We start from the raw sequence: 144,179 nt of genomic DNA on the forward strand, positions 1-144,179 counted from the left end.
ACAGGGCAGACATCCCAATTATTCTCCAAACACCCCGCAGGGCAGACATCCCAATTATTCTCCAAACACCCCACAGGGCAGACATCCCAATTATTCTCCAAACACCCCGCAGGGCAGACATCTCAATTATTCTCCAAACACCCCGCAGGGCAGACATCCCAATTATTCTCCAAACACCACACAGGGCAGACTGTGGGGAGACTAATCCCAATTATTCGCAAAAGGAAGCGACGCAGAGGACGAAGATCCGGATGCCTCGTCCGGACCCGCAGAAGGCAACTAGGAAAGCTGCCGTTACCGTCAATATTACTCGCCAACGTGCAATCATTGGACGGCCCTAAAAATGGTCAAAAACCCCAGCCACCCCAGTCATACACTGTTCTCTCTACTACCGCATGGCAAGCGGTACCGGAGTGCCAAGTCTAGGACAAAAAGGCGTCTCAACAGTTTTTACCCCCAAGCCATAAGACTCCTGAACAGGTAACCAAATGGTTACCCGGACTATTTGCATTGTGTGCCCCCCCAACCCCTATTTTATGCTGCTGCTACTCTCTGTTTATCTTATATGCATAGTCACTTTAACTATACATTCATGTACATACTACCTCAATTGGCCCGACCAACCAGTGCTCCCGCACATTGGCTAACCGGGCTATCTGCATTGTGTCCCACCACCCGCCAACTCCTCTTTTTACACTTCTGCTACTCTCTGTTCATCATATATGCATAGTCACTTTAACGATACCTACATGTACATACTACCTCAATAAGCCTGACTAACACGTGTCTGTATATAGTCTTGCTACTCTTTTTTCAAATGTCTTTTTACTGTTGTTTTATTTCTTTACACACACACACACACACACACACACACACACACACACACACACACACACACACCTTTTTCCCCCCGCACCATTGGTTAGAGCCTGTAAGTAAGCATTTCACTGTTGTATTCGGCGCACGTGACAAATCAACTTTGATTTGATTTGACATAGGCTTTTAGGGGAATTCATACACTACTGTAAGGCTCATTGAAGCTACAAAAATGCTAATGTTTGATAACTATAGAACAGAATAGATTAACAGCAATGAATGACATTTACTCTCATGAGTGAAAAAAAACCACACCCCTACTAAACTATGCCTCCAGTCTTCTGATCTGACACACTGGGTCATATCTTAATAACCCAGCCCTAATAACTCAGCCCCCAGCATCAATAACCCAGCAGTTTGTAATGCAAACTACCTAATTAAATGACCCAATGCCTGCAACATAGCAGTTGGGTCAACCAAACAACACACTGAAATGAAATGTTTTACCCTAAACTGGCACTAAAGCGTTTGAACTTAAATCATTTATAAAGTGCTCAAGGGGTAGAGAGCATCCAGATCATACTGAAGATTGGGGTCTGAAGGAAATTAGGACTCAGATTGAGCTTCTGTCTGTTCCTAAAAATGACTCGGAGCTGAAAATAGCCTCAGAAAATAAAAATAAACTGCTCTTACCTGAGATGACACTGACAGTTGGGTGTGATTCCCTCTCCCCCAGCACATTCAGAGTAACAATGTATGTCTGGATGGTTCTGCCTGTGGAGACCACACTGCAGGTGTAATCCCCTGAATCTCCCTGACGTAGACTCTGGATACTCAGAGATCCATTATTCTGGATCTGCGTCCGGTTGTTAAAGATGGTTGTCTTGTGGTCACCATCTTTGTTAAACTGTACTATAGACAGCAGCTTATTTTTTCCAGGTTGGCTATATCTCCATTCAACCTGACTTTGAGGTTCAATCTGCTCACTAGGTAAGGTCAAAATGATGAACTGACCCTCAAAAGCTGTCCTTGTCTTAGCCACAGCCAACACCTCTGGGACCTCTGTAGGGAGGAAGGAGGAGATGTTTATGTTAGTGGAAATTTAAAGTAAATAGGTCATCGTAAGACAATCAATACATGTTTCTTACCTATGGAGAGGAGCTGGAGAGTGAGGAAGACTATGATATGATGGGACTTCATTTGTCCCAGAAGCTGATCCTATGAAATCTGTGTCAGGTAGGACCAATGGTGCCCGTTTCCTCTTTCACTCACAACTGTTTGACGATGCACTATAGCCTAGTTGTACAACTGACTAGGTATCCCCCTTTCCCTTGTATCTCTCTCTCGCTCTTCTCTCTCACCTCAGTGCTACCATGGGTTTTTCTATTTTACATAAAACGACATTGCCGGTCTTTACGCTGAACCACAAAATTGTTTCTCTAATGCCATGGCTACAGAGAGCAACACAGTCTCCCATTGCAGAGCCTCTAGAGCATAAATTGCATACTCATTCCTCTACTTCCTGTGTACAAGGATGTGGTTACTGAAGTTAGAACCCTACACAGTATAGGGCTGAAGGCCATTGCCAGCGTGGGTCAGAGGAGATGGTTAGGTTGTGGTTGGAGGTGTGTTGATCTATTGAGTAGGCTCTACGATCTGAACACAACCGTGAGCTCTGCAGATAAGCATCATTTATTACATTCAAGTCCATTCTGACTGACATACAACCCCCAGTGGTTTAATGTTTTGCAAGTTTCTGCCATATGTGTCTTCTAGATTGCATTGCTCTCTCTATGACATATTAAAGTGGAAAACGTATGAAGCCTATCACACATCACCGAAGCGCCGACATACACAAATAATATTCATTCATGTCAGAACATGTTTGTAATAATTACCTGTATATTGTTAGCACTGCTCACATAATCCATACATTTATGGGCTTTATTCCATGATCATAGAGCCCCACAGTGGAGGTGTCATAATACCCATAAAACCTAGCAGTCAAACAGGACATCGGTTCCAATCATTTTTCCCCATAGGGGATTTTTCAAAACACTTAAAATAAGGGCTGTGTTTTGTGTAGGCTTATCCTGGCATGACGTTTTGATAACCATGTAAATCTCTCAGACAATGACTTTTATCAATATATTGCGCTCTGTTTACTCTCACATACGAAAATGTTAATTAGGTATTAAAGTAGAGATCATGCAAAACTACAAATCCCTGCAAGCTCCTGCACATCATCTCTAGCTGTCACCTTTGCTAACAGGACAGGTATTGTGACAAATAAAAACTCACACAACACAGTTCACAGAATTATCCATTTAAAGAAATTTCGCAAATGTATTCATTACTACATTTAGTTAACAGTTGATAGTAAATCCAGAGATTCTTACCTTTGCCTCGATTCGGCAGTCTCGTCCAGATCCTCATGGCATTTGTAGTTCTTTATGATAGCCACATTAGCAGCTAATTAGCATTTCATTTTTGTGGGGTAAATACAGGCAAATATGTTGATAGTCACCTTGTCCTAGAGAGATTGACACGGTTATCAAAACCATACCGCAGGGTAAGCCTACACAAAACATAGCCCTTATTTTAAGTCTTTCTAAAATCCCCTTTGGGAAAAACGATTGGAACCACTTCCCTATTTGACAGCTAGGTTTTATGGGTATTATGACTCATACTCTGTTACTCTATTTTGGAAGCATTTGTTTGAAGCCCAGTCAGAAGAGGCCCAACCGAGCAACTACCGCCCTCCTTGTGCATATAGGCCATCAATCTTATTGTTAGTCATTATCATTAGGCCTAAACATATCTTTTATAAACTATTGCAAATTATGTAGGCTAATCTTTACTGTAAATTACAGGTGTAATTATTAGTCCAAAGAGTTGCAAGAGTTTCTAAATTCGGGAAGATAAGTTTTGCAACAGAATCGGCATAATGAATACACCCCTGGTGTCAAAGTCATTCCACGGAGGGCTGAGTGCCTGCAGGTTTTTGCTCCTCCCCTGTACTTGATTGATGAATTAAGGTCACTGATTAGTAAGGAACTCCCCTCACCTGGTTGTCTAGGTCCTCCATGGAATGTTTGACCCCCCTGCTCTAAATCATTGAAATAAGAATTGTTTGTAGCCATTGAACACTTGTCCATTGTTTGTCTCCCATCATAACAGTATAGTGGCAAACCTGGGCTGTGTTCAGTACGAAAAAACATAATAGAACATTAAATTACACGGAAACGGTACTGTCCTAAACAACCAGTTGAAAAATGAGCAGGGGTTGGATTAAATACATCACTCATTGCTTCAAGCGACACCCCACAACACCCGTCAAATGGAGAAAACGTACCTCAAAGTCTGTTCAAGAACGTTTTGGGAAACAAAACATTCCACAACATAGCAAACGTTCAATTGAACTGAACTCAATCCTGGTTTGGAAGATTCTAAGGACTTTAGTGGAGGGTAGAGCTCTAGGTAGAGGGCTCTGCCCTCCTGCCAAACTTCCCGGGGTTCAAACTAAGTATGGTATAGGGGGGGATTTATAAAAAGTTCAGAATGTAGGTCTATGCTATTGTACGGTTACCCATGTCATGGTCATGTCCAAATCATCCGAAAGTATCTAAAATTGATTGTGAAGCTGAACAAAGTCACTTATAGATGCTATGAACATGATGCGTGAAAAATGCTCATATCGGTCCCATGATTTGAATGGGATTTGTGCCACAAATGCTAAAATGTTAGCATGTGGAAACAGTGCCAGGGAAACTAAACCAAAGCATGAATTGCTGTCAAACCTTGACCCTCAACCTGGACTCAGGGGTAGACGTAACATAGTAAGGATAAATCCGGGACACTCATTTGTCTGATATGTTATGTTTCGTATGGTATGTATTAATTTGTGGATGTCCATCATCCATTTCATATGATATGTTACGAATTACAATTTGTATGGTATGTTACGAATTGCAATATGTACAATATGGTATGATTTGCAATTTGTACAATATGTTACGAATTCCAATTTGTTGTGGCTAATGTTAGCTAGGTGGCTAACATTAGCTAGGCTAGGGTTAAGGTGAGGAGTTAAGTTAAAGTTTTGGGGATAGCTATCATGCAAAGCAGTGCACAGTAGCTAAAATGTAGTAAGTAGTTGCTTATGCTAAAGTTGTCTGTGATGAGATGTTTGAGCTACACAACCAACCTCCCTACCTTTTTTTTCCCTTAAGTAACCTCCTGTCTTCTTGTTAGTGGAATTAAATAATTCCTCTAATGTACTCATTAATTAAATTCAATCTGTCTATTTATAAGAATTTGTAAGATACTTATTAACATAAAATAGACAGGATACAGTCTTATCAAAATTAGATAATAGTAGTGTTTATTCTCGGAGCAAGCTGCCATTTGATCATAAACACAGGTTTATATACAAGATATGACGTCATAGGTTACAGAATTAAGTCTCATTGTCCTGACAAATAGAAAACAGGTTCAAAAGTTCATTCCAACTTCACAGGGCACTCACATGACACATATATAATCATTTATCCTGAAGGCTCACTATAATTTATTACCACTTTAGCAGACAACTCAAGATAATGGAAGACCTAAAAAGTTTATCTAAACACCTCAGGGCTAAGTTGGGTCAGTTCAACCATAGTTTAACGACCCTTTCTGCTTATTTTATGACCCACAACACAAATCTCTTTTCACCAGGCATGCAGAGTTCAATTAGTTATAGTTTTATCTAAAGCTAGAATTTGTTTTAACTATTTATTAACAAAATTCCTAACACTTCTGTAACCATACCAAATGTAGCATGTCATACTAATTTGAGTGTCCTGGATTTACATTTAGTATGTTATGTCTAGTCTGACTATGAGACCAGACTGTGTCCATAGACTGCTTCCATGGTAAGGCAATCAATGGGTGGGTTTGAGCAGTAAGCCTAACGAAGCCTACTGTAGACAAAAGTTGACGAGTAAAGTTGGGGGAGGTGCATCTGCGACCGCTGAAAGTCAGACACTAGTGGTTTTCCAACAGCAAGGCTCAGATCAACATGTCAGTATCAACAGAGCTGATATTGTTGATTAAAAGTTTTTCTGGATAAATGTCAAAATAAACTTTTTATTTAACTAGGCAAGTCAGTTAAGAACCAATTCTTATTTAAAATGACGGCCTAGGAACAGTGGGTTATATGCCTTGTTCAGGGGAAGAACGACCGATTTTTACCTCGATGTAGCAACCATTCGGTTACTGTCCCAACGCTCTAACCACTAGGCTACCTGCCGCCCCTACAGTATAACACAATGAAAACATAAGGTGTATAATGAATTGATGAGAGAGATGTCTCAAATATTACTTTCATTTGTAACCCCTGTTGATTTAGAATAAAAGAAAAGTTGGTTCCTGATTCAGTCACGTCTTTAGCCACGTTTGTGTAGGTCAAACAAAAACACCCTCATGTGTGGTTGACCAATAGTGCCACCCACAATGCAGGTGATGGCTGCATGGTGCAGTTGGCAACTTAATCAAAAACTGCATGACCTTTGATCACATAATTTTTGTCAAGTTCATGCAGTCAATATTTAGTTGCAAGTCTGATCATTTTTATAACCTTAATACAACACACTTTGAAAGCCTTGACCAACGATGGTCACCGACTTGATGTAATTTGGGTGAACTATCCCTTTAAACTTAATAAACCATTCAAGCAGAGATCTGTATATAATTATGAAATGCTCATGTCTCCGCTCTAGCAATGGGAGTTGTTGTCCCAACATAAACCCATAGAAACAAATTGGCCTTATTTTGGACAGATCTTAGCGAGAGTGAAACATCTCGCCTGGCCTCTTCCTCTCTGTCCAAACGCATTTTGGTACGTCACGTTATTGCGACGGAATGGACTTTTCCCTCTTATTCTGATGACGTAGACCTCAGTTCAGCAAGTTGACAGGTCAACAACACGTTTCCACAATGCAAATAATAACAAAATAACCACGTTGTTACGTGTTAGTTGACATTTGTATTGTGGTCAGACATGACCTGAATGTAGAACCTTTGAACTGGAAGTATTCTATAGATTTTAGGCCATGGTTTCCTGATCAAAATGTTGCTTCTTATGGATTCAGTGATCATGTTCACCTCACAGGTAAGAACTAACGTTTGATAGCGAACATAAATTCACCCCATTCCGTACAAATGTGCGCAACCGCAACATTCAAACGAGGCTACAAAGAAAACTAATGGGACTGTAGCGACTGTGTTGACTTCAAAATCTGGGCTGTGAATTAGGTTTCTATTCAAGCGTTGATCGACATAGTAATGTCTCTATAGTATTGGAGAAAAGTTGAAAAAACGGACCCTCCGTTACATCGTGTCATGTCGTAACGTACAGCACGCATAAAGCAACTATTTCTGTCTTACAATCTCTCTCCACCAGGTGTAGCACTTCTCTCATCGTTTAAAAACAAGAAATGGACAGTGACGGGGGTAAGGGGGGGATACCTAGTCATTTTTTGCATCATCATTCTCAAAGCCGCTGTTTACTTCTAAAATCACTTTAGCACCGCCCTAAAAACCCGATTCAAATTCGACACAAACCTTCAAATAGGTATGTAATGACACATTATATAAACTCTTTATAGTGTTTTATTTACATTTTAGAGGCGATAAGGTGATAAGTTGGACAGATCAAGTGAAAAAAAGCTATTTTCCCACACAACATCTCTCCTTCTCACTATCACGCATTAGTTTCGCTTCCCCACCCGCCATTTTTAAAAAGAACCGACGGGGCTCATTGCCTGCTTGAATTATGCAGAAATGGGCAGCGTTTAGGTCATGTAATTGATAATGTTGGAAAGGGGAGAAATTGTGCTTTACAATGGTATTGACATTACAGTTGATCTGGAAGTATTACGTTTTTGGGTCGCTAAAATAAGGGCAATTGTACGGATCAAGGCGATGTACGAGTTTACGGGAGTTTACGTTAGCTAGATAACGCATCACAGCATTTTGGGATCTTGTTGCTTAGCCAGCTAACGTTAGGATGTTTGCACATACACTCACTGTCTGGTGCAAGTTAACTAACGTGGAAATCATCCAACTCTCTTCTCAGGTGCTGTTCTTTGGCTTTGGGTGGCTGTTCTTCATGCGGCAGCTGTTCAAAGACTATGAGGTATGTTATATTAGTTACTAGCTACAGAAGTAACGTTATTGCTACAGTGCCTTCAGAAAGTATTCATACCCCTTGACTTATTCCCCATTTTTTTTGCATTACAGCCTGAATTTAAAATGTATTAAATATATATTTCTCTCACCCTTCTACACACAATACCCCATAATGACAAAGTTGTGAAAATATGTTTTTAGACATTTTTGCAAATGTATCGAAAATGAAATTATACAAATTTACATAAGTATTCACACCCCTGTGAGTCAACGCACAACCCCCACCTGTGGACTTCGGGCCCTCATACCACCCTCATGGAGTCTGTTTCTGACCGTTTGAGCAGACACATGCACATTTGTGGCCTGCTGGAGGTCATTTTGCAGGGCTCTGGCAGTGCTCCTCCTGCTCAAAGGCGGAGGTAGCGGTCCTGCTGCTGGGTTGTTGCCCTCCTACGGCCTCCTCCACGTCTCCTGATGTACTGGCCTGTCTCCTGGTAGCGCCTCCATGCTCTGGACACTACGCTGACAGACACAGCAAACCTTCTTGCCACAGCTCGCATTGATGTGCCATCCTGGATGAGCTGCACTACCTGAGCCACTTGTGTGGGTTGTAGACTCCGTCTCGTGCTACCACTAGAGTGAGAGCACCGCCAGCATTCAAAAGTGACCAAAACATCAGCCAGGAAGCATAGGAACTGAGAAGTGGTCTGTGGTCACCACCTGCAGAATCACTCCTTTATTGGGGGTGTCTTGCTAATTGCCTATAATTTCCACCTTTTGTCTATTTCATTTGCACAACAGCATGTGAAATTTATTGTCAATCAGTGTTGCTTCCTAAGTGGACAGTTTGATTTCACAGAAGTGTGATTGACTTGGAGTTACATTGTGTTGTTTAAGTGTTCCCTTTATTTTTTTGAGCAGTGTATGTCCTTGTATCTGTGTCCCTCAGTTCCAGGTATTTCCACTGGAAGTTCAACCTGTATGTGATTCTACTGGTTCTAATCTTCGTAGTGCCTTTTTATATTGGCTACTTTGTCGTCAGCAACATCCGCCTGTGTGAGTGACATTTTGTCCATATTAGTCCAGCTGTAGCATAAATGAATTGATCCTTCCATGTTTGATGCTACAGTGTATGATGGGTGCTCTCTTGCTGGGGATTCTTACACGCAGTCTCTGAAGTGTATATTGTGTGTTTGTGTCTAGTGCAGAGACAGAAGCTGCTCTTTGCCTGTGTCATCTGGTTTACCTTCATGTATTTCTTCTGGAAGTTGGGGGACCCTTTCCCCATCCTTAGTCCCAAACACGGTGAGTGCCTACCCTTCCCCCTCTCCCTATTCTCACTCTCCCACGGCTGTGCAGGGCTCGACATTAAAACTTGCCCGGGACAAGTACAAAAAATAGTCGGTCAAGAAGAATATAGATTTAAATTGTCAGAAGGACAAGTAAAAAAATTATGCTAAAATCTAAATATCAAACAATTAGGCTACTCTGATCAGAATTGAATCAGTGTCCTCCGGATGCAATGTGTTTGTCACGTTCCTGACCTTATTTGCATTTGTTTTACTTTGTTTAGTTGGTCAGGACGTGAGCTGGGTGGGTAGTCTATGTTATGTGTTTCTATGTTGGGTTGAATGTGTTGCCTGATATGGTTCTCAATTAGAGGCAGGTGTTTGACGTTTCCTCTGATTGAGAACGATATTAAAACTTCTTCTCAATAGGGGGTGCTGTTTGCACTTTGTAATAATTTCGTACCCAAATTAAACTGCCTCGTACTCAATTCTTGCTCGTACAATATGCATATTATTATTACTATTGGATAGAAAACACTCTCTAGTTTCTAAAACCGTTTGAATTATATCTGTGAGTAAAACAGAACTCGAGTTGGAGCCTTTTTCCTATGTGGATGTGAGAATGCTGAATTCTGCAAGCTGTTCCCAGGTCAGTTTATTAATTTGCCTGTCTTCTATTGGTTGAGATGCACTGCATACGCCTTCCCCTGGATGTCAGCGAACAGTGAGATTTGAAATGGAGTCTCTAGGCAGATCTGAGAGGTTATAAATGGCCTGGGAACGAAGGGTCCGGTCTTTGTTCACTTCGCTCTGACGCAGGAAGGACCTTGGCATGTCGTACTAGAAAGCTCCGGTTATAGCTCTTAGATATATCCGGCTCTGTTTTTATTCGATATAGCTGTTAAAGACATCATAATGTTGTTATTTTAAACCGAGTTATATCAGTTTATGTCAGTATATTGCGATTTTCGGGTATTTATTTGTGTTGCGTTCTAGGGAGTTGGGCACGTCTGGCCCACATGGCTAATGTTTACTGCTAATTCCAACGTTGAACACTACATTCTACAACCGAGCAACGATTCTTTTGGACAAAGGACAACTTGCCCAAGATTCTGATGGAAGCACATCAAAAAGTAAGAACTATTTATGCTGTTAATTCGTTGTTCTGTTGAAAAATGTAAAATGCATAATCCGCCATTAATTTCCGTGCGGTCTCGCTTTAACGCACGCTGTATGTCGTAGTAACGTTAATTTTAAAAATGTAACACAGCGCTTGCATTAAGAACTAATGTATCTTTCATTTGCTGTCCAACCTGTATTTTTTAGTCAAGTTTATGATTAGTTATCGATTAGTATAGGTGCCTCTCCCAAGATTTCTCCCGACATTTTGTTGGCAGCTTGGCTACTTTTCTCATTGTATAACCACGATTTGTGCCGCTAAATATGCACATTTTCGAACAAACTCTATATGTATTGTGTAATATGATGTTATAGGACTGTCATCTGAAGAATTCTGAGCAGGTCAGTGAAAAAATTAATATCTTTTGCTGGTTTATACGTTATCGCTATTTTTGGCTTGAATCAATGCTGTTGTGTGGTTTGCTATTGTAGTAAGCTAATATAATGCTATATTGTGTTTTCGCTGTAAAACACTTAAAAAATCTGAAATATTGGCTGGATTCACAAGATCTTTGTCTTTCATTTGCTGTACGCTGTGTATTTTTCAGAAATGTTTTATGATGAGTATTTAGGTAATTCACGTTGCTCTCTGTAGTTATTCTAGTCGCTTTGGTGAGAGTTGTGATGGTGGCTGCAATGGTAAACTATGATTTATACCTGAAATATGCACATTTTTCTAACAAAACATATGCTATACAATAAATATGTTATCAGACTGTCATCTGATGAAGTTGTTTCTTGGTTAGTGGCTATTTATATCTTTATTTGGTCGAATTTGTGATAGCTACCTATGCAGGAAAAAAATGGTGGAGTAAAAAAAGTTGTGTCTTTTGCTAACGTGGTTAGCTAATAGATTTACATATTGTGTCTTCCCTGTAAAACATTTTAAAAATCAGAAATGATGGCTGGATTCACAAGATGTGTATCTTTCATCTGGTGTCTTGGACTTGTGATTTAATGATATTTAGATGCTAGTATTTACTTGTGACGCTATGCTAGGCTATGCTAGTCAGCTTTTTTACTGATGGGGGTGCTCCCGGATCCGGGATTGTGTGGAAGTAGAGGTTAAGGTAGGCTGTTCTCACTGTTTGTTTGTGGGTGATTGTTCCTGTGTCTGTGTCTGTATGCACCACACGGGACTGTTTCGTGGTTTCGTTCGTTTGTGTAGTCTGTACCTGTTTGTGCGTTCTTCGTGTATATGTAAGTTTTCAAGTTCAGGTCTGTCTACGTCGTTTGTTGTTTTGTAGTTTGTTTAAGAGTTTTACCGTCTTCGTCTGTCTGTAAATAAATTCATTATGTCTTCATTCAACGCTGCGTTTTGGTCCGACCCTTACTCCTCCTCCTCATCTGAGGAGGAGGCCTTAGACAGCCGTTACAGAATCACCCACCAACAAAGGACCAAGCGGCGTGGGAGAAAGCAACAGCGATCGCAGGATTCATGGACATGGGAGGAAATATTGGACGGAAAAGGTCCATGGGCACAGCCAGGAGAATATCGCCGCCTTCGTGAAGAGCTGGAGGCAGCTAAAGCCGAGAGGCGGTGGTATGAGGAGGCAGCACGGAAGCGAGGCTGGAAACCTGTGAGTCAAGCCCAAAAATTTCTTGGGGGGGCTACAAGGGAGTGTGGCGAAGTCAGGTAGGAGACCTGCGCCAACTCCCCGAGCTTACCGTGGAGAGCGAGAGTACGGCAGACACTGTGTTATGCGGTAGAGCGCACGGTGTCTCCTGTACGTGTGCATAGCCCGGTGCGGGTTATTCCACCTCCCCGCACTGGCAGGGCTAGATTGAGTATTGAGCCGGATGTCATGAAGCCGGCCCAACGCATCTGGCCACCAGTGCGTCTCCTCGGGCCGGCATACATGGCACCAGCCTTACGCATGGTGTCCCCGGTTCGCATACACAGCCCAGTGCGGGTTATTCCACCTCCCCGCACTGGTCGGGCGACGGGGAGCATACAACCAGGTAAGGTTGGGCAGGCTCAGTGCTCAAGGGAGCCAGTACGCCTGCATGGTCCGGTATATCCGGCGCCACGTCCCCGCCCCAGCCCAGTACCACCAGTGCCGGCACCACGCACCAAGCCTCCTGTGCGTCTCCAGAGCCCTGTTCCTCCTCCACGCACTAGCCCTATGGTGCGTGTCTCCTGCCCATTACCACCAGTGCCTACACCACGCACTAAGCCTCCTGTGTCTCTCCAGAGTCCTATGCGTCCTGTTGCTGCTCCCCGCACTAGCCTGAAGGTGCGTGTCCTTAGCCCGGTACCTCCAGTTCCGGCACCACGCACCAGGCCTACAGTGCGCCTCAGCCGGCCAGAGTCTGCCGTCTGCCCAGCGCCGTCTGAGCTGCCTGCCTGCCCAGCACTATCTGAGCCATCCGTCTGCCCAGCGCCGTCTGAGCCATCCGTCTGCCCAGCGCCGTCTGAGCCATCCGTCTGCCCAGCGCCGTCTGAGCCATCCGTCTGCCGAGCGTCGTCTGAGCCATCCGTCTGCCCAGCATCGTCTGAGCCATCCGTCTGCCCAGCGTCATCTGAGCCATCCGTCTGCCCAGCGCCATCTGAGCCAACCGTCTGTACTGAGCCTTCAAAGCCGCCCGTCTGTCATGAGCCTTCAGAGCCACTCAAAGGACGCTAAGGAGGGGGACAAAGACAATGGTGGAGTGGTGTCCTGCGCCGGAGCCGCCACCGTGGACAGATGCCCACCCAGACCCTCCCCTTGAGGTTCAGTTTTGCGTCCGGAGTCCGCATCTTGGGGGGGGGGGGTACTGTCACGTTCCTGACCTTATTTGCATTTGTTTTTGTTTAGTTGGTCAGGACGTGAGCTGGGTGGGTAGTCTATGTTATGTGTTTCTATGTTGGGTTGAATGTGTTGCCTGATATGGTTCTCAATTAGAGGCAGGTGTTTGACGTTTCCTCTGATTGAGAACCATATTAAGGTAGGCTGTTCTCACTGTTTGTTTGTGGGTGATTGTTCCTGTGTCTGTGTCTGTATGCACCACACGGGACTGTTTCGTGGTTTCGTTCGTTTGTGTAGTCTGTACCTGTTCGTGCGTTCTTCGTGTATATGTAAGTTCTCAAGTTCAGGTCTGTCTACGTCGTTTGTTGTTTTGTAGTTTGTTTAAGAGTTTTACCGTCTTCGTCTGTCTGTAAATAAATTCATTATGTCTTCATTCAACGCTGCGTTTTGGTCCGACATCTGAGGAGGAGGCATTAGACAGCCGTTACAGTGTTGCACACTGCCCTCCTAATCTCTACAGAGCTCATCATAGTATAATTATTGTAGGCCTGCATTGACAGCCAAGAGTGCTCTTTCAATCATGCAGTTGCGAGATGCGTTTTTGAGCTCAAAGCAAGCCTAGCCATGTGTGCACATTTTGTGGATATTCATTGCTAGTTAGTGAGTTATTTACCCAGTTATAGCTCATTTATGGTCAGCAATGAAAATCCTGGAAAGGTAATTGTGTGTGCATCACCTGCGTGTGCCAGAGAGAGACAGACATTTGAGCAGCAGGTAAAATAATGACATACAACTGACTAACTAGTAGGGCTTGGCAATATAACATAATTTACGATATACCAGTATTGATGCACGGACCGGTTTGGGTTTTTACTTTACCTTCTATAAGGGAATTTGAATGTTTGGTTTGTTAAATGTGATACACCGTGTGTAACGTCCAATTCTATAGTTTACTCCGCTACTTGAGTCATCTCTTCGCTCTCTCTCTCTCTCCATGCTGCTTTCCACACAGTTCTAGCCCCGCCCCCTGTCACTTCTAGAGCGTGTTTGTTGTTCCTCGACCATGAGACATTTGGGTTCAGTCTGCATGGTCAATGCAGCACATGCAACAATGTTGATGACGACAATGCTGTTTTCACTTTGCTTCTTAATATAAATCCATTTGCGTTCTATAAGCACACTATTAGTTTGTGTTTCTTACATCTGCAAACTGCTAGTTTGTTTTAGCAAGTTGGGTCTAAATCATGTTAGCCGCTAATGCTAGCAGCTAAATGTACTGAGTCAGAGCAAACGTAACTAGCTATACAGCAGGGATCATCAACAAGATTCTTGACTGGATGGTCAGGGGGCCAGAACATAATAAAAATTTAAAAAACATGTAGACTGTAAATTGACCACTGGAAGCCTTAACAGATATATAATATTTTAATAAAATATAATAATTTTAAACCTTGATTACTTTTGGGAACACTGTCCTGCGTATCGGGCGCAGTGCATGCTGACATGGTCGCCAGGTGTACGGTGTTTCCTCCGACACATTGGTGCGGCTGGCTTCCAGGTTAAATGGGCATTGTGTCAAGAAGCAGTGCAGCTTGGTTGGGTTGTGTTTGAGGAAGCACGGCTCTCGACCTTCGCCTCTCCCGAGTCCGTACGGGAGTTGCAGCGATGAGACAAGACTGTAACTACCAATTGGATACCACAAAATTGAGGAGAAAAAGGGGGAATAAAAAAATAGATCACCATGGTGCTGATTCCCTGGTGTTGTTTACGATCTTTTATTTCCTACAATGAAACGTTTTTTTTTTTTTTTTTTGCTGAGAACTTGGGGGGACAAATTCGGCCCTTGGGCCTCCAGTTGGGGAACCCTGTAATACAGCCTGATAATACCAGTGATGGTGTAGGCCTAAATCAGTGTTATTTGTGCAACAGTATCTTCTAAATCAAAGAGGAATGTACAAAGCATGAATCTGTTAGCTACATGAAGTAGCTAAGACAAAACATTCAATGTAGCCAAAGATTATAGGGTCCCCTAGGAGACACTTAACACTGTGTTCCTACCCTGTCACAATAAATCCTGGCATTTTCATTCGTGGTCATGTCAAACAACACTGTGTTCAAATTCCACATTATTATATTCTAACTATAGAATTAGAATAACCATTCAATTTCCATTATTCCAACAGTTCACCCAAGTGTTTTGCTCCAAATCGCTAGTCAAATCGCAATTGCAACATTTGGTTAAAAATAAAGCCTAGATTGTTTGCCCATATAGTGCAGCCCTACATTGCAGTGTGAAAATGACCTCAAATGAGTACAGGAAATGCAGAAATGAAACATTTTCTATTGGAGAAATGGAGAAAGGCCCATTGAAATCACTTAGAATATATGTGTTGCCACCCTAGGGTCACACACCACTCATAAAGCAAATGTATAACCTGTATTATTAAAAAACATTAAAAAATAAAATGTAATACTGTGATATTATATTTTGGCCATATCGCCCAGTCCAACTAACTAGATAACCAGACAAACTACAAAATATGTTTTGAATTGGCTATCTCGCTAGTTAATTATTTAGCTGTTAGCATGTATTAATGTCTAGCTATTAGCATGCATTGTCATGTCCGATGTCCTAAAATAACTTTTTATTTTTTATTTTTACAGTTGTTAATAAACTATCTCTCAAGCGCTCATTATTGACTAGGATTCTCTTCTATTCAATACTGGCCATGTAATTCTGACAAAGTTACAAAAATATCCCTAGAATAGCCTGATTGACAAGTAACTCCTATGCTGTCAGGATCTCCCCTGAACACTGACTATTTTAACCTACGTCTTACCTTGCCCACCTCAGTCTTTTGATCCCTGGTTCATTGAATGAGGGAATTATTTTATGTTGCAGGGTGGCCAACCGTCCTCCAGGAGATTCCAGGAAAGCTACTGGGTATGCAGGCTTTTGTTCCAGCCCTGTTCGAACACACCGCAATGTAAAATATCAGCTGCTCAACAGGACCTTGATAAGCTGACTGGTGTGTTTGAGCAGGGTTGGATCAAAAGCCTGCACACCCAGTAGCTATCCAGATGGAAGGTTGATGGACCACATGTGTTTTATACAGTAAACTATCAGTGCAGTATTTTACATTGTGGGGGGTTAAGTGCCTTGCCCAAGGCCACAATGGCAGAAGACACTTTATACTAGATGGGATCAGAGACCAGCAGCCTTCCATTGTCAGTACCAGGGATAATAATGAATGTTATTTTGTGAAGTGGTTCCTTGCATCATGCAACACCTTTTTGGCACTTGGTGTTACAGTCCTTTTTTGGGGAGTACAAGTGACTTGAACTTTCGTGGCTAAAAAAGTTAATGTCAAGCCCTGCTGTGTGTAAGGCCCTATTCCAAATCAACGCGTAGCCCCTACTCATGCACACCTCTAGTAGATCTGAAGGTACTGGATTGTAACAGTGATAGGCATAGAATTTAACATTATGTTCAATCTCTGTACCTCAGGTATCCTGTCCATTGAGCAGCTGATCAGTCGTGTTGGTGTCATGGGGTCACTCTGATGGCTCTCCTGTCCGGCTTTGGTGCCGTCAACTGCCCTTACACCTACATGTCCTACTTTCTACGGTTAGTGTACTAAGTCTGTATAGTCAAAAACAGCATTAAACAACTACATTACCTACAATTCCATTCTCTAACTCCACATAGACACCTACTACTCTACACCTCACATACTGTACTCGTCACTCCTAAATGACCTACCCTTTTATTCACCAGTAAACATAGTACCCTTACTACATTTATACCTGTGTGATGCATTACATCTTTATCTACAGGAATGTGACAGAGAGTGATATTCTTGCCTTGGAGAGGAGACTTCTTCAGACCATGGACATGGTCATCAGCAAGAAGAAACGGTGAGCGTGAGAGAGAATCACGTGCTGTTGTCTTGTGCCAGTGTTTGATGTCATATGTTTTGTGTTTTGTCCGTGCAGCATTGCCATGGCGCGGAGGCAGATGTACAAGCAAGGGGAGGACCAGAACAAACAGACAGGATTCTGGGGCATGATCAAAAGTGTCACAACCTCACCAACGCACAGCGAGAATATCCTTCACATCGTGTGTGTGTGTGTTTGTGTGTGTGTGTGTGTGTGTGTGTGTGTGTGTGTGTGTGTGTGTGAGAGAGAGAGAGAGGTTTCCTTGACCCCACCTCTTCAGATTTGTTTCTGATTCAGCAGGAAGTGGATGCTCTGGAGGAACTGAGTCGCCAGCTCTTCCTGGAGACAGTGGACCTGCAGGCCACCAAGGTAACACACACACACGTAACAGGGGCTTGACCATCGGTCCAGTAGAACCCTGATAAAAGCCCTAACTACTGTTGAGGAGCAGTCTGTATAGTCTACTGTGTAGACCATTCAAACAAACACCAGGCAGAAGGGCATTCCACACAATAAAAGTCCAAAAAGATGAAAACGGTGAAAGTTCTGTTTAAAAGTCCTTTTGGAATGTTCCGTGGTCCCCCCCATACACATCAGGCACGCTCTTATTTGAGCTGCAGCAGGCTTCCTGGGTGGTGTACTGAGTGAAATACAAAGATTCTGTCAGCAAATGGTGATGTTGCACTATGGTGCCATAGGTCAAATACACAACACATCTCCAAATATGATTCAACAAATTCACAATAAACCAAAATAGTAATACCAAAGCAAAAACAAACAATAATGGATAATACATTCACACAACTCAATGGTAAAATCAACACAGTTTGATAAGGTGATGTAAGAGTAATGTTATTGGGGATTTTTTAGAGGACAATGCCTCTTCACGATAGTGAAGGTATTCAAAGTATTTGGAGCAAAAGCCAGTGGGGGAGACACTGGGAGTGTTCAGCCAGAATAATAGCTGTAATTCACAATGACTTGTCTTTCAATCCAATGGCTAAATGGAATTTGAGGATTGTCAATGGCTGCGGATGAAATGAAAGAGGTGCAGGCTACTTAACTTGGGGAAGGGTGAACACGTTTCACCCTGCCAGTACCCCAAAAGGCCTCCTCTCTGCTTCGATCCGGTTCACACTAGTTTGTTGCGTTGAGGTCTGTGTAGTGTGCGGGGCTCATTGTCCTCCGGTCAGGTCCACGCAGCTAGAAATTCAATCCACAGGTGTGCAGTACAATATTTCTTACCATTGTTGATGGAATCTGATGGTCTTGCAGGAAGATACTGATGTCCCTGTGCCATCTGTGCTACGGACTGGATCGTCTTGGAAAAGCAGAAACCAGTTGCACATCTAGTCTTGGGGTTGTTGCCACCAAAACTGAGTCCCAAATCATTGAGTTCCAAATCAAAACATTGGTGCTTAACAACCAAACATTCTACTTAAGTAAACAGTATTTATGTTCAAAGCATACTCTGTTTTCTGTGTTACCATATTCTAAAAAGAATTGAGTGCCCCAAAAATGTGTGTAAATATTATTCATTCAGAGGAGATATCAAGATGCAGTACCTGAATAATTTCCCCCCATATTATGTTCTTTAAAGACATGCAGGCTTTACACACACACACACACACACACACACACACACACACACACACACACACACACACACACACACACACACACACACACACACACACCTGGAATATATATATACATTCCAGGTGACTACCTCATGAAGCTGGTTGAGAGAATGCCAAGTGTGTGCAAAGCTGTCATCAAGGCAAAGGATGGCTATTTTGAAGAATCTAAAATATATTTTGATTTGTCTAACACTTTTTTTGATTTCATAGTTTTGATGTCTTCACTATTATTCTACAATATAGAAAATAGTAACTATGAAATAACAGATATGGAATCATGTATTAACCCAAAAGGTGTTCATGATGTAGTCACCTGGAATGCATTTCAATTAACAGGTGTGCTTTGTTAATTTGTGTAATTTCTTTCCTTAAATGCATTTCAGCTAATCAGTTGTGTTGTGACAAGGGGTGGCATACAAAAGATAGCCCCATTTGGTAAAAGACCAAGCCCATATTATGGCAAGAACAGCTCAAATAAGAAAAGAGAAACGACAGTCCATCATTACTTTAAGACATGAAGGTCAGTCAATCCGGAGAATTTCAAGAACTTTTAAAGTTTCTTGAAGTGCAGTCGCAAAAACCATCAAAGCGCTATGATGAAACTGGCTCTCATGAGAACCGCCACAGGAAAGGAAGACCCTCTGCTGCAGAGGATAAGTTCATTAGAGTTACCAGCCTCAGAAATTGCAGCCCAAATAAATCCTTCACTGAGTTCAAGTAACAGACACAGCTCAACATCAACGGTTCAGAGGAGACTGTGTGAATCAGGCCTTCATGGTCGAATTGCTGCAAAGAAACCACTACTAAAGGAGACCAATAAGAGACTTGCTTGGGCCAAGAAACACAGGCAATGGACATAAGACCAGTGGAAGTCTGTCCTTTGGTCTGAGTCTAAATTTGAGATTTTTGGTTCCAACCACTTGTCTTTGTGAGATGCAGAGTGGTGAACGGATGATCTCCACAAGTGTGGTTCCCACCGTGAAGCATGGAGGAGGTGTGATGGTGTGGGGGTGCTTTGCTGGTGAAACTTTTATTTAGAATTCAAGGCACACTTAACCAGGATGACAACTACAGCATTCTGCAGAGATACGCCTTCCCATCTGGTTTGGGCTTAGTGGGACTATCATAGTCCCACTAAGGGACGTTTTTCAAAAGGACAATGACCCAAAACATCTCCAGGCTGTCGAAGGGCTATTTGACCAAGAAGGAGAGTGAAGGAGTGCTGCATCACATGACCTGGCCTCCACAATCACCCAAGCACAACCCAATTGAGATGGTTTGGGATGAGTTGGACTGCAGAGTGAAGGAAAAACAGCCAAGAAGTGCTCAGCATATGTGGGGACTCCTTCAAAACTTTTGGAAAAGCATTCCAGGTGAAGCTGGTTGAGAGAATGTCAAGAGTATGCAAAGCTATCATCAAGGAAAAGGGTGGCTACTTTGAAGAACCTAAAATATAGATTATATTTTGATTTGTTTAATCAAATCAAGTTTATTTTATATAGCCCTTCGTACATCAGCTAATATCTCGAAGTGCTGTACAGAAACCCAGCCTAAAACCCCAAACAGCAAGCAATGCAGGTGTAGAAGCACGGCGGCTAGGAAAAACTCCCTAGAAAGGCCAAAACCTAGGAAGAAACCTAGAGAAGAACCAGGCTATGAGGGGTGGCCAGTCCTCTTCTGTCTGTGCCGGGTGGAGATTGTAACAGAACATGGCCAAGATGTTCAAATGTTCATAAATGACCAGCATGGTCAAATAATAATCAGGAGTAAATGTCAGTTGGCTTTTCATAGCCGATCATTAAGAGTATCTCTACCGCTCCTGCGGTCTCTAGAGAGTTGAAAACAGCAGGTCTGGGACAGGTAGCACGTCCGGTGGACAGGTCAGGATTCCATAGCCGTAGGCAGAATAGTTGAAACTGGAACAGCAGCAAGGCCAGGTGGACTGGGGACAGCAAGGAGTCATCATGCCCGGTAGTCCTGACGCATGGTCCTAGGGCTCAGGTCCTCCGAGAGAGAGAAAGAAAGAGAGAAGGAGAGAATTAGAGAGAGCATACTTAAATTCACACAGGACACCGGATAAGACAGGAGAAGTACTCCCGATATAACCAACTGACCCTAGCCCCCCGACACATAAACTACTGCAGCATAAATACTGGAGGCTGAGACAGGAGGGGTCAGGAGACACTGTGGCCCCATCCGATGATACCCCCGGACAGGGCCAAACAGGAAGGATATAACCCCACCCACTTTGCTAAAGCACAGCCCTCACACCATTAGAGGGATATCTTCAACCACCAACTTACCATCCTGAGACAAGGCCGAGTATAGCCCACAAAGATCTCCACCACAGCACAAACCAAGGGGGGGCGCCAACCCAGACAGGAAGATCACGTCAGTAACTCAACCCACTCAAGTGACGCACCCCTCCTAGGGACGGCATGAAAGAGCACCAGTAAGCCAGTGACTCAGCCCCTGTAATAGGGTTAGAGGCAGAGAATCCCAGTGGAGAGAGGGGAACCGGCCAGGCAGAGACAGCAAGGGCGGTTCGTTGCTCCAGAGCCTTTCCGTTCACCTTCACACTCCTGGGCCAGACTACACTCAATCATATGACCTACTGAAGAGATAAGTCTTCAGTAAAGACTTAACTTCTTTGGGCTGCAAGCCCGAAGCCGGGCACAATATGACAACAGCCACTTCAAGTGCAGGGCGCGAAATTCAAAATATATATTTTTGAAATATTTAACTTTCACACATTAACAAGTCCAATACAGCATTTGAAAGATAAACATCTTGTGAATCCAGCCAACATGTCCAATTTTTTAAATGTTTTACAGCGAAAACACCACGTATATTTATGTTAGCTCACCACCAAATACAAAAAAGGATAGACATTTTTCACAGCACAGGTAGCATGCACAAAACCAACCTAACTAACCAAGAACCAACCAAACTAACCAAGAAACAACTTCATCAGATGACAGTCTTATAACATGTTATTCAATAAATCTATGTTTTGTTCGAAAAATTTACATATTTGAGCTATAAATCAGTTTTACATTGCAGCTACCATCACAGCTACCGTCAGAAATGGCACCGAAGCAGCCAGAGTAATTACAGACACCAACGTCAAATACCTAAATACTCATCATAAAACATTTCTGAAAAATACATGGTGTACAGCAAATGAAAGACAGGCATCTTGTGATTCCAGCCAATATTTCCGATTTATTAAGTGTTTTACAGCGAAAACACAATATAGCATTATATTAGCTTACCACAATAGCCAGAAACACAAGCCATTCCCCAGCAGCAAAAGTTAGCGATCGTAACAAACCAGCAAAAGATATATAATTTTTGACTAACCTTGATAAGCTTCATCAGATGACAGTCCTATAACATCAGGTTATACATACACTTATGTTTTGTTCGAAAATGTGCATATTTAGAGCTGAAATCAGTGGTTATACATTGTGCTAACGTAGCTACTTTTTCCCACAACGTCCGGATATTTTTCTGACACTCACATATTCTGACCAAATAACTATTCATAAACATAACTAAAAAATACATGTTGTATAGGAAATGATAGATACACTAGTTCTTAATGCAATCGCCGTGTTAGAATTCTAAAAATAACTTCATTACGATATGCAGTTTACGTTATGGCGAGAGCATGCCCAAAACCTGGCCGCAAACTACTAGTACAACATGTTCGACAGATATATGAAATAACATCATAAAATGGGTCCTACTTTTGATGATCTTTCATCAGAATGTTGTACAAGGGGTCCTTTGTCGGGAACAATTGTTGTTTGGATTTAGAATGTCCTCTTCTCCAGTCAATTAGCACGGAAAGCTAGCAAAGTGGCGCTAAGCTCTCCTTCCTGAACAAACGCAGACAACGCAACACGCCTAACGTCCCGAAAAAATTTCAATAATCTAATAAAACTATATTGAAAAAACATACTTTACGATGATATTGTCACATGTATCAAATAAATTCAAAGCCGGAGATATTAGTCGTCTATAACGACAGCTGTACAGAAGGCAAAACCAGGTCCCTTCACGCGCTCTCCAGAAAACAGGAAACTGGTGACACGTCATACAAAGAGCATTTATTCGACCCCAGATCAAGTTATACACTCAATTTCTTCTCTCACTGCCTGTCGACATCTTGTGGAAGACGTATGAAGTGCATGTATACTGATATATATCAAGGACATTTATAGGCAGGCCCTAGAACAGAGCATCGATTTCAGATTTTCCACTTCCTGTCAGGAAGTTTGCTGCAAAATGAGTTCTGTTTTACTCACAGATATAATTCAAACGGTTTTAGAAACTAGAGAGTGTTTTCTATCCAATAGTAATAATAATATGCATATTGTACGAGCAAGAATTGAGTACGAGGACGTTTGAAATGGGCACCTTTTATCCGGCTACTCAATACTGCCCCTGCAGCCCAAACAGGTTAAAGGTTGAGACCGAGTCTGCGTCTCTCACATGGGTAGGCAGACTATTCCATAAAAATGGAGATCTATAGGAGAAAGCCCTGCCTCCAGCTGTTTGCTTAGAAATTCTAGGGACAATTAGGAGGCCTGCGTCTTGTGACCGTAGCGTACGTGTAGGTATGTACGGCAGGACCAACTCGGAAAGATAGGTAGGAGCAAGCCCATGTAACGCTTTATAGGTTAACAGTAAAACTTTGAAATCAGCCCTTGCCTTAACAGGAAGCCAGTGTAGGGAAGTTAGCACTGGAGTAATATGATCAAATTTCTTGGTTCTAGTCAGGATTCTAGCAGCCGTATTTAGCACTAACTGAAGTTTATTTAGTGCTTTATCCGGGTAGCCGGAAAGTAGAGCATTGCAGTAGTCTAACCTAGAAGTAACAAAAGCATGGATTCATTTTTCTGCATCATTTTTGGACAGAAAATTTCTGATTTTTGCAATGTTACGTAGATGGAAAAAAGCTGTCCTTGAAACAGTCTTGATATGTTCGTCAAAAGAGAGATCAGGGTCCAGAGTAACGCCGAGGTCCTTCACAGTTTCATTTGAGACGACTTTACAACCATCAAGATTAATTGTCAGATTTAACAGAATATCTCTTTGTTTCTTGGGACCTAGAACAAGCATCTCTGTTTTGTCCGAGTTTAAAAGTAGAAAGTTTTCAGCCATCCACTTCCTTATGTCTGAAACACAGGCTTCTAGCGAGGGCAATTTTGAGGCTTCACCATGTTTCATTGAAATGTACAGCTGTGTGTCATTAACACTTTTTTTGGTTACTACATGATTCCATTTATGCTATTTCATAGTTTTGATGTCTTCACTATTATTCTATAATGTAGAACATCGTAAAAATAAAGAAAAACCCTTGAATGAGTAGGTGTCCAAACTTTTGACTGGTAGTGTGTGTGTAGTGTTGTGTTTTGTGCTAAGCCTATTGTTATGTACGTTTGGTTGATTGTAATAATGTGTCTTTGTCCCTCTCTTCACTCTTTCCTGGACTGTAGGAGCGGATTGAATACTCCAAGACATTCCAGGGGAAATACTTCAACTTCCTGGGTTATTTCTTCTCCATCTACTGTGTGTGGAAAATCTTTATGGTAAGAGTTAGACATAGTCTGACTGAGACCTAGATTCATCTTGGCCCAACTAGCACTGGTTAGCTTGCTTGACAGCCTTAGAAACAGAGGAATCTGAGAAAATCAAGTTTGAGTTTGGTATCTGTCAGTTTAGAGAATATTCATTGTCTTTTGATCTCTATTTAGTAACATGTATTGTGTCTGTAAGTTAAAACATTTGTTCTTCTACCCATATTGTTTTTGCTTTCAAATAGAATGACCTTATACTTCACATACAGTCAGTTTATCATATCCACATCAGGCCCCAAAACTATATCTGTAGTTACTCTGTTTTTTTTGTCCCTCTAAGGCCACCATTAACATTGTGTTTGACCGTGTTGGGAAGACTGATCCAGTGACTAGAAGGATTGAGATCACTGTTAACTACCTAGGCATTCAGTTTGATGTGAGTTTTGCTACTCATGCACACACACACCTCAAGTAATGTTAATGGTTGTCATTTTATGAAAATGTCCTTCTGTACTCAATATTCACCTTTATGGGATAATTCCAAATGGAAATAGTAAGTTGTATTGGTGTGTTCTATTGTTGCTCTAGTTTTCCTTACATATCCTCTCCTCGGCAGGTAAACTTCTGGTCTCAGCACATCTCCTTCATCCTGGTGGGCATCATCATCGTCACCTCTATTAGAGGCCTTCTCATCACACTCATCAAGGTAAGCCAACTACAGACAGGAAGTAGTCAGTCTACCGAGGCATGTTACGATGTATCCTAACACTGATCTTGACTCTCTGTTTCTCTCTAGTTCTTCTATGCCATCTCCAGCAGCAAGTCCTCCAATGTTATAGTGCTGGTCCTAGCTCAAATCATGGTCAGTATGTGTTTTGTTATATGCAAGATTTGTGACAAAGAGCAGAGTGCATATATTTCAGTGCAAATGCTTTTTTTGTGATCAGTTGTCTATTCAATCTTTAGATAAGTTAGTGCAAAGACAACTGACATACTGCGTGTCTCTCTCTTGTTTCTCTCAGGGGATGTACTGTGTCTCGTCCGTTCTCCTCATGAGGATGAGCATGCCTCTAGAGTACCGCTCTATCGTGACCGAGGTGCTGGGCGAGCTGCAGTTCAACTTCTATCACCGATGGTTCGACGTCATCTTCCTCGTCAGTGCCCTCTCCAGCATCCTTTTCCTCTACCTCGCCCACAAACAGGCGCCCGAGAAGCACATGACCCCCTGACCCCACTTTGAACTTGACCCTTTACCTGGAAGCTCAGCTGGCGTCCAGAACTGAACTTTGAGTCTGTGGGATTTAGATGTTCTCTTTTTTAAATCTCTGGTCCGTCTGTGTGGTGGCGAGAAGAAGAGGTTTTGCCTGTGTTTCCTGAATCAGGAAGGGCCGACGCGTGGCCATGTGGACCATTGGTGTCGGGGGGAATCAATGGAGGGGAATTGGTGCCATGGAAAGCTGGACTAATGTTGGGGTGAACGTGGGGGGGAATGACTAAAACAATGTAGCTAACGATGAGGATGTGTCATCGTGCTGTTGGCCCGTTGGACACAGGTTCTGTCTAGCCTTAAATGAATCTGACCACAGGAGAACTGCATAGTATACAGCACAGACCAGCTTCACTGCAACACTAGCTTTGTTGTATGAATGGGTTGTAAAGACCATCACTACCTGAAGTTTACACTCTATTTTTGACAAACAGAATACTAAAAATTATAGAAGAAATGTATCCCCAATGTCCATGATGCTATTGGCTAGCATCTTTCATGGTGTCCAGTCTGTACATGTCATGTACCTGGGGTTGTTTGTTGGTGAATGTGTGCGAATATCTACTGTACTCTACTGTGCTTTCACACAGGTGGGAAAGCTACAGAATAAACACATTTATGTGGTTATTAGTTACTTCGTTCCCTTTATTTTAAGTACTGCAATGCCACTATAAATATACCAGTTAAGCAGAGAATAAGTGAATAGTGACTTATAGACAGATCTGGGACTGGGTACTTTGTCTCTTTGTGAGACCGGTATTTGGCATCTGAGCAGAAAGCCTCTTTGGATCTGCTAAAATAAATAACCATTTAAATGCTATCTAAATGACAGCTTTATGATTAAGGTGCAGGGTGATGTTGCTATATGGTTTTTGTTATAGTATAACACATTGAACTGGTATTACTAGTGTTCTCTGTCTACATTGCACGTGCTTGTAATAAGATCATATCAATCCATACGTTTGTTGGGTAACAGTGGCATCTAACTGATCAATGCAATTATACATCAATAAATACATAACTATTTATTACTATTTTAAACCAATTGCATTCATACCTTTAAACAGACTCTGTCATTGGAATGTATTTAGTTTGATCAGAGTTTTTATGCCAAGATATCCACATTATCCTGCATGGTATAAAGGTTGACAGGAGACAGAAAAGGTCAGGAAGTTGTTTCTCATTGGTGACTTCTCAGAGTCTCTCATCAACACTCGAGCAAGATGATGCTGCTGAAGACACAGATGGAGTCTAAGGGAGAGAAAGAGTCAAATAATTGTCTGCAATCGAATTGTGGGCAAATACAATTGATACTAACTTGCTTCTGAATACTTTGGTTTTAGTCTATAAATTCAGAGTCATTTGAATCTAGTTCAGAAGGTACCAAGGCACTCGAGCACATTTCTGTAATGTCACTCACTCTCTCTCGTGTCTGGGGCAGTGGGATGCATGGCTTAGCTTCCTCCTCCTCCTCCTCCTCTTGGACTTCCTCCAGAGTGGCTGGCGTGTCTATCTGGGCTGGTGTAAGTCTTTGGGCTGTGGAGGGGGGTGGGGATGGGGACCTGGCTGTGGGCGCGGGGGTGAGGAGCTGGGGTGTGATGGCCACCCCTTTGACTTTGAAGTGGTCGTAGGCCTGCTTCCCAGCCACTAGGAGCACCAGTGAGCTGCCGCTGTTACGGATCAACCCCACCACTTGCTCGTGACTGCTCTGCTCCACGTTTACACCGTCCACCTCCAAAACAATGTCATCGTCCTCCATACCCACCCTGTCCGCAGCTCCACCCTTCACCACCTGAGAGAGAGAATTAGTGGAATTGGCTATTTCAGCCACACCCTTTGCTGACAGGTGTATAAAATCGAGCACACAGCCATGCAATCTTTATAGACAAACATTGGCAGTAGAATGGCCTTACTGAAGAGCTCAGTGACTTTCAACGTGGCACCGTCACACGATGCCAACTTTCCAACAAGTCCGTTTGTCAAATTTCTGTAAGTGCTTTTATTGTGAAGTGGAACGTCTAGGAGCAACAACGGCTTAGCCGTCAAGTGGTAGGCCACATAAGCTCACAAAACGGGAGCAACGTCAGCACAAGAACTGTTCGTCGAGAGCTTCATGAAATGGGTTTCCATGGCCTAGCAGGCCTAAGATCACCATACGCAATGCCAAGCGTCGGCTGGAGTGGTGTAAAGCTCACCGCCATTGGACTCTGGAGCAGTGGAAACGCGTTCTCTGGAGTGATGTCTCATGATTCAAAATCTGGCAGTCCGACGGACCAATCTGAGTTTGGCGGATACCAGGAGAACGCTACCTGTCCGAATGCATAGTGCCAACTGTAAAGTTTGGTAGAGGAGGAATAATGGGCCTGTTTTTCGTGGCTCAGGCTAGGTCCCTTAGTTACACTGAAGGGAAACTTTAACACTACAGCATACAATGACATTCTGGACAATTCTGTGCTTCCAACTTTGTGGCAACAGTGTGGGGAAGGCCCTTTCCTGTTTCAGCATGACAATTTGTCTGGAATTGTTTTGCTTTGTGCACGGGAGGTCCATACAGAAATAGTTTGTCGACATCGGTGTAGAAGAACTTGACTGGCTTGCACAGCGCCCTGACCTCAACCCCATCGAACACCTTCAGGATGAATTGGAACGCAGACTGCGAGCCAGGACTATTCACCCAACATCAGTGCCCGACCTCACTAATGCTCTTGTGGCTGAATGGAAGCAAGTCCCCGCAGCAACATTCCAACATCTAGTGGATAGCCTTCCTAGAAGAGTGGAGGCTGTTATAGCAGCAAAGGGGGGACCAACTCAATATTAATGCCCATGATTTTGTAATGAGATGTTCGACGAGCAGGTGTGCACATACTTTTGGTCATGTTGTGTATGAAATTGAGGTTATTATGTGCTTTGTTCCCTTGATATTTCCCAAATCTCATTAACAGTCTTGTTAAGTTCATGTATTTGGGATGCATGATCTTATCCGTTTGGCTACCCATTGAGTATAGTAGGTGCTTTACATTGTACTTACCTCATTGACGTACAGGCCACAGACCCCCTGGATACTGTTGAGGTGGAAGCCGTACCCAGCGGAGGTCTTCTCCATCTTACACAGCTTGAGGAGCGCTGTGGTGGCTGGGGCAAGGACTGGGATGCACTCTGGGTAGCTGGGTGGAGGGCTCGCTGGAAGGAGGAATCCCATCTCTTCCAAGTAGAAAAGAGGAGACACGCCTCCCTGTGGAACATCACAATTAATCTCAGACCTACATCTCAATCCCCACTAGTCTTCTTTACTGCCCTGTCTCTCTGGCCACTTCCCGAGCCTGTAATATATGCAATGATAGTTACCAGGAAATGACTGCCCCTCAGCCTTTCATTTTTTAAACTTCTGTAGGCTTTTTGAATGGTCTTCAAAGGGCAAAAATTTAGCACAATGGACTTAAGTGCAAACTCTTTATAAAAGGCATCTGGCAGAAGTAAATCGAATAACACATACTTTTACATATATATATAAAATTATATAATTGTGAATCCCGATCGAAATAGCTTTTTGAGTGAAAATGAAAAGCACTCAACAAATGTAATGTAATTTAATGTTATCATTATTATTAAAGATTAGGTGACATGATCTGGAAGTAAAGTGGAAAAGGAGGTTACTTTCACTGAGTATTCAAAAAGTTTCTGAGTGCTCATCAGGATCAGCTCCCCCCTTTCATTTAATATAATCCAAAAGGAAAAACTGATCCTAGATCAGCACTCCTACTCTGAGACACTTAAACTGACCAAGATTTGTAGGCCTATGTGCTTTAGCCAACTCCTTTGACTGTTGTTTCATTCATTTATTTCCTAAATCCAACAGGAAAGATTTCTCCCTGACTACTCACCATCTTGTAGAGCGTGTCCGTGTCTTCATCGACCACCAGGAGGCAGCACTTGTTGCCACATTGCCTGATCCTGTCCACCACCTGCTCATGGCTGCAGCTGTCCACTTCCTCTCCCTCCACGGCAACCAGCCTGTCCATCTCCTTTAGTCCCGCCCTATCAGCTGGGCTGCCCCTGTCAATGTCCTTGATGAAATGGCCTGCAGGTGGGACGATATTTACAGTGCATGTCCTTATTGTGTAAAATGATGCAGACTGATGACTGCTGTTGGTTAATAGTCTAATATTAATAATCCTATGTGGCTATTAGTAGATGTGTTGTTATAAGGGATTCATACATTCTGAAAAGTCATTATAACCGCATCTTAATGCATTGTACTGGTTGGCTTTAAGTAAAGTGTAACCAAGTTTTCAAAATTCACACACCACACAAGCACACACACCTGTCTTGTTAGGCTCAGCTTTTAGGATGTATCCATAGCCATCTGATCCTTTGAACAAGTCTACAATGCGTGGCTTCAGTGGGAGGAACTTCACTGTGGCTAGCCCCGCACCTAGCCTGATGCGTTTGTTCTTGTAGAACTTGTCGGTGTCCTCGTCCACCAATAGAAACATGATTCTGCTGCCTGATGCCTTGACCTGACAGAGAGGCCACAACAGGGGCTCTTTAAGGATGGTGTAATGTTAAAGAATTATCAGATAGAAATGAATTGTGAAGAATAGACATGTAGAATAAAGACTTGTTATGACATATCTTTCCTTAACTTGACCAATCACATTTGTTTCTGCTCTCAAGGCAAAGCTGCCCTTAGAACAAAGATGGAATCAGGAAAACTGATTTGCCAAATTATCATTGTCCCAACTCTTGCATTCTGAGTGAGTCCACATCACTAAGGTATTGCCATGGTCCACACACACCAACACAGTCATGAAGAGGGCATGACAATGCCTCTTCCCTGTCAGGAGGCTGAAAAGATTTGGTATGGGCCCTCAGATCCTCAAATGGTTCTACAGCTAAACCATTGAGAGCATCTTGACGGGCTGCATCACTTCTTGGTAAGGCAACTGCTTGGCATTCGACCGCAAGGCGCTACGGATGGTAGTGCGTATGGCATAGTACATCACTGTGGCCGAGCTCCCTGCCATCCAGGACCTCTATACCAGCCAGTGTCAGAAGGCCCTAAAAAGACTCCAGCCACACAAGTCAGACTGTTCTCTCTGCTACCGCACGGCAAGCGGTACCTATACACCAAGTCTGGAACCAACAGGACCCTGAACATCTTCTATCCCCAAGCCATAGAGCTGCTAAATAGTTAGTCCAGGTAGCTATTGGTTAACTATTTAACTATCTGCATTGACCCTTTTTGCACTAGCTCTTTTGACTCATCACATACACTGCTGTTACTGCTTATTATCTATCCTGTTGCCTAGTCACTTTATCCCTACCTGTATGTACATATCTACCTCAATTACCTCGTACCCCTGCACATCGACTCGGTCCTTGTACCCCATGTATCCACATTAATGTTACTCATTGTGTATTTATTCCTTGTGTTATTATTTTTCTATTTCTCTTTTTTCTTCTCTGTGTATTGGTAAGGGCCCATAAGAATTTAACTGTTAATCTACACCTGTTGTTTACAAAGCATGTGACAAATAACATTTGATTTGAACATAGTGTTGACAGGCTGTAGAATAACATGACAGATATTGAACTTAAAGTTCACCACAGAGTAGTGTAAATATGGGGTGAATCCTAACCTTCTCTACTATCTTGTCATGAGTGGCGTTCTCCATGTTCTCCCCGTTGACCTCTATCAGACGGTCGTTGGCCTTGACCCCTGCCCTCTCGGCCGCACCCCCTGGGTTCACCTCTGCCATGAACATGCCCACCTCACCTGGGTCAGGAAATGGAGGAAAGAAAATGGAGTTTAAAATAGAATCATAAAATCATTATCATTGGATATGCAAAAGACGTACAGTATAACACCCCTACTCTTACAATAAGTGCCATGGGATTTTTAGTGACAAAGGAGAGTCAGGACACCGATCCGAAAGATGGCACCCTACACAGGGCAATGTCCCCAATCCCTGCTCTGGGGAATTTATTTTTTAGACCAGGAGGAAATAGTACCTCCTACTGGCCCTCCAAAACAACTTCCAGCAGCATCTGGTCTCTCATCCAGGGACTGACCAGGACCAACCCTGCTTAGTTTCATAAGGAAGCTAGCAGTGGGATGGAGAGTGTTATGCTGCTGCCTATGCGAGACAATGATAATGTGTTTATTTCTTGCTTGATCAACAAGCAAAAAAACAGAGATGACAATAATTGCTATGTGTCCTATCAGCTGTAAAACACACAATCAAAAAAATAACCAAAGAGATTACATCTGTGTGTGTGTGTGTGTGCCCCACCCCTCTCACCTTTAACAGAGCGCAAAGAGAAGCCGTAACCCCCGCTGGACTTGGCCAGGTAGCAGAGTTTGGGTTTGGGTGCCTCTCCTGCCACTCCGTTCATGGTGGGCTGGGTGGGTTTGGGGTGCGGGTCAGAAAGGTCCACCCCCTCAGTCTTGGCCTGCTTGTAGGACGCCACATCCAGAACATGGAAGGTGACGGATGCACCACTCTCCTTCACCAGGTCCACCACCTAACCCAGGGCACACAGCACAAAGAGATGGGACAAAGCATGGTATGTTGTTACAGCAGTACCTATGGCTCTAGAGGTATCTAGTAATTCCACATTTACCAAACCCAAACTGGTACCTACTCAAGGCACTTTACATGATTTGATAGGTGTGAACAATACCAGAGGATAAGGTTATTACCATACTATTATCTTACTATTACCATGTTGCTTACACCTGTATAATTTCAATACAATAACAGTGGGAGAAGCTAGGGGTTAATGTGCAATTGGACAACTGCTAGCCCTGTCAGCTCCACTCCCCTCCTCACCCGTGAGTGGTCCATTTCATCCACGTAGGTTCCGTTGACCCGGAGAATGCGGTCTCCATCCTTCAAACCCGCCAGCTCGGCCGGCCCGCCCATCTCAAGGTTCCTGATCAGGTGACCATCCTCGCCTTTCTCCACCCTCAGGAAGAAGCCAAAGCTATGACCTGGCTTCTTACTCAGAACTATCACCCTGGGCTTGTACCCAGCCATGTCCTACAACAGACACCACAGGGTAAGAACACAACACGCCACACTAAACCACACCACATACTGGTGCGCACAGTCACCCTCTATTTTTACCCAGCCATAACATGCAATGCAGGCAATAGTGTGAGAATGCTAACACACACAACATTCCCTTCTACTTCCTACAAAAATGTTTTTTCACCCTCAGATCCTCCCCTGTGTGTAGCAGTGGTAAACCCGATTTTATCTAATCTCAATGTCCTAAACTCCCCCATTGTCAGACTTGCCAAATTACCTCAATAACGCAATGTGCTGTAAAACGTAGCTATTCTGTAGCAGCTCACAGGTACATACTGTACAGTAACTACACCCTCAGATAATTGGAAGTCAATTGGGTGTGGAGTGGAACAATTGCACAACATAAATCTGATTGGTCATATAGAAACAGAGATATAAACAGAGAGACAAAAAATACTAGATTTTCCACAGAGATGTAACAGTGTGGGGTTCTGCTGAAGACAGTGGTCATTGATTACACAGATTGAAACTTTACTGACAGATCTCTGGAGTGTATTCTGACAATCATTACGGGCGAGTCCCTAACTCACGCGCACACACACCAAGATCTACACTCTTGAAGACCTTTGTTTGAATAGTTAGGCCAACTGCTGACATCTCCAGAAGAAGGTTAACCTGCTATGCCAACTTTCCTGTGGCCGCGAGCAGGGTGTTAATGGTTAACGGCAGCCAGGGCCAGCTGAAGGTGTGAACTTTGACCCCCAAATAAAGAATGTCAACGTAGGAATACTTATAATGTATAATACTCTGTTATCACAGGGGGAAAGAAAGACGTGACGGACGTGTGTGTGTTCAGGTGTAAGTGTAGTGTAAGTCTGGGTGTGGTTCTGTGCTGATATTTATCTGTCCTACAGTTTGCTCATCTATTTCCAACTGTTAGATTATGATGAACACTGTAATATGTCAAATTGTATCATTTATTCCATTACATGGTCACTGTAGATTGCTGTGTCTGCTGGAAGAAGATGGAGTCCTCAACTCCTATAAGCTAGCACAAGATGACAATTGCAAGGAAACTCCATCTACATTTGGGAAGAAACCTTGAGTGGAACCATGATGCTATTTAGAGGGATGATATCCCATGAGTTTGAATCCTCCCTAAAGTGTGGGGGTACATGTCACATATTAACCCTAAAGTCTCACCCCTAGAGCGTTATATGGAACCCCTCTAGCCACTGCTCCTATATCTCTGATCTTTCTCTATGTCAATTACACTCTTACAGAAAACACCTGCCAACACCCGCCAAAAAATAAGATAACCAGTACATGCAATATCAAAAATAATGAGCAAATCGTAGAATTGACCATGTTAATAAATATAGCATTAATTAGAGAAACAGTAGAACATTCACTCACCTCCTCCTGTCTCTACTCCCAGTCCCAGTCCGAAGGAGGAGCTCTCCTAATGCTCAGGTGTTATCTCTATCTGTGTCTTCTCTCTCCCTCTTTCCCCCTCTCTCTCTCTCTGAAGGACTTTGACAGTCCAAAGGTTGACCTAAATGCTGAGTTATTTAACAGTGTCTCATGGCAGGAGCGTCCTGGGAGATGCATGTCTGACAAGGTAAAGATCTGTCGATCTGCACCTGAACAAGGCAGTTAACCCACTGTTCCTAGGCCGTCATTGAAAATAAGAATTTGTTCTTAACTGGCTTGCCTAGTTAAATAAAGGTAAAACAAATTAAATGTCTGAACAGCCCAGTCCAGGTAACCCTTTAAAACCACTGTCCCAAACACAACCCAGTTATCTGTGCAGATGGTCAAAGGTGACAAAAAATGGTGGAGAAAGCTACTTTCAATGTCAAGGATCAAGGCTTGGCAACATAATGCAGGGTTAATGGGAGCAAAGACTGGCTGACTGTGGGCATATTGCGAGGATGGAAGAATTGCATGTTTTATTATGGAAATTGACTTTATCTGTGGGATAGTCCTCCTTATAGTACGGTTTCTCTCCATAGATGATGGAATTAAATGAAGATAAGGTGTATCAGAACAAACCAAACCACCAATATGAGGGGCGTCACACCCATCTTATGAATGGCTGAGGCCAAATGTAATATCTTTGAAAACATTTTGTGTGAATAGGAAACTTGAAAATAAAGTTTGTACTGCATATTTATACTGAATATAAATGCAACATGTAGGTCTCATGTTTCATGAGCTGAAATAAAAGATCCCAGAAATGTTTCACAAAAAGCTTATTTCTCTCAAATGTTGTGCACAAATTTGTTTACATCTCTGTTAGTTAGCATTTGTCTTTTGCCAAGATAATCTATCCACCTGACAGGCATGGCATATCAAGAAGATGATTAAACAGAATGATCCTTACACAGGTGCACCTTATGTTGGGGACAATAAAAGGCCACTCTAAAATGTGCAGTTTTGTCACACAACACAATGCCACAGATGTCTCAAGTTTTGAAGGAGCGTGTAATTGGCATGCTGACTGCAGGAACGTCCCCGAGCTGTTGCCAGACAATGGAATGTTCATTTCTCTACCATAGTTCTCCTACAACTTATTTTTTGAGAATTTGGCGGTGTCCAACCAGCCTCACAACCACAGACAACGTGTAACCACGCCAGTCCAGGACCTCCACATCCGGCTTCTTCACCTGCGGGATCGTCTGAGACCAGTCACCTGGACAGCTGATGAAACTGAGGAGTATTTCTGTCTGTAATAAAGCACTTTTGTGGGGAAAAATATTTTTGATTGGCTGAGCCTGGCTCCCCAGTGGGTGAGCCTATGCCCTCCCAGGCCAAGGCATGGCTGTGCCCCTGCCCAGTCATGTGAAATCCATAGATCAAGGCCTAATGAATTTATTTCAATTGACTGACTTACTTATATGAACTGTAACTCAGTAAAATGGTTGAAATTATTACATGTTGAGTTTACGTTTGTTCAATATATATCCGCAATTGAATAAAGAGAGGCACGTGCCTTTTCAGTTTCAATAGGCATATCATGATGCTCCTGTAGCCAATGGGTGTATCCTAATACCCGTACCAGCTTACTACATACTTAAACTGCATACTCACTTCGGTGTTTGATCTAGTACAAATCACTTATTTTTTCCGACTCGTGTTTGACAACAGCTGATAATCAGATAAATTGACACACTGTACCAAAATGAACAAATGGCGGGGCTGCAATAAGCTCACACAGTCTCACATCAGAATAAGTTGTCCCAAATGTCAAATTCTGAATTGTTTAAGGTTAAGTTTAGGCAATAACTCCATAATATTTACGGTTAGGGTTAAGTTTAGGCATTAACTCTGAAATCTTAAGATTAGGCATTTACTCCAAATGGTTAAGGTAATGGTTAAGGTTTTGGATAGGCTTTGAAACAAAAATCTCAAAAGCAACTTTCAATCGCTGGATTCAAACATGCAACCATTGGCACCAGAAGTTGTTCCAAAGGTCAAATTTCAAAGTGATTAAAAAAAATATGGACTTGTATCATGGGTGACCTTGCTGGGTAGTCAACGTAATCACGCATTAGATGACTCATTCAGAGTACTATTTTCTAAATTTCACATTCTTAAAATGTACAATAGTATGAGTTTTCAGACAGCGCCAGTGTTCGATGTAATGGTTGATTGATCTATGAAGAATGTTTTATTGTCAGGGGAGCCAGTTTGGTACTACTACTAGGGTGTCACATAGCCTAGCCTTTAAGAGCGGTGGGCCAGTAACCGAAAGGTCACTTGGTACGAATCCCCGAGCTGACTAGGTGAGAAATCTGCTCTGGATAATAGTGTCTGCTAAAATCGAAATTGTGTGATCTGGTTGGATGAAACTCTTCCAGTCTCTGTGAACAGCTTAGAACAGTATAAAAGTAATGAATCCACTCATATCTGTCTGTCTTTTACTCACTGATGGTCACTATGAAGCCAGACACACAGCTTATCCAATGATATCTAGACGCATCTCAACTCAGGTATCATTATGACAAAGTATAATCTTTGACAATTGAATTTAGGGTTAGGGTTAAAGATTGAAATGTGAATTTGCTGGGACTGTTACAATCTGACCTGGACCAATACATATCTTGATGCTGGTAATCTGGGTCCATGTAACAGAGATTTGAGAGGATTCCCTCAGCTGATCTCTGCCTCCTGCTGTCAAGACAGAAGAGAAAATAAATAAATATTCACTCAAGGGGAAATGTAAGGGAGTGCGTAACTGGCGGCAGGGAAGTCAGGCACAGGAGAGCAAAACTGGGTAATCAACGGAGCAGTTTTATTCATAAAACCACCGGAAACCAGAACAACAAACAAATGGGTAAAAAACCCGTTGCGCACCAGAGAAAACGTGCACATGCACTTATAATAAACAATTCCGCACAAAGACATGGGGGGAACAGAGGGTTAAATACACAACATGTAATGAGGGAAATGAGACCAGGTGTGTGGGAAGACAAGACAAAACAAAAGGAAAATGAAAAGTGGATCGATGATGGCTAGAAGACCGGCAACGCCGACCGCCGAGCGCCGCCCGAACAAGGAGAGGAACCGACTTCGGCGGAAGTCGTGACAGGAAACCCATTTTGTTCTACAACTGCAAGCCAGATTTATGAATTGGTTGTAGTTGTATGGGATTGAAGACAATGAGACAGAGAGATAAGCGAGGGAGAGAATCAAGAAGTGTGTGTATGTGTGTTTGTGTGTGTCATACACAGATAGGTGTGTTATTGTGTGTGTTTGTGTCGATTAGGTCAGAGACAGAGAGTCTGATGGGCAAGGGCTGCCCGAGGTCAGCATTCACTCAACCATTAGTCAAATCTGAAGTGATTTGGTGTCTGCATCCACACACACACACACACACACACACACACACACACACACACACACACACACACACACACACACACACACACACACACACACACACACACACACACACACACACACACACACACACACACACACACACACACACACAATGCTGGGTGAGAGATGAGGCCCCATACGCAGGTGTGTGTCCCTGGGGTAAACAGTAGAGACAAGATGGAGCGTTGTTCAGCCAGGGAGAGAGATAACCCTCGATCCAGGCAGGTACTCACCAGGGGCCTGGAGCTGTGTTTGAACAGATTGATGTGAGGGGCATCGGATAGGACAGGAGCCATGCAGGGCCATGAGACATAGTGTGTGTGTGTGAGAGAGACAGAGATCCTCTTCAGCTTGAGAAAACACTACTGTCTGACTCATTTATGTTTGTGTGTGTGTGTGTGTGCGTGTGTGTGTGTGCTTGTGAAAAGGTGCGTGTGTGGATTGGACCTGCATGGTTCAAATACTATTTTAATTATCTCAATTACTTTCACATACATTTCGAAATAACTATTCAGATATGTTTTATTTGAAAAGACAAGTCATTGAATATTGAAATACATTTGGAAATATACTTGAAAAGTATTGGCATGTATTTAAAATACTCAAATACACTACCAGGCATTTAACAAAGGTATTTGAAAATCATTGTTTTAATACGTATTTGAAAATGCGTTCAAATAGTAGGCTATTTATAGGAAATAATGTGAAAATATGATCAAATACTTCCAATAAAAGTAGATTCCGGCCACATTATCTGAAAATACTCAAATATGGATGTAGGAAGAGGATCTTAACTTTATCACCTTGTTGCAGGAGAACTTTCTTGCAATGCAGGACATTTTAAACTGTTTAAACGTTTAAAAAGGCCTCCAAAGTTTTTTCATAAGGCTGAAATTTGAAAGTGGAGATTACAATGTATCAACCCCTACAAAAATGTTCATTAATTACAATCCACATAATAAATCACATTTCCTGTTGCTGCAGGATTATTCCCTGATGTAGCAAACTGGCTCAAATTAAGATCTTATATCTGTACACAGAAAATAAGTATTTAAATAACGAATCATTTGAACCCAGGTCTGGTGTGGATACCGACATCAGTGTTAAACCATTTGGAGTCATTACTGTTATACCGTCCGGGTGTAATTAACATGTCATCTCAGAGAGAGACCATGATGAATAACACTCCTTCCAGCGGGTAGCAGTCGTCTCTCTATCTCTCTCGCTCTGTCTCTCTGTCGCTCTCCTTTTCTCTCTCTCTCTCCCTCCTTTGATTGGCACTTTGATTGGCTTGTTTAGGTGGGTAATTGGATCTGCAGATTGAAGAACCAGGCTAATTCAAGCTGTGGATAGTTTGGGTTCTGGGGCCTGGAGAAGTAGCGGACAGTCATCTCTCTCTCTGAGTGAGAGCAGTTTGAATTCTCATCACCCAACCACAGGCCTGTGTGATAGTCCCTTCTCTTCACAGCAATACCACGCCTCAGCAGGCAGCTAGCTGCTCCAGTACAACAGGTCCTTTGATTATAGTAAAGCCGGTGTTACAGCCAATCCAGCGGTCCAATCATCTCTGCCTGCTTACTTCCATGTGTAAAATATGTAAGTGATGGAATAATATGGTTTAGCATATACAAAAATGGTTTGTTTTTGTAATTCTAATCTATGGAATACAAAACACCTGTGTGTTTTGTTGATGTATGTATTTTCAGTAATTTATGTAATTCAGGGCTCATCTGTAAAAAAGACATTAAAAAAGACATGATTAGATACTATGTCAATAATAATAGTCTATAGATCTCCTGAAGTCATAAAGTAGAAGTCAATCGTAATAAATGAGTCCCTGAAACAATGAGCGTTCCTAACTGCTTTCTCATTTTGTAGGCCTACTCCAATTGTTATCATACTAATATAAAATCAATGTGGGTTATTTGCGCACCACTTGAGGGCGCCATTGGAGCACTCAGTTGGCCATTCATAACTTTCTACCCCAGACGACCATTGTCCCACACTCCCAACAGCGTACCCGCAAACAGAAACAACGACCAATCCCGCGCTCCCCCCACCCCCATGCACTCAGCCTTTCCCCATATTACCCCACCGCGGCTCTCTCTGCGCTCAGTCCGAGCCGCAGTCACTCCAACGGGCGAGGCGCAGCGGCACGGTGGGGTCCCCAACCTTCCTGCAGTGCAGAGATCCACTCAACTCATGAACCCATACTGGCAACTGACAACTTCAAGGATACCGTGAATGTGTTTATTAGGAAACAAAATAGGAAAATCTACAGACAAACATTTAATTTGGTTGGAGTATTTTTGGAAAGATTTAGGCTACTTACACATATTTTCAGGATTTCTATGGACAGTCATATGACCACAGCAAATGCTCACGAGCAATAATATAATGAGTACTTTTGACCTTTCTCTTTAACCCTCAAGATGGATTTACAAACCCTGAACGAAACCTCTGTGTTCTTGGAGTGTGTGGAAGCGCAGGGCGCAGCGTCAAATGGAACGCCGAACTCCAGCCTGGAACTCACAAACATCACCACCTGTGGAAACGCTTACGTGGTCCTCAAACCGCAACATGTCAAACAGAAAGGTGAGGAGCCGGGCCACCTATATTTATTTTTAATTCAAAAACCTAAATGAAATGACCAAATAAGCCAAGCCAATGCATTTTCACGAAGCTGACACAAAACCCAATTCACCGTAGCCTACATTTCAACAGCAATAGGCGCTCAAACTACCGATTCGTTCTATTTCGTTCATTATCCAAATACCAGAGACAAGAAAACCTATTTTAAGCTAAGTTAATCTCAACTGGTAAATGCGAAGTGCAAATAGTCTAAACATTTTACCATGATTATATTCTATAATTTAATTTAATAAGAAATCAAATGATTGATATAATAAAAATTGGTTCCCAGTTAATATCATTTAAAAGGGCTGGAACATCATGTTTTGATTGTAGTAATCAGTGTCCCGTTTCTTTCTAAGAATTGTATGACAACCGAGTCAACCCTAGCACAGATGCGTAGGTATATCACAAATGAATTACAATAACTTTTCATACAGTGTGTGTACAAGTGGTGTGGGTGTGCCCGCGCGCGTATGTGTGTGTGCAGTGTACAGTGATGTAGCTAATTAACATGAGGACAGCAGAGAAAGCAACAGCGCATTACGCATTCATGTATCCAGCCTAGCTACAATCCAACTCAATGCCAGAAACCATACCAATTCACACTTATTCAGAAATTCTCACGCTTGGGAATACACACCACCCCCTTTAAAACCATGACTACCACCCATCCTTAGCAAATACTGCAATCTCGACCATAAATGAAGCTAGTTCCCATTGATCCTGTGTAGTCAGAAGACTGAGGCTTTACCCTCATACCAAAAGGTCAGCATTGCACTTTGACTAAATGTTCAGCTGTATACCTATTTGTCCACTTCTAACAAAGTGACTCCTTCCCACGCTGTTGTTCACAGCTAAAGCTGTGTGTGTGTGTTTGCGCGCGCGTGTGTGTGAGAGACCGTCTCTCAGATCAATCATGGACAGATATTCCACTGTGGAGAGACATTTGATATCCAGTGAAATGTGGCAAAGACAGCATTCCCTTACGGTTAATTTGCTTATGTCAGTGATTGATTTTGACATGCTCACACCATAATAAAAATCAACTATCACTGCCAATGAGAAATGGGCTGGTGTCAGGTGTCAGAAAATGTAATCAAAGAAATTATACTAACATGGAAATAGCGAGGGGTGATACAAAACAATTATTATTACAAACCAATTATCGTCATGACATGATTGAGGTTTCTTGTCATACAGGAGCGGGAGTGAATCGTGCATCGCGCCAACCCGTATAGAATAGAGTCACATCCTAAGGGGGGATGGGAACATTAGTCAGAAATTAGTCTTGGGTAGCAGAATGTTAATAGATTTGTGTTTGTCTCTAAATAGGCTATATCTACACTCATAAAAATAAAGGTGCAAGTTGGACCCAAGTAAGGTTCTTGAAAGCGATGCCATAGGGGAACCATTGTCTGCATGGTTTCTGAAGAACCATAAATGGAATGGTTCTATAAAGAACCATACAAAAATGCCCACGTTCAAAAATATTGAGATAAAACTTAGCGCACGCCATACATACGCATGTTTTCCGTTATAAATCAGATTTGTAAAACTGTGCCCGCGTGAACGAGCCTCCATTCACCTGTATAATTTGGAACTAGTGGAATTATTAGGACAGGGAATGAAAAATATTAATTGTTCTTTAATATTTAGTTTACCAATAGATTATTGGGTTTATATGACCTGCCTTGATATAGTCTATGAGATTAAATAGGCAATAGGCACGCACAGCGATACTGCAGGCTACACATAATGTCAAATATTTGACATAAACTACCGGTCTCTTTACTGTATTAGCAATACTTTATGCTCTATTTGGAACATGACCGAGTCCGTTTCTGAACGAGTAAACAATGGCAAATTGTTGTGGACCTGTCAGCAGAACGTTTGAATTCAACAATGTTTTATATGAACTTTTCCCCCAAACTAAATATGAGGGATTTACCGCAAATTCTGAAACATTGTAGGGGAGGAAAAAAAAAAAAATGCAATTGCAGTATTACTGTGTTTTTGTTCTACTTTACTTTTTTTTAAAGTATTATTGATATGCATTACCACATTGTTGGAATAGAGCTAGTAATAAAGGCATTTCACTGCACTTGTGCACGTGACAATAAACACTTTAAACTTGATATATAGGCCTACTTCAATGTAAAATATCAACTGTTAAATTCGACTGTATACCGATATTATAAACTGCGCTGCCTATGATATTGCAAAACTTGAAATGTATAAAACCTATCTATTTACTAGACTACAAGGTACAATTAAATGAGAGATGCACATGGTAATTTGTTCTATGGCTCATTCGGGAATATTAACCCATCAAGGCCAAAAAATGTGAGGAACATACTGCATTCTGCAATGGTTATGAAAATAAATAGGAAAAATATTTCTGTCTAATTTATATATCTAATTATTTTAGACACAGATATTCACTTTTCTCACGAATGGCAAATAGTGGCATTCTTGTTAGTATGTTTTCCTGATTTTTGTTTTTTATGAATAAGCTTTTAATCATATCCCCCATTTGCACAAAATATTTACTTGCCAGCTTTCAACACAATATTTCAACCACTATCAGATGTGCATACACATGGTCTAAAGTTTTCCAGGAGGTGAACACATTCTCACATCAATTACTTAAACAAAATATGAATGCCAACTTTTGCGTGAAAACTGGCAGACACACATTTTGGGGTATATTTTGTACATATGCACGGTTTATAAATGAGGCTCCATGACTTGTTTTGAATGGCCCTGCTTTAGGGTTTTATGCATTATTTGTTATTTAATTTATTTACCAGGGTGCCTTTCGAGTGAATGTGAGAGTTACCAGTACCATCCATGACTGGGTTTGCTACTGATAGAGACATGGTTGTTGAATGTGCAGTCCTGAGGACTTCACAGAGTAAGATCCTAAGTGAATTTGTTGTATTTACATTTTATACAAAGCTTTACCCTAATATTGTGGTTAGAAACGAATAGTTTACTGGCCATATCTGGCCTGCAAATCACATTATGGTGGCTTGCAAAGTGTGTAATTCCTATTGGAATCCAGCCAGATTGGGCATATCTGTTACGGCAGCCTTCCCTCTCTTCACTAGAAGAGAGAGTGTAGCAGGGATCGGACCAACACGCAGCGTAGCCAGTGCTCAACATGTTTAATAACACTAATAAACAGTGAACACTTAACAAATAACAAAATAACAAAATGTGGCAAACCGATAACAGTCCTATCTGGTGCAGAACACAAACACAGAGACAGGAAACAACCACCCACAATCCCCAACACAAAACAAGCCACCTATATATGATTCTCAATCAGGGACAACGATTGACAGCTGCCTCTGATTGAGAACCATATTAGGCTGGACACAGAAACAGACGAACTAGACACACAACATAGAATTCCCACCCAGCTCACGTCCTGACCAACACTAAACAAGCAAAACACATAAGAACTCTGGTCAGGACGTTACAATATTTGACATTTTGAATTTTATTCAGAATGACTGCCGGGTTTGGGAAGACTAAGATCTGAGACTACCTTATTAACCTCTACTTCCACACAATCCCGGATCCGGGAGCACCCCCTTCAGTAAAAAAGCTGACTAGCATAGCCTAGCATAGCGTCACAAGTAAATACTAGCATCTAAATATCATTAAATCACAAGTCCAAGACACCAGATGAAAGATACACATCTTGTGAATCCAGCCATCATTTCTGATTTTTAAAATGTTTTACAGGGAAGACACAATATGTAAATCTATTAGCTAACCACGTTAGCAAAAGACACAACTTTTTTTACTCCACCATTTTTTTCCTGCATAGGTAGCTATCACAAATTCGACCAAATAAAGATATAAATAGCCACTAACCAAGAAACAACTTCATCAGATGACAGTCTGATAACATATTTATTGTATAGCATATGTTTTGTTAGAAAAATCTGCATATTTCAGGTATAAATCATAGTTTACCATTGCAGCCACCATCACAACTCTCACCAAAGCGACTAGAATAACTACAGAGAGCAACGTGAATTACCTAAATACTCATCATAAAACATTTCTGAAAAATACACAGCGTACAGCAAATGAAAGACAAAGATCTTGTGAATCCAGCCAATATTTCAGATTTTCTAAGTGTTTTACAGCAAAAACACAATATAGCATTATATTAGCTTACTACAATAGCCAACCACACAACAGCATTGATTCAAGCCAAAAATAGCGATAACGTATAAACCAGCAAAATATATTAATTTTTTCACTGACCTGCTCAGAATTCTTCAGATGACAGTCCTATAACATCATATTACACAATACATATAGAGTTTGTTCGAAAATGTGCATATTTAGCAGCACAAATCGTGGTTATACAATATGAATAGTAGCCAAAATGCAAACAAAATGTCGGGAGAAATCTTGGGAGAGGCACCTATTCTAATCGATAACTAATCATAAACTTGACTAAAAAATACAGGTTGGACAGCAAATGAAAGATACATTAGTTCTTAATGCAATCGGTGTGTTACATTTTTAAAATTAACGTTACTACGACATACAGCGTGCGTTAAAGCGAGACCGCACGGAAATTAATGGCGGATTATGCATTTTACATTTTTCAACAGAACAACGAATTAACAGCATAAATAGTTCTTACTTTTTGATGTGCTTCCATCAGAATCTTGGGCAAGTTGTCCTTTGTCCAAAAGAATCGTTGCTCGGTTGTAGAATGTAGTGTTCAACGTTGGAATTAGCAGTAAACATTAGCCATGTGGGCCAGACGTGCCCAACTCCCTAGAACGCAACACAAATAAATACCCGAAAATCGCAATATACTGACATAAACTGATATAACTCGGTTTAAAATAACAACATTATGATGTCTTTAACAGCTATATCGAATAAAAACAGAGCCGGATATATCTAAGAGCTATAACCGGAGCTTTCTAGTACGACATGCCAAGGTCCTTCCTGCGTCATGGCGAAAAGGGGAAAGAGGGTACACCACGTTGCCAGCCTATTTATAGGCCTTCAGATCTGCCTAGAGACTCCATTTCAATTCTCACTATTCGCTGACATCCAGGGGAAGGCGTATGCAGTGCATCTCAACCAATAGAAGACAGGCAAATTAATAAACTGACCTGGGAACAGCTTGCAGAATTCAGCATTCTCACATCCTCATAGGAAAAAGGCTCCAACTCGAGTTCTGTTTTACTCACAGATATAATTCAAACGGTTTTAGAAACTAGAGAGTGTTTTCTATCCAATAGTAATAATAATATGCATATTGTACGAGCAAGAATTGAGTACGAGGCAGTTTAATTTGGGAACGAAATTATTACAAAGTGCAAACAGCACCCCCTATTGAGAAGAAGTTTTAAATATCTAAACGGGAACAACCATTTCAGTAATGGGTGCAATAAGTTCAAGATTGGAATTGTTTAAAAACATTTGTTATTTATATTTCAGTAGCATAAGATGAATTAATCAATGTACAAAACAGAGTTATGGGAAAAATATATATATATTAATGATTGTCATGGTTTTGGTTCAACTCTATTCTTAAACAGCAACACTGGGGTTCTTTTACACTAATGTGTGTTACTGTAACTACTGTGGCGGTTTCGGTCCCCTGATCTTGATAAGGCAGGGTTTACACATATGAAACACACACCACCAGTCCCCGGGAAGGGTAACAAGGTTTATTTTTTTTAAATCAGGTAGGGGCAAGGTTCCTGATATACAAAACTCAAACAAACAAAGTAAATACGTCGTCACCAGTGGAAGGGCCTCCACTCTTGGTCTTTGGGGTTCACTCCTTGTTGAAATCTTCAGTTCCTTTATTCCGGTAAACCTCCTGCTCCACCGTAAACTCAGTCTCTCCAATAGCCTCCTCCTCTTCCTCGTTCACCTGCCGGGCTGAAAGGAAAGACAAAGAAAGCAAACCCAGGGCGTGGTTAAGTAGAGGCCCCTGATTGGTTTCACCTGTCTAGTGTTTAGTTTCTAATTACAGCTGGAGACAGATGTGGCTATTCTGCTGCATTCTGGCAGTTTCCCCTGAGCTGTCCATGGTCCTGCCTCTGGGGAATACTTCCCATTGCTGTCCATGGCCCTGTCTCTGGGGAATACTTCCCATTGCTGTCCATGGCCCTGTCTCTGGGGAATACTTCCCATTGCTGTCCATGGCCCCTGTCTCTGGGGAATACTTCCCATTGCTGTCCATGGTCCTGGCAGCCAGAAAACACAGAAACCTCGCAGGCACATACTGTCCATCCACCACACAACCCCTGAAATCGCTACACTACATTTACATTGCTCTTGTCCAGAGCAAATTACAGGAGCAATTAAGGCTAAGTGCCTTGCTCAAGGGCACATCAACAGATTTTTCACCTAGTCGGCTCAGGGATTTAACCAGTGACCTTTCTGTTACTTGCCCAATGCTCTTAACTGCTAGGCTACCTGCCACCCTTGACTCTTTACATTGATAATTTAACTCTTGATCAACACAAACATTTTACATTGAAAAATCAACACTAGTTATCACTGGCCAATTTGATGTGTGATATGAATTCTGAAGAACCGTAAAGCTTAACTTCTTGTTAATCCAGCTGCTGTGTCAGATTTCAAAAAGGCTTTACGGCGAAAGCACACCTTGCGATTATCTGAGGACAGCACCCCGCATACAAAAGCATGAAAAACATTTTTCAACCAGGCAGGTGCGACACAAAAGTCAGAAATAGCGATATAATAAATGCCTTACCTTTGAAGATCTTCTTCTGTTGGCACTCCAAAAGGTCCCAGTTACATCACAAATGGTCCTTTTGTTCGATAAAGTCCTTCTTTATATCCATAAAATCTCAGTTTAGCTGGCACGCTTCATTCAATAATCCACCGGTTCCCTCCTTCAAAATGCATACAAAATGAATCCCAAACGTTACCAATAAACGTATCCAAACAAGTCAAACAACGTTATAATCAAACCTCAGGTACCCTAATACGTAAATAAACTATAAAATTTAAGATGGAGAATAATATGTTAATTACCGGAGATAAATAACAAAGAATGCGCTTTCATCCACGCGCATGGAAACACTACAGCCAAAATGGGAGCCACTTAGAAAAACTACAACTTCTAGCTAATTTTTCCAAAAACCAGCCTGAAACTCTTTCTAAAGACTGTTGACATCTAGTGGAAGCCCTAGGAACTGCAATCTGGGAGGACTTCGCCTCATAATAAACATGAAAGCCATTGGACACAGCAGTAGGCTGAAATTATTATTATTTTGGATGGTTTGTCCTCGGGGTTTTGCCTGCCATATCAGTTCTGTTATACTCACAGACATTATTTTAACAGTTTTAGAAACTTTAGAGTGTTTTCTATCCACATCTATCAATGATAGATTCTGGGCCTGAGTAACAGGCAGTTTACTTTAGGCACGCTTTTCATCCGGATGTGAAAATACTGCCCCCTACCCAAGAGAGGTTAAGAGTTAACAAACAAGTGCTCCTTGAACACGCAACCCTCAGAGCTGGAACTCGTGGCTTACGCCCATCCGCCATCCTTATCCACTAATCTGGACCGACGTAAAATTTTGCAGTGTATCTTGAGTGACCTGGCTATATATTTAGCATACCCCTCGGGATCTGCCACAAGTTCCAACTGGACCACACAGACATTATCAGACCCGAATGCACGTATACACACGCACCCACGCACGTGCACAAGCACAGACACACGCACACACGAAGACTGTGACCGCAGCTGCGCCATCATCTTTAGTCACTCAGTCACCTTAATAATTTCTCAGTATGTCCCTCTGTTTCTATCACTGTCTCTCTGTCCCTATGTGTTTTGCTCCATGCAAAATATTTATAGCGCAGTAGACTGATGCAGACAGACATACAGTCCAGCTGGTTGAATCACATAGAGGGTTGAGTGATTTCATAGCAAGCCAAGCCTCCATGACCAGAGGACTAGAGGTTCAGCTCTAACGGATTCAGACTACCCACACCAGCTTCACTGTCAACGCTCTACTCATTGTAAAATAGACGGCCATTCCTGATTTAAACTCTTTTTCACAGGACTGGGATCGTTTCCATTTCAATTCCATCACTTCAACATCAATTCACTTCAGTTGCCAAGCAATTAAATTTAAATTCATCATGTGACTCGATGGAGTTGAAATGTAGTCGACCCTGGTTTGTGTTAAGGTAAAGCCTGCCATCATGCATGACTGTAGACTGCATGGGCTATCATATCAAGAGACTTGACCCCCGACAAGTCATCTAACACGGCTATGAAACACACAGCAATTCAGGTCTTCTGGCAATATCTCTCACTAGCCACAGTACATCACTACATACAATATCACAGTGTTATAGCTGCTCATAATGGATATTATCTCTTATGAAAGTTCTTGACAGTTGACACCTGTCATATCATGCTTATGACATCGTGAAGTAGGTTGGATGATGGACGATCACTCATGTTTATTAAACTAAGAAAACCTCTCCCAGTGGAAAGTGGATGATACCCCCGTGCACTCATATTGATAGTTTAATTAAAGAATAAAGTGAATTCTTATGCCCCATCATGCAGTATAGTGGTAATGGGGTGGACGTGACAAGCGGTGCCAAAGACAGGCTATTAGTCACAAGAAGAATTCTGTGTCCCAAATGGCACCCTATTCCCTATATATTGCACTATGTTTGACAAAAGCTCTATGGGTCCTGGTCAAAGTAGTGTACTGTGTAAGAATAGGCTGGCATTTGAGACTCAGGTTTTGTATCTGTAAGATATTGGCACAATACCTCCGGGTTTCTTTCTCATTATTTTTCTCTTGCACATACTCCATCATTCTCTTTCACACTTTCTTGCTCTCATTCATTTTCTGTCCCATTCTCCCCTTTTCCCCCTCTCTCTCACACACTTGCACAACGATTTTCTCTCTCTCTCTCTCTCTCTCTCTCTCTCTCTCTCTCTCTCTCTCTCTCTCTCTCTCTCTCTCTCTCTCTCTCTCTCTCTCTCTTTTTCTCTCTTTCTCTCTCTCTCTCTAGCTTTCTCTCTCCCACACTTGCTCAACCCCCTCTCTTTCACACACATTACTCAAGTTCTGTTGTATTCCTATAATGGAGGTGGTCTATCACATCACTGTGAATTTCTAGCGTATTGCTGTGAATTTGACAGTAATTTATAGGCAGCTAATTCGCAAGTTACTGTATTTCATATTACAGTATACCTACTGTAATCGTAATACAGTATCAAAGCAAGAACTGTGTAGTGACACAGAGTACAATTCCGTACAATTGACTATTATATTTTAGAGTATTTTACTGTTATTACAGGGTATAGGTGCAAGCAGGTTGGCTTCTAGGTAATGTGTTTACACAGTACAGCATATCAAGGAATATGTTGTGTTTTATATCACTTGCACTTCAAGAGGCCTTAAAAAAGGCTTCCAAACTGGCATCGACTACAGGGGGAAAACAGACCAAAAAGACATGGCAAAATGCTCAACCATTGAAGCTTTAAGACTTGCTGTCACTCCAGTCTTCCCCTATACATTTTAAATCGATGGGGCACTATAGCCACAAAATAGCAATTATTTCCCCGCCCACAATATTCTCCCACATTGCACAATAATTGACACTATCAACGTTTCACAGTATTTTACTGTTGATAAAACAAAAAATGACAGTTTTCCGTTACAGTGTACCCTGCTTATACAGTAGATATACAGTGGCAAGAAAAAGTATGTGAAACTTTGGAATTACCTGGATTTCTGCATTGTTGGTCATCAAATTTGATCTGATCTTCATCTAAGTCACAACAATAGACAAACATAGTGTGCTTATTAAACTAATAACACACGTTTTCATGTCTTTATTGAACACACCAAAGGGTTCACATACTTTTTCTTGCCACTGTATGTTTTTTTTGTTGTGTTCAGTAGGTTGGGGGGATAACACTCCATCTCCCTCACTGGCTGAACGGGTCTATTTAAGTAGCACTTTGGGTTAGAAGAGACAGATATGACATTTACTGTGGTAGATTAGCCATTAGCTATAACATTTACGTGTATCTTACTCTCTGAGGAGAACCTTTCTTCAGCTAAGCCCAACTGCGCATCTGGGTCACGGCACCACTGTTACGGATGTCACGTTGCTTGCTCAGCAAGTACCACTCCCCCCCCCGATTTGACTTATACCTGGCTCGAACTCGGAACCTCTGCTTTGCTAACACATGTGACCGCCCTCCTTGACAATGTTCCAACGGTTTGAGACATCCAAAAGGTACTAATTGGATGGCTCCATCCACTACATTTCAAGACAGCTGTGGAGTGAGCTTACAGTACGCTCTTCACTCTGTTACATTCGCACAGTGTGATGAGGGTGAAAAAAGCTAATTGGGAACTAAACAAAGGAACTCACAGCCTTATAGCCTTTATAGCCTTAGTAGCTGCAGTATAGTGATATCTCACATAAAACACAGAAAAAAGCTGTAAAACAGTATAATTTATGTTAGGTGAGAAACAGGTCATTTAAAATACTGATGGTGTTGTTGAAATTCATAATATATTCAACCACATGTTTCATAGTAATGCTAATGTGTGTTCTGTATGTGTGTGTAAGTTACAGTGGTGTAAAGTACTTAAGTACTTAGGTATCTGTACTTTACTATTTATATTTTGGACAACTTTTACTTTTGCTTCACTACATTCCAATAGAAAAGTATGTACTTTTTACTCCATACATTTTCCCTGAGACCCAAAGGTAGTCATTATATTTTGAATGCTTAGCAGGACAATAAAATGGTCTAATTCACACACTTTTTAAAAGAACATCCCTGGTCATCCCGGATAGCCATGGGCACGCTCCAAACACTCAGACATAAATAACTAAATTATGCTTAATATAAGGACTTTGAAATTATGTATACTTTACATTTTGATACTAAATACTTTTAGACTTTTACTCAAGTACACTCTCAAATTAAAAAGGGTTCTTCAAAGAACTCCTTTTAATGGTTCCGCGACGAACCTTTTGAAGAACCTTTTGGGGTTAATTTTTGAACAACCCCCCTCCGCTAGTATTATTGTTATTATTATTAATAATAATAATAAACACATGCAAAACAATAACAATAATATTTTAGTTGTCAGTGTTTATTATGATTTTAGTGGCAAAGCAGCATTCAAAAATCCAAATATGGATCCACAGACTTCACCCTCCCTACACCTCTGATTAATATAACAGGAAACCTGTTTGATCACCATGCACTGCAAAATCAATCTGGTGGTGGATACATAGAACATCAACACATTAACATCAACACGCCAGAGGATAAACCCATTGGACTTGAGGCTCTGCTGGGAGTTATAATAATTATACAGATGATTAACAAAACATGCACACAACAGAATTCAAACCTTGGTTTTTGTAGGTAAATGTGAATGGAGAAAAAAAACTATTTTGATAATGGTTTTCATACACATACCTTGTCCATAATGTAGAGGCCTATGGGATATTCATTGAAGAGGTAAGGGAGGAGGATTGTAAATGTGATATTCATAAGATAACATAACAATGCCAATAGACATACCTTTGTACGTATGCCTAATCAACTGTATCCCGGCAGGCACAGATACAAAAGTGAGCAGTTCAGTCATCTGCTCCCAATACAGCTAACCTTCAACATATTCTTATAGCCTACACATTCTTAGCTATTTGTTGATTGATATTCATTGACTTGTGTCCATTTTCTGTTTTAGAAAGATTTGAACAAATTTGAAAAGATAAATGGTATCGTCATAAAACAATATGAATTTAGATCATACAAGGGACAAACCTTACCTTAAATTAAGGAGATCTTCACATTTTTCAGTTAAGTGCCTGCACCTGCTGTCCTTTCAAATCCAAATGTTTCAGTTGGGCAGTTAGGGTCCTGCAAGAAACCCCAACAGCTAAGGAGGTTCCTCGATGAACCCCACCTCCTATGGGGTTCTTAGAAGAACCCTTTGGGGGCAGTTTTTCAGTGCCAAGAGCCCTAAGGTTCTTCTAAGAACTTTGAGGATCTTATAAGAACCCTTGTTGAACCCCTAATTTTTAGAGTGTAGTATTTTACTGGGTAACTTTCACTTTTACTTGAGTAATTTTCTATTAAGGTATATTTACTTTTACTCAAGTATGACAATTGGCTACTTTTTCCACCACTGGTAAGAATCGTGTGATTCTAACGAAGCAGACTCAGTTGGTGTCATGTTTATACCACTGTGAACAAGTATGCACAGGGATTTCGTTTTTTGCCCCACCTCTAAACAATCACAACTACTTTCTCCGCTTATGTAGCCTTCTGCTACCCTGTTCCCTGCTGACTGTGTAAGCTTAGCACACTGTGAAAGATATCTGTGCAGTGTGGTTCTGCATGTTCAGTCCAACATCTGCAGTGGCCATACAGCATTTACTGTGATTTGGCCTCTGCAGAAGTCAGTGTATTCATTCTTCTTGCGCTTCGCGGAGCACGAACACGATGGTGTTCTCCATTTTGCTCTACAACCCCCACAAGTGTCACAGGACTTGTTTGAAGGTAACCTATACAGTCGTGGCCAAAAGTTTTGAGAATGACACAAATATAAATTTCCACAAAGTTTGATGCTTCAGTGTCTTTAGATATTTTTGTCAGATGTTACTATGGAATACTGAAGTATAATTACAAGCATTTCATAAGTGTCAAAGGCTTTTATTGACAATTACATGAATTTGATGCAAAGAGTCAATATTTGCATTGTTGTCCCTTCTTTTTCAAGACCTCTGCAATCCGCCCTGGCATGCTGTCAATTACCTTCTGGGCCACATCCTGACTGATGGTAGCCCATTCTTGCATAATCAATGCTTGGAGTTTGTCAGAATTTGTGCGTTTTTGTTTGTCCACCCGCCTCTTGAGGATTGACCACAAGTTCTCAATGGGATTAAGGTCTGCAAAGTTTCCTGGCCATGGACCCAAAATATCGATGTTCTGTTCCCCGAGTCACTTAGTTATCACTTTTGCCTTATGGCAAGGTGCTCCATCATGCTGGAAAAGGCATTGTTCATCACCAAACTGTTCCTGGATGGTTGGGAGAAGTTGCTCTTGGAGGATGTGTTGGTACCATTTGTTATTCATGGCTGTGTTCTTAAGCAAAATTGTGATTGAGCCCACTCCCTTGACTGAGAAGCAACCCCACACATGAACGGTCCCAGGATGCTTGACACATGACTGATGGTAGCGCTCACCTTGTCTTCTTCGGACCAGCTTTTTTCCGGATGCCCCAAACAATCGGAAAGGGGATTCATCAGAGAAAATGACTTTACCCCAGTCCTCAGCAGTCCAATCCCTGTACCTTTTTTCAGAATATCAGTCTGTCCTTGATGTTTTTCCTGGAGAGAAGTTGCTTCTTTGCTGCTCTTCTTGACGCCAGACCATCCTCCAAAAGTCTTCGCCTCACTGTGCTTGCAGATGCACTCACACCTGCCTGCTGCCATTCCTGAGAAAGCTCTATACTGGTGTTGCCCTGATCCCGCAGCTGAATCAACTTTAGGAGACAATCTTGGCGCTTGCTGGACTTTCTTGGGTGCCCTGAAGCCTTCTTCACAACAATTGAACCGCTTTCCTTGAAGTTATTGATGATCCGATAAATGGTTGATATAGGTGCAATCTTACTGGCAGCAATATCCTTGCCTGTGAAGCCCTTTTTGTGCAAAGCAATGATGACGGCACGTTTTTCCTTGCAGGTAACAATGGTTGACAGAGGAAGAACAATGATTCCCTGCACCACCCTCCTTTTGAAGCTTCCAGTCTGTTATTCGAACTCAATCAGTATGACAGAGGGATCTCCAGCCTTGTCCTCGTCAACACTCACACCTGTGTTAACGAGAGAATCACTGACATGATGTCAGCTGGTCCTTTTGTGGCAGGGTTGAAATGCAGTTCAAATGTTTTTGGGGGATTCAGTTCATTTGCATGGCAAAGAGGGACTTTGCAATTAATTCCAATTCATCTGATCACTCTTCAGAACATGCTGGAGTATATGCAAATTGCCATCATACAAACTGAGGCAGCAGACTCTGCAAATTAATATTTGTGTAATTCTCAAAACTTTTGGCCACGACTGTACAAACAAATGGAAGTATGGAGGTAGTTTTGTGGCAACAAAAATAAGGGGTTAAATATGTGTACAAAAACACTAAAATATTTATCCTAGATATAGGACAGACACTTCAAAACCTTATTATTTCGAATTTATTTTTTGACAGTCTTTCTTGCCATTTATGAATGTGTTAATCAATGCGTTTCTATGGGCTATAGTAGTAAAGGCCAAATTCAATATTTGTAAAAATATATATCTATATTTCTTTAATTTTATACCTAAAGGAGTCCTAAAATTCAACAACTTAGACTTTTAGACATTAAAAGATAGAGTTTGGGAGCAGCAAAACAGTGAGCGTACATCCACTTTTATTCTATGTATTGTACATTATTTTAGCCAGCTCCTGTTTATTTTTTTTGAAGCCAGAAGCAGGCTAGTATCAGCTACATTTATGCCTTTACTAGACTATGGGGATATTTTATATATGAATGCTTCCGCTCAGTGTTTGAGATCAATTGATACCATTTACCATGGCGCATTGAGATTTTATTTAAACTGCAAAACCCTTACGCACCATGGTACTTTATATATCAGGGTTGGCTGGCCTTCTCTAGTCACTCGTAGGCTCAGTCACTGGTATACTTTTATTTCCAAAGCCATTTTGGGTTTACTACCATTTTATTTGGGCATTTTTATTGTTCAGAAATGTGGTGGGTACTCTCTTCGTTAGCAGGATTTCATCCTGCTAACTCTTCCAAATGTCCGAACTGAATTTGGTAAAAGGGCTTTAATGTACTCTGCGCCATCGGCTTGGAACGCCTTACAAAATACTTTTAAACTGGAAGAATTTGTCCCAATTTGTGTTTTTAAATCACTGTTGAAGGATTTTGAGACTGATTCCCTGACCTGTCAATGTTTTTAATTTGCTGTTTTATGACTTTGTTATACTCTTGTGAATTCTATGGTTTTAACTAGATTACTTGTAGTTTTTCATGTTGTCTGTCTGTAATTGTGTAATGAATTGGTGCTGCCTATCTTGGCCAGGACGCTCTTGAAAAAAAGAGATTTCAAATCTCAATGAGCCCTTCCTGGTTAAATAAAGGTAAAATTAATTTAAAAAAATGTTGGATGTGCGTAAAACCCCCTCCATATAGGCTATATGTCCATATGCCAATCATGGAATGAGAGGTGAGCTAAGTGCATTAGCCAAGTATCCTCATCACCGTTTCCAAAGAGCGCCTCTTGTAGGCAGCAGGTAGTTGGTAGCGTATCAGTTAGAGAGGTGAGCCAGCATAAAGTTCAAATCCCGAATCAGACGTAAAAAAAAATCTGTTGGGAAGTGAGCTGGCAAGAAGAGGGTTGCTGGTATCAAATCCTAGATGCTATTGCCTGCCGTTGTGCCCTTGAGCAAGGCACTTAACCCCACACAACAACAGCTTGCCCTGTGTGGCAGCCCCCGCACCTCTCCAAAAATACTTGAATGTGTCTTTTGGAGGGGTTAAAAGTGGAAGTCAAATGTTTATTGGACCTTGTGTGCAATTGACCAATACAGTGATCATAATCGGAATCTTGTCTGGTAACCAAAGACGCGCTCCTCCAAACATATTCAAATGATTCAGTCCTAGGCTAAACTATATGGCTTATTGAGAATGTGCCTCACACATACAATTTATGGGAGCCTAGTATTTTTTATTTGAGGAGGTGCGATACATGCAGTATTAAGCCATGAAATGTGTTGATTGGCCAGTGAGTGGCCAGGCCTTCGCCACACCTACAATTGTATTTATTCATCGATCCCAGCCCTTTCATGCCACCGCCAGCTATTGAGCTCCTAATTCCTAAAAAAAGTCTGATACTCCCCTGGACCTATAGCATTACCGCCAACGGTAAGATTTACCATTGTGTCAAAACAAAGCCCTCTGTCTCAGTGACAGAAGAATGAGTTTGTAATGGGCTGTATTGATTTTTATTTTCTACCTATGTCTCTGTTTCCCTCCAACCCGCCAAGATGAATACCAGGGGTGATTAAGGAGAAAGGTTTCTCCTCTCCTGGTACAAACAGCAGGATGACAGAAGTAAATGTGGTCAGGGAGTTATGGCTGTTCCCTGCACAGCCACTGAGCAAACAGGAAAGTAATTGGCTTCGATTAGGCTGAAGCCGGTGTAACATATTTCATTAGGGAGACAGGAAGAAAGAACGAGGGAGAGTGAGAGAAGAGAGGCAGAGTGTATTTTAGTTGTGTCTTTCCTCTCCATTACCTGATTGTGGTGTGCATGTAGGAACAGACATAAATACACGCACGCACACATAAACACCACAAACCCAAACGCATAAACACACACACCCTAGTTAGGCTCAACTTATTAATGAGAATGTGTTTAATTGCAGGTCCCTCTAAACACATTCTGAGCCAACACTGAGGTGCTTACAAGTTAGAGCTGATACAGCATCAGGGTAATGTGAGAGAGAAAGTGTACGTGTATGTGTGTGAAGATATTTTTGTCATTGCATATTGTCATTTAGGACATGTGTTGTGTAATAGGAGTTGGTGGGTGGATTCCAACTTCCGCAGCACCACATAAGCTCACTGAAGTTACTTTCACCGTCGTCAGAGAAAGTAGGTGGAATACTTCCTCTTAAAACCTCAGTGTGTGATATCAGGGGCACACAGCTGTTCTGATGAAACAGAGAGAGACCTCCTCCTGGAGTTCTTCCTAAAATTCCTGTTGGGTTTTCAGTATCAGGTAAAGTTATACGTCTATAGTCAGGAACAGGAGTGTAGGGAAGAACAGGTCTGAAGACAGTGGAGCAGAATGCCTCAAGATGAAAACATAATATTCAATATCTGTAAATCTGAGTAAATATTAGGACTTCAATCCACATACTTGTACATTTGTGGGCAATACCCTTCAATCTGGATAACAAGAAAAAACAAATTATAAGGCTAGAGAATTTGTTCGACCAATAATACCAACACAGTCAAACACCAAAGCATGTCAGAGAGTAAGCATGGAGAACCAATTCCCGAAAGAAAACCAGACTCCTCGACTGACACTGACGATGTATGCTTTTCACCACCTGGAATGGTAAGTGTAGAAACCGACTTGCTAAAGTCGATAAATAATACATTGTGAATACTTGAACTAGTCAGTAATGATATAAAGGAGTTGAAGGCGAGCCTCGAGATGAGTGATGAAAAAGCTGCGACAACGGAGAAACAAACAGGCTAAAAGGTACAGTCAATACTATTGAAATGGACGTTAAAGAAGTTAAAAAAGAGAACATGTTTCTGAGCGAAGCCTTACTTGAAATATAGACTAGATCTATGCGAGAAAATCTGGTACTTACTGGTATTACAGAGAATCAGGGTGAAGATCCAGAGTGTGGTGAAAGATATCCTGGTTAAAGCGCTACAGATACCGTCCAAAAAATCAAGCTCGAAGGTGTAGATCGTTTCGGACAGAAAGGATATCGATATGAACGCCCAATCGTTGCCATATTTGCATTTTTTTTTCAATTTAAAGTTTTCTTAAGTTTTCTTGTTTTTCAATCAACCAACCAAACACATTCCACATTCACAGATGTGACAGACTTAAAAAAATAAAATATTAATAATAATAATTTAAAAAACTATTTAAAAAAAGAAGTTATATATATATATATATATATACACACATACACACATATATATATATATATACACATATATATATACATACACACATATATATATATATATACATACAGTGGGGCAAAAAAGTATTTAGTCAGCCACCAATTGTGCAAGTTCTCCCACTTAAAAAGATGAGAGAGGCCTGTAATTTCCATCATAGGTACACTTCAACTATGACAGACAAAATGAGAAAAAAAAATCCATAAAATCACATTGTAGGATTTTTAATGAATTTATTTGCAGATTATGGTGGAAAATAAGTATACCATTCAAGATAGGTAATGTTATAAAATAATTAGTGTTCAACTTTCTATTTACATCATTTATACAGTGCATTAGCAAAGAATTCAGACCCCTTGAATTTTTCCACATTTTTCCCCCTCATCAATCTAGACACACCCCATAATGAGAAAGCAAAAATGTATTAAAATTAAAAAACAGAAATATGACATTTACATAAGTATTCAGACCCTTTCCTCAATACTTTGTTTTTATTCTTTTATTTAACAAGGCAAGTCAGTTAAGAACAAATTCTTATTTACAATTACATCCTAGGAATACTGGGTTAACTGCCTTGTTCAGGGGCAGAACAACAGATTTTTACCTTGTCAGCTCAGGGATTCGATCTAGCAACCTTCTGGTTACTAGTCCAACGCTCTAACCACTAGGCTACCTGTGTTTGGAGAGTTTCTCCCATTCTTCTCTGCAGATCCTCTCAAGCTCTGTCAGGTTGGATGGGGAGATTCCCTGCACAGCTATTTTCAGGTCTCTCCAGAGATGTTTGATCGGGTTCAATTCCGGGCTCTGGCTGGGCCACTCAAAGACATTCAGAGACTTGTCCCGAAGCCACTCCTGCGTTGTCTTGGCTGTGTGCTTAGGGTCATTGTCCGGTTGGAAGGTGAACCTTCGCCCCCAGTCTAAGGTGCTGAGCACTCTGGAGCAGGTTTTCATCAAGGATTTCTCTGTACTTTGCTTTGTTCATTTTCCCTCGATCCTGACTAGTCTCCCAGTCCTTGCCGCTGAAAAACACCTTATATGTGACCGAATGCTTTGATTTGGTCTGTAGCAACATTTGAAATTGTGTTTTTTTTTTACATTGGATAAAAGTCTCAGAGCTAGAGACTCAGAGCTAGAAAATGGTATATCATACACTGCAGTGAGGAACAATAGGAAAGTAATTCTGCTTTGAAAGTTGATTAACTTGTAACCCCACTTTTGAGAAAATGACCCTTGAATGTTTTGGTATACCTATTGGAGAGCTCTTCTTTGTCTACACCTATTTAACATCAGTCACACCCTCTTAAGCCTTAGCCACACCCATCTCTTTAAGGATTCACATGTGAGGCCATGTGGTAAACAAAATTGTCTAGATATACCATATTTACTGAATATTTTTACTTAATAGATGATGCTTACCCGACACACTTGTCTAAATTCATGGATCATTTGACGGAAATGCTATAACCACCCCCCAGCCACATCTAGCTAAGTGGATAGATCACTATTGTCTAGACATGTACACATGTTTATGAAATACATTAGATGGCTGTGTTCACCCCCAGACACACCTGGCTAACTTGATGGGTCATGTAATAATCCGACCGAAGTGGAGTCTTTTGATTAGACGTAGCTAGCTAGCTACTGTAGCTAGCTAAACAATGAACTGGCATAATCCCAAATCATACTAATACCAATACAAACATTGTCATAGCTGTAGTATGAATCTGCAGGTAGCTAAAGCTAACAAACTATGTTCAAAGTTAGCTAGCTAGCATTATTCTATAACTAACAATGCAAATCATTTTCTGATTAGAATAATATTACTTCACAGATCATAGACGTAACGTTAGTTAGCAAGCCAGCATGCAAACATTTTCTAACTAACTAACAGTACGCTTTACCTTGCAATGAAAACACCTTTCTGACAAAATTAGAAATGTATATTTGAAAATGTAGCTAGACTCTTACCGTATATATGAATGAACACTTCACGGCAGACTGGAACAATTTAACTCTGTTATGTTTGTCGCTACATCTTGTTTGGCCAGCACTGTGTCAAGTCATTCCAGTTCACACTGACTGTGACGTGTGCATTAAGTATCCCATCACTTTTTCCAGCTGGTCTGTTGATAGTGCCTGATAAATTCAGGGCATCAATGTTTTTGAGAAAAGTAGCAAAACTTTTTTTGTTCTTGATGTCTGATGTTATATCTTTAAAAAACGGCACAGGAGAAAGGACTATCAACACATACTGAACAGCTCACATTATAGTCAGAAGCATGCCACATGGCAGACCAATCCAAACTCTCGGCATGTCCAGCCCGTCCATTATCTCAGCCAATCATGGCTAGCGGGAAGGTTCCTGTATTTTCTGTGTCTAAACCAACTTGGCTCGTAAGTTAACAATTGTATTCATATTACAGATTAAATACAAGTTTGTTAATAAGGCACATGAAAGTTTGTATGTTCCAAAAGGCATTTCTGCCCAAAAAACACATTTTGATAAAAAATGAATGTTTACGTTCAAATGCCTCTCCTGTTAAGTAGTGAAGTGTGACATTCGCCTTGTTTCCTGAAATGAGTCACATATAGACCGGTATGTGCCTTTCCAAATCATGTCCAATCAATTGAATTTACACAGGTGGACTCCAATCAAGTTGTAGAAACATTTCAAGGATGATCAACGAAAACAGGATGCACCTGCGCTAAATTTAGAGTCTCATAGCAAAGGGGTCTGAATACTTACAGTATGTAAAAAAAGGTATATTTGTTTTTCATTTTTAAATGTATTAATTTGCCAAAATAAAAAAATAAAAAACTGTTTTTCGCTTTGTCATTATGGGGTATTGCGTGTAGATTGATGAGGAAAAAAATGTATTTAATCCATTGCAGAATAAGGCTGTAACGTAAATGTGGAAATAGTCAAGGGTTCTGAATACTTTCCAAATTCACTGTTAATAGATTACACAAAACATAATTAGAAGAAAGGACAATTATTGAAGTAATATATTTTCAAATACAAGGAACTAGAACATAAAAGTACTCAAAAGCCCGAAATTGGGTAGGATTCAATATGGCAGAGATAAAAACACAGCAAACAGAGGACATAGAAGGCACAGTACGTATGTGGGTATGTGCGGGTGTATATGTGGGGGGAGTGTGGTTGTGATTGAAGATGGAGGGTGTGTTTTTGTGATTGGAAAAGTATGGTGAGCTAAGTGAGTGGAAAAGGAAAATAGTTGCAAATGCCAAAGTCCATGTGTGTCTGTGAGCAGGAGTTGTGACAGAGTTTTCAATTTTGTGCAGATATGGGATATACATTTTAAAATAAATTGCAAATATAGTCTATTTATTGTCTTATGATGATGGAGCGGTCCCCAACCCTGTACCCTAGACACCCACATGAGCGACACACACACTCCTTATCTGTTTTATAAGCCTACTGGAAGTAGCTTATATGCAGCCAAGATAGAAAGATAAACACGGTCAGAGACCCATTACGCAACTAAGAGTCTGAGGCTGCCTGGCAGGGTTGGTCCAACAAAGCCAAAGCCCCTCGGTGGGAATTTCTCAAAGATGTTGATGAGAACCTTGACGACCTTATACCTAGCCGGTGGGAATTCCGGTGGAGACCCCCACCCAGTTCTGGCAACACTAGCTGCAGTAGCCCATGGGGAGGGGGCAAATTATTGTGGCCTGGCGGCACAAAATAATCAAAAGGTCTGACTGCTCAGAGATGCTTGGGAAAATAGTCACAACGGGGGACCAGCGTGTGTGTGTGTTTTAGGGGAAAGGGGTGTATCTGAGCTCCATCAGCTAGGATTTGACGTTGGTTAACTTCTCTGCGCTACGGATCCCTTTTACGGGATCATTTTCCTAAACAACCGCTGAATTGCAGGGAGCAAAATATTACAAAAAATATTTATAATCATGCAATCACAAGTTAAATATACCAAAACACAGCTTAGCTTGTTGTTAATCCACCTATCGTGTCAGATTTTGAAAATATGCTTTACAGAGAAAGAAATCCAAGCTTTTGTGAGTGTATCAATCAATGCTAGAACAGCTAGCCCCAAATTAGCATGGTCACGAAAGTCAGAAAAGCAATAAAATTAATCGCTTACCTTTGATAATCTTCGGATGTTTGCACTCACGAGACTCCCAGTTACACAATACATTTTCTTTTTGTTCGATAAATATTACTTTTATAACAAAAAACGCCATTTGGGTTGCACGTTATGTTCAGAAAACTACAGCCTCGTTCCGGTACTGAAAGGCAGAAGAAAATTCCCAAACGTATCAGATTAAAAAATATTACTAAAAATATTTTTAATCATGCAATAACAAGTGAAATATACCAAAACACAGCTTAGCTTGTTGTTAATCCACCTATCGTGTCAGATTTTGAAAATATGCTTTGCAACGAAAGCAATCTAAGCTTTTGTGAGTGTATTAAGCAAATCTCCCCATTCTTACATGCCTTTTCAAACATCTATAACTGTACACGCATTCGCACATGAATTCTTCTCTTGAGTTGGACTCGCGGATGGAACAACTGTTGAACATCTGAGCGGTGGACATGGGTGGCCTGCCAGTCACTGGGACGACAATCCAATATGGGGATGGGGGTAGGTTTTAGTGGGTGGAATTGTGGAGAACTATTGGAGGTTTACTCAGTAGCAGTGCAAATATCATGGTACAGCTATATGGATACTCAATCATAATGCTACTTTTTAATGGTAAGTTTACAAACATATATTATGATACATAGAATTGAAACGTGTATCTCATTATGGTTAATGGTGAAATAAGTATAGCCAGCTATAATTGTAATGGCTTAGCAGATAATAAGAAAATACGATCATGTTTACTTGACTAAAAGAGAAGGAATATAATGTATATTGTTTACAGGAAACTCATTCAACAATTTTAGATGAAGTTGTGTGGAAAAAGGACAAGGGAGGGAAGGGGGGCAAAAATATACTCCTCCCATGGGCAAAGAAACTCAAAAGGGGTGATGATATTAATTTACAATAATTTTGATCCGAATGTGTACATTACCCAAACAAATCAGCAAGGTAGATGGATTCTTTTAAATATGTTATTGGACCATTAACACATTTGGCTCATTAAACTATGTGGTCCAAATAATGATGATCCACACTGAAAATATATATAATAATTGATCAAGCCTACAAGCAATACAATACTCTATTATTTTGGTTGGAGATTATAATATGGTCCAAGACCTCAATGGATCGTAAATGTAACGTTCGTCCTCCTCCTCGTCTGAGGAGGAACAAGGATCGGACCAAAATGCAGCGTAGGTTGAATCCATCATAATTTTAATAATAATAACGAAGACGAAAATACACTTGAACAAACTACAAAATAATAAACGACGTTAACAGACCTGGACATGAGAACACATAAAACAATGAACGCACGAACAGGAACAAACGAACGAACGAAACGAAACAGTACCGTGAGGTGAACAAACACAGTCACAGCAAACAATCACCCACAAACAAACAGTGTGAACAGCCTACCTTAATATGGTTCTCAATCAAAGGAAACGTAAAACACCTGCCCCTGATTGAGAACCATATCAGGCTAATTGAACATGAACCCAACATAGAAACACATAACATAGAATGCCCACCCAGCTCACGTCCTGACCAACTAAACAAAGACAAAACAAAGGAAATAAGGTCAGGAACGTGACAGTACCGCCCCCCCCCAAGGTGCGGACTCCGGCCGCAAAACCTTAACCTATAGGGGAGGGTTTGGGTGGGCATCTGTCCACGGTGGCGGCTCTGGCTCTGGACGTGGTCCCCACCCCACCATAGTCAATCCCCGCTTCCGTGGCCTCCTCCTAACGGCCACCCTCCATATAAACCCCACTGGATTAAGGGGCAGCACCGGACTAAGGGGCAACACCGGACTGAGGGGCAGCACCGGACTGAGGGGCAGCACCGGACTGAGGGGCAGCACCGGACTGAGGGGCAGCTCCGGACTGAGGGGCAGCTCCGGACTGAGGGGCAGCTGCGGACTGAGTGACGGCTCTGGCAGGTCATGGCTGGCTGACGGCTCTGGCAGGTCATGGTTGGCTGACGGCTCTGGCAGGTCATGGTTGGCTGACGGCTCTGGCAGGTCATGGCTGGCTGACGGCACTGGCAGGTCATGGCTGGCTGACGGCACTGGCAGGTCATGGCTGGCTGACGGCACTGGCTGCTCCTGTCTGGCGGGCGGCTCTGGCTGCTCCTGTCTGGCGGGCGGCTCTGGCTGCTCCTGTCTGGCGGGCGGCTCTGGCTGCTCCTGTCTGGCGGGCGGCTCTGGCTGCTCCTGTCTGGCGGGCGGCTCTGGCTGCTCCTGTCTGGCGGACGGCTCTAGCGGCTACTGTCTGGCGGACGGCTCTAGCGGCTCCTGTCTGACAGACGGCTCTGAAGGCTCAGGACAGACGGGCGGCTTTGAAGGCTCAGGACAGACGGGCGGCTTTGAAGGCTCAGGACAGACGGGCGGCTTTGAAGGCTCAGGACAGACGGGCGGCTGTGAAGGCTCAGGACAGACGGGCAGTTCAGACGGCGCTGGGCAGACGGATAGCGCAGGCGGCACTGGGCAGACGGATAGTGCAGGCGGCTCTGGGCAGACGGATAGTGCAGGCGGCACTGGGCAGACTGACAGTGCAGGCGGCACTGGGCAGACGGCAGAGTCTGGCCGGCTGAGGCGCACAGTAGGCCTAGTGCGTGGTGCCGGAACTGGTGGTACCGGGCTAAGGACACGCACCCTAAGGCTAGTGCGGGGAGCAGCAACAGGGCGCACAGGGCTCTGGAGACGCACAGGAGGCTTGGTGCGTGGTGTAGGCACTGGTGGTAATGGGCTGGAGACACGCACCACAGGGCTAGTGCGTGGAGGAGGAACAGGGCTCTGGAGACGCACAGGAAGCCTGGTGCGTGGTGTTGGCACTGGTGGTACTGGGCTGGGGCGGGGAGGTGGCGCCGGATATACCGGACCGTGCAGGCGTACTGGCTCCCTTGAGCACCGAGCCTGCCCAACCTTACCTGGTTGAATGCCCCCCGTATCCCGACCAGTGCGGGGAGGTGGAATAACCCGCACTGGGCTGTGTTGGCGAACCGGGGACACCATGCGTAAGGCTGGTGCCATGTATGCCGGCCCGAGGAGACGCACTGGAGACCAGACACGTTGAGCCGGCTTCATGGCACCTGGCTCAATGCTCAATCTAGCCCGGCCAGTGCGGGGAGGTGGAATAACCCGCACCGGGCTAAGCACACGTACAGGAGACACCGTGCACTTTACCGCATAACACGGTGTCTGCCCGTACTTTCGCTTTCCGCGGTAAGCTCGGGGAGTTGGCGCAGGTCTCCTACCTGACTTCGCCACACTCCCTTGTAGCCCCCCCCCCCCAAGAAATTTTTGGTCTTGACTCACAGGCTTCCAGCCTCGCTTCCGTGCTGCCTCCTCATACCACCGCCTCTCGGCTTTAGCTGCCTCCAGCTCTTCACGAGGGCGGCAATATTTTCCAGGTTGTGCCCAGGGTCCATTACCGTCCAGAATTTCTTCCCATGTCCAGAAGTCCTGTGTATGCTGCCGCTGCTGTCGCTGCTGCCCGTTACTACGCTGCTTGGTCCTTGGTTGGTGGGTGATTCTGTAACGTTCGTCCTCCTCCTCGATCTGAGGAGGAACAAGGATCGGACCAAAATGCAGCGTAGGTTGAATCCATCATAATTTTAATAATAATAACGAAGACGAAAATACACTTGAACAAACTACAAAATAATAAACGACGTTAACAGACCTGGACATGAGAACACATAAAACAATGAACGCACGAACAGGAACAAACGCACGAACGAAACGAAACAGTACCGTGAGGTGAACAAACACAGTCACAGCAAACAATCACCCACAAACAAACAGTGTGAACAGCCTACCTTAATATGGTTCTCAATCAGAGGAAACGTAAAACACCTGCCCCTGATTGAGAACCATATCAGGCTAATTGAACATGAACCCAACATAGAAACACATAACATAGAATGCCCACCCAGCTCACGTCCTGACCAACTAAACAAAGACAAAACAAAGGAAATAAGGTCAGGAATGTGACAGTAAAGGAAATCACATTACAAACTATCACCCTCATGCACTTAATAATTTCATGGATGTATTGGAACTAGTGGATATATGGAGGCTTAAATATCTTGACCTAGTGATATGGTGGAGGCTCAATTGAGCTAGTCGTCTTGACTACTTTCTTATGTCATTCTCGCTGGCACAAAAAGTTTAACCTGTTTGGGCTGCAGGGGCAGTATTGAGTAGCCTGGATAAAAGGTGCCCATTTCAAACGGCCTCGTACTCAATTCTTGCTCGTACAATATGCATATTGTTATTACTATTGGATAGAAAACACTCTCTAGTTTCTAAAACCGTTTGAATTATATCTGTGAGTAAAACAGAACTCATTTTGCAGCAAACTTCCAAGACAGGAAGTGGAAAATCTGAAATCGATGCTCTGTTCTAGGACCTGCCTATAAATGTCCTTGATATATATCAGTATACATGCACTTCATACGTCTTCCACTAGATGTCGACAGGCAGTGAGAGGAGAAATGGAGTGTATAACTTGACCTGGGGTCGAATAAAAGCTCTTTGTATGACGTGTCACCAGTTTCCTGTTTTCTGGAGAGCATGTGAAGGGACCTGGTTTTGCCTTCTGAAAGGCTGTCGTTATAGACAACTAATATCTCCGGCTTTGATTTTATTTGATACATGTGACAATATCATCGTATAGTATGTTTTTTCAATATAGTTTTATTAGATTATTGACATTTTTTCGGGACGTTAGGCGTGTTGCTTTGTCTGCGTATGTTCAGGAAGGAGAGCTTCGCGCCACTTTGCTAGCTTTCCGTGCTAATTGACTGGAGAAGAGGACATTCTAAATCCAAACAACGATTGTTCTGGACAAAGGACCCCTTGTACAACATTCTGATGGAAGATCGTCAAAAGTAGGACCCATTTTATGATGTTATTTCATATATCTGTCGTACATGTGTAATAGTAGTTTGCGGCCAGGTTTTGGGCACGCTCTCGCCATAACGTAAACTGCATATCGTAATGAAGTTATTTTTTAGAATTCTAACACGGCGATTGCATTAAGAACTAGTGTATCTATCATTTCCTATACAACATGTATTTTTTAGTTATGTTTATGAATAGTTATTTGGTCAGAATATGTGAGTGTCAGAAAAATATCCGGACGTTGTGGGAAAAAGATGCTACGTTAGCACAATGTATAACCACTGATTTCAGCTCTAAATATGCACATTTTCGAACAAAACATAAGTGTATGTATAACCTGATGTTATAGGACTGTCATCTGATGAAGCTTATCAAGGTTAGTCAAAAATTATATATCTTTTGCTGGTTTATTCGCTATCGCTAACGTGCCTATTGCTATCGCTAACGTGCCTTGATGAATGAATGCGATAGTGTGGTAGGCTATTGTAGTAAGCTAATATAATGCTATATTGTGTTTTCGCTGTAAAACACTTAAAAAATCGGAAATATTGGCTGGATTCACAAGATGTTTGTCTTTAATTTGCTGTACACCATCGATTTTTCAGAAATGTTTTATGATGAGTATTTAGGTATTTGACGTTGGTGTCTGTAATTACTCTGGCTGCTTCGGTCCTATTTGTGACGGTAGCTGTGATGGTAGCTGCAATGTAAAACTGATTTATACCTCAAATATGCACATTTTTCGAACAAAACATAGATTTATTGTATAACATGTTATAAGACTGTCATCTGATGAAGTTGTTTCTTGGTTAGTTTGGTTGGTTCTTGGTTAGTTAGGTTGGCTTTGTGCATGCTACCTGTGCTGTGAAAAATGTCTGTCCTTTTTTGTATTTGGTGGTGAGCTAACATAAATATATGTGGTGTTTTCGCTGTAAAACATTTTAAAAATCGGACATGTTGGCTGGATTCACAAGATGTTTATCTTTCATATGCTGTATTGGACTTGTTAACCTGTTTGGCGTGCAAGCCCGACGTCGGTACACTTATGACAACAGCCAGCTCAAAGTGCAGGGCGCGAAATTCAAAAGATATTTTTTTTAAATATTTAACTTTCACACATTAACAAGTCCAAGACACCAGATGAAAGGTACACATCTTGTGAATCAAGCCAACATGTCCGATTTTTAAAATGTTTTACAGGGAAGACACAATATGTAAATCTATTAGCTAACCACGTTAGCAAAAGACACCACTTTTCTTACTCCATCAGTTTTTTACTCCATCAGTAGCTATCACAAATTCGACCAAATAAAGATATAAATAGCCACGAACCAAGAAACAACTTCATCAGATGACAGTCTGATAACATATTTATTGTATAGCATATGTTTTGTTAGAAAAATGTGCATATTTCAGGTATAAATCATAGTTTACATTGCAGCTACAGTCAGAAATTGCACCGAAAGCAGACAGAAAAATTACAGACACCAACGCCAAATACCTAAATACTCATCATAAAACATTTCTGAAAAATACATAGTGTACAGCAATTGAAAGACAGGCATCTTGTGATTCCAGACAATATTTCCGATTTATCAAGTGTTTTACAGCGAAAACACAATATAGCGTTATATTAGCGTAGCCACAATAGCCAGAAACACTTGGGCGCCGACGACCAGTTCACATGCACGACAGATATTAGAAATAGCATCATAAAATGTTTCTTACTTTTGGTGATCTTCCGTCAGAATGTTGGACAAGGTGTCCTTTGTCCAGAACAGTCGTTGTTTGGATCTGGAACGGCAAATTTCCCTCTTGATTTAGCATGGGCACTTGCCAAGTGGCACGGATCTCTCCAACGTCAACAAAGTCAGAGAACGGAACACGGCAAAACTCCCGAAAAAATTTCAATAATCTGATTAAACTATATTGAAAAAACATACTTTACGATGATATGGTCACATGTATCAAATAAAATCTAAACCGGAGATGTTAGTCGTCCATAACGACAGCTAAACAGAAGGCAAATCCATGTCCCCTTTCGCGCGCTCCAGAAACAGGAAATGGACGGTCACGTCATACAAAGAGCTTTAATTCCACCTCAGACCAAGATAAACACGAAATTTCTTCTCTCTCCGCCTCTTGACAACCAGGGGAAGGTGTATGAAGTGTACGTAGACTCTTACGTATCATGCCCATGTATAGGCAGGAAGTTGAACAGAGCATCGATTTCTGACATTCCACTTCCTGGTCAGGAAATGTGCTGCAGAATGAGTTCTGTTTCACTCAGAGAAATAATTCAAACGGTTTTAGAAACTAGAGAGTGTTTTCTATCCAATAGTAATAATAATATGCATATTGTACGAGCAAGAATTGAGTACGAGGCCGTTTGAAATGGGCACGATTTAACTGGCTACTCAATACTGCCCCTTGCAGCCATAAGAAGTTAATGTGTGAAAGTTAAATATTTCTAAAAAATATATTTTGAATTTCGCGCCCTGCACTTGAAGTGGCTGTTGTCATATTGTGCCCGGCTTCGGGCTTGCAGCCCAAAGAAGTTAAAACATTTTAATAGGGGACAGAATGCGGTCGGACCATCAAATAATTGGCATATACCTTACTCTTACAGAATTTCCACATGGGCAAGGATATTAGAAATGTAATTAAAGCCTATTGGATGAAAACTTGTTTTTAACCAGGACAGAGGGATTTATAACTAACTTTTCCAACATAACATAGGTACAGCAGGTCCCCTTATTGTATGGGACACTTTTAAAAAATGCCTTTGGAGGCAGTGCAATTCAATACTCAACTTTAAATCAAAAGCAATTTAGGTAAAAAATAGTTCATATTAACAAATGAAATAGAGGGATTAACAATACAGATAGAACGCATAAACTGTACCATAGACACATAGAATAAGTTAGAGAAAAAATCTAAAAGAACTGGAGGAACCTATTCAAGAAATATCAAGGGTAGTATATTATAAAAAATAAAGCGAACTGGATGGAAAATGGGGAAAAATGCAGCGGATTATTTTCTTCAACATAGAAATGCATAGAAATGCTACCAGAAATAATTTACTGAAACTTGTTACAAATGACGGAGTCACCCAAAATATATTTTGAACGAGGAAGCAAAGTACTTTAGTCATATGTTTTTTGTTTCTGTTTCCTCCATCTCCACTAATTGAAGTTAATTGTAAGGATGGCATACCAGTTGAGGTATATCAAACCTTTTTTTTATGTACTCAGAGGACAGTTATTAGCATGTTTTAACCACTCCTATAAAATGGTAGATTGTCAGATACTCAACAAGAAGGTCGGATTTCACTATTACTGTAACAGGAGCCAGGTGGTAAATATTAAGATCCAGTCCATTTAAAAATATTGAAGCCACTTACACTTCAGTGTTGTGATGCAAAATTTCTAGCAAAATGCATAGCGCATAGAATTAAAAAGGTATTCTCTGATATTATTCATCCTAATCAGACAGGTTTTTTACATGTACAATATATTGGAGATAATATAAGACAATAGAACACTATGAAAAATCTGGTAAACCAGACCTCGTATTCATAGCTGACTTTGAAAAGGCTTTTGATAAAGTACGACTGGAATTTATATATATCAATGCCTGGAATATTTCAATTTTGGAGAATCTCTTATAAAATGGGTTAAAGTTATGTATAGTAACTCCAGGTGTAAAATAGTAAATAATGACTCGTTCTCAGAAAGTATTAAACTGTCAGGAGGAGTAAAACAAGGTTGTCCACTATCGGCATATCTATTTATTATAGCCATCGAAATGTTAGCTGTTAAAATCAGATCCAACAATAATATCAAGGGGCTAGAAATCCAGGGCTTAAAAGCAAAGGTGTCATTATATGCTGATGATTCATGTTTTCTTTTAAATCCACAATTTGGATCCCTCCATAGCCTCATAGAGGATCTAGATAATGTGTCTAACCTCTCTGGATTACAACCAAATTATGATAAGTGTACTATATTACATATTGGATCACAAAAAAAATACAAATGTACTTTACCAATAAAATGGTCTTACGGTGAAGTGGACAAACTTGGTATTCATATCTCGAAAGAAAGAAATGATCTCACTACAATACATTTGAATAGAAACATAGCAAAAATTGATAAGATCTTGCTACCATGGGAAAGGAAAATACCTGTCTTTTTGTGGACAAATCACCCTGATCAACTCTTTAGTCATACCCAGTTTACCTATTTACTTATGGCCCTGCCTACACCTAATGACTTGTTTTTTAAAATTATATTAGCAAAAATAATCCGTTTTATTTGGAATGGCAAACCAGACAAAATTAAACAGGCTTATTTATATAATGAATATGAATTCGGGGGGAGGGGGGGCAGACATTTTTTATATTAAATCATTAGACCTCTCACTAAAGGCTTCAGTCATACAAAAGTTATACTTAAATCGGAACTGATTCTTCAGCAGATTAGTAAGAATGGCTCACCGCATGTTCAAGAATGGCCTTTTACCTTTTATTCAGATTACCTCTCACTTTCGGTTATTTGAATATGAAATAATCTCCAAAATATCGCTATTTTTAAAACAAGCCATAGAATATTGGTTGCAATTTCAGGTTAATCCACCAGATAAGACAGAACAAATATTACAACAAATATTATGGTTAAACTCAAATTTACTAATTGATTAAAAAAATATATTGTAGACTGTGGTTCAAATAATTAACTCCACTAATACGTCATCAGAGCGCGCAACAGAACATTGTACTGTCTACACTCGGTTTGTTGTTTATATATATTTTTTTCATTAAATCGATTTATAATCAGAACTAAAGTTTTGTTGCTAAGGATTCCACGACGCGGTTAGCCTTTACGGCTGGGACTGCAAGTTTGTGTTCCATTTTTTTGCATGGAATCCATGAGTGATAGCTGGCTGTACTACAGACACCTGTCATCGTCATGGGAAAGACTCATTGTTATCTTTTCGTATAACAACTGGATGCAGTAAAGAGCCAACCTGGATACAAAGGAGATCCTGGGGGAAATCGACGAGTACCAACAGCTTCACGCTCGAGTACCAACAGCTTTACGCTATGGAGGAACAATATACTCCATCGTGGAAAGATCCGACTACCTCACAAAAGAACTTTAACCCCAAAAAAGAAAAACAGATGAATCTACAGACACGGACAATTTACTTACCGTTGAAGTCGAGGCTAGTGCTCTGGCTGGAATCCATGCAACACTGGAAAGTTGTGTGAGGAGGTAGCAGGGCTGAGGGGGAGTTTGGAATTCAGCTAGAGTGAAATTCTCACGCTCCAAGGAGAAAACAAGGCACATAGCCAAGGTAAAAATCCACGATTCCAACAAGGATTGTCTACTCAGGGAAAACAGGGTGATGAAGGAGTCGCTACTAGACATACAAAGTCTTAGCAGGCGTGATTATTTTTTTTCTGGGATTCCTGAGGACGCATCCAATAATCCAGAGGGCGCGATCAGAGAATTCATGCAATCCGCCTCGAATCTTCCTATAGAGAGTGTAAACAAGGTGGCTTTCCACCGAGGACACAGACATGGAGCTCGGAGTGGCAAGACCAAAGGTCCCCGACCGATCACCGCAAAATTTGAACACTACCAACAAAAGGAGCTGATCAAAAGCAGGGGAAGGGAGCTTAAAGGGAACAGATTCGGGCTCAATGACCAATTTCCAAGGGAGATAAATGAACGTCATAAGAGACTGTATCCGGTACAGAGGCAACAAAAGGAGAAGGGTACGCGTGCCTTTATCATTGTGGACAAACTCTTTATAGATGGACAGCTATTCCTAGACAGTGCCATGACACCATGGCTGTTCTAAATTCTACAGGGACTTCAGGTTACGAAAAAAATAAAGTATGGGAACTGTAAAAATATCTGAACACTATGAAGTGGATATGAACACACACATACTCAATTACGTGCTCGCTTACACATACAGACTTATACATACACACACACACCTGATCTCGCTCTCTTCTCTCACTCTCTCCTTCTCTCTTTTCTCTTCTCTTCTCTCCTTCTCTCTCTGTTGTCGAGAACTGTTTTATAATTGAATATGTTTATTGTTTGCCTATTTTTTATGTATTTGTCTACAAGTTTATATATGTTTACAACAAGCCAGGGTAAGATATCAGAATAGGGGCATTGGGGAATAATAGCATATTGTACGGAATATATTTGTACTGTAGTGAAGCCGTCTCTAGAGTAATGCAAGGTCTCTTTAATGATCATGTGAAACGCCAATTGCTATGTAAATGCTGGGATGTGGTTTTCAATGATTTTAAAGGTAATTATGATGCAATTATGACGGTGACACGATATGGACTACAATTATCATCATGAATATTAAAGCTATACGCACTACATGTTACACACATAGACACTCAACCATGCAAATTGGTGGAGTTATTATTTATTTGGACATCACACATTATAGTCTTATTCTTATACAGACATCATACACACTCACTAAATTACATCCAATATCATACACATCAACCTACTCAGATTTACTACACACATAATATCTTGTCTCAATTTTTTAACATCTGTGGAATTGGCTCACAGGCAAACAGGCAAGGGAATAAAACAAATATTGCTAGAACCTATTTATTGGATTCTAAATATCGAAATATTTGAAAGCTCTAATTTTGACCGTTATAGTACCTCTGATGGCAGTAACTTTACAAGCACCAGTTATGGTCAATTTAGACTGAGAATAGTATCTAGTTATGGTAAGAGGTAAAATAAGTATAGCCAGTTATAATTGTAATGGTTTAGCAGATAATAAAAAAAGAAGATCAGTCTTTACATGGCTAAAACAAAAGGAATATAACATATACTGTTTACAGGAAACTCACTCTACATCCTTAGATTAAGTTGTGTGGAAAAAGGAATGGGTGGTGAAATAATTTTCTGTCATGGACAAAGGAACTCAAAAGGTGTGATGATATTAATTAACAAAAATGTCAATCTGAATGTGCAAATAGTCAGGAATGATTTGCAAGGAAGGTGGATCTTTTTGAATATGAAATTGGACAAAAAAGAGATTTGGCTCATTAATCTATATGATCCAAATCAAGATGATCCATACTTCTTTGAAAACATTTATACTAATTTATTGAACTTAAAGGCAACAAATTATCAAATCATTATGGTAGGACACTATAACACAGTGTTAAGTATCTCAATGGACCGTAAAGGTAATTACTCTACAAACTATCGTCACCGTGCCCTTAAGGAAATCACAAATATTATGGACACATTAGAAATAGTGTATATTTGGAGACTAAAAAAACAGACCTAGTGAGATATACATGGAGGAGACTTAATCAAGCTAGTCATCTTGACAACTTTCTTGTCTCTTTCTCTCTTGCATCAAAGGTTAAAACAGTTTTAATAGGAGACAGAATGCGATCGGATCATCATCTAATTGGCATTCACATAACTCTTACAGGTTTTCCACGTGGACGAGGATATTGGAAATGTAATCAAAGTTTACTGGAGGACAATTTTTGCAGTATAATATAGGTTCAGCAAATCCCCTTATTGTTTGGGATACCTTTAAACGTACCTTCAGAGGTCATTCGATTCAATATTCATAAATAGTAAAAAAGCAGTTTCTGGCTAAAGAGACAAGACTAACAAGGGAAATCCATGAACTAATAGTACAGGTAGATATCAATAAAAACGATACTACAGAGATACAAAAAAAGTTAGAGGAAAAACAAAAAGAACTTGAGGAACTTATTCAAGAACAATCTAATGTAATCTATTACAAAAATAAAGCAATCTGGATCTGGAGGTAAAATGCACAACAATCTTTCTGAATCTCGAATACATGAATACTAACAAAATAATTTCCAGAAACTCGTTACTGAAGACAGAGTCATTTATGATTCTCCGATTGATATTTTAAAGAGGAAGGTAATTATTTTAGGCAGATGTTCTCTTTTCCATCTCATCCTCTCCCACTGAATGAAGATTACGGTAAGGAATTATTTCCAAATAATATAAAAAATAGAAAATTAACAAATGTACAGAAAGATCAGTGCGAAGGCGAAATTACAGAGGAATAACTTTTTGAGGATGTTAAATCCTTTCAGTCTGGAAAAACCCCAGGGCTTGATTGCATACCTGTAGAGGTGTATCAATTTTATTTGGATATACGAAAAGCTCCATTGTTAGATTGTTTTAACTACTCCTATAGAAATTGTAGTCTGTCAGGTACTCAACAGGAAGGTCTGATATCTCTATTATTAAAACAAGACCCAGATGGCAACTATAAAGACCCAGTCTATCTAAAAGACTGTGAGTCCCTTACACTTCAATGTTGTGATGCAAAAATAGTAGTGAAATGCATTGCACTCAGAATTAACTTCTTCTGGCTGCAAGCCCGAGGCCGGCCACAATATGACAACAGCCACTTCAAGTGCAGGGCGCGAAATTCAAAATGTATTTTTTTGAAATATTTAACTTTCACACATTAACAAGTCCAATACAGCAAATGAAAGGTACACATCTTGTGAATCCAGCCAACATGTCCGATTTTTTAAATGTTTTACAGCGAAAACAGCACGTATATTTATGTTAGCTCACCACCAAATACAAAAAAGGACAGACATTTTTCACAGCACAGGTAGCATGCACAAAGCCAACCTAACTAACCAAGAACCAACCAAACTAACCAAGAAACAACTTCATCAGATGACAGTCTTATAACATGTTATTCAATAAATCTATGTTTTGTTCGAGAAATGTGCATATTTCAGGTATAAATCATAGTTTACATTGCAGCTACAATCAGAAATTGCACCGAAAGCAGCCATAATAATTACAGACACCAACGTCAAATACCTAAATACTCATCATAAAACATTTCTGAAAAATACATAGTGTACAGCAAATGAAAGACAGGCATCTTGTGATTCCAGACAATATTTCCGATTTCTTAAGTGTTTTACAGCGAAAACACAATATAGCGTTATATTAGCTTACCACAATAGCCAGAAACACAAGCCATTTCCCAGCAGCAAAAGTTAGCGATCATAACAAACCAGCAAAAGATATATAATTTTTGACTAACCTTGATATGCTTCAAGGATGACAGTCCTATAACATCAGGTTATACATACACTTATGTTTTGTTCGAAAATGTGCATATTTAGAGCTGAAATCAGTGGTTATACATTGTGCTAACGTAGCTACTTTTTCCCACAACGTCCGGATATTTTTCTGACACTTTTTCTGACACACATATTCTGACCAAATAGCTATTCATAAACATAACTAAAAAATACATGTTGTATAGGAAATGATAGATCCATTAGTTCTTAATGAAATCGCCGTGTTAGAATTCTAAAAATAACTTCATTACGACATACAGCTTCGGTATAGCTAGAGTACCCAAAAGCTGGGCGCCGACGACTAGTTCACATGTACGACAGATATATGAAATAGCATCATAAAATGTTTCCTACTTTTGCTGATCTTCCATCAGAATGTTGGACAAGGGGTCCTTTGTCGGGAACAATCGTTGTTTGGATTTAGAACGGCCTCTTTCCCTCTCGATTTAGCAAGCACACTAGCCAAGTGGCACGAATCTCTCCATGTCAACAAACGGAAGAGAACGGAACACGGCAAAACTCCCGGAAAAATTTCAATAATCTGATTAAACTATATTGAAAAAACATACTTTACGATGATATGGTCACATGTATCAAATAAAATCAAAGCCGGAGATATTAGTCGTCCATAACGGCAGCTTATCAGAAGGCAAATCCAGGTTCCTTCTCGCGCCTTCCTGAAAACAGGAAATGGGTGACACGTCATTCCAAGAGCTGTTATTCCACTTCAGACCAAGATAAACACCCCATTTCTTCTCTCACCGCCTCTTGACATCCAGGGGAAGGTGTATGACGTGCATGTATACTAATACGTATCATGCCCATTTATAGGCAGGACCTAGAAGAGAGCATAGTTTTCAGACTTTCCACTTCCTGGTCAGGAAGTTTGTGCCAAATGAGTTCTGTTTTACTCACAGATATAATTCAAACGGTTTTAGAAACTAGAGAGTGTTTTCTATCCAATAGTAATAATAATATACATATTGTACGAGCAAGAATTGAGTACGAGGCCGTTTGAAATGGGCACCTTTTATCTGGCTACTCAATACTGCCCCTGCAGCCCAAACAGGTTAACTTAGTGAATGTAAACTTCTGACCCATTCGAATTGTGATACAGTGAATTATAAGTGAAATAATCTGTCTGTAAACAATTGTTGGAAAAATTACTTGGGTCATGCATAACGTAGATGTCCTAACCGACATGCCAAACTATATTTTGTTAACAAGAAATTTGTAGAGTGTTTGAAAAATGAGTTTAAATGACTATAACCTAAGTGTATGTAAACTTCCGATGTCAACTAAAAAAGCCAGACTACGGTTTGCAACTGCATATGGGGACAAAGATTGTACTTTTTGGAGAAATGTCCTCTGGTCTGATGAAACAAATATAGAACTGTTTGGCCATAAAGACCATCGTAATGTTCGGAGGAAGAAGGGAGAGGCTTGCAAGCCGAAGAACACCATCCCAACCGTGAAGCACGTGGGTGGCAGCATCATGTTGTGGGGGTGCTTTGCTGCAGGAGGGACTGGTGCACTTCACAAATAGATGGCATCATGAGGTAGGAAAATTATGTGGATATACTGAAGTAATATCTCAAGACATCAGTCAGGAATTTTAAGCTTGGTTGCAAATGGGTCTTCCAAATGGACAATGACCCCAAACATACTTCCAAAGTTGTGGTAAAAATGGCTTAAGGACCACAACGTCAAGGTACTGGAGTGTCCATCAAAAAACCTTGACCTCAATCCTATAGAACATTTGTGGGCAGAACTGAAAAAGTGTGTGCGAGCAAGGAGGCCTACAAACCCGACTCAGTTACACCAGCTCTGTCAGGAAGAATGGGCGATAATTCACCCAACTTATTTTGGGAAGCTTGTGGAAGGCTACCCGAAACGTTTGACCCAAGTTAAACAATTTAAAGGCAATGCTACCAATATTTTATTTATTTTATTTCACCTTTATTTAACCAGGTAGGCTAGTTGAGAACAAGAACATTTACAACTGCGACCTGGCCAAGATAAAGCAAAGCAGTTTGACACATAGAACAACACAGAGTTACACATGTAATAAACAAACAGTATACATACAAACTTACAGTCAATAATACAGTAGAAAAAGTCTATATACAGTGTGTGCAAATGACGTAAGATAAGGGAGGTAAGGCAATAAATAGGCATGGTGGCGAAGTAATTACAATATACCAGTTAAATATTGGAGTGATAGATGTGCAGAAGATGAATGTGCAAGTAGAGATACTGAGGTGCAAAGGAGCAAGATAAATAAATAAATACAGTATGGGGATGAGGTAGTTGGATGGGCTATTAACAGATAGGCTATGTACAGGTGCAGTGGTCTGTGAGCTGCTCTGACAGCTGGTGCTTAAAGCTAGTGAGGGAGATATGAGTCTCCAGCTTCAGTGATTTTTGCAGTTCATTCCAGTCATTGGCAGCAGAGAACTGGAAGGAAAGGCGGCCAAAGTAGGAATTGGCTTTGGGGGTGACCAGTAAGATATACCTGCTGGAGCGAGTGCTACAGGTGGGTGCTGCTATGGTGACCAGTGAGCTGAGATAAGGCGGGGCTTTACCTAGCAAATACTTGTAGATGACCTGGAGCCAGTGGGTTTGGCGATGAGTTTGAAGCGAGGGCCAGCCAACGAGAGCGTACAGGTCGCAGTGGTGGGTAGTATTTGGGGCTTTGCTTACAAAACGGATGGCACTGTGATAGACTGCATCCAATTTGTTGAGTAGTGTTGGAGGGTATTTTGTAAATGACATCGCCGAAGTCGAGGATCGGTAGGATGGTCAGTTTTACGAGGTTATGTTTGGCAGCATGAGTGAAGGATGCTTTGTTGCGAAATAGGAAGCCGATTCTAGATTTCATTTTGGATTGGAGATGCTTAATGTGAGTCTGGAAGGAGAGTTTACAGTCTAGCCAGACAGACAAAGTACTAATTGAGTGTATGTAAACTTCTGACCCACTGGGAATGTGATGAAAGAAATGAAAGCTGAAATAAATCATTCTCTCTACTATTTTTCTGACATTTCACATTCTTAAAATAAAGTGTTGATCCTAACTGACTTAAGACAGGGCATTTTTACTAGGATTAAATGTCAGGAATTGTGAAAAACTGAGTTTAAATGTATTTGGCTAAGGTGTATGTAAACTTCCGACTTCAATTGTATATATATATATTTTTTTTTTAACATTATTTTTTAGAAAGAGTGTTTATAAACAGTATAATCTTTTAAAATTATATCAGAAATACCACTGGTGGAGTTATGTCACACATGCAGCTAACAAAAATATGTGGAAATGTCTGCTCTATCCAAAAGCGGAAGGGGGAGAAAGTAAGGAACTTGTCTGTCCACCCTGCATTAAATACCAAAATAGGTTGAAGAAAATGTATGAGAAATAAAAAAGAATACAAATTTCATTGAAGGACCAAAAATTTGACAGTTGTGCCATACAGATTGCAAAATAGTTGGGAAAAGATTTTCAACATACCGATTCCATGGCATATGGTATATGAACTGCGACACACAACGACGCCCGATTCAAAACATCGAGTTTTTCTATTGAAATTATTATACAAAAATCTTGCAACCAATATAATAATATATGTATGGGGAATACAACCATCCCAGCTCTGCATATTTTGCTGTGAAGAGACAGAATCATTAGAACATTTGTTTTGCACTGTCCACATGTAGCTTGTTTTTGCTCGTGGGTTCAGGAAAGGCTGAAGAATTGCAACATTTACCTTCTGGTCACTCTGTAAATAGCATTGCTGGGTGATCTAAAAAGACATAATCAATTGATCAATAATATAATAATACTCATTGTTTATATTTGATTTAAAATCTATAGAAACTTTGAGATAGAAAGGTTCAGAACTTTTGTGAAACATCACAGCACAGTTGAATATGGCAAATAGAAATCAAAAATGGATAGTGTTTCAGAGATAGATGGGAGGGGTTGAGGGGATCTGAAGGGTGAAAAATATAAAATAAAAAAATAACTTATGTAAGATTTTTTTTATGTCCATAAAATGTATGTAGGCTCAGAGCTTTTGTGAAACATCACAGAACAATTGGAAAATATATGGCAAATAGCTGAAGGATGGGACAAAAACAAACAAAAGATAACTCATGTAAAATATACTTTGTCCATAAATGTATATAGTACTGTATGTATAAGCTGGAAGTAGACCCTTAATCTATAAGCAATATTAAAGATGAACCACCCCCCCCCAAAAAAACTATTTAACCAGGGCACAACTAAACTGCCTTGAGATAAACAGATCAATGCAGCTCAGATTGAGTAAAGCAGCACCAGCAGAAAGAACAATTCACTGTTACATCTCAGGTGGATGATAAGCAGGGAGGTCTCAAAGAGAGCGAGAGAGAGGCAGTGATAGACATGGAAAGAGACGGGTAGAAGTTGTGAGAATGGGAGAGAGAGAGAGAGAGAGAGACCACAATAATGGGTGAGTGGGACAAAGAGAGAGAGAGAGAGAGAGAGAGAGAGAGAGAGAGAGAGAGAGAGAGAGAGAGAGAGAGAGAGAGAGAGACACCACAATAATGGTTGAGTGGGACAAAGAGAGAGAGAAAGAGCAAGAGACAGAGAGAAAGACAGAGAGAGAGAGAGAGCTAAAGAAATACAGCAATAAAGAAGGAGAGGAAAGATCTGTGATATAATAGCATGCAGAGAATGAGAGCTAGAGTGTACTGTATGTGTGAAAGGGAATCAGAGTGAGCAGCAGAGACAGTTTGTTGATTGGGGTGCAGTCTTGCATAAGAGTAAATCCAAACCCTATCTCCAGTGTGTCAGCTCACTAGCACCACAACCAACAAACACACACATGCCACATTTATGCAAACACGCACACACAAGCACACACCCACCCACACACACATGAACAAACACACAGGCCTGAGGTAGTCAGCCCCGGAGGGTGAGTGTTTGTAGTTGAACATACAGAGCGGCTCTTATCCCTTGGGCATGGTTGCCTTGGAGCGTGCTCAGATGGTCTGTATGTCAGCGGGGGACGGGTGGGGTGGCAGGCTGAGATTTGAGTGACAGGCAGAGAGATGGGACTTCAACAGGATATGACCCGCTGGAGCCCAAAATACCCTGGGGCTGCTGTCGCTACATCTTCTTAAACCTGACCAACCAAACACCCCTCTCTCTCTCTCTCTCTTTCTCTTTCTCTTTCTCTTCTAAACCTGAGCTGCATTTAATTTCAAACAGTTGCCCCCTCACCTTTGATCTATTCCCTCCCTCATTGACTCCCCTTCACTGGTCTGATAATTTTGCAGGTGAAAGCAACATGATGGAACGGACTGGAGGTGTTTTATACAGACAGAGGAAGATGGGGCACTAACAGGATATGACCCACTGGGGATCCTAATCCTCAGAGCTCATGCTGGCTCTCCTATAACCTGACCACCCAAATACTAAGAGGAGAGAACATGGACTCTGCCAGAGTCAGTGGAGGGGAGGGAGATACTCACTGGGCACAGACGTCAATTCAACATCTATTCCACATTGGTTCAACTTAATTTCATTAAAATGATGTGGAAACAACGTTGATTCAACGCGTGTGTGCCCAGTGGGTAGGATGTCTGAGTGGAACAGAAAGGTAGAGAAAGCATTGGTACAGGGTAGGTAGGACATTGGTTTGAAAAAGGATTGCGTAAACTATACATAGATATGTAAGTATGTTATAGTCCCATTAATATTTGAGTTGTGCTGACCTAGATCTGATCTGGCCCACAGTGAGTTTGTGTCAGAGACATACATGTTAACATACTCTGTGACATTCAAATAGTGTTTTACTGTACACTATCAGCACTTCTCTCCAATTAACATTCCTTATCCCTTTTAATTAATCATTAAGGGAAACATTCTTCTCTTCACAATTACTTTCTCATCACTAACCGACCCAGTTGGAAATGTAATTGTGTAATTCATTGCGTGCATTAGGCTATGGTCTGTAAGTGAATGGTGTCTCATGGAGAAAAAGTATGAGTTGCTTTCCAGACCAGAAGAAGTACCTTTAAGGTAGTCAATAAGGACTGGAATTATCTCTCTTTTTCATTTACCTTCCATCCACACACACACACACACACACACACACACACACACACACACACACACACACACACACACACACACACACACACACACACACACACACACACACACACACACACACACACACACACACACACACACACACCACTATCACTATGGTATACCCAGAAGCCAGTTAGATGTAGAAATCAATAGAAACACAGTAAAACAGGGTGATTGTATTGAGCTGTATGTTCAACAGTGCTGATTAATCTGTTAAACTGGACGAGGGCTCCTGTCCTCACTCACTTTCTCGCTCGATGGGCTTCCATAAAGAATTTACCTGACCTCCTCCAGGCTTGGCAGGGGGAAGAGTAGTGTTTTGGTGACATGACATAATAACCATGTATCTAACCATCTGTAGCTGATGAACACAACACATGTTGGATTGTGACTGGTGGGATTTTATTGCTTCAATCAGGTTTTGAATCTAACATGTTATTTTATCTTCACCTCTGTTTGTCACCCCCCTCTCTCTCATGCTCCCCCCTCTTTATTTTATACCCCCGCCACTCTATCTCTCTCTTTCTTATCCTCCTCTCTCCTCCATCTCCTCCTCCCTCCAGAGGTGGACTCGCTGCGTATCCTCCTCTACTCGGTAATCTTCCTCCTCAGTGTGTTTGGCAACCTGCTAATCATTGTGGTCCTGACGGTCAACAAGCGCATGAGGACGGTCACCAACTCCTTCCTGCTGTCCCTGGCGGTCAGCGACCTGATGATGGCCATCTTCTGCATGCCCTTCACCCTCATCCCCAACCTCCTGGAGGACTTCATCTTCGGGCCCGCCATGTGCAAGATAGTGGTTTACCTCATGGGTAAGAATGGGGAACGGGAAATGTTGAGGGCGGGTGTGGGAGATATCGAGGCTGGAGAAAATATTGAGTTATTGAGAGAGAGAGAGGAGGTATGGGAAGAGAGAGTGATGGAGGTATGGAGAGAGAACAACAAGAGTGAAACAGACAGGATGGATATCTGTCTAACTTTCTGTCCCACTCATTCAGTGCCTTGCTCAAACTCTCTCTGTTATGCTCTAAGTATAAATCCAAAACCTAGGCTTACCCTCTTCATCAACCAGAGACTTCTCCAACCATATGACCATGAACTGTACCCCGGTTAGCATGAAAACGGAATGTGAAAGAAAGAAAGCAACGGTATGTCGTGGTAATTTCCTGTATCACTCAATAAAGAGAGAGAGAGAGAGCCAACCACACACAAGTCAGAGTTATATTATAAATTCCATCTTTAATAATATATAAGCTTCACCAAAGCCCTTTTTTGACTCTCAGATCAATTCAGTGTCTATAAATGAATTCTCTGAGAGTGCTTACAAAACAATTCTTAGTTTCATTTATAGCCAAGATACACCCCTCTCAACTTACAAAGAATCCTTTACCCGAAAGAGGAGTATCCCATAGCTAGACAGCATCAGCTATAAATCATCGTTCAGTGTGGTCTCCCAAAACAAGGTTTCAATCTCATTCTTGGTACTTCACTGTCTACCAACACATTACCTCATCCAATGGCATATACAGTGGGGAGAACAAGTATTTGATACACTGCCGATTTTGCAGGTTTTCCTACTTACAAAGCATGTAGAGGTCTGTAATTTTTATCATAGGTACACTTCAACTGTCACACCCTGGCCTTAGTTATCTTTGTTTTCATTATTATTTTAGTTAGGTCAGGGTGTGACATGGGGAAGTTTGTGTGTTTTTGTATTGTCTAGGGTGTTGTATGGTTTAGGGGGTTAAATAGAGTAGATGGGTTAGTGTTCAGTGTAGGTGTCTAGGAAAGTCTATGGTTGCCTGAATTGATTCTCAATCAGAGACAGCTGGTTATTGTTGTCTCTGATTGGGAGCCATATTTAAGGCAGCCATAGGCTTTAGCTGTTTGTGGGTAATTGTCTATGTCTAGTCTATGTTGCATGTTTGCACTTAGTCAGTTATAGCTTCACGTTCGTCATTTTGTTGTTTTGTTTTGTTTGTTCTTCTGCAAAATAAAGAGAAGATGTATTTTGCACACGCTGCGCCTTGGTCCACTCTTTCTAAAGAAGACGATCGTGACATCAACTGTGAGAGACGGAATCTAAAACAAAAATCCAGAAAATCATATTGTATGATTTTTAAGTAGTTAATTTGCATTTTATTGCATGACATAAGTATTTGATACATCAGAAAAGCAGAACTTAATATTTGGTACAGAAACCTTTGTTTGCAATTACAGAGAACATACGTTTCCTGTAGTTCTTGACCAGGTTTGCACACACTGCAGCAGGGATTTTGGCCCACTCCTCCATACAGACCTTCTCCAGATCCTTCAGGTTTTGGGGCTGTCGCTGGGCAATACGGACTTTCAGCTCCCTCCAAAGATTTTCTATTGGGTTCAGGTCTGGAGACTGGCTAGGCCATTCCAGGACCTTGAGATGCTTCTTATGGAGACACTCCTTAGTTGCCCTGGCTGTGTGTTTCGGGTCTTTGTCATGCTGGAAGACCCAGCCACGACCCATCTTCAATACTCTTACTGAGGGAAGGAGGTTGTTGGCCAAGATCTCGCGATACATGGCCCCATCCATCCTCCCCTCAAAATTACAGACCTCTACATGCTTTGTAAGTAGGAAAACCTGCAAAATCGGCAGTGTATCAAATACTTGTTCTCGCCACTGTATCAATTGTCAATCCTAGATACTCCCAAACCTGGACAACCTCACTGAAGACAGTGAGCCTCTTAGGTCATATACCAGATCAAGATAAGGGCAACCTCAGAGGGGACATACAATGGTTCCAAACACTGCCTTACTCCTTCCCCCCATGAGAAAAGTAGGGAGTGACTGGCGTACAGACATTGTATGAGATAACTAACTGGTTCCCCATTAATAATGCCATCCCTTCACATGGTTTAGGAATAGTTACAGACACATTCCCATAAGAAATATAATGTTCCATTCTGTCCTCCTCCCCTTCTGATATTCTACATAGCACCACATGGTTTAACAGATACATTGACATATGAAGACAAGCCTGACCTCTCCCCTCTCTGGGCCCCAAGTGACTAAGCCCTAGCTCAGAAGGGAAAATGCAACTGCCCACAGTATCTCGCAAGCATATGATAAAAATAACATCTTATCTATCTATGTTACCTAGCTAAATCTGATTCTGCCACGACAGGTACTGTAGTTGTAATATAGCCAATTGAAATTTTGCACTAGTGAGTTTGAGCATCTCATTTAGGATGCCATCAGGTATGCATGTTTTTTTTAAATTTGAGAGCCTGAAGTTTCTTATAGAGCTCCTGGTCAGTAATTGGGGAGTCCAATGAATTTTGATTGTCCTTTATAGCTTTTTCTAATCCATTCAACTTCTCATGAATTTGGCGTTGTTCTGCGTTTGTGTCAATTTGAACGGTGTTGTAGAGTGTTTTAAAATGGGTTGTCCATATGTCACGATTTTGAATCGCTAATTCCTCTTGTTTAGATTTTTTATTTTTTTTCCAATTTGCCAGAAGTTGTTTGTGTTTATGGACTCCTCAATTAGTGTCAGCTGCTTGCTGTTGTACTGTGCTTTTTTTGTTCTGAGTGTACGTTTATAGAGTTTTAAAGTCTCACAGTAATGAATGCGTAATTCACCATTATTTGGGTCTCTGTGCTTTTGGTTGGATAGTGTTCTAATTTTTTTCCTTATAATTTTACAATCTGCCTCAAACCAGTTGTCATCTGTGATCTTTTTTGTTTAGTTTTTTATCAATTTCAATTGTGCTTCTTTTGCCTTTTGCCTGAATATATAGTTGATGTTTTGTATTGCTAGATTGATACCTTCTTTACTGTGAGTGAATATGGTTTCCAGAAAGTTATCTAAGAGTGTTTGGATATTTTGGTTACTGGTTGCTTTCTGGTATTCTTCTGTGCTGTTTTGGGCCCATCTGTATGAATTTCTGATGTTGTACAGCTTACTGGGCTGTGAATGTCTGGTTGTTTCCAGGTCTGTTCTTTTGAGGAACAACGTAATTTGGCTGTGATCAGACAGAGGTGTTAGTGGCTTGACAGTGAATGAGCTGAGAGAGAAGGGGTCAATGTCTGTGATCATATAGTCTACTGTACTGTGGCCAAGAGGTGAGCAGTAGGTGAATCTCCCCAAAGAGTCCCCCCGTAACCTACCAATGACAAAGTACAGACCCAGGCTTCTACAGAGCTGCAACAGATCCCTTCCGTTTTTGTTGACGGTGCTGTCACTGTTGTTTCTATGGGGGAGATTAAGACAGTTAGAAACAGTATGGCCTGTAATAAAGCTGTCCCCTCGTGTGCTCGTTAGATCAGGTAGTGTTCCTGTGCGCGCATTTGTGTCCCCACAGATGAGCACATTTCCCTGGGCCTGGAAATGGCACGTCTCTTCCTCAAGGGTGGGGAAGATCTCCTCTGAGTAATATGGGGATTCTGAGGGGGGGATATATATTGCGCAAAGGAACACATCTTTTTCTGTTAGTACAAGTTCTTTTTTCAGTTTTAACCAAATGTGATATTTACCAATTTTGAGGGGATCAATTAGATTTTGTAGTTCGGATTTGTACCAAATGATCAATCCTCCAGAGTCTCTGCCTCTATTGACAGAGCTGTGTTTCTGTGATGGCACAATTACCTCTCTGTAGCCTGTGGGACAGTGAGTGACAATGTCAGCCTTACACCATGTCTCCTGCAGAATGATGACGTCAACATCTTTAAGATTTTTGTTGAACTCCAGTAAACTCTTCAGTCCAAAGGTTGATGAGTTTAGGCCCTGAATGTTCCACATGCTAACTGATAGCGATTTCATGTTCCAAAAGAAAGAATAGCAGTCAGAAATACAGTAACTACTAACTAATACGTTGTTAAGCGTGAGATAAACCGGATAGCAGCTAACATTCTTTCTGTTGTATATATAAATATTCTTATTCAAGTCTAATTTTAGTCAATTCTAGTACAATAGGTGTGTGTGTGTGTGTGTGTGTGTGTGTGTGTGTGTGTGTGTGTGTGTGTGTGTGTGTGTGTGTGTGTGTGTGTGTGTGTGTGCGTGCTAGCATGCGGCCGTGTGTGTTTAGTGCAGTTTAGTGCAGATGTATTGGAGGAGATGTTTAATCTCACTTAATCCTACAGTTCTCCTGTCCTCTGACGACCTCTGCGTAGCTGCGCTGGTCCTGCTGTTGGGCCCTGTGGAGTGGGGGAGGGCCAGTTCTGGGCCGTGGGGCTTCCTCTCTGGTCTGGTAGGGGTGGTGGTCTGGTGCGGGGTAGTAGGCTGGGCCCGGTCCGGTCTGGCTAAGCCGATGGAAGTGGTGATGCTCTGGTGGTGGGTGGGGCCTGTGGAGTGCGCTGGGTCTGGTGGGGCTGGGGCTCCTTGTTGGTGCAGTGGTCTGGTAGGGGTCTCTGGGTGGTGCTCTGTGCAGTGCGGCATGGGGTGTTTGTCTACCAAGTGCCACGTCCTTTAGAGACTTGGCAAACATCCCTACTGTCTGCTTCCTCAGGTGGGAGTGGTCGTGCAGACGCTCTGGGGTGATTGTTGGGTGGTGAGCAACGTGCACGTTCGGGAGTAGGCCACACCCTCTGGTGATGTCAGCGTTGACTTTCTGAATGGTACGGGGATGAAAGTCTTTGCGGGGCAGCAGAGTGGAGATGGTGATGTGGGAGTTGGGGAACCGCTCAGAGGCCCTCTCTGCTACTCTGTTGACCAGGCTGCCTACTCTCTCCTGCTCCTCTCGCAGGTTGTTGGTGCCGGTGTGAATAATAATGTGGCCTGGTGTGCCAAAGTCAGGCTGGGACAGGATGTGGAGTGCATCCTGTGTTTTTGGGCACCATATTTTGCACACCTTGTGTTGGGGGAAGAGTTTATCTTCTTGGATGAATTTCCCATTTGAGTCAATGAGGATGGCCACCTCAGTGGCTTTTACCAGATTAGTGCGTTTACGGTCTGGGGCTGGAGTACACAGGGCCTGTGTACATGGAGGGGTGTGTGGGGGTGTGTCGGGGGGGCCAGAGAGCTTTTCTCTGTAGTAGGTGTCCCCATGTGAGTCTCCTTGTTGACTGGGGGTGTGGGTAAAGTGTTGTCGGTATGGGGGGGTAGTGGGTAAAGGAGGGTCAGTGGGGGTGTTAGGGGTGGTGAGGGGCTGCAGCTTCTCTCTGGGAGTGTCTACAGTCTGTTCTCTGTGCTGTAGCACTCCCTTGATGACAGACAACTCCTTTTCCATCTCCTCCTTTACCTGCACCAGCTCTCTCCTCATGGTGGCCTTTACCTCCTCAAGCGCTGTGGTAAGGCTCTCTCTCAGCTCCTGGACAGAGTTCTTCAGCTGTGTCCTGCACTGGTTGATCTGGTCCTGTAGAAGCTCTGTGTCTGGGCTGATGGTGGTGTAGCTGGGAGGCTGCTCCTTCAGCTCAGTAACCCATGCATGGGACAAAGTAATTTTTCCAACAATTGTTTACAGACAGATTATTTCACTTATAATTCACTGTATCACAATTCCAGTGGGTCAGAAGTTTACATACACTAAGTTGACTGTGCCTTTAAACAGCTTGGAAAATTCCAGAAAATGATGACATGGCTTTATAAGTTTCTGAAAGGCTAATTGACATAATTTGAGTCAATTGGAGGTGTACCTGTGGATGTATTTCAAGGCCTACCTTCAAACTCAGTGCTTCTTTGCTTGACATCATGGGAAAGTCAAAAGAAATCAGGCAAGATCTCAGAAAAATACTTGTAGACCTCCACAAGTCTGGTTCATCCTTGGGAGCAATTTACTAACGCCTGAAACTACCACATTCATCTGTACAAACAATAGTGCGCAAGTATAAACACCATGAGACCATGCAGCCGTCATAACGCTCAGGAAGGAGACGCATTCTTTCTCCGATAAATGAACGTACTTTGGTGCAAAAAGTGCAAATCAATCCCAGAACAACAGCAAAGGACCTTGTGAAGATGCTGGAGGAAACAAGTACAAAGTATCTATATCCACAGTAAAACAAGTCCTATATCGACAGAACCTGAAAGGCCGTTCAGCAAGGAAGAAGCCACTGCTCCAAAACCGCCATAGAAAAGCCAGACCACGGTTTGCAACTGCACATGGGGACAAAGATCAAACTTTTGGAGAAATGTCCTCTGGTCTGATGAAACAAAAATAGAACTGTTTGGCCATAATGACCATCGCTATGTTTTGAGGAAAAAGGGGGAGGCTTGCAAGCCGAAGAACACCATCCCAACCGTGAAGCACGGGGGTGGCAGCATCATGTTGTGGGGTTACTTTGCTGCAGGAGGGACTGGTGCACTTCACAAAATAGATGGCATCATGAGGGAAGGAAAATTATCTGGATATTTTTAAGCAACATCTCAAGACATCAGTCAGGAAGTTAAAGCTTGGTCACAAATGGATCTTCCAAATGGACAATGACCCCAAGCATACTGCCAAAGTCGTGGTAAAATGGCTTAAGGACAACAAAGTCAAGGTATTGGAGCGGCCATCACAAAGCCCTGACCTCAATCCTATAGAAAATTTGTGGGCAGAACTGAAAAAAACATGTGCGAGCAAGGAGGCCTACAAACCTGACTCATTTTCACCATCTCTGTCAGGAGGAATGGGCCGAAATTCACCAAATTTCTTGTGGGAATCTTGTGGAAGGCTTCCTGACACGTTTGACCCAAGTTAATCAATTTAAAGGCAATTCTACCAAATACTAATTGAGTGTATGTGAACTTCTGACCCACTGGGAATGTGATGAAATAAATAAAAGCTGAAACAAATCATTCTGTCTACTATTATTCTGACATTTCACATTCTTAAAATAAAGTGGTGATCCTAACTGACCTAAGACAGGGAATTTTTACTAGGATTAAATGTCAGCAAATGTGAAAAACTGAGTTTAAAAGTATTTGGCTAAGGTGTATGTAAACTTCAGACTTCAACTGTGTATAATCTAAACTCTTAAGTTTTGTTTGTTATCTAGTTACTTTTTCTTTATTTTCCAACAGGTGTTTCCGTGAGTATCTCCACCTTCAGCCTGGTTGCCATAGCAATTGAGCGCTACAGCGCCATCTGCAACCCGCTAAAGTCACGGGCGTGGCAGACCCGTTCCCATGCCTACCGGGTGATTACTGCCACCTGGCTGCTGTCCTTCATGATCATGAGCCCCTACCCGGTGTTCAGCCACCTGGTCCATGTCCCCCTGAAGGACAACATCACCATCGCACGCATGTGTCGCCATATCTGGCCCCACAGGGAGGTGGAGCAGACCTGGTGAGTGTGTGTGTCTGTGTATGCGTGTGTGTGTGTGTGTGTGTGTGTGGGTGTGTGTGGGTGGGTGTGTTTGGGTGGGTGGGGAGTGTGGGTGTGTGTGGATGGGTACATACTCATACTCATCTTACTTTTTGCTTACTACTGTTTTCGTAATACTTAATTTTATGGGGTTTGGATGGAACTGTATTTACAAAGAAAGGAAAATCTGCCTACACTTATGAATTGATGATACAGAAATATTGTGTTTGTATACACAGTAGAATATAAACCGATCACTAGAATGCTCTCAACAGCAAAATAATTTAAACTTGTTCTCCAGCTGACCATTTCCCACCAGAGAAGCCATTAATCTGTCATTGTAGTAGAAGTGCATCCCAGGTCACCAGGTGCATTGTGGATGACTGTAGGGCTCCTCTGGGGAAGAAATTAGACACAGCCTGTGTACAGTACAAGACGTACTGCTGTTCTCTCATTATTATTTTATATTGGTAGCCTACTGCCATAACCACTTATTGGTGGAGTGACGTCCTGTGAGAAAAAGACACTTGAGGCTTTCCAGTCTACAGAAAAGAACAGCTATAGTCCAGTGGAGGCTCTTCAGTGGAGGAAGGCGAGGACATGCTCCTCAGTGAATTTCATAGAAATAAAAATAGTGAAACATTTAAAAAGTTATCCTTTTTACATAAAACTATACATAAAAATATTCACGTCACCAAATAATTGTTTAAAACACACTGTTTTGCATTGAAGGTCTATGGTAGCCTCAGCAGCACTTTGTAGGGTAGCACTATGGTGTAGCCAGAGGACAGCTAGCTTCCAACCTCCTCTGGGTACATTGACTTCAATACAAAATCTAGGAGGCTCATGGTTCGCACCCCCTTCCATAGACTTACACAGTAATTCTGCCAACTTCTGGAGGACATCCTCCAACCTATCAGAGCTCTTGCAGCATGGACTGACATGTTGTCCACCCAATCAAAGGATCATAGAATAAATCTAGTAATGAACGCATACGCTACAGCTAGCTACCACTGCAGTGCATAAACTGTGGTGAGTAGTAGATTCAAAGGGAGAGAAAGACAATAGTTGAACAGTTTTGAACAAATTAATTTATTAAAAAATGAATGAGGAGCGAGAGAGAGAGAACTAACGTTAACTAACTCACTTTTGTACATCGCACTGGTTTGTATAATTGACCTTATTTTAAAGCCCAAAAAACATAATACCTTCCAGATCAACTGTAATATCAATACCATTGTAAAGCACAATTTCTCCCCTTTCCAACAAAATCAATGACGAGACCTTCATGATGCCCATCTCTGCATGATTCAAGAAGGCAATGAGCTCCGTCGGGTCTTTTTAAAAATGGTGGGTGGGGAAGCGAACTCTATTGCGTGATAGTGAAATGGAGAGATATTTTGTGTGGGGAAACAGCTTTTTTCACCCGATCTGTCCAACTTATCACCTTATCACCTCTAAAATGTAAATAAAATACTATAAAGAGTTGATATAATGTGTCATTACATACCTATTTGAAGGTTTGTGTCGAATATGAATCAGTTTTTTAGGGCGGTGGTAAAGTTATCTTCAGAAGTAAATAGCGGCTGTCGCAGCTTTTGAGAGTCATGATGGCTTGCAGTGATGACGCAAAAAATTACTAGGTATACCCCTTACCCTGTCCCTTTCTTATTTTTAAACAGTGAGAGAAGCACTGCACCTTGTGGAGAGAGGCTGTAAGACACAGAATTAGTTGCTTTATGCGTGCTGTACATTGCGTCATGACACGTCACAATCTAAAGTACATCCTTGGAGGGGTCCGTTTTTTCAACTTTTCTCCAATACTATTGAGTCAATCAACGCTTAAATAGAAACGTAGTTCACACCCCAGATTTTGATGTAAACACAGTTGCTACAGTCCCATTAGTTTTCATTGCAGCCTTGTGCGGAATAGGATTAGTCACCGTTAGCTATATTTTGTCCTTTTTTTCTCTTTCACTTTCACTTACTTAGCTAGCAAATGCAGCTAGCCAGTTTTGCAAACTCAAACACCCAGCTCAACCAGATGGATGCTATGTTAGCTAGCTGGCTATGACTATCCAACACTGGAACTCTTCCAGGTAAGCTTTATGTTTGACTAAATTATTGCCTGCCGGTGTAACTGCTAAACTGCTTACTGTCTGTACACTGTACTGCATGATTGTAGCAGGTTTACTAATGCAGTTGTTCTATTAGCTATGTTGACTATGACGTTACTTTAGCCAATGTGGTGACAACAATGTAGGCTGTCTGTAGCGGTTATGATATGAAGGTTTGATTTTGTAAAGTATTTTTTTGCCTGGTCACAGACAGCTGATGTGTTGTGCATTGAAGTCCACAGGCGAAGGGAAAGGTGAGAGGAGGAGAGCACGTAGATGCGAGAAGGAATACAACAGGCTGTTTCTGTGGCTATGAAAGTGAACTATTTGCGTGTGATCAGGGGTGTATTCATTCCTTAGATTCTGTTGAAAAACTTTTCTTAAATGGAAGCAAACGTAACGAAACGGGGAAAAACATACCTGAGTTCTTTCAATAGAAATTCTCATTTGCAACTGTTGGACTAATGATTACAGCCTAGATCAGCTAGATGCAGGCAAGAGTGTGCAAGGCAGTATAGAATGTGTCACTGTCTGTCCATCTGTCAATGTCTGTCACCTCAAATCTTTCTCTCGACCTGAGTGCACCTATGCTGTAAACTTTCATTCCTAGGCTAGGTTCTAGTAACCTCATGATGGGTATAGGGAAAAGTTGAGTATCAATGATGTTACATTGAACTAGGTGAATAGAATATGAATAACAGTCATCCAATATGCTGTAATAGAAATAAGGCCATGCTCATAAAAAAAATGAACATCCTCCCTCATCTTAAACGGCACCGACTTCCATTGTTATAGTCAGTAAGAGAGCCTTGAGAGAGAAGCACACCTCAACAGTTTTGTTTTGTTTGGGTCTTTCCCTCCAAAGCAGGCTCAGGGGTAGCCTAGTCTCACGGTTTATGCATCGCCCTCCAGTATCTCCACCAGTACTACCTCCGGTCTCGGCCTCGCTAACCTCATAACCTCTCAACCCCTTACTCTCTTTCACATCTTACGATCTCTCTAACCCTCTAATTCTTCTTCTCCATCTTCTTCATTGCTCTCTTTCTATTGCCTCCTCATCCCTTCTCCATCTGTTTGTCTGTCCGTCTCTCTTTACCTCTCTCTCTCCCCTCATCCCCGCTCTGAGGAATTCGTACATGTAAATGTTAACTTGTTAACTTCTTCTGGCTGCAAGCCCGAGGCCGGCCACAATGTGACAACAGCCACTTCAAGTGCAGGGCGCGAAATTCAAAATATATTTTTTTTAAATATTTAACTTTCACACATTAACAAGTCCAATACAGCATTTGAAAGATAAACATCTTGTGAATCCAGCCAACATGTCCGATTTTTAAAATGTTTTACAGCGAAAACAGCACGTATATTTATGTTAGCTCACCACCAAATACAAAAAAGGACAGACATTTTTCACAGCACAGGTAGCATGCACAAAGCCAACCTAACTAACCAAGAACCAACCAAACTAACCAAGAAACAACTTCATCAGATGACAGTCTTATAACATGTTATACAATAAATCTATGTTTTGTTCGAAAATGTGCATATTTAGAGCTGAAATCAGTGGTTACACATTGTGCTAAGGTAGCATCTTTTTCCCAGAACGTCCGGATATTTTTCTGACTCTCACATATTCTGACCAAATAACTATTCATAAACATTACTAAAAAATACATGTTGTATAGGAAATGATAGATACACTAGTTCTTAATGCAATTGCCGTGTTAGAATTCTAAAAATAACTTCATTACGACATAAGGCTTACGTTATGGCGAGCGAGTGCCCAAAACCTGGGCGCAAAACTAATAGTACACAGTTCGACAGATATATGAAATAGCATCATAAAATGGGTCCTACTTTTGATGAGCTTCCATCAGAATGTTGTACAAGAGGTCCTTTGTCAAGAACAATCGTTGTTTGGATTTAGAACGTCCTTTTTCCCTCTTGAATTAGCAAGCGCACTAGCCAAGTGGCGCAAAGCTCTCCTTCCTGAACAAAGGCACACAACGCAACACGCCTAACGTCCCGAATAAATTTCAATAATCTAATAACACTATATTGAAAAAACATACTTTACGATGATATTGTCACATGTATCAAATAAAATCAAAGCCGGAGATAGTAGTCGCCTATAACGACAGCTTTTCAGAAGGCAATTCCAAGTCCATCCTCGCGCTTTCCAGAAAACAGGAAATGGGTGACACGTCATTCCAAGAGGATTTATTCCACCTCAGACCAAGATAAACACTCCATTTCTTCTCTCACTGCCTCTTGACATCTAGGGGAAGGTGTATGACGTGCATGTATACTAATACGTATCATGCCCATTTATAGGCAGGACCTAGAACAGAGCATAGTTTTCAGACTTTCCACTTCCTGGTCAGGAAGTTTGTGCCAAATGAGTTCTGTTTTACTCACAGATATAACTCAAACGGTTTTAGAAACTAGAGAGTGTTTTCTATCCAATAGTAATAATAATATGCATATTGTACGAGCAAGAATTGAGTACGAGGCCGTTTGAAATGGGCACCTTTTATCAGAGCTACTCAATACTGCCCCTGCAGCCAGAAGAAGTTAAGTGTGTTCTGTCTTCCACTGTGTGTTAACATCCAGTGCTGTCATTCACGGGGCTCTCTGGGGTTCCTCTCCAACCTCTCGGTTGTCAGACATCCATTTGAAATCGCTATTGAGATGAATCAAATGCAGAAAACATTCTCTTGACCTTTTCTTCCACTCAGGGTTTAATTGTGAGTTACAAAGGCTAGAACACTACGAACCAAAAATAAGAAAAAATATTTCAATGGAAAATGCATGCAAATCAAATTATTCTAAACTGCTACCGGCTCTCTTATGATTGAGGAATATAATTATAATGGCCGTGGTAACTCTTCAAAGGAAAACCCAAATTTTTTTCAATGAGCTATTAAGGCTATCATTCATGGGACTTTCCCAAGAGCGGTAGTTTAATTCTAACAATTCCCATTCTCAATTCACCAGATCAATGTTTCTAGGAAGATGTAGCCTTGGTTTTGGCACTATTACTTGTATTCTGAAATTGTATTTAGTCACTAGAATTGATTGTACCCGTTTAAGGCTTTTATTGTGAAGCACTTCATTATTCCCAGAAGCCACCTGCTTGTGTCTGAGTCAAGGAGAAGGAGCTATTATGTCGATGTGATTATTGGCTGTTCTAAGTCCCACGTGTCCTCTGGAGAAGAGAGTATAATATATAGAATATTCACAATCAAGACATTACGCTTACAAATGTATTTAGAGTTCCTCTTTCCACATATTTTGTCCTTCATGATGACAACTGGTTGGAATGGATAGTATAAGAAACAACATCGTGGTGTCTTCTATAGTGTTAGGGTAGTAACCAATATTCCCTGTAATTTTTTTCAGCACTGAGCAAATTTCAGATCTACTGAGCACAAACTCGAACATTGTCAAAATTCTGTACAACTTCTGGCATAAGTTTATTGTGAACACTGAGGCTGTACCTGCTTTAAGTTACAGTTATAACAGTGGCGAAGTAGGCTACTGTGGCTATTTTATCACTATGTAGGCCTATCAGAGTGGCCTACCATCAAAAACAATGGTGAAAATGCATCCCACAACATTTATGGAAATAGCTGTTCTATAATTCAGCCTACAGCAGCAGCCAATGTGTGGTTGGCCTACATTCTGTGAAACTTTAGGAAAATATATGCAGGGCTTGACAATAACCTGTTTAGTCACTTGTCCTTCAGGCAAGGAGGTGAATGAAAATGTGTTGTTTGATACAAGAAACCCCTTTACAAAATAAAGCTCATTATTATTCCCATACAATTATTACAGAGAATCAGACACATTATGCTACCCTCTGTCTATTGGCTACTTAGCTTATTCAAGCCTGTCTCAAAATATAACCCTGCCCCTTTGAGACAGAAAAAATGCTCTTTACCTGACTTTTCAAAGATGGCTAGAAATGCACACGTTTTGTGCTCTTGTAGGAAGCAACTACTCCCCATTGCTGACTAGAAATGAGCTATAACTCGGCTAATAACTCCCTTACTAGCAAAGAATATGAACAAATGTGCACACATGGCTACATGCAGCTCTCGCTTTGATCTCACAACAAGCACATCTACTCAGGACCACTCATGCTGTAAACACAGTCCAGTTCAAAGTGAATGGCACAGACCATATATAGCAATGGTCTATTTGCATATAGGGGTACTGCAGCTCTGATTGGTTATACCGCACCGGTCTGTAGAGTATGGGCTGAGTCGTGCCTGTCAATGCAATAGAATACTACTCTGGTGCATTCTCCCTACAATAAAACCTCTTTGCATACTAAGTCTTGCATAGTTCGTTTTGTTTTGTTATGTTGCATTGAAAGTGGCTAATATTGGCAATTCCCACAGTAGAGGGAAACGTTGATAGTCTTAACTAAAGGGGTCAATTAGAAAGTTGAGTGGAGTTCAATCTCGTGCTTCTCAGCACGGGCTGATATTTCTTCTGCATGGCAGTCCAAGGGGTGCTGCAAGCCAGCACACTCGCACAGCTTAGAGGAAACATTGGTAGTAACCATTATGTCATGTCTCCACCGGTTGAATCCCAGCAAAGATATTCAAGAACTGCCTAACCTCTTTCTGGAAGTCTCCCGTAAGCGAGCCCTCTTCTTTTATGCATCTATCATAGGCTCCCGAGTGGCACAGTGGTCTAAGGCATTGCATCTTACTGCTAGAGGCATCCCTACAGACCCTGGTTCGATTCCAAGCGGTATCACAACTGGCTGTGATTGGGAGTCCCATAGGGCAGTGCACAATTGGCCCAGCGTCGTCCAGGTTAGGGTTTGGCCGGGTAGGCCGTCATTGTAAATAATAATTTGTTCTTTACTGACTTGCCTAGTTAAATAAAGGTTAAATAAAAAATAAAATATCAGTACTCCTTGTGGAAGCTGTCCTCAGGCACAGATCTAGGATCAGCTTATCCTCCACAAGTCCTAACCTTAATCATTAGAGGGGTAAGGTACAACTGACTTGTTAATCCCAGTTCCTGTGTGTGTCCCAGGAACATGATGTTGCTGCTTACGCTCTTTATTGTTCCGGGTGTTGTGATGATCGTAGCCTATGGACTTATCTCCAGAGAGCTGTACCGGGGAATCCAGTTTGAGCTGGGTCAGAAGACATCATCCCCCGGTGAGTCCTTCATTACTGTTATTTAATTATTCACACATGTATTCACTTCTTTCAGCAGCTGGGTTAGTGAGAAGACATTAGAATGCGGAATTGGCATGAACAACAAATGTTAGAATTTTAGTACTGAACATATTGTGTATCTTCTAGTTTCTGCCCATTAGTGTTTCCCAGATGTTTTAATTATGATCCAGATTATCTTGGATTTGAGTGCACACTCTCTCTCTCTTTCTCTCTCTCTCTCTCTCTCTCTCTCTCTCTCTCTCTCTGTCTCTGGTTTATCAGCATGATAATCCTAATTATGTTCACACAGAATAAACATTTTATTAGCAGTACAATCATGGTAATGTGTTGCAGGTTTGAGCAAAATACTCTTTAGTCATTATGAAAGGGCTCAATTCAGATTTACAAAATCAAATCCTTTTTTACACGTTTTGATTTCAGCACATCTTAGAAGTTGATATTCAGACTTACTATATGCAGGTGCGTAACAGGCTTTGCAGATGGGGCTCCATGACACGCACTGAATTAATTGAATTCAACTGCAGAAAACTCTCCCACTTTCTGGCCAACTGGCCAATGATTTTCTCATTTCATTCAATAGGGTTTTCAGTACATTTACTGTATCTAAAGCCATTCCTTTAAATATGGTGTTCCATTAACTTGAATTCTCACGTTAGAATTGTCTAGAAAGACAAACTAGAATATGTATTGAGAAAACAGGTTCAGAATAGGGATCAATGAAAGAAAACCATCTAAATACATGCAAATTTGTCTCCTTTTCAGTACCAATTGGTAGATACTCTGATCTTGTATATTATTTAGGGTTAGGAAAGTATTTATGAATAATAATAAAAAATGGTTTAGAGAGCCTTTACACACAAAATATATTGATGAACATAATATATATCCTGAAAGTAGCCATATTTGTTTCTTTCCACGAAATATTGGAAAGTGATTAAAGTGTACAATAGGGGTTGACCAGTATTCCTATATATCTACCTTAATAATCCTCACTAACCATAGAACTGTGATGACAACTGTTCAGTCGTAGTGAACCATATACCAGGCTCCAGGTTTAAACTGCTACGTGTGGTCTACATTCCAAAATGATTCAAAAAGGTTACATGTTCCAAATGATTGCACAACTTGTAATCCGTTAGCCTAATATCATGCACTATTGTTAGCAATCCTCAGGAACAACCACACAAATGTGAGGAAAGAAAGGTAAACTAACGATATAATGGAATGATGCAAAATGTAAGGAAACTAACACAAAAGTGACAGTTATTAATGTATGTTGGTATAACTGATGGTGGCTACCGATAGTGGCTAATATTTAACATAATACAACATTTAAAAAATACAGTGAAAAGTCTGGGATTATAATTATATAATATAATAAAAATATTCTAGAAATCATAAATCCTACTCGGTAGGTTGGCATTATACTGTCATTTGGACATGGCTACAGAAGCCTATAGCTTGGGTTTCCACATTTCATATCTGCAAGTTATAAGGCCAGCGTTTCATAAACTTCACTGTGGAAAAGGAGATATGTTGATATGCTTCAGTTTGCTGCCATATAACTGGTTTCACATTTGTCTCCAGCGATCATAAGATAAAATAGATTAAAACAATTATCATTTATATTTACAATCCCCTTATCCAAATGACTTACTCATTTACCTAGCTCTTATCAATAGCTACTATCAATTTGTAAATTACAGTGCATGGAGAATGGTGTTTTTTTATCGTAAAAAAAAAGTAGATGTTGTTCCACTTGGAACCAACAGGTTGCTTGACCTTATTCATCTTTTCACCGTGGGAAAAGGTGGTGGAATTATTAGGGAATTAAGTCAAGGTCAAAATATGGCGTATCTATAGACGCACCTCTGCCACACCTTAACTTCTTTGATCTAGTGGGTGAATAGCATGCTATTCTCGTACCTGTTCAAGGTGAGAATACGCATAGAGGGAAAGGTGCATAAAAAGGAACTGATGTTCCATTTAAGCATGTTTAACTCGGGTCGTAATCGGCTCCTAAGTCAAATAGCTAGGATGATCAAATATGTAGAGTGTATTTGCTGCTGTTGCTTCATTAGAGGATGAAACTGGCTGATGGCAGTATGCATCGCCTTCACCATCTGTCTGTCCAATATGAGAGAGTGAGGGACAAGGGGGGTTGTGATATAGAGAAAGAGAGAATGCGAAGGCACATTAGCCCTCAGATGTAAGATGACGCAGGTTTTTTGGTGATTCATCGCCGTGTCAATTAAGGTGAGCGACTGTTTTTAAGAAGCATGATTCACAGAAATAATTTCCACTGGGATCTTTAAATTGTGCCAATTATCAGACACGGAAGAGAAGAAACCTGGTACAGGTGGAAAGTACAGATAAGCAGGGGATGTGTGTGTGTTTGTGTGTGTGTGTGTGGCTCGTTTTGCCTCAATTCAGATGTATGGGGTGTTAAATGCATCATAGACTTTTCTGAACTTCTGAAATGATTAGTTACGGAGCGTAATTGATCTGACCCCTCACCACAGTTTTGGACCTCTACTTGACCTCTTCTTTGCTCGCCCCATACACAGGTCTAAAGAATGGCCTGACCGGCACCGTGTCTTGCGGCAGCGACGACGGCGATGGTTGCTACGTCCAGGTCTCCAAGCGTCCACACTCCATGAAGATGTCCACTCTGACATCATCTACGGCGAGCACATCCAAAGTGGAGCATGCCCGCAGCAACACCTCAGAGGCCAAGCTCCTAGCCAAGAAGCGTGTGATCCGGATGCTGGTGGTGATCGTGGCTCTGTTCTTCCTGTGCTGGATGCCACTCTACTGCGCCAACACCTGGAAGGCTTTCCACTCAGCCTCTGCCCGCCGTGCCCTCTCTGGTGCACCCATCTCCTTCATCCACCTACTGTCCTACACCTCGGCCTGCGTTAACCCCATCATCTACTGCTTCATGAACACTCGTTTCCGCAAGTCGCTGCTTGCCACCTTCGCCTGCTGCTGTCGTCCGCCCTGCCGACGCCAAGGGCTGCGGGATGGAGAGGAGGACGCAATGGCTTTGGGGGTGTCCATGTCCAAGTTTAGTTACACCACAGTCAGCACTATGGGGCGTGCTGAGGGAGGGACCACTGACTGACTGGGGGACAGGGGAGACCAGAGAGATATGTGATATGAGATTATGTTTGGGCGGTATCCAGATTTTCAAACCTTTCTACCATTCCTGTACCATACCGGGATTGCACACCGGCATTGCACACCGGCATATTACCGGCATTGCACACAAGGGGCGCTATTTATTTTCAAAAGCAAAAAAACAACACCAACAAAACATTTAAACAATTCTTATTTCTTTACTCACGAAACAAATTTGGGCAGCAGGGATCTTGATCCAGGAGGTGATTGACTTATTTAACATATAGTTATAAGCAGTGGCGTAGCATTTATATATTTACGGTATTTGAAATCATACCGTCAGAATTTCAAAATTCCCCCGGTATACTGCCCAAGGCTAGGGAAGATGCACCTACAGTCTATAGGGAAATCAACACTAGACCATGACTGTAATGCTAATGTCAAGACCAATTGGCTCAGAGATGTATTATCTAGTTAAACTAACCTACTCTATGTCAATGGGTAGATCAAACCTGTAGTTCATTAAAAAAGGGTAAATACTCATGACCTATGGAGAATGCACACCCAACATACCCAAAAGGAAAAGGACAATTATACACTGTTTAATAGTTGCAAAACAAAAGAAAATAATGGAAATATAATAGCACTTTTTCATTAGCATTTGTCCCAAGTGATGGAAAACAATGTTTCATTCATTGGTATATGTAGCCTATGTAGTTATTTTGTTATCATCTGGGACTCATTAAAACAGCTTGCATTAATTTTTACTGATGAACCCCTGATATAGGATGGGAACTAATATTAGGATGGTATAAAAGTGTTATGTGTTGGTAGGGGGGTGTATTCCTGAATGATACGCTATGGGGTTGCAGTGCAGTAGCTTGAGGAATAGTATTAGTAATACCATTTGCAAAGCTTCTACTTATTTTCACGTGGCTTTGGGTTTTTACAATGCTGATTATGTGCTTATTATTAGTGTTGTCAATGTCCTGATGATGAGAAACTCTGGTGTGGACTGTCAGTGCGTGCCTGTAAATGCTGATCTTTCTTTGAGTGTCATCTGTTTGCTGTGCTGTGGACTATGTAATTCATGACGGACATTGTAAATACGGTGTTGCTACATCATGGTCTTAGCCAGACTGGATTGGAGGCCAGACTCAACTGCTACCAAACCAACCTTACCTTACCGAAGACAGCAGCGATAATGAAAGTAAGTAATGTGGGGTATTAGGGAGGTACTGTTACTGTATATTTAGGCTGTTAGTCTGGATCCAGCTCATTTGTAATCATGGTAGACTGCCTTTGTCTCTTTTAGAGTTGCATCCTTGCTTTTTCAAAAACAGCTCGGTCTCTGCAGAAAACTGATGACAACGACTTGTGTTGCATATCATTGACCTGTTGTGTACAGTGTATGTGCTCTGTTGTGTACAGTGTATGTGCTCTGTTGTGTACAGTGTATGTGCTCTGTTGTGTACAGTGTATGTGCTCTGTTGCCATCTAAAGCACCATGTTGTCCATGTATCCACTGCACTGTTGGTGTGTGTGTTTGTGTTGCTGCTAACAGGTTGCGTAAGGTTACTCAGCTGAGCAGGGAAAAAGATTCTACAGACATTACTGATTGGCTTCAGTGTCATCTAAACTGTCAAAAATGTACTGTAATTCATACAGTAAAATACTGGCAGCACAGAAGCCTGTAGATTTACAGGACCTTTACTAAAATACCAATTTACAGCATATTACTGGAACACCTGACTACAGAAACATGCTGTATTTCTGGAATGTACAGTGTATATGTGACAATAAAACATATACATTGAGTGTACAAAACATTAATATTGAGTTGCACCCCCTTTTTCCCTAGGAACACTCTCAATTCGTCTGGGCATGGACTCTACAAGGTGTCAAAAGCGTTCCACAGGGATGCAGGCCAATGTTGACTCCAATGCTTCTGACAGTTGTACCAAGTTGGCTGGATGTCCTTTGGGTGGTGGACCATTCCTGATACACATGGGAAACTCTTGAGCGTGAAAAAACGAGCCACATTGCAGTTCTTGACACACTCAAACCGGTGCACCTGACACCTACTACCATACTTCGTTCAAAGGCACTTAAATCTTTGGCGTACCCATACACCCTCTGAATGGAACACCTACACAATCCATGTCTCGATTAGCTCACCTTCATCTACACTGATTGAAGTAGATTTAACAAGTGACATCAAAAAGGGATCATAGCTTTCACATGGATTCACCTGGTCAGTCTATGTCATGGAAAGAGCAGGTGTTCCTAATGTTTTGTACACTCAGTGTGTATGTTCTCCGCCCCCCCCCAAAAAGTCACATTTGATAAAAAAATAGAATAGAGCTCATTAGAATAATACCAATCAATGTGCTTTGCAAGTGTTAATTTTTACATTTTAGATCATTTGGCAGATGCTCTTGTCCAGAGCGACTTACAGTCAGTGCATAAAACTAAGTTAGATAAACAAGAACATACACACTGAGTGTACAAAACATTAGGAACACCTGCTCTTTCCATGACATAGACTGACCAGGTGAATCCAGGTGAAAGCTATGATCCCTTTTTGATGTCACTTGTTAAATGGTGGAGGAGGTTGATGGAGAAAAAAACATTACTGTCATAGCAAGTAAAAGTAAAATGTTTCTGTAACCATTACTGAGAATGTTATTGTAGTTAAGGAAACATTGGTCTTTAAGGTATTTTTTATTTGTTACAAGATACCTTTTGATGTATCTTTGCCCATCTCTGGCTAGTGCCAAGTACGTTACTGTAATATTCACAATAACTTGCCACCAGCTTCCTGTAAGTTTCTGTAATTCAGAGCAATGGTACAGCACAGTGCTGTAAAAATTGCCTGCTGTACTATAAGAAAGTAAATGCTACTGTAATCATAATATTGGTAGTTCATAGTATTTTACTGTAATTACATGTGATTGATGCAAGCAGGTGGCTACTAGGTATTTGTATGTTACAGAACTTTTATGATTATTTAGAGTTTTATATCACTTGCACTTCCAGAGGCCTAAACAAAGGCTTCCAAACTAGCAGTGGCTGCAGGGCAAAACAGATCAAAAGGACTTGGCAAAACACTCAACCAGTAAAGGTTTAAGACTTACTGCCACTCTGATCTGTCCCGTATATATACATAGTCAATTGTTAGGGCACTACTACCACATTCCAGTTCAATTGGTACAGTATTCTCACTAACATGTGCAACAAATATAGCCACTGACAAGGTATGCCTCTAAATATGTTAAAGAGCCAACAATTCTTTCCACTACAACACACATTAACCACAATGCACCATCATTTGCAGAATGCTGCAGTAAACATACAGCAATACAGTACTTTATTGTTAAATGGTATTGTAATAAAATTACAGTAATTGCCAACAGTGCCTTGTTCGGGACGACAGGTAGCCTAGTGGCTAGAGCGTTGAACTAGTAACTGAAAGGTTGCAAGATCGAATCCCCAAGCTGACAACGTAGAAATCTGCCGTTCTGCCACTGAACAAGGCAGTTAATCCACTGTTCCTAGACTGTCATTGAAAATAAGAATTTGTTCTTAACTGACTTGCCTAGTTAAATAAAGGTAAATTTTTTTTTTATATATATATTACAGCATACCAACAAATATTTGTTTTGTTTTATATCATTTGCATGTGTAGAGGCCCAAACAAAGGCTTCTAAACTGGCTGTGACTACAGGGCAAAACAGATCAAAAGTACATGGCTAAAAACTCAACCGTTCGAGGTTTGAGACTGGCTGCCACTCTGATCTGTCTCTTACACACATTACATTGTTAGGGTACTATTACCACATTTCATTTAAATTGGTACAGTACTCTCAGTAACAGGTGCAATAAATATAGCTTCTTACAAGGCATGCCTAAAAATATATTAATGAGCCAAAAACAACAATATAAAATATGTAGCGCTCCCAAAATACAGTATGGTACTGTATTCTGTGGGGTGGTACTGAATTACAATAAATTACAGGCAGCACAGTAGCCAGTAAATTACTGTAGATTAACAGGAAAAGGTTTTTAGATTCCAAAAATATAGTATGGCACTGTAGTTTGTGGGATGGCACTGAATTACAGTAAATTACTAGCAGCACCTTTAGCCAGTAAGTTACTGTAGATTTAAAGGGCAAAGTTTTTAGACTCTAAAAATATGATATGGTACTGTATTCTGTGGGATATAGCATTCTCACCAATGGGACACGCCTCAAAATACAGTATGTTAATGAGCCTGAGATTCTTTCTCCGCCTACAGCAATTTGTTACAGTCTAGATTTAGCCCAAATCACCTGCTTATGCAGCTCTGTAAGAATTACATAATGTTGTAGATTATATTATTTGGAGGCTGATGGTTTCAAATTCGCGTGTCCCATTTTCAAATTCAAATCAGATGTTTTTGACTGAACATGACTGCTCTCTCTGAGTTACGAACATACCCTTATTATGTCTTGTCTTTTGTCTGGCTACAGAATGCTACACATTATACTTCATATTAGATGCTCTCTTTTGGGCATTTCTCTTGGTCAGGTTGGCGTTTTCCTTCATGCATGTGGTTGCGTCTTAAATGGCATCTTATTCCCTACATAATGCACTATGGCTAAAAGTAGTGCACTATTTAGGTGATAGGGTTCCATTTCAGACACACCCCTTAGTCTCTGCCTCGTCCACTCTGCTTGTACTAATTGTGTTGTGACCTCAGCCCGTGTGAGTGGAATGCTGTCAATTTCACAAAGAAAGATGTATGGTGTGCTTTTGTCAGGTAATATTTGACGACCGCAGGTCCATAATGTATTTGAGCAGTACAGACAAGGGCCTGTTCTGTGTGGCTGCCTGTATGGAATCTAAAGTCTCTCATGATTTGTTTTAATCTCCATTGTTGATATTGTGTTGTAAGTAGACCATGTAGAAACATAACTTTGCCTTAATCTAGGGGACTGGGTCAAGAGACGGTGATTAGATGGCATGGGACCTTCATCCTTCATCTCTGAGGCTGAGTGTTAGAGTATAGGACAGGTTTTCTTTGAAAAACAATTATTCAGTATCTCCTCCTCTCCTTGGCTAAACATTATCGCTGCTGAATAACAACCATCTGCTGCTCACGCTCCTCCTCCTCCAGCAAAAAAACAGTGTGTTGTGTTAAAAATCGTCCCCTCCAGGGAGAGAGGGGAAGAGGAGTCACACTCAAAGCCTTCCCCAAGCTTTACTCAGACGGACACTGTTGACTAATTACTACTCATCCTCAGCGCACCGGAGGCACTCAGATCTGCCCACTGACCTTCTCTGTCTCATCCGTTTCTCTCTGTTCCCCTTTCATCTGCTAACTGTGGCATAGATGTCAGAGTCGTGGGGAAGGCTTCAGCCTGGAGTGTGTATGCAGGGACAGAATGAGAGAGCAGAGAGCAGAGTAGTGAGCAGAGAGGGTTTTCAGGCAGACATTCAGGCTGGAGAGAGAATGTACTTTAAGCAGATGTCCCCCAGATGTCAGAGCAGAGCCCGGGGAGCATGAGAGAGTGTGCGGGGGAGAGAGAGGAACATTCATCAGATTCAGGCAAAGGTGTAAAGTAACTTGGCGGGATGTGGCTCTGATTTATACACTGTGATCTTGATTTTGATTTTATTTTGTGAGTGCATCTTTGCATTACATCTTGTAGGAAGATAAAGCAATGCACTACTCCAATGACCTCTCTAGCTCCTTCCATTATGGTTTTATGAGAAGAAAGACAAATAACACAGACTTACTTACTCTCTATCCCAGTGGAAGCATCATTCTGTGGAACACATTGAAACAGAGGTAAATGAGTGGGATCTCTCTTTCTCACACACACTCACACACACCCACCCACCCACACACACAAGAGACATGAGATATTAATGCCTCTGCTGGTGGCGTATGCCTACAGAATGCTTAATGCATTGGGGCGGTAGTCCAGGTTTGGAAAGCCCTCAACGTCAGATATGAGATGCTGATTTCCCATTGGTGGCAGAGAGAATGTTCAGTGTTATGACTTTGCTACACACACTCACACTGTCTCCTTTCTTTCTTTCTTTCTTTTTTTCTATATTATCCCCCCTGTCAAAAAGATGTCAAAACAAAATACACTGCAGTACATAAACAAAAGTATGTGGACACCCCTTCAAACTAGTGGACTGCTATTTCAGCCACACCCGTTGCTGACAGGTGTGTACAATTGAGCACACAGCTATGCAATCTCAATAGACAAACATTGGGAGTAAAATGGCCTGTACTAAAGAGCTCAGGGACTTTTAATGTGGCACAGTCATTTGATGCCATCTTTCCAACAAGTCTGTTTGTCAAATTTCTTCCCTGCTAGAGCTGCACCGGTCAACTGTAAGTGCTGTTATTGTGAAGTGGAAACGTCTAGGAGCAACAACGGCTCAGCCACGAAGTGGTAGGCCACACAAGCTCACAGAACAGGACCGCCATATGTTGAAGCATGTAGCACGTAAAAAGTGTCTGTCCTCGGTTGCAACACTCACTACCGAATTCCAAACTGCCTCTGGAAGCAATTTCAGCACAATAACTTTTAGTCAGGAGCTTAATGAAATGGGTTTCCATGGCCACACACAAGCCTAAGATCACAATGCGCAATACCAAGCGTCAGCTGGAGTGGTGTAAAGCTGGCCGCAATTGGACTCTGGAGCAGTGGAAATGCGTTCCTGGAGTGATGAATCATGCTTTACCATCTGGCAGTCCGATGGACATATCTGGGTTTGGCGGATGCCTGGAGAATGCTACCTGCCCCAATGCATAGTGCCAACTGTAAAGTTTGGTGGAGGAGGAATAATGGTCTGGGGCTGTTTTTCATGGTTCGGGCTAGGCCCCTTCGTTCCAGTGAAGGGAAATCTTAACGCTACAGCATAAACTTACATTCTAGATGATTCTGTGCTTCCGACTTTGTGACAACAGTTTGGGGAAGGCCCTTTCCTGTTTCAACATGACAATGCCACCGTGCACAAAGCGAGGTCCATACAGAAATGGTTTGTCGAGATCAGTGTGGAAAAACATGACAGGCCTGAACAGAGCCCTGACTTCAACCCCATCAAACACCTTTGGGATGAATTGGAATGCCGACTGCGAGCCAGGCCTAATCGCCCAACGTCAGTGCCCGACCTCACTAATGCTCTTGTGGCTGAATGGAAGCAAGTCCCTGCAGCAATGTTCTAACATCTAGTGGAAAGCCTTTCCAGAAGAGTGGAGGCTGTTATAGCAGCAAAGAGGGGACAAACTCCATATTAATGCCCATGATTTTGGAATGAGATGTTCGACGAGCAGCTGTCCACATACTCCGATCATTATACACATTATAAACTCTTCCAATGTGCTGTAGACTGAACAGCCTGAGGAAGTGAATAGGAAGAAAACACAGTAGGATTCCTCTAAAGGTTAGTGGTAATGCAGGACTTGATTTCATATGGGAAAGCTATTAGAATAATATCCTTAGAAAAGGTCAGTGTCTGACGCAACAACAAAAAAAGAAGACGCAATTCATTTGGTCCTCACAGTGGCATTTAACAAGTGCACCAACAACACAGGATTGGTCCGGTCAGACCCACTGTCACAGGGATTCTGCAGATTCACAAACAATTTGCCCTTTATTATTTTCAGAAGTGAACAAAGGAAATGAAAATGACACAGAACGTAATTTGCATGCACACACACACACACACATATACTCACAGCCTTGTTTTAATCTACAGATATTACATGTATTTTGTGTTTAATTTGTAAAATTTTCGATGTCAGTATCAATGAGAGATAGAGATGCCACTCCTTTCACTGCTCCACTGGAGAATGTCATTCATCATCAGGGTTATTTTAAAGGAGGAGTTCCCTCAGAGACATGTTAGAACACTTTACACATTCTAATCTCAGTTGTTCCTTTGTATAATGAGCAGATACACTAATTGCTGCTTTTACGGGATGATGCATTGGCTTTGTGAAGGGTGATTCATTGTACATCCCAATCAACGTATGCTGGCACAGAATGACAATGAAATTGCCTGTTTTCTGAATCCAGACTACAGGCAAAATAAAACATTTTTGGATTGACATTGTGGTGTGTGTAAATCTACAATGCCAACAGGACCAAAAACTGAACCCAGAGGAGTGTCAGTAATGTCTAGCCCACCTCGGTTGCAGTGGAGAAGCTTTAGTCATTTGGTTGTCATACAGTTTGAGGGAGAAACACAATGCACAATGGCTGTCAATGCACCATACTATATATATGGAACTGTAGATGTCCATGTGTGTGCATATGAGAATAGAATATAATTTACAATCGTTCAAACATGTTTGGGGATATTCTATGAGGGAGGTGTCTGTCTAAAGTCTCAGTGATGTAGGGTAGAGTGTAGCATTGTGGGTATGTCTAAGAGTCTGAGTGGACTGTTGTACTGTAGGCAAGGATAAGAGGATGAAGTGTTGGAGGAGGAGAAGAGGGGGAGGAGATGAGGAGGAGAAGAGGGGGAGGAGATGAGGAGAAGAGGGAGGAGATGAGGAGAAGGAAGAAGGAAAGGGGGCATATTTAGATCTACTCCATTGGTCACAGTCTCAAGGCCACCATTGCCTTAAGTGTGTGTGTGTGTGTGTGTGTGTGTGTGTGTGTGTGTGTGTGTGTGTGTGTGTGTGTGTGTGTGTGTGTGTGTGTGTGTGTGTGTGTGTGTGTGTGTGTGTGGGTGGATGGATGGGTATGTGTGTCTTTGTGTGTAGGTAGGGGGGCATGTGTGTAGGTGTGTATGTGTGGGTGGGTGGGAATGTGTGTGTTTCTGACTCATTCAGTTCGAGGGGAGTTTTTTTCTATTACTTATTTTTTGTTGAGTTGCGAGGGGGAGATGAAGGCATATGGGAACTCCACCATAGAATGTGTGGGGGCTGTTTGTGTGTGTGTGTTTGTGTGTGTTTGTGTGTGCATGCTTGTGTGTTTCTATGTGTGTTTGACAGCTGTGTAAGTACCCTGCTCTGTATGAGTGTGTTTCATACCAGTGAGACGCTGTGCTTGTGGTTGTGTTTTTCTGCTGCTGTGCTGCAGTGCGTGTGTTTGTGTTGCTCTGCAGCGGTAAAGGGCCCTGGATGTTTACATGCGCTTCAGAGTGTCTCGTTTTCGGTTCTGGCTTAGGCTACACAGCTCTCTGTTGGGAGAGGCCCAACCTGCTCTGCCTCTCTCTCTCTCTCCTGTGCCAGCACTGATATATAGCTATTATGATTGTTGTTACAGCTACTGCCCGATGTTTCTGACTTGGCAGAGACACAGGAGATCTGCTATCGCTCCACTTGAGGTTTGTCTGGTTCGCATGTAGGCTTTTGCAGATTTTCTAAATGTCTGTGTGTTTTTCTGTGTGCATGTGTGCGTGCAGGGCCGGCCCTAGGTGTAAGCAACATAAGCGATCGCTTAGGGCCCCCGGCCGCTAGGGGCCTCGACCTAAAACCTTTTTAGGAAATCTGTCGGGATCTCAACTTACTGTAGTAGTAGAATAGTAATAGTAGAATAGTAATAGTAGAATAGTAATAGTAGAATACAATTTCGAAACTTGGTTGTGCATCAGCAGTTTTGTTCTTGTTATGTCAGTCACTGACAGTCTAGTGACTATAAAAAAGTATTTCATTTTTGTAGCCTGACGGCCATTAAATTAGCCCTTGTCGGCTAACCTTTTTTAGATTGGTAAATCAGTCTAGCCAGCTATCTAAACTTGTAGACCTCCAGGGGGCCCCCATTGATTTTCCCTCTCACTCAGATATCATATTAATGGTATAGGTTATGGAAAAATGTGTAGAATTTCAGGACATTAGCTTTAAACTACAAACATTTCTCTCTACCCCATGGCAAAATGTGTAGAATTGCAGGAAATTAGCTGTAAAATTTAAGAAAAATGTTTTGCTCTCTCTCAATTGGTGTAAACAGTGTTAGTGACTGCAGAGACTGCTTCTGATGTCACAGTATTTAAATATGTATATGAAACTGGTCACATCCAGCTGGAACTACTTTTGCTTTCAAGTGTAATGTTACTGAATTAAAATAAAGCCTCTCTTTGTCAACTGTCTACTATACTTCCTTAGTCTACCATCTAACGGCCCCTCATGCTATAGTACCATTGTCATATTGCATACTGAGTGCGATGAGAAGTCACTGGACTACTTATGTAAAGTTATAGTAGCCTATACTGTAACTAACTTTGCTGTTTGTACTCTCTCTGTGAAATTGTGTCTTTCAGAGGACATATAGAGGATATCAACTGTATCAGTTAGCTGTAATACAGTGCCTTCAGAAGTTATTCATACCCTTGACTTATTCCACTTTATTATGTTACAGGCTGAATTCAAAATGCATTAATTCAATGTTTTCTCACTGATCTACTCACAGAACCCTAAAATGACAAAGTGAAAACATGTTTTTAGAAATGTTTCCAATTTTATTGAATACAAACAATACTAAGGGAAAACATTGAGACATCACCAAAGTAATGCTTAGAAACTAAGAGCCCCTTTATAATGAATGCAGAACACAAAGCAGGATTAATTTAATAGAGAACCACAAGCTGGGTAAACAACACAATGGATGGAAATTAATTAGAGAGAAAGAGAGAGATAGCAAAATGGGGGAAGAGAGAAAGGAAACCCTCTACACATTCTGTCAACCCTTTATAGTTCTCAAACCAGAGTATATCCTAAAGAACCAATGTAGCATTACCCTGTTACAACCTACTAGGTGTACTGTTGTATTGCCTCATAGTTACTTTGGAGTAATGCCTATACAGTGTTCCTAATTTGGGTATATAAAGATATAGTAATACAAGTATGTCTAGAGATAGTTAACCTCGTCCCCAGTCTGTTGTGAAGTAGGTGTATGTGAAAGAGTTGTTGAGAGCTAAATGTATCTTTCCGCCTCTAGACAGGAAAACATTTCCACTCAATTACAGACATTAATTTGGGCTTTCAAGCTCTCATATGCAGACGATGAACATCACACAGGAACAACGTTCTGACAGTTATGGATTGGGTCTATCTACTGTATTTCTACAGTGATAGATTGCGCTGCTGTTCAGTAAGCAGGGACATATAAATGTGTTGGCTGTAAAATACATTTAACATGTATCAATCTTTCCAAAATGTCTGTGCTGTAAAAAAAATAATGATGTTACGCAGTCACTACTAGTTTTGTATTCTCAGTGCATTCCAACATCAGTCAGAAAAACCTTCTCCAAAGACTGTCAGAAAGAGAAATCTATTTTTCTCTCCCATTTGGATCCCTCCACATCACCCAATCAAACTCTACAAATCAAAAAGGAGGGACCTCTGTGTGTCCTCTGACTCTAAACTCAGTAGTCTGACCCTGGAAGCCAAAGCCATCTCACACACAACAACAACCACAACAACAGCCATTTACGTCTCTAAGGAACATCTAGTAATGATCAGCTAATAACAACCCTTCTGAACTGAGGGCAGAGAAGAAGAGAGGATAAAGGGATGGGGGAGAGAGCTGAGGAAAGAGGAGGGAAAGCATCAAAAACACATTTCCGTCTGAAGTCAGGGAGGGAATGGTATAATGATCACAGGAAGCAAAGTTGTCCAAGATTAATGATGAAGAAAACATAACCTCTGACCTCCAACTTTGGAACAAATCACATCCTATATCAGCAAGGCAATGTGTGTGTAAAGGCATGCTTGCAGACATCTTTATCTCTCCCTCTCTATCTCTCTCTCTCACACACACACGTACACGTACACGCATGCAATCATGACATTCCTGTCTGTCTGAATGGTACGACCTCAATTATGAGTGTTCTGACCTTGAGAAAATGAGCGAACTAGGAAAAAATGCTAGCTATGTTTTGGGCTCTACAAAGAGCTTAATAAAAAGTCTCAGTGCATGTACAGCATATGCTGATTTGTATACCATTTTATTTGAAGGGGCTAATTTCCAATTTCCCCTAGGGAGAGACAGGGAGAGAGAGAGCCTGCACATGTGAATAGAGCAAGAGAATGATCGACACACATAGATAAAGGTAGGGAAGGGGAGTATATTTTTTGGGGGGGGGGCAGAATATCTACTGTAAAGTCCTCTTCCCCACATCCCTCCTACCACCCCCCTCACCAGATCATTACGTCCCAGTATCCCTCTTAAACAACACCGCCTCATTCTGTTTGCAGATTGCTTTCCTCTGGGCTGAACCTATGAGTAGCAGGTTGGCTTTATTGGGATGACTTATATACTGGAGGCAGCTCTACAAGGTAGTAACTAGCTGGCACAGCCACAAGGTCATGAAGTCAGATTTAAATTCTAACCTTAATCCTAACCTTAACCACACTGCTAACCTTATGCTTAACCCTAACCTTAAATTAAAACAAAAAAGCACATTTTGGATTTCATACATTTTTACAATATATAGCCAACTTTGACTTTGCAGTTGGCCCATCTAGTATAGATCGCTCAGCTCTGCTCTGACAAGATACATCCCAATAAAAGTCAACCTGCCTATCAGTACCCCGCCGGAACACATTATCGCAGGGAAATAATATAAGACTTAACGACCAGCGAGTCGAACCAACGGCGGCCAAATGAAACGTCAAAATGAAACAATGAGCTCCAGATGTGGTGTACAGGGCTGCAGTGGCTGTTTTACAAGCCTGGGTTATGCTATGTTTCATTGAGCCGCACTGTGTGACAATGCTTGTAATGGGGAGATATTTTGTAATCCGTTACCACTGGGGTGTAATGGGCTGTGTGGCTGGATGGGTGTGATAGGAGCATTCAGCAGAACTGAAGCCTGGTACATATGATGGATGTTTACCTGTGATGATGATGAGCCGACGGCCTGACAAAAACACATACAGTACCAGTCAAAAGTCTACTCATTCTAGGGTTTTTCTTTATTTGTACTATTTTCTACATTGTAGAATAATAGTGAAGACATCAAAACTATGAAATAACACGTATGGAATCATGTATTAACCAAAATATATTTTAGATTTGAGATATTTTAGTAGCCACCCTTTGCCTTCCTTCAAGACTGTTGGAAAAGCATTCCAGGTGAAGCTGGTTGAGAGAATGCCAAGATTGTGCAAAGTGTCATCAAGGCAAAGGGTGGCTACTGCAAGAGGCATCACTGCAGTACCTGGTTCGAAACCAGGCTGCATCACATCCGGCCGTGATTGGGAGTCCCATAGGGCGGCGCACAATTGGCACCGCGTTGCCCGGGTTTGACCGAGTTAGGCCGTCATTGTAAATAAGAATTTGTTCTTAAGTGACTTGCCTACTTAAATAAAGGTTAAATAAAAACAATTGTAAAAAAAAATACCTGCTCTGTCTGACGGCAAAGTTGGCTCAAAACCAGTGACGTAATTAAGCATGTGGAGTAATGAGTAGGATTCTGTGTTTTCTCATGCAAAAGAGATTGCTTTTAATAAATTACTTTAACTGCCTTCCCAATGAAAAATATTTATAAAATAACAACATTGGTTTTATGGTAATGATATGTTGCATGTTTCTGGACGATGCACTATGCTGCCTTGTTGACAACATGACAGAGCACCGCAGATTACGGTTTGATTTAAGAAGGGCACTCCTCCATCCCGTCTTTCGCACGATTTCAACCCGGGTCAGCATAAAATAAGTCCCTCACTTTTAAAGGTATGAAGGTGACCTCGTGAATCACCTTTCTCAACCAATCAAAACGAGTTTCAGAGAGAGGGCTTTTTCGGTCTCTGCCCGGTGTGTAATACTGACGGTTTCTTGGAACTGATGGCTTTTACGGTTGCGGCTAGAGCTATGGTCATATGGACCAAAAGTTGCATGTTCGAGTCCAGTTGGGGACAACTGTAGCATTTTAACTAAGCCTAACCCTAACCCCTTTCCTAACCTTAACCTAATTCTCCTAACCTGCAATGCTAATTCTCCTAAACTTCTGTGTTAGTTCTCCTAATCTAGTATGTAGAAGCCATCAGTTCCGGGAACCCATCAGTATCACCACACCGGTTTGGCTGGCTGGCTGACTGACTAGTAAGTTTAGTTCTGGCTAGCCAACTTTGAAACTAGCAACAAAACCAAAACAGAACCGGACAGACCGACACCATCCCTTTTTGGACAGTAACCAGCAACAATAAAAAGTCTACTCCAGGTATGTAGACTATAATACACATTTATTACTAGAAAGTTGTCTTTAGAGCCACTAGCGCCATACATTTAATTAATATGCTTGCTTCAGTAATAATTATTACAGTCATAAGCCTACCTACTGTGAAGCAAGCACACAGTTTTTCTTCAGAAAATGTTCCTTTTCTAGTCTTGAATTATTACTTGGGGTTCATGTTTACATGCGGTGTGGTGTAGATGCAGTCGATGTAGATAACTTTGAGATTTAGAAAAGCACTGTAAAGACCGATGGAGGGTCCCACAATTACACTGGCCATGTGGGGCAAGGTAAATGGAGAACACGTTGTGTCTACCCAGCCATTTGTCTCCGCACGTGCCTAGTGTGAGAAGGTTATGCTGCACTAGGCTAGGTAGAGGACTGCTTTCCACTTTCCTACTATCCAACAGTCCAAAAATAGATTCATCCTAATAGTCTTTTCAAAATGGTACAGTAATTATTGGTACTGTAATTGTCAGACATTCAAAACTATTACCACAATTTTAACCCAAAGTAACAAAGTACAGGCTTTTGGGATATGTCAGGACAAAATGGAAGGACATTAATAGCACAACCCTCAGATGCTCTTTAATAGCTCCTAGAGTGTGTGTGTGTGTGTGTGTGTGTGTGTGTGTGTGTGTGTGTGTGTGTGTGTGTGTGTGTGTGTGTGTGTGTGTGTGTGTGTGTGTGTGTGTGTGTGTGTGTGTGTATGTGTGTGTGGAGTGGGACAGGACAGGCCATGTCATGATGGGGACTCATAATCATCTTTAGTGATCTAGTCCCATCAGCTCTGTACTCTGTCATCTACATTCTGTAATAAACACACTCCTGGCTCTATTTATGTAGTTTTCCAAAACACTCCCTCCATTTTCCATTCACTATTTTTATGCTGCAATTGGTAGAGAAAGGAGTCAGCACTAAGCTCTCCCTCTGTCCGTATCCTCTCCCTCTGTCTCTTTATTCTACTCTCCATCTCCATCTATCCCTCCCTTCCGGTCTCTTCCCCTCTCCCCTCTCCCTCTCTTTCCTTTACCGACTACTTTCTCTCAGCGTCTCGCTGTCTCTCTCTGTAGGAAAGTCCAGGTCGGTCTGTATTGAGTGAGTGGAGGGAGAACTGTCCACTTAATGCTCAACCTCTCAACAGCATAGACCTTTCATCATCTCCTAGCTGGTAATTGGACAGTGTCATAACGTATGTGTGTGTGTGCACACGCGCACGTGTTACGAAGCTCTGTCACACTAGCCCTCAAAGAGCAGGAAGCTGTGTGTAATGAGTCGCGGACCAGGGAGCAGTTTGAAAGCTTTTAGAGAGAGTAGTTCTGATGGGATTGGCCCATAATTTTCCATGACACACACACATGCAAACACACTCGATTCAGTGGAAAAATGAAGATTAAACATATTCTGACGTCACAGTGTGACTAACTGGATGAGTACACTATCCAAACAACCTCAGGTTCCAATTGAGCTGACCTGTATGTATCACACCCAACCTGCCATCAAACGATCTGTCTGTCCTCAGAACCTCAGCACTGTAGTTTGGCACTGATCTCAGCATGGAAGGCTCAGGAACAGGAATTGTAAACATGGATTTGATTTTACCAAGCTATTCAACCCACCAATGCTAATCAGTGAACTATCATTTTGCAATCTATTCTACTCTATACTCTGGCAGACTTCTCTGTGACCTGTGCCCATAATTATCAAATGTTTTAATGAGTCATTTCAAATGAAATAGAAAAATTACCTCAAAAATTGACCTGGGGAATTTAAGGACATAGATTTGTTGGCCAGTAACCAAAGCACATGTCTGTGGCTTGTAAGATCAGTGTTTAGTATGGTGTCCCAGCTGTCTGTCTGCCTGCCTGTCTGTGTGTGTACATGTGTACGTTTGATGTTTATTTAGGATGCTTAAAACAGAAATTAATACTATACTAAATATATAATAATATTTGAACAACAGCGTAGAAAGTGTGGTTTCACATAAACCATTTTCTATTAGTGGAGCTTCAACAGTATTCAACCTACTCTACCTGCTAAACTACCAGTCAGGTGAAACTTTTAGTATAAAAATCCTAGCTATATTTGTGAGTACAGTCAGTCGTGTAAAGTACTTAAGTAAAAGTACTTTAAAGTACTACTCAAGTCGTTTTTGGGGGGTATCTGTACTTTACTATTTATATTTTGGACAACTTTTACTTTTACTACACTACATTCCTAAAGAAAATAATGTGCTTTTTACTCCCATACATTTTCCCTGAAACCAAAAAGAACTGGTTACATTATGAATCCTTAGCAGGACAGGAAAATGGTCATATTCACACACTTATCAAGAGAACATCTCTAATCATCTCTACTGCCTTTGATCTGAACACTAAACACAAATGCTTCGTTTGTAGATTATGTCTGAGTGTTGGAGTGTGCCACTGGCTATCCATAAATTTAAAACACAAGAACATGATGTCGTCTGGTTTGCCTAATATAAGGAATTTGAAGTGATTTATACTTTTACTTTTGATACTTAAGTATATTTTAGCAATTACATTTAATTTTGACACTTAAGTATATGTTAAACCAAATTCTTTTAGACTTTTACTCAAGTAGTATTTTACTGGGTGACTTCTACTTTTACTTGAGTCATTTTCTATTAAGTTATCTTTACTTTTACTCATATATGACAATTGGGTACTTTTTTCACCACTGAGTACGGTGTCTAGCAGAGGTCGGTGTTAAAAACCTCTACAGGATCAGTGTCCCGACCTCGGGAAGGTTGAGCTAACATAGGCTAATGTGATTAGCATGAGGTTGTAAGAAACACAAAAAATTCCCAGGACACAGACATATCTGATATGGGCAGACAGCTTAAATTCTTGTTAATCGAACTGCACTGTCCAATATACAGTAGCTATTACAGTGAAAGAATACCATGCTATTGTTTGGGGAGAGTGCATAATTATGAGCTTGAAAATGTATGAATAAACCAATTAGGCACATTTGGGCAGTCCTGATACAACATTTTGAATAGATTTGCAATAGTTCATTGGATAACTCTAAAACTTTGAACATACACTGCTGCCATCTAGTGGCCAAAATCTAAAGTGCAGCTGGGATGGAATAATACATTATGGCCTTTCTCTTGCATTTCAAGATGATGGTACAAAAAAATACAAAATAACGGTTGTTTTTTTCTTTGTATTATCAATTACCAGATCTATTGTGTTATATTATCCTACATTCCTTTCACATTCCCACAAACGTCAAAGTGTTTCCTTTCAAATGGTACCAAGAATGTGCATATCCTTGCTTCAGGGCCTGAGTTACAGGCAGTTCGATTTGGGTATGTCATTTTATGCGAATATTTAGGGGCGGGTACTTAAGAGGTTTTAATACACATTATATTATTAGGGCACTACCACATATCAGTTCAATTGGTACAGCATTCTCACGTATGTGTGCAACAAATACAGCCTCAAAATATGTTAATGAGACAGCAATTCTTTCTCCTCCCACATAATTTTACCGCAACGCTCTATAATTTACAGAATGCTGCAGTAAATCAATACATTATTATATTAAATTGTATTGTTATAACATTACAGCAATTGCTAAGAGTGAGTATGTAATTATATATGTGCTGAGGAGTATTTATGTCTATAATAAAGCCCTTTTGTGGGGAAAACCTGATTCTGATCGTCTGGGCCTGGCTCTAAAGTGGTTGGCGCTAGTGGGGCCCTCCCAGGCCCACCCATGACCCAATCATGTGAAATCCATAGATTAAGGCGTAATGAATTTGTTCAAATTGACTGATTTCCTTCTATGAACTGTACCTCAGTAAAGTCTTTGAAATTGTTGCATGTTGCATTTATATTTTTGTTCAGTATAGCTTCTTGTTTGTACAGCAATACCACATGAAACCACTGAGAGCTGTTTGCAACTCCTTTTGTATTATAGACTACGTATACATTATAATGTAAGTTCAACTCTCGTCATGTAATTCGTCTTTACTCAAGCCTGTATAGCAATAGCACACTCCTATTTAACTTCGACAAGCAGACGCTGGTAAAATGATGGGTCTGCATGAACAACAATAAGCTGTGCCACAATTCAGATACATATATGTAACATCACTCCTTGTAAAACAACTGCAGAGCTAATGGTCCATCAGCCCATAAAGATCCTCATTATTCTACACTGTGTTCTCAAACATAATGGATATGGAAGAATAAAAATGAGTTGAATAGAAGCACTTCGAGTAATGCACCTGGTAGAGCATTTCTCTACCTGAAAAATGACTGATATAAAACATGACGACTCGTGTAATCACATACTCTGTATGCTTAGACAAAATTATTATTATTTAAATAGAACCTTTATTTAACTAGGCAAGTCAGTTACGAACAATTCTTATTGACAATGACGGCCGAGGAACAGTGGGTTAACTGCCTTGTTCAGGGACACAACGACAGATTTTTACCTTCTCAGCTCGGGGATTTGATCTAGCAACCTTTTGGTTACTGGCCCACCCCTTAACCACTAGGCTACCTGCCTCCCGAGGTACAAAATTACAAGTCTCAGAAACCTCACAGAGGACTTGACTGAGTTATTGTGTTTACGCCACTTGTCTGCTGAGGGATTTAGAATGGATCTGAATGGATACAGCCCATAAGCAAGGTGTCATTATTTAAAGGAAGTGAAATTAATAGATCCTAGCAGGATGAATGGCTGAGTTAGTGAGTAAACAGAAGAAGCAAAAAACACTGGCTTGAAACATACTTACTGTAATAGATTGGACCCAGCTGAGCCCCATTATGGGTTATGTAATGTATTTTTTAAATTATTAAATAGATGTTTTTATTTTATTGAATATCCGAAACATACAATATACTTGCAGTGAAGCCGAACAACTACACCACACCAGTCATCCAACAGACTCCCATTCAGAGCGACACACAGAAGCATACAGGGTCAATGTGTCACGCCCTGACCTTAGAGATCCTTTTTATGTCTCTATTTTGGTTTGGTCAGGGCGTGAGTTGGGGTGGGCATTCTATGTTTTGTTCTATGTTGTCCTTTTCTATGTGTTTGGCCTGGTATGGTTCCCAATCAGAGGCAGCTGTCAATCGTTGTCTCTGATTGAGAACCATACTTAGGTAGCCTGTTCCCACCTGTGTTTGTGGGTAGTTGTTTCCTGTTTCCTGTTTTTTCACCCTAAAGGACTGTTTCGTGTCGTTCACTCTCTTTGTTGTTTTTTTGTCATTCAGTGTTCAGTTTATTTAATTAAATTTACTATGAGCACTTACTACACTGCGTGTTGGTCCGATGATTCCTATTCCTCATCATCAGACGAAGAGGAGGAGCGTTACACAATGCCCTGCTCAAGGGCACATTGACAGATCTCCCACCAGGCCAAAAAAGTGTGAACCCTCCAAGATTCCCCCCACTGGTCCCCAATAGTTATCCCTCAACCATTTGAGACCCCTCCCACAGTCCCCTCCCGCCAAGAATAAAATAAATAAATAAATACAATGCACCAACAACCAAGAGAATGAACTAAAGAGAAAAAAGAAAAAGCCAGAAGAAAACAGCAAACATCAATGCAAAAAAACAAAAAAACAAAAATAAAAACAACTAAGGACATCAAGGACAACTAAAATCATGACAGCAATGTCAACTGTATATGTTTGTGTGCATGTCTGGCACTATTACATGTATGTGTGTGTTCTTGTATGTGTTTATTTGAATGAGAGGGTTTGTATATGCATGTGTACAAACACCTGCACGGCATCAGCCTCAGGCAAAACAGCATTTGTTGTAAAAACACTGTCCCTCATTGTCAATCAAACATACTTTTTATCATGTTTTATTTTGACTTTTTAAAAAACTTTTATCTTTGACCATCATTCTATCTCCCGCACAGCAACTCCACTCCCACTTGTCTGTAATTCCACATCCCAACCCTCAGCTTCCCTCAGCCCATCATATCTATCTCTGCTGGCCACCCTCTTCGGGTTTCTACGCAACACATATCTTTCAACTATGCTGTGATGTTTAACGTACAATTTCAATTTATCTAATCGAATAGAATCCACAGATTGTGAGTTGAAGATAAATACTTTTACTAAGAGTATTAGTATATTAGTAATTGACCGACCCGGGTCTCTCCAGATCTCTGAACAGATCTAATTCTTTTACTATTTCTAGGGTCAATTATAGATCAAAGATATGCATTTTCAGCCATTTCTGAACCTGAGACCAGAAACAGGCTACCTGAGGGCAATACCAAAATAAATGGTCTATTGATTTTGTATCCTCACAACAAAATATGCAGAACTTTGATGATTTTATGCCCCAAATATTCAACATTTTGTTCGTGGCAAGAATTATATACAGTGGGGCAAAAAAGTATTTTTCAGCCACCAATTGTGCAAGTTCTCCCACTTAAAAAGATGAGAGAGACCTGTAATTTTCATCATAGGTACACTTCAACTATGACAGACAAAATGAGAAAAAAAAATCCAGAAAATCACATTGTAGGATTTTTAATGAATTTATTTGCAAATTATGGTGGAAAATAAGTATTTGGTCAATAACAAAAGTTTATCTCAATACTTTGTTATATACCCTTTGTTGGCAATGACAGAGGTCAAACGTTTTCTGTAAGTCTTCACAAGGTTTTCACACACTGTTGCTGGTATTTGAAAAAGAGAGATACTTTGAAAAAAGTAGCATTTTCAACTAATCAAAAATGAGACATGACAATCTGCACAAAGGCAAAAAGGCAATTTTCAAACAATGGATAAGCTTTTCTTAGTAATCTACTTGAGAACCATTTAGGGTTCAAGTAAAACTTTTGAATAAGTGTAGCTTTTAGAGAGAGGTTTAGTGCTTTTATTTTTAATAATCTCAACCCACCCAATTCATATTCATTATTACATTTACATTTAAGTCATTTAGCAGACGCTCTTATCCACTTACAAGTACATACATTCATACCTTTTTTGTACTTATTATATAGATAGGCATGCTTTATTTTGTCTGGTTTAGCGTCCAAGATAAAGCAAAATATTTTTTGCTCATATGATTTGAAAAACAAATCATCAGGAGTAGACAACGCCATAAGTAAGTGAGTAAACTGAGATATGACTAAAGAGTTAATCAGGGCAATTTTACCATAAATAGACAGGTATTTACCTCTCAATGATTGCAGGACCTTGTCTATTTCTACAGGTTTTCAATTGAAATTCATTGTGGAGAGCTTAATTATATATTTTGTGATATGAATGCCAAGTATGTCTACTTCACCATCAGCCCATTTTATAGCTAAACTGCAGGGTAATGTAAAAGTTGTATTTTTTTTAAAGATCCAATACTTAGTATTGTACCCTTATCATAACTAGGTTTTAGTCCAGAGTACAGAAAAGTTATCTAGATCTTCAATGAGACATTGCAGGGATCTAGCTTGCGGATATAAAACTTGAGTCATCGGCAAACACCTTTGTTTTTAAGCCTCTAATCCTCTAATGTTGTTATTGGATCTCATTTTAATAGTTAGCATTTCGATGGCCATAAAGAATAGATATGGTGACAGCGGACACCCTGGTTTAACTCCTCTTGACAATTCAAAACTTTCTGAGAAGCAGCCATTATTTACTATTTTACACCTGGGGTTGCTATACATTAGTTTTACCCATTTTCTAAGAGAATCCCCAAAATTGAAAAAATCCAGGCATTTATAAATAAAATCCAGTCTTACTTTATCAAATGCCTCTTCAAAATCTGCTGTAAATACCAGGCCTGGCTTCTTAGATGTTTCATGATGTTTTATTATTTCTAGTCGTATATTATCTCCAATGTATCGTTCATGAAAAAAACCTGTCTGAACAGGATGAACAATACCTGGTAAAACCCTTTTAATTCTGAGTGCTATGCATTTTGCCAGTATTTTTGCATCACAACATTGAAGTGTAAAGGGCCTCCAGTTTTTTTAGATAGACTGTCTCTTTATATTTGCCATCTGGGTCTTGTTTAAATAATAGAGAAATCAGACCTTCCTGTTGAGTACCTTCCAGACTACAATTTCTATAGGACTAGTTAAAACAATCTAACAATGGAGTTATTAGTATATCAAAAAAGGCTTGATATACCTCTACATCAAGCTCTTGGGTTTTTCCAGACTGAAAGGATTTAATAGCCTCAAAAAGTTATTCCTCTGTAATTTGGCCTTCACACTGATGTTACTGTTCATTTGTTAATTTTCCATTTTCTTTATTATTTGGAAAGAATTCCTTACCGTAATCTTCATTCAGTGAGAGAGGATGAGACGGAAAAGAGAACATCTACCTAAAATAGTTAGCTTCCTCTTTTAAAATATAATTAGGAGAATCATAGATGACTCCGTCTTCAGTATCGAGTTTCTGCATATTCTTTTTGTTAGCTTTCCTGTATTGGAGATTCAGGAATATTTTTGTGCATTTTTCTCCATATTCCATTCAGTTTGAATTATTTTTTAAATAGATTACATTAGATTGTTCTTGAATAAGACCTTTTTGTTTTTCATCTAACTTAGTTTGTATCTCTGTAGTATCGCTTTAATTGCTATCTACCTGTACTATTAGTTCATGGATTTCCCTTGTTAGTCATGTCTCTTTAGCCAGAAACAGCTTTTTTATTATTGATGAATATTGATTTGAATGACCTCTGAAGGTACATTTAAAGGTATCCCAAACCATTTGGAGATTTGCTGAACCTATATTATACTGGATAAATTCTATTATAAATTATTTTGTCTCAGTAAACTTTGATTACATTTCCAATATCTCCCTCCACTTGGAAAATCTATAAGACTCATGTGAATGCCAATTAGATGATGATCTGATCGCATTCTGTCTCCTATTAAAACTTTTTTAACCTTTGATACAAGAGAGAAAGAGACAAGAAAGTTGTCAAGACGACTAGCTTGATTAAGTCTCCTCCATGTATATCTCACTAGCTTGGGGATTTTTAGTCTCCAAATATACACTATTTCTAATGTGTCCATAATATTTGTGATTTCCTTAAGGACACCGTGATGATAGTTTGTAGAGTAATTACCTTTACGGTCCATTGAGATACTTAACACTGTGTTATAGTCTCCTACCATAATGATTTTATCATTTGTTGCCTGTAAGTTCAATTAATTGGTATAAATGTTTTCAAAGAAGTATGGATCATCCTGATTTGGACCATATAGAATGAGCCAAATCTCTTTTTCATCTACTTTCATATTCAAAAAGATCCACCTTCCTTGCGAATCATTCCTGACTATTTGCACATTCAGATTGACATTTTTGTTAATTCATATCATCACACCTTTTGAGTTCCTTTGTCCATGACAGAAAATTATTTCACCACCCCATTCCTTTTTCAACACAACTTCATCTAAGGATGTAGAGTGAGTTCCTGTAAACAGTATATGTTAAATTCCTTTTCTTTTAGCCATGTAAAGACTGATCTTTTTTTATAATCTGCTAAACCATTACAATTATAACTGGCTAGACTTATTTCACCCCTTACCTTAACTAGATACTATTCTCAGTCTAAATTGACCAAAGTTAGAGCTTGTAAAGTTACTGCCATCAGAGGTATTATGACAGTCAAAATTAGAGCTTTCAAATGTCTGATATTTATAATTCAAGAAATAGGTTCTAGCAACATTTGTTTTATTCCCTTGCCTGTTTGCCTGTGAGCCAATGCCACAGATGTTAGAAAATTGAGACAAGATATTATATGTGTGTAGCAAATCTGAGTAGGTTGATGTTTTATATATTTATTTATTTTATTTCACCTTTATTTAACCAGGTAGGCTAGTTGAGAACAAGTTCTCATTTGCAACTGTGACCTGGCCAAGATAAAGCATAGCAATTCGACACATACAACAACACAGAGTTACACATGGAATAAACAAAACATACAGTCAATAATACAGTAGAAAAATAAGTCTATATACAATGTGAGCAAATGAGGTGAGATAAGGGAGGTAAAGGCAAAAAAAGGCCATGGTGGCGAGGTAAATACAATATAGCAAGTAAAACACTGGAATGGAAGATTTGCAGTGGAAGAATGTGCAAAGTAGAAATAGAAATAATGGGGTACAAATGAGCAAAATACATAAATATATACAATAGGGGAAGAGGTAGTTGTTTGGAATAAATTATAGATAGGCTATGTACAGGTGCAGTAATCTGTGAGCTGCTCTGACAGCTGGTGCTTAAAGCTAGTGAGAGAGATAAGTGTTTCCAGCTTTAGGCTAGGGGGCAGTATTTTCGTTTTTGGCTAAAAAACGTACCCATTTGAAACTGCCTATTTCTCAGCCCCCTTGAAACTAGAATATGCATATAATTGTCAGATTAGGATAGAAAACACTCTGAAGTTTCCAAAACGGTCAAAATTTTGTCTGTGAGTTAAACCGAACTGATATTGCAGCCTAAAACCTGAGGAAAATCCAATCAGGAAGTGCCCCTGTTTTTGAAACCTCTCTGTTCCTATGCATCCCTATTGCCCATTTAAATGGATATCAACCAGACTCCTTTTTCTATGGCTTCCCTAAGGTGTCAACAGCCTTTAGACATAGTTTCAGGCTTTTATTTTGAAGAATGAGCGTGAACGACCACATTGCATAAGTGGTTAGGTGGGGGGCTCTCAGAGTGAGTTGTGCGCAAAAGAGAAAGGCAGCCATTGTTACTCCCGGTCCTAGTGAAAAGCCAACTGTCCCGGTTGATATATTATCGAATAGATATTTGAAAAACACCCTGAGGATGGATTATAAAAAACGTTTGACATGTTTCTGTGGACATTATGGATATCATTTGGAATTTTGGTCTGCGTTGTCGTGACCGCTCTTTCCGGTGGATTCCTGGGCATAACGCACCAAACTAACAGAGGTATTTGGATATAAAAAATATCTTTATGGAACAAAAGGAACATTTGTTGTCTAACTGGGAGTCTCGTGAGTGAAAACATCCGAAGATCATCAAAGGTAAACGATTAATTTGATTGCTTTTCTGATTTTCGTGACCAAGTTACCTGATGCTAAGTGTACTTATTGTTTTGTCCTGCGATCGATAAACTTACACAAACGCTTGTATTGCTTTCGCTGTAAAGCATAATTTCAAAATCTGAGACGACAGGTGGATTAACAAAAGGCTAAGCTGTGTTTTGAAATATTGCACTTGTGATTTCATGAATATGAATATTTTCTAGTAATATTATTTACCTGTGGCGCTATGCTACGCTATGCTATTCAGCGTTGCTGATGACAATTACCCCGGATCCGGGATGGGTGGTTCAGAAAGGTTAAGAGATTTTTGCAGTTCGTTCCAGTCATTGCCAGCAGAGAACTGGAAGGAAAGACGACCAAAGGAGGAATTGGCTTTGGGGGTGACCAGTGAGATATATCTGCTGGAGTGCGGGCTAAGAGTGGGTGCTGCTATGGTGACCAGTGAGCTGAGATAAGGCGGGGCTTTACCTAGCAGAGGCTTGTAGATAACCTGTAGCCAGTGGGTTTGGCGACGAGTATGAAGCGAGGGCCAACCAACAGGAGCGTACAGGTCGCAATGGTGGGTAGTGTATGGGGCTTTGGTGACATAACGGATGACACTGTGATAGACTGCATCCAGTTTGTTGAGTAGAGTGTTGGAGGCTATTTTATAGATGACATCACCGAAGTCGAGGATCGGTAGGATGGTCAGTTTTACGAGCGTATGTTTGGCAGCATGAGTGAAGGATGCTTTGTTGCGATATAGGAAGCCGATTTTAGATTTAATTTTGGATTGGAGATGCTTAATGTGAGTATGGAAGAAGAGTTTACAGTCTAATCAGACACCTAGGTATTTGTAGTAGTCCACGTATTCTAAGTCAGAGCCGTCCAGAGTAGTGATGCTGGATGGGCGAGCAGGTGCGGGCAGTGATCGGTTGAATAGCATGCATTTAGTTTTACTTGCGTTTAAGAGCAGTTGGAGGCTACGGAGGGAGAGTTGTATGGCATTGAAGCTCGTCTGGAGGTTAGTTAACTTCTCTAGGATAGGTGGGACGGTAGTGTCCCACTTGGCCAAAATTCAGAAAAAATGTAGTGCGCCAAATTCAAATATATTACTATAAAAATCTATCTTTCATGAAATCACACATGAAAGACACCAAATTAAAGCTACACATGTTGTGAATCCAGCCAACATGTCTGATTTCAAAAAGGATTTACGCGGGAAGCACACCAAACAATTGTGTTAGCTCAGTACATAGCCACAGAAAAACACAGACATTTTCCCAGCAAAAGATAGTAGTAACAAAAACCAGAAATAGAGATAAAATGAATCACTAACCTTTGAACATCTTCATCAGATGACACTCATATGACATCATGTTACACAATACATTTATGTTTTGTTCGATAATGTGCATATTTATATCCACAAATCTCGGTTTACATTGGCGCCATGTTCAGAAATGCCTCCAAAATATCCGGAGTAATTACAGAGAGCCACGTCAAATAACTGAAATACTCATCATAAACTTTGATGAAAGATACATGTTTTACATATAATTAAAGATACACCTGTTCTTAATGCAACCGCTGTGTCAGATTTAAAAAAAACTTTACGTAAAAAGCACACCATGCAATAATCTGAGACGGCGCTCAGATTTAACAACATTTCTCCGCCATGTTGGAGTCAACAGAAATACAAAATTACATCATAAATATTCCCTTACCTTTGATTATCTTCATCAGAATGCAGTGCCAGGAATCCTAGTTCCACAATAAATTGTTGTTTTGTTCGATAATGTCCATTACTTATGTCCAATTAGCTAATGTTGCTAGCATGTGTAGTACACGTGTCCAAACGCTCGCCCAGATGCAGGCAAACATAGGACGAAAACTTCAAAAAGTTATATTCCAGGTCGAATAAACTGGTCAAACTTAGGAGAGAATCAATCTTCAGGATGTTGTTATCATTTATATCCAATAACGTTCCAACCGAAGCATTCTTTCATGTCTGTATAAGTAATGGAACGCAAGGCGACAACATGAGGAAAGTGCGTGACCAAGAACTGGCAATCTGCCAGACCACTGACTCATTCCCCTCCCATCCGGTCCCACAACATAGCATAAGCTTCATTCCACGTTCTACTGACTGTTGACATCTAGTGGAAGGCGTATGAAGTGCAAACAGATCCATATATTACAGGGAATTGAATAGGCGATGACTTTAACAACGACCACTCTCAGAATTTTCACTTCCTGTTTGGATTTTTTCTCAGGTTTTTGCCTGCCATATGAGTACTGTTATACTCACAGACATCATTCAAACAGTTTTAGAAACTTCAGAGTGTTTTCTATCCAATAGTAATAATAATATGCATATATTAGCATCTGGGACAGAGTAGGAGGCAGTTCACTATGGGCATGCAATTCATCCAAAAGTGAAAATGCTGCCCCCTATATCAAAGAAGTTAACACAGTGTCCAAAGAGGGGCCAGAAGTATACAGAATGGTGTCGTCTACGTAGAGGTGTATCAGAGAATCACCAGCAGCAAGAGCAACATCATTGATGTATACAGAGAAGAGAGTCGGCCCGAGGATTGAACCCTGTGGCAGCCCCATAGAGACTGCCAGAGGCCCGGACAACAGGCCCTCCGATTTGACACACTGAATTCTATCAGAGAAGTAGTTGGTTAACCAGGCGAGGCAATCATTTGAGAAACCAAGGCTGTCGAGTCTGCCAATAAGAATGTGGTGATTGACAGAGTCGAAAGCCTTGGCCAGGTCGATGAATACGGATGCGCAGTAATGTCTCTTATCGATGGCGGTTATGATGTCGTTTAGGACCTTGACCTTGGCTGAGGTGCACCCATGACCAGCTCGGAAACCAGATTGCATAGCGGAGAAGTTACGGTGGTGTCACGTTCGTTATATGGTGGAAGAGAGGAGGACCAAGGCACAGCGTGAGAATAATACATATTCTATTTATTGAAGACGAAAATGAAGAACACTTAAACAAACTACAAAACAACAAACGAATGAACGTGACGCTATAAACAAATAGTGCAGACACAGGCAACTAACATAGACAATAACCCACGAAATACCCAATGAATATGGCTGCCTAAATATGGTTCCCAATCAGAGACAATGATCAACAGCTGCCTCTAATTGAGAACCAATCTAGGCAGCCATAGACATACAAACACCTAGACTAGACACTGCCCCATAAACATACAAAACCCCTAGACAATTCAAAACACATACATCCCCCATGTCACACCCTGACTTAACTAAAATAATAAAGAAAACAAAGATAACTAAGGCCAGGGCGTGACAGGTGGGATTCGAAATGGTCGGTAATCTGTTTGTTAACTTCTTATGGCTGCAAGCCCGAAGCCGGGCACAATATGACAACAGCCACTTCAAGTGCAGGGCGCGAAATTCAAAATATATTTTTTAGAAATATTTAACTTTCACACATTAACAAGTCCAATACAGCATTTGAAAGATAAACATCCAGCCAACATGTCCGAATCCAGCCAACATGTCCGATTTTTAAAATGTTTTACAGCGAAAACACCACGTATATTTATGTTAGCTCACCACCAAATACAAATAAGGACAGACATTTTTCACAGCACAGGTAGCATGCACAAAGCCAACCTAACTAACCAAGAACCAACCAAACTAACCAAGAAACAACTTCATCAGATGACAGTCTTATAACATGGTATTCAATAAATCTATGTTTTGTTCGAAAAATGTGCATATTTGAGCTATAAATCAGTTTTACATTGCAGCTACCATCACAGCTACCGTCAGAAATGGCACCGAAGCAGCCAGAGTAATTACAGACACCAACGTCAAATACCTAAATACTCATCATAAAACATTTCTGAAAAATACATGGTGTACAGCAAATGAAAGACAGGCATCTTGTGATTCCAGCCAATATTTCCGATTTCTTAAGTGTTTTACAGCGAAAACACAATATAGCATTATATTAGCTTACCACAATAGCCAGAAACACAAGCCATTCCCCAGCAGCAAAAGTTAGCGATCGTAACAAACCAGCAAAAGATATATAATTTTTGACTAACCTTGATAAGCTTCATCAGATGACAGTCCTATAACATCAGGTTATACATACACTTATGTTTTGTTCGAAAATGTGCATATTTAGAGCTGAAATCAGTGGTTATACATTGTGCTAACGTAGCATCTTTTTCCCACAACGTCCGGATATTTTTCTGGCACTCACATATTCTGACCAAATAACTATTCATAAACATAACTAAAAAATACATGTTGTATAGGAAATGATAGATACACTAGTTCTTAATGCAATCGCCGTGTTAGAATTCTAAAAATAACTTCATTACGATATGCAGTTTACGTTATGGCGAGAGCGTGCCCAAAACCTGGCCGCAACCTACTAGTACAACATGTTCGACAGATATATGAAATAACATCATAAAATGGGTCCTACTTTTGATGATCTTTCATCAGAATGTTGTACAAGGGGTCCTTTGTCGGGAACAATCGTTGTTTGGATTTAGAATGTCCTCTTCTCCAGTCAATTAGCACGGAAAGCTAGCAAAGTGGCGCTAAGCTCTCCTTCGTGAACAAACGCAGACAACGCAACACGCCTAACGTCCCGAAAAAATTTCAATAATCTAATAAAACTATATTGAAAAAACATACTTTACGATGATATTGTCACATGTATCAAATAAAATCAAAGCCGGAGATATTAGTCGTCTATAACGACAGCTGTACAGAAGGCAAAACCAGGTCCCTTCACGCGCTCTCCAGAAAACAGGAAACTGGTGACACGTCATACAAAGAGCATTTATTCGAGCCCAGATCAAGTTATACACTCAATTTCTTCTCTCACTGCCTGTCGACATCTAGTGGAAGACGTATGAAGCGCATGTATTCTAATAAATATCAAGGACATTAATAGGCAGGCCCTAGAAGAGAGCATCGATTTCAGATTTTCCATTTCCTGTCAGGAAGTTTGCTGCAAAATGAGTTCTGTTTTACTCACAGATATAATTCAAACGGTTTTAGAAACTAGAGAGTGTTTTCTATCCAATAGTAATAATAATATGCATATTGTACGCGCAAGAATTGAGTACGAGGCCGTTTGAAATGGGCACCTTTTATCCGGCTACTCAATACTGCCCCTGCAGCCCAAACAGGTTAACTTGGCTTTCGAAGACCGTAGAAAGACAGGGTAGGATGTGTATGATATTGGATGTGATTTAGTGAGAGTGTGTACCATGTCTGTAAAAGAGTAAGACCATAATGTGTGATTTCCAAATAAATAATAACTCTGCCAATTTGCATGGTTGAGTGTCTATGTCTGTAACATGTAGTGCGTATAGCCTTAATATTAATGATGATAATGTCACATCTGCTCCTGCAACACCCTCTACTACTCATCCTGTGTCTCCTTGACCTGCCGCCACTTCCCCAGTACCCTCTCCCTCTCTCTCTCTCTCTCTCTCTCTCTCTCTCTCTCTCTCTCTCTGTGTGATTGTGTGGGCGGAGACAGGTGTGCTGGAGTCGGAGCAGATCCCCACCAGCTGCAACCTGTTCCATAATCAAGACCTCTACAAATACTCAGCCCTGCCACTTCCACGCTGCCAGATCATAATCTATGCTGTGGTGGATCATTTATTTACTATCAAACGAGGAGAGAGAGACACACTTATCACACAAGACAGAGTTATACTTAAACTGAATCTTTATTAGTGAGAGCTTTGCAATAGCGATGGCTGGTTGACGAATGAAAGTCTCTGATGATCCGTTGAGAGCACAGAGACAAAAGTACAAAGGTCTTTTATAGCCAAGATACACCCTTTTCAACCTACATGACGATCAACAGATATATAGAATGGGTCAAAAGGTTAAGATTTGTATGAAAGATACCTATAATACATAGCAGACAGTATCTGCTGTGTCAACAGTTTTCATTCTATAGACCAGTGTCTGTCCCTCTGACTCCAAACTGGAATTATCTCTCTCTGTTAACTTCTCTGCGCTACGGATCCCTTTAGCGGGATCATTTTCCTAAACAACCGCTGAATTGCAGGGCGCAAAATATTACTAAAAATACTTATAATCATGCAATCACAAGTGAAATATACCAAAACACAGCTTAGCTTGTTGTTAATCCACCTATCGTGTCAGATTTTGAAAATATGCTTTCCAGCAAAAGCAATCCAAGCTTTTGTGAGTGTATCAATCAATGCTAGAACAGCTGGCCCTAAATTAGCATGGTCACGAAAGTCAGAAAAGCAATAAAATGAATCGCTTACCTTTGATAATTTGCACTCACGAGACTCCCAGTTACACAATAAATGTTATTTTTGTTCGATAAATATTACTTTTATAACAAAAAAACGCCATTTGGGTTGCGCGTTATTTTCAGAAAACCAAAGCCTCATTCTGTTCGACGAAAATTCCAAAAAGTATCCGTAATGTTCGTACAAACATGTCAAATGTTTTTATAATCAATCCTCAGGTTGTTTTTAACAAACATAATCGATAATATTTCAACCGGACCGTAACCTATTCAATAAAAGAGAGAAAGAAAATGGAGAGCTACCCCTCTCGCGCGCAGGAACTAATCAAAGGACTTTTGAAAAATCGCGCTATTTTTCAAAATAAAAGCCTGAAACTATGTCTAAAGCCTGGTCACAGCCTGTACATAGATTTTTGTATTGTGTTATTGACTGTACGTTTGTTTATCCCATGTGTAACTCGGTGTTGTTTCTTTTGATCGCACTGCTTTGCTTTATCTTGGCCAGTACGCTTTTGTAAATGAGAACTTGTTCTCAACTGGCCTACCTGGTTATGTTTTTTTTTAAATTACAGTCTCTATAGGAAGTTTCAAGGTGGATTGCATGAATTCTCTGATCGCGCCCTCTGGATTATTGGATGCGTCCTAAGGAATTCCAGAAAAAAAAAGATTTTTTAAGCATGCTACGACTTTGTATGTCTAGTAGCGACTTCTTCATCACCCTGTTTTCCCTGATTAGACAATCCATGTTGGAATCGTGGACTTTTTACCTTTACCTTTTTTGGGGGGGCGGCACGAGGAGTTTGGCTCAGTCAGATTGTAGACCTGAGCCAACTCCCCGTGCTTACCGGGTGGAGCGTCGTACTGGTCAGGCACCGTGTTATGCGTTGGAGTGCACGGTGTCTCCAGTGCACGTTCACAGCCCGGTACGCTACATCGCAGCTCCTCGCATCGGCCGGGCTAGAGTGGGCATCGAGCCAGGAGGGATGGTGCCTGCTCAGCACATCTGGTCTCCAGTGCGTCTCCTTGGCTCGGGTTATCCTGCGCCAGCCCTACGCACGGTGTACAGGGGGTATCCAGCCAGGACGAGTTGTTCTAGCTCCACGCTCCAGACCTCCGGTACGCCTCTATGGTCCAGGGTATCCTGCGCTGGCTCTGCGCAAGGTGTCTCCCATGCGCCTGCACAGCCCAGTGCGTCCTGTGTCAGCGCCTCGAACGTGCCGGTCTGAAATTGGCACGAAGCCTCCAGTGATGATCCATGGCACGAAGCCTCCAGTGATGATCCATGGCACGAAGCCTCCAGTGATGATCCATGGCACTAAGCCTCCAGTGATGATCCATGGCAAGAAGCCTCCAGTGGTGATCCATGGCACGAAGCCTCCAGTGATGATCCATGGCACGAAGCCTCCAGTGATGATCCATGGCACAAAGCCTCCAGTGATGATCCATGGCACAAAGCCTCCAGTGATGATCCATGGCAAGAAGCCTCCAGTGGTGATCCATGGCAAGAAGCCTCCAGTGATGATCCATGACAAGAAGCCTCCAGTGATGATCCATGGCACGAAGCCTCCAGTGATGATCCATGGCATGAAGCCTCCAGGGATGATCCATGGCAAGAAGCCTCCAGTGGTGATCCATGGCACGAAGCCTCCAGTGATGATCCATGGCAAGAAGCCTCCAGTGATGATCTATGGCACGAAGCCTCCAGTGGTGATCCATGGCACGAAGCCTCCAGTGATGATCCATGGCAAGAAGCCTCCAGTGATGATCTATGGCACGAAGCCTCCAGTGATGATCCATGGCATGAAGCCTCCAGTGATGATCCATGGCAAGAAGCCTCCAGCGGTGATCCATGGCACGAAGCCTCCAGTGATGATCCATGGCACGAAGCCTCCAGTGATGATCCAGGGCACGAAGCCTCCAGTGATGATCCATGGCAAGAAGCCTCCAGTGGTGATCCATGGCACGAAGCCTCCAGTGATGATCCATGGCAAGAAGCCTCCAGTGATGATCCATGGCAAGAAGCCTCCAGGGGTGAGACATAGCACGAAGCCTCCAACGGGGGTCTCCAGTCAGGAGCTTCCAGCGACGCCCTTTTGTCCGGAGCTTCCAGCAACGCCCTTCAGTCCGGAGCTTCCAGAGGCACCCTACAGTCCGGAGCTTCCAGAGGCACCCTACAGTCCGGAGCTTCCAGAGGCGCCCTCCAGTCCGGAGCTTCCAGAGGCGCCCTCCAGTCCGGAGCTTCCAGAGGCGCCCTCCAGTCCGGAACTTCCAGAGGCGCCCTTCAGTCCGGAGCTTCCAGAGGCGCCCTTCAGTCCGGAGCCTCCAGAAACGCCCTCCAGTCCAGAGCTCCCAACAAGGGTCCCCAGTCTGGCCCCCACAACGAGGGTCCCCAGTCCGGGGCCTGCTACGAGAGTCCTCGCTCTAGAGGCGCCACCTAAGTGGGCCAAGCCAGAGGTGGAGCGGGGTCTATGTCCCGCACCAGAGCCGCCACCGCGGTGAAATGCGGCGGGGGTACTGTCACGCCCTGACCGTAGAGAGCTTTTTATGTCTCTATTTTGGTTTGGTCAGGGTGTGATTTGGCTGGGCATTCTATGTTCTTTTTTCTATGATTTGTATTTCTGTTTGTTTGGCCGGGTGTGGTTCTCAATCAGAGGCAGCTGTCTATCGTTGTCTCTGATTGAGAACCATACTTAGGTTACCTTTTCCCACCTGTCTGTGTGGGTAGTTGTCCATGTTTAGTTGCCTGTGAGCACTACGTTGGCTTCACGTTTCGTTTGGAGGTTTATTGTTTTGTTGGCGACATCGTTAATAAAGAAGTATGTACGCTCACCACGCTGCACCTTGGTCCATTTCTTCAACAGACGATCGTGACACTGTAGTGATGTTGTGATGGAGAGGCTGATTATTCAGTCAAATCAATGCACTCCCTCTTCAACCAATTATGGGTCACTTCTCAATCTGTCTGTCCAATTAGGTTTAATTTGTGTGTGTCTGGTGATTTGTCAAAACAGAAAGCAGAAAGTGTCAATTCAATTATGGTCAAGTGAAGCTTTGGGAGAGTCAGAAAATGGCACCAACATTATTTTGTACACATTACCATGCTATTTTGGAAAATGTTCGCTCTAATTCAGTAATTTAGCATTTAGTCAAATTTTGACATTTGAACCCTGGCTGGGTACAAGAGGGGAAATAAAATAGTCCACCATAAAATAAAAAAACATCACTGCCTTGAGGTTAAAGGTCATGAGAGACGTAAGGTGACTTCAATCCCATCAGGATGAATGTCGAATTACATAGCAGGTTCTGTTTCTGTTCAACCAGCACAGCGACTGTGAGAGAAAATACACTATTTGCACCCTACTCAATCAGAGTAAATCATATCAAAATGATATTTGTCGCATGCGACGTAAACAACAGATGTAGACTACCAATGAAAAGCAGACTTTGATGTTATGTGGAGAGAAAAACTGAAATATAATAAAAAGATAGGAATAAATACACAATGAGTAATGATAACTTGGCTATATACACCGGGTACCAGTACCAAGTCGATGTGCAGGAGTATGAGGAAATTGAGGTAGATACAGTGCACTCGGAGAGATCCTTAATGAAAGGAGAAAATAGTATTCTGACCCCTTGACTTTTCCCATATTTATTATATTACAACCTTATTCTAAAAATGATTAAATTCAATCTACACACAATACCCCATAATGACAAAGCAAGAAAAGGTTTTTATAATTTTTTTGCACATTTCAAATAAAAAAATGGAAATATCACATTCACATGAGTTTTCAGACCCTTTACTCAATACTTTGTTGAAGCACTTTTGGCAGCGATTACTGCCTCGAGTCTTCTTGGGTATGACGCTACAAGATTGGCACACCTGAGTTTTTCCCATTCTTATCTGCAGATCCTCTCAAGCTATGTCAGGTTGGATCAGGAGCTTCGCTGCACAGCTATTTTCAGGTCTTCCCAGATATGTTCGACCGGGTATGGCCACTTCAGGACATTTAGAGACATGTCCCGAAGCCACTCCTGCATTGAGTTGGCTGTGTGCTCAGCTTCGTTTTCCTGTTGGAATGTGAACCTTCGCCCCCGTCTGAGGTCCTGAGCGCTCTGGAGCAGATTTTCATCAAGGATCTCTCTGTACTTTGGTTCATAAATTTTTCCCTCGATCCTGACTAGTCTCCCAGTCCCTGAAAAATATCCCCACAGCTTGATGCTGACACCACCATATTTCACAGCAGGGATGGTGCTAGGTTTCCTCCAGGCGTAACGCATGGCATTCAGGCCAAAGAGTTCAATCTTTGTTTCATCAGACCAGAGAATCTTGTTTCTCATGGTCTGAGAGTTCTTTAGGTGCCTTTTGGCAAACTCCAAGCGGGCTGTCATGCCTTTTACTGAGGAGTGGCTTCCATCTGGCTCCTCTGCCATAAAGGCCTGATTGGTGGAGTGCTGCATAGATGGTTGTCCTTCTGGAATGTTCTCCCATCTCCAAAGAGGAACTCTGGAGCTCTGTCAGAGTGACCATTGGATCACCTCCCTGACAACGGCCCTTCTCCCCCAATTGCTCAGTTTGGCCGGATGGCCAGGTCTAGGAAGAGTCTTGGTGGTTCCAATATTTTTCCATTTAAGAATGATGGAGGCCACTGTGTTCTTGGGGACCTTCAATGCTACAGAAACACAATCCTGTCTCTGAGCTCTATGGACAATTCCTTCTATCTCATGGCTTGGGTTTTGCTCTGACATACACTGTCTTCTGTGGGACCTAATATAGACAGATGTGTGCCTTTCCAAATAAGATCCAAACAATTGAATTTACCACAGGAGGACTCCAATCAAGTTGAAGAAACATCTCAAGGACGATCAATAGAAACATCAATAGAAAATATCCACCTGAGCAAAATGTCTGCTCTTACAGCAAAGGGTTTGAATAATTATTTAAATACGTATTTCTGTTTTTAATTTCAAAACATTTGCCAAAATTTCTACAAACCTGTGTTTTCTTTGTTATTGTGGGCTATTGTGTGTAGATTGATGAGGGACATTTTTTATTTAATCAATTTTAGAATAAGGCTTAGAATAAGAATAAAGTCAATGGGTCTGAATACTTGCACTGTATAATCCATGAGTAACTGCATTGTTTGTATATAGTAAAGATAGTAGAGTGTTAACTCCTTCTAATCTCCACTGAGTTGATGCAGGTAGAAAAGACATTCAACTTCTAGGTGACAGACTGGCTGATATTACTATAATTAGTCAAGTGGCAGATTATTAAATCTGTCTCTCTCTCTCGCTCTTTCTGTTGTTTTCACTTTATTTCCTTCCCTCTCACTAACACCATTCACTGGGAAAACTGGGTAAATATTAGGGGATATCTTTATCTATATACACTATATATACAAAGGTATTTGGACACCCATTCAAATTAGTGGATTTTGCTATTTTCAACCACACCTGTTGCTGACAGGTGTATAAAATTTAGCACACAGCCATGCTATCTCCATGGACAAACATTGGCAGTAGAATGGCCTTAATGATGATCTCAATGACTTTCAACATGGCACGGTCATAGAATGTCATCTTTCCAACAAGTCAGTTTGTCAAATTACTGCCCTGCTAATGCTGCCCAGCTCAACTGTAAGTGCTGTTATAGCCAGCAGCATACCACCCTGCATACCACTGCTGGCTTGCTTCTGAAGCTTAGCTGGGTTGGTCCTGGTCAGTCCATGGATGGGAGACAAGATGCTGCTGGAAGTGGTGTTGGAGGGCCAGTAGGAGGCACTCTTTCCTCTGGTATAAAAAATATCACAATGCCCCAGGGCAGTGATTGGGGACACTGCCCTGCGTAGGGTGCTGTCTTTCGGATGGGATGTTAAAACGGGTGTCCTGACTCTCTGAGGTCATTAAAGATCCTATGGCACTTATCGTAAGAGTAGGGGTGTTAACCCCGGTGTCCTGGCTAAATTCCCAAACTGGCCCTCAAAATCATCATGGTCACCTAATAATCACCAGTTTAAAATTGGCTCATTCATCCCCCTCCTCTCCCCTGTAACTATTCCCCAGGTCGTTGCTGTAAATGAGAATGTGCTCTCAGTCAACTTACCTGGTAAAATAATGGATAAATAAATAAAATAAATAAATATAGTGAAGTGGAAACGTCTAGGAGCAACAACGGCTCAGCTGTGAAGTGGTAGGCCGCACAAGCTCACAGAACGGGACCGCTGAAGTGCATAGCACATAAAAATTGTCTGATCTTGGTTGCAACACTCATTAACAAGTTCCAAACTGCCTCTGGAAGCAACGTCAGCACAATGACTGTTCTTCGGTAGCTTCATGAAATGGGTTTCCATGGCCGAGCAGCCGCACACCAGCCTAAGATCACAATGCGCAATGCCAAGCGTCGGCTGGAGGGGTGTAAAGCTCACTGCCATTGGACTCTGGATCAGTGAAAATGCGTTCTCTGGAGTGATGAATCACGCTTCACCAGCTGGTAGTCCGACAGACGAATCTGGTTTTGGCGGATGCCAGGAGAACACTACCTACCCAAATTCTTCATGCCAACTGTACATTTTGGTGGAGGAGGAATAATGGTCTGAAAAGTTTTTCATGGGTCGGGCTAGCAAATTGGTTCCAGTGTAGAGAAATATCAACACTACAGCATACAATGACATTCTAGACGATTATATGCTTCCATCTTTGTGGCAGCAGTTTGGGTAAGGCCCTCAGTTTTGGTAAGGCCCTCTCCTGTTTCAGCATGACAATTCCCCCGTGCACAAAGCGAGGTCCATACATAAATGGTTTGTCGAGATCGGTGTGGAAAAACTTGATTGGCATGCACATAGCCTTGACCTAAACCCCATCGAACACCTTTGGGATGAATTGTAAGGCCAACTGCGAGCCAGGCCTAATCGCCCAACATCAGTGCCCGACCTCACTAATGATCTTGTGGCTGAATGGAAGTCCCCGGAGCAATGTTCCAACATTTAGTAGAAAGCCTTCCCAGAAGAGTGGAGTCTGTTTTAGCAGCAAAGCAGCAACCAATTCCTTACTAATGCCCATGATTTTGGAATGAGATCGATGAGCAGGTGTCCACATACTTTTGGTTGTGTGGTGTATTTCTAGATATCTGACATTTTATTAGATATACTGAGTAGACATTCTCCATGTACGCATGTCCTTAATTTCATATAAGGAGCTTGGACTGTTTCTATCCTGAACAAAAATATAAAAGCTACTTGTAACAATTTCAATGATTTTACTGAGTTACACTTCATATAAGGAAATCAGTCAATTGAAATAAATAAACTAGGCTCTATGGATTTAACATGACTGGCGCAGCCATGGGTGGGCCTACTAGGGAGCCAGGCCAAACCAATCAGAATGAGTTTGTCCCCACAAAAGGGCTTTAATACAGACAGAAAAACGTATTAGTACCCATCCTCCTTCAGATGATCCCAAAGGTGAAGAAGCTGGATGTGGAGGTCCTGGGCTGGTGTGGTTACACGTGGTCTGCAGTTGTGAGACCGGTTGGCCAGTTGGATGTACTGCCAAATTCGCTAAAACAACGTTGGAGGTGGCTTATGGTAGGGAAATGAACATCCTATTCCCTGGCAGCAGATCTGGTTGACATTCCTGTGGTCAGAATGCTAATTGTACGCTGCCTCATACTTGAGACATCTGTGGCATTGTTTTATGTGACAGAACTGCACATTTTAAAGTGGCCTTTTATTGTACCCAGCACATTGTGCACCTGTGTAATGATCATTCTGTTTAATCAGCTTCTTGATATGCCACACCTGTCAGGTGGATGGATTATCTTGGCATAGGAGAAATGCTCACTAACAGGGATGTAAACAAATTTGTGCACAGAATTGGGATAAAGAAGCTCTTTGTGTTTATGGACAATTTCTAGGATATTTTATTTCAGCTCATGAAACATGGGGCCAACATTTTATATATTGTGTTTTTATTTTTGTTCAGTGAACATGCATCCATTCCGGACCTCCAAAATCTCCCTTCTACCCTATGAGTCCAGGGAGATATCTGGGTTGGGATAAGTTCAAGACACGCACCTGACGTGCGTGCAACCGCTTACATATTTGTGGAAACTCCTTAAAGGGTATGTGTCAACATGGTGACATATCTACATTTTTATAGTCAGGCATGAATGAATCCACATATTTTCAGAATTGTATAATATTTGTAGTCTTTACCTGATCATTTATTCATAGTCAACAGTCAACACAGTCAATTCTCAACAATAAGAATGTACAATTTACTGTAAAACTGGCCAAGGGTCTATATGGTTCCACACTTTTCAGTGTTAAAGGTCGTGAACAGACAAAATCATGTTTTTCATGAAAATGGATGATATTTGAAGGAAACAAGATAATGTAAAATATAATGACCAAAGTATGAAAAATGACTGTTGCTTCTACTTTGATAAAGTTTGATCGTAAAGTTACTGGTCCCCTCCCCCCATGCCAAACACTTGGATTCATTATTAAGGGGACAAGATGAAATAACCTTTAGTCTAATTTTAATACACCAATGGTAACACAACATTTGTTTACCTAATTTACATAACTACAGCCTTGTAACCAACATTGGAGAAAAGCGTGTTAGCAGGGGGGCATGGTTTATACAGGGCATTCAGAAAGTATACAGACCCCTTCCCTTTTCCTACATTTGTTATGTTACAGCCTTATTCTAAAAGGGTTTTTAAAAATGATAAAAAATGATCAGCAATCTACACACAATACCCTATAATGATAAAGCGAAAACAGTTTTTTTTATGTTTGCAAATGTATTAAAAATCGACACTGAAATACCTTATTTACATAATTATTCAGACCGTTTGCTATAAGACATTTGAAATTGAGCTCAGGTACATCCTGTTTTCATCGATCATCCTTGAGATGTTTCTACAACTTGATTGGAGTTCACCTGTGGGAAATTCAATTGATTGAACAAGATTTGGAAAGGCACATGCCTGTCTATATAAGGTCCCACAGTTGACAGTGCATGTCAGAGCAAAAACCAAGCCATGAGGTCGAAGGAATTGTCCGTAGGGCTCCGAGACAGGATTGGGTCTAGGCACAGATCTGGGGAAGGGTAGTCAAACATTTCCGCAGCACTGTGTCCCCAAGAACACAGTGGCCTCCATCATTCTTAAATGGAAGAAGTTTGGAACCACCAAGGCGGGAGAAGGGCTTGGTCAGGAAGGTGACCAAGAACCCGATGGTCACTATGACAGAGCTCCAGAGTTCCTCTGTGGAGATGGGAGAAACTTCCAGAAGGACAACCTTCTCTGCAACACTCCACTAATCAGGCCTTTATGGTAGAGTTGCCAGATGGAAACCGCTCCTCAGTAAAAAGCACATGACAGCCCGCTTGGAGTTTGCCAATGGACAGCTAAAGGACTCAGACCATGAGAAACAACATTCTCTGGTCTTATGAAACCAATATTGAACTTTTTTTTCTGAATGCCATGCGTTTAGTCTGGAGGAAACCTGGCACAATGGTGGCTGTATTATGCTGTGGGGATGTTTTTCAGCGGCAGGGACTGGGAAACTAGTCAGGATCGAGGGAAAGATGAATGGAGCAAAGTACAGAGAGATCCTTGATCAAAACCTGCTCCAGAGCGCTCAGGACATCAGACTGGGGCGAAGGTTCACATTCCAACAAGGCAACGACGCTAAGCACACAGTCAAGACAAAGCAGGAGTGGCTTCGGGACAACTCTGAATGTCATTGAGTGGCCCAGCCAGAGCCCTGAAAATAGCTGTGCAGCGACGCTCCCCATCCAACCTGACAGAGCTTTAGAGGATCTGCAGAGAATAATGGGAGGTTCTCCCCAAATACAGGTGTGCCAAGCTTGTAGTGTCATACCCAAGAAGACTTGAGGCTGTAATCACTGCCAAAGGTGTTTCAGCAAAGTACTGAGTAAAGGGTCTGAATACTTATGTAAATGTTATATTTCAGTTGTTTATTTTTATAAATCTGCAAACTTTGTCTTTGACTTTATTTTGCTTTGTCATGTATTGTGTGTATATTGATGAGAGGGCAAAAATGATTTAATCCATTTTAGAATAAGGCTGTAACGTAACAAAATGTGGAAAAAGTCAAGGGGTCTGAATACTTTCCGAATGCACTGTATGTTTCCCCTTTCATCTGTGTCTGGTGTTAGCTAGTTACTGGCTAGCTTAAGCTTTCGCCACTATGTAAAAAGGGGGAGGGTTCTTCAAAACTATGACACAGTTGCCAAGTCAACACGTCCGTCAGTGATGCTGTGCATTGAAAGAGACATGCCTAACAGAGTGAGCCATATGCCAGTTCAAGTTCTGGAGGTGAAATGGAAGGTGTTTTGAGGAGCCCTGAGCCTTGCATTGATGGTTATGATACATTTAAGTGTGGTCCGGTGGGAGTGAGATTTTTAAGAGGGTGGAACCTGGCCTTTTGGCTGGTTTCAGGTTAGGTGGAAAGATGGTAGATGCTGTTGGTGAAGGTAACCCGAAGTAGACTTTTGTTGTTTGTTTGTGTTTCTTCAGATCAGAGGGCGCACGTGCTCCATGTGAAGCAACTTGCGTCAAGATCTGTTACTTGCTTTGGTCTTAGGAACAGGGCATCATTGAAAGGAGTGATTTCCGGGGGAGGGTTAAGTGTGGAGGTGGAGTAGTGGGCGCTGGTAATTTCATTAGTCGGATTTAGCCCATTGTCTATCAGACATACGAGGATGAAACATTTAAATAGCTCGGATTCACATAACATGTTACATACACTGTTAGCCGTTTTGTAATTTTATCAGTAACATGATACTGTGTAAACTGAATACAGTAAAAACTGTAGAGATGTCAAATACTGTAAATGTGTATGAATTATGGAGTATGAATTATGGAGAGGAGAGCAGAACTGGGTGATAACCAGAGATTTATTTAGCAAAACCAACGGCATCCAGAACAATAAGATACATGTGCACAAAAATATCCCGTCGTGCCCTCACGGGGAACATGCACAAGCACTACAATAAACATTACCACACAAAGACATGGGGGGAACAGAGGGTTAAGTACACAATAAGTAATTGAGGGAATTGAAACCAGGTGTGAGGAAAAACAAGACAAAACACATGGAAAATGAAAAGTGGATCGATGATGGCGAGAAAACGGGCGACGCCGACCGCCGAGCGCCGCCCGAACAAGGAGAGGACCCGACTTCGGCGGAAGTCGTGACAGTCAAGCGCTCCCTAAAACACTTCTGCGAGCAGGCCTTTCTAATTGACCTGGCCCAGGTTTCCTGGAAGGATATTGACCTCATCCCGTCAGTAGAGGATGACTGGTTGTTCTTTAAAAGTGCTCTCCTCACCATCTTAAATAAGCATGCCCCTTTCAAAAATGTTAGACCTAAGAACAGATATAACCCTGGGTTCTCTTCAGACTTGACTGCCCTTGACCAGCACAAAACATCTTGTGGCCTACTGCACTAGCTTATAATAGTCCCCGCCATATGCAACTTTTCAGGGAAGTCAGGAACCAATACACACAGTCAGTTAGGAAAGCAAAGGAAAGCTTTTTCAAACAGAAATTTGCATCCTGCAGCACTAATTCCAATAAGTTTT

General features: G+C 41.3%; 2 protein-coding genes, 1 long non-coding RNA gene and 1 pseudogene across 3 annotated transcripts; 3 read left to right on the forward strand and 1 right to left on the reverse strand.

Moving 5' to 3' along the window:
* Nucleotides 1-6,781: 6,781 nt before the first annotated feature.
* LOC120063750 lies at nt 6,782-9,039 on the forward strand. The gene is made up of 3 exons (XR_005478543.1): nt 6,782-6,970; nt 7,937-7,996; nt 8,939-9,039. It is a non-coding gene; the product is annotated as an uncharacterized LOC120063750 (long non-coding RNA).
* A 160-nt stretch (nt 9,040-9,199) lies between these two features.
* Nucleotides 9,200-26,389, forward strand: LOC120063749 (annotated as a pseudogene).
* pdzk1 (PDZ domain containing 1) lies at nt 26,245-34,095 on the reverse strand. Its single transcript, XM_039014042.1, has 9 exons — nt 34,071-34,095; nt 32,454-32,663; nt 31,923-32,145; nt 31,260-31,396; nt 29,942-30,137; nt 29,502-29,698; nt 28,649-28,852; nt 27,041-27,412; nt 26,245-26,871 (listed from the first exon to the last, which is right to left on the reverse strand). The coding sequence occupies exons 2-9, from the start codon at nt 32,658-32,660 to the stop codon at nt 26,815-26,817; spliced, it is 1,593 nt and encodes a 530-aa protein (XP_038869970.1). The 5' UTR covers nt 32,661-32,663; nt 34,071-34,095; the 3' UTR covers nt 26,245-26,814.
* A 5,878-nt stretch (nt 34,096-39,973) lies between these two features.
* Nucleotides 39,974-101,047, forward strand: LOC120063751 (cholecystokinin receptor-like). Its single transcript, XM_039014044.1, has 5 exons — nt 39,974-40,136; nt 82,907-83,155; nt 90,323-90,587; nt 97,775-97,902; nt 100,491-101,047. The coding sequence occupies exons 1-5, from the start codon at nt 39,974-39,976 to the stop codon at nt 101,045-101,047; spliced, it is 1,362 nt and encodes a 453-aa protein (XP_038869972.1).
* Nucleotides 101,048-144,179: the final 43,132 nt, after the last annotated feature.

Source organism: Salvelinus namaycush, chromosome 19, assembly GCF_016432855.1.
Source record: "Salvelinus namaycush isolate Seneca chromosome 19, SaNama_1.0, whole genome shotgun sequence".
In the NCBI taxonomy this organism is placed as follows: Eukaryota; Metazoa; Chordata; class Actinopteri; order Salmoniformes; family Salmonidae; genus Salvelinus; species Salvelinus namaycush.

Excerpts from the sequence above, each read along its gene's own strand:
- pdzk1 (XM_039014042.1), bottom strand. The coding sequence starts at position 32,660 with ATGGCTGGGTACAAGCCCAGGGTGATAGTTCTGAGTAAGAAGCCAGGT. Across the intron at positions 30,138-31,259 it reads ATGACAAGATAGTAGAGAAG|GTCAAGGCATCAGGCAGCAG; the intron begins GTTAGGATTCAC and ends CCTCTCTGTCAG. Across the intron at positions 28,853-29,501 it reads CGGACACGCTCTACAAGATG|GGAGGCGTGTCTCCTCTTTT; the intron begins GTGAGTAGTCAG and ends GATGTTCCACAG.
- LOC120063751 (XM_039014044.1), top strand. The coding sequence starts at position 39,974 with ATGGATTTACAAACCCTGAACGAAACCTCTGTGTTCTTGGAGTGTGTG. Across the intron at positions 40,137-82,906 it reads GCAACATGTCAAACAGAAAG|AGGTGGACTCGCTGCGTATC; the intron begins GTGAGGAGCCGG and ends TCCTCCCTCCAG. Across the intron at positions 83,156-90,322 it reads GATAGTGGTTTACCTCATGG|GTGTTTCCGTGAGTATCTCC; the intron begins GTAAGAATGGGG and ends ATTTTCCAACAG.